The sequence below is a fragment of the Podarcis raffonei genome, chromosome 4 (assembly GCF_027172205.1).
Source record: "Podarcis raffonei isolate rPodRaf1 chromosome 4, rPodRaf1.pri, whole genome shotgun sequence".
Classification (NCBI taxonomy): Eukaryota; Metazoa; Chordata; class Lepidosauria; order Squamata; family Lacertidae; genus Podarcis; species Podarcis raffonei.
Window position 1 is genome coordinate 91,911,741 of NC_070605.1, and position 144,179 is coordinate 92,055,919.

Genomic DNA, 144,179 nt, shown 5'->3' on the forward strand with positions numbered 1-144,179 from the left:
TAATAATAACCCTCGACCAATATGCCTTTGAAATTAATCAGAGCTGTACTGAATTCCAATGGCTACAACAGGCCTAGCAAGAGAATGTCTTTTATAGCAAGTTTTTTAAATGAACAATCGGTATGGGGATAAACTACCAAAAAAAAAAAAAAATCATTCTGGCTGCAACACTTTGGAATAATAGCCTTTGCTTAAAATATTCCTGTGCAACCTCATATAATCAGTGTGTGAGACAATACATAATGTATTGTCATCACATTTGGTCTGCTCAGTTGTACACACATGTATTTTGTTGATCGCTAATGAAGATTTCCCAATGTGTAATCCGAAAGGTTCAGAAACAGCTTTGTTTAATAAATGCTTAATGTCCCACATTACATTCCCAGCACGCTCTAATTAAATTCCTTTTCCATTTTAGTCTCGGTATAGTCTCAGAGGGTTAGTGCAGCACTGGAATATTTGACAAAATTCAACCAAGCAACTACCTGGATTTGATACATTAACCTTGACACCTCATACGACGTTATTCAGGCCTTGCATTCAAATGACAAAAAAGAATAAACAACATAAAATAAAATTACTGTATTCCACTCTGGGCCGAGAGGCTGCAAATCAATAATTATCGCCATCTCAATATAAGGAGAGCTCTAGGTTGCAATCCATCAAGTGTTACTCTTATATAAGCCCTTACTGAAATGAATGGGGCAGCATACAAATATTATGCAGCATTTTTTTGTGTTTGCTGCAATGTGCTGGGGACTAATTGGGCTGCAGCTAACAAAGTTTTACTCAGAGTGGAACTGCCAAAATTAATGTACCAAAATCAGCTATGTTTATTCATTTCAGTGGGTTTGCTCTATGACTAACATTGGACACAACCATTTGGGAGGAATACAACAAACAACCCTGTTCCCATGTAATCGCTACGGAACTTAATTCTGAATAGGCACTTTTAGGATTTCACTGTAAAGATGCAATCCTGTAGACGCTTACCTAGGAGTAACCCCATTATACACAGTGGGCCTTACTTCTAAGTAAGCATGAATTTACTTATGCTGTTAGGTTGCAATCTTGTAGCCATAAAGGTAAAGGGTAAAGGGACCCCTGACTATTAGGTCCAGTCGTGGCCAACTCTGGGGTTGCGGTGCTCATCTCGCTTTATTGGCTAAGGGAGCCGGCATACAGCTTCCGGGTCATGTAGCCAGCATGACTAAGCCGCTTCTGGCAAACCAGAGCAGCGCACGGTAATGCTGGAGCGGTACCTATTTATCTACTTGCACTTTGACGTGCTTTTGAACTGCTAGGTTGGCAGGAGCTAGGGCCGAGCAACAGGAGCTCACCTGTTTACCTTCTGATCGGCAAGTCCTAGGCTCTGTGGTTTAACCCACAGCGCCACCCGCTCCCCTTGTAGCCATAGACCTGTTTAAAAAGCTGTCAGCATGCAACAGTAGCCACACACTGGTAACAGCTAAACCAGGTGATGGGTCTCAAACCCTTTGTGAGTTAGGGACTTCCCCTGCATATGAAGACACAGTCAGGTTCCAAGGGCTTGCAAGGCCTCAGACAGCATCTCCGAGGTCTCGTGAGGTCTCAAGCGTGACTTCCGGTGCTTTGTGAGGCACCAGAGGTTGTGTTGGGAGCCCTGTGGTGTGGGTGCTGAGCACCCATAGCAATTTTTCTGTGGGTGCTTGGGCCCCCAGGGCCCCCTATAGTTTGTGCCGCTGTCCACTGGTTTGCAGCTTGAGCAAAGCTTCAGGTGTAAACCCCGAGGAAAAATGCATATCCAATGCCTTCCAGGATGACTTTGGTGTTAGAATTCCTGCTCCATGATTGCAGTCATGCGATTGTTGTCTATCACATGACGGTGTATGTTTTGACTCCACAGAGTGGGAAGTGACGGACACAGGATGTTTGTGTTACTGTGTTTCGTGAAGTGGGACTATTGTCCTTTGTTCTTTTTCTCTTTGCTATCTGATGCTAGAGAGAGAGGGAGCCATGTTGCAGTGCTCCGTGTGTGTTTATATGTAAATAAACGTAGATTAGCCAAAATGCTGAGTTGCTGAGATCTGTTATGCAAGCTGCAAAGACTTGGCAGATCCCTAAGTGTGCTGGTGTCAGTTGACATTGGTCGCTGTGATGTTCGGGCAGAAGAAAGCTCTTGAAGCTCCCGAACGATCGACCAGGAGGGAGGGAACATGCCAGTCGGGCATGTGTCTCTGCCAGGGTCCTACTCGAGTGTAGGATGAGCTCCTTACATTTGGGAGAATAAACGGCTAAGGAATAACCCCTACATGGAGTGGAGGCCCTAAGGCAGTTGGATGACACATTGTATGCCTCTTTCTGTCAGCTCCTGCAGCCAAGCTGGAACCAAATGTATTCCTCTGCTTTCCTTTGGACCACATCAGCAAGGCTGAGAGGTCTTCGGGGGGAACCCAGGATCTCCATACACATTGTCCAGGAGATATATAGAGGGCTTTTTTCTTTCTTTCTGTGAGAGCTCACAGGAGCTCAGCTGTGGCACTTCTGAGGTGGGTACTGTTGCCATTCTGAGAGAACAAGGGAGAAGTTCATGGTGAACTCCAGCACCTCTTTTTCTAGAAATAATAATGATAATGATAATGATAATGATAATAATTTATTATTTATACCCCGTCCATCTAGCTGGATTTCCCCAGCCACTTTGGGCAGCTTCCAATGAAATAATAATAATAATAATAATAATAATAATAATAATAACCGCTCCCCGCATAAAAACGGGGGGCGCCCTTTGCGTGGACACGTGCAGCCCCTGGATATGGAAAGGCTCCATCAGCATAGGCTTGGCTTCGCCTTCCCTCAGGTGGGATACCTGGAGGTCTCTGCCTACCTCAGTCAGTTGTCCAATCCCACCTGGGGGAAGCGTTGCCAAGGAGACCAGGCCAGGTAGGGGAGGGACTACCTTCCCTAAACAGGGCTGCCTTCAGATGTCTTCTAAAAGTCAGATAGTTTTTTATTTCCTTGACATCTGATGGGAGGGCGTTCCACAGGGTGGGAGCCACTATCGAGAAGGCCCTGGGCCTGGTTCCCCGTAGCTTCACTTCTCACAGTGAGTGAACTGCCAGAAGGTCCTTGGAACTGGACCTCAGTGTCCAGGCTGAATGATGGGGGCCAAGACGCTCCTTCAGGTATACTGGGCTGAGGCCGTTTAGGGCTTTAAAGGTCAGAAAAATAGCACTAGAGACATACACAGGCATGCACTGTAAATACTGTTGCTCTAAAGTCAGCATTGACGCTCAATACATTCTTGTTCCTCAGTAATATCTTCCTTTGCCCAGCATCCCTCTGGGCAAGGGATATTGGGAAATAATGCAGAAAGTGGTGCCTACAGGCTAGAGCTCCATTGCTTGTTTTCTCAGGGCTCATCCTGACAATTTTGTCTGATCATGCCATGTCCCAGTGCTGGGGACAGCCATTGATTATTTCAAAAGATTCCCAACTCATTAACAATGCTGAGATCTATGTAGCTGTGCTCAGGCTGACCATTTAGTTACCCTTTCTATAAGGGTCAAGAATGTATATAGTTTGCACTGCTTATTTCTAATGTGGCATACCCAGTGCATTTTTTTCCTTAAAAAATGTTTAGGGGTACTCTCATTTTCCTACTCATATTGAAATACAGTGTTACCTCAGGTTAAGAACTTAATTCATTCTGGAGGTCCGTTCTTAACCTGAAACTGTTCTTAACCTGAAGCACCACTTTAGCTAATGGGGCCTCCTGCTGCCGCTGCACTGCTGCTGCGCGATTTCTGTTCTCATCCTGAAGCAAAGTTCTTAACCCGAGGTACTATTTCTGGGTTAGTGGAGTCTGTAACCTGAAGCGTATGTAACCTGAAGCGTCTGTAACCCGAGGTACCACTGTACTGCCCCTCAATGAGGCCAAACTTAGATTCACAAAATGTTTAGGGCTTTGCATACCCTTGCGTACCCCCCAGAAAGAAAGAAAAGCACTGGGCATACCTTATACTAGGGATCTTTCCAGTTCTCACTCCAAGGAGGATGAGGAAATTCAGAAGCAAATGGGTGCTGCAGATAGAGTTGGAACTGAGCCACATCCAATTGTTTAAGTTTCATCTCTAGTTTCATTTTTTCTGCAGGAAGTTGGATGTGAATGTTGTAATAGAGGTCATTAAAGACAGGATAATTGCTTCCCAATGTGTGATGAATATGAATCTGCTTCCTAAAAGGAAGGCAGATATTTCAAATGGCTTTTATTATTGAAAGTGCAGAGCTAAACTTGACATTTGGGTGGGGAGCAGGTCTACACTATTATGCTAGCATCCAAAACTATGAATTCTTCATTAACTCAGAGGTATGTAATATATAGAACATTTAAAATTAACCAAGACCAAACTCTCTCTCTCTCTCTCTCTCTCTCTCTCTCTCTCTCTCTCTCTCTCTCTCAACCCACAATATCACCCTTCAACTGAAGTGCATTATTTGTAACCAGTACATTTAAATTTTCTTTCGGATTGATATTTTAATGGAAAACCATTGTAACAGCATGTAAATCTTTGAGTTTCCTGGCCCAGAGATAGACAAAATCATCTTCAGCCAGTCCATGGCCCTTCCAGACAAGTAGAGGAACATGTTTACTTCAACACAAGTCCACATCATTTTCTTTTTTTCTTCTTTAAAAGTCCATTTCTGTATGGTACTGATAACACCAAAGTCACATGTTTTATTCCCCTAGAGGAAAGCTGCATATTCCTGCATTGCATGCGGGTGGACCTGATGCTATGCATGGTCCCTTCTGACTCAGTAATTACATGGTTTTAACTTATGTGAATTTCAGCCGCATCCAGTGCAGGGTTGCTATATTTCAAAAAGGGAAAATTCTTTTTGAGCTTTCTTCTTCCTCTTTTTGGAAAATCTCCAAAAAAGTTTTTAAGTTGTTGTTGTTGTTTTCTTTCTTTCTTTCTTTCTTTCAAATCAACACTTCTGATATGGGCTGCCATTTGCCTTGGTTCTCCTGGGCATTTTAACCAATTTTCAAAAATTTCTCCCGGACACCATTTTTGATGGATGAATCCTGGCTATGTTTGGGAAATTCCAGACACATGGCACCCCTAATCGAGTGTGGTAGGGCAGAAATCACCCAGCAACACTGCTGTTCACCTGGATGGGGTTGGGGTGTGGCCTTATTGAGGCTGCATGCATGTGCTGTTGAGAATACCAGATTGATTCTGCTAGTGCAGGCATGGCGAAACTTGTCCCTCCAGATGTTTTGGGACTACAACTCCCATCATCCCTAGCTAACAGGACCAGTGGTCAGGGATGATGGGAATTGTAGTCCCAAAACATCTGGAGAGCCAAGTCTGGCCATGCCTGCACTAGTGCATCTATGCAACTCTGACCTCGCTGTGGCCTTACCCAGCCTTAGATCTGTCCAGATAAGTTGCCATAATGTCAGTGTCCGAAGGGCAGATCTGCCAAACTTCACTGGCTGCTAGTGGTGAATTGTTTTGTAAATACTTTTGAGCTGCTTGGAGGGCTTTCCTGGATCATTCTTTTAAATCATTTCTATCTGCTTGCAGCAGCTAGAAGGCACTTGAAAACTTTTTTGAGTAAAACGTCCATGGAAGGGGCAGTACAGTGGTACCTTGGTTCTCAAATGCCTTGGCACTCAAACAACTTAGAACCCAAACACTGCAAACCTGGAAGTAAGTGTTCCAGTTTGCGAACTTTTTTTGAAGCCGAACATGCTCCATTTTGATTGTTATGCTTCCGTTTTGAGTGCCACACTTCCGTTTTGAGTGTTATGCTGAGGTCTGTCTGTATTTGCTATTTATTTTGTGTTTTTGTGACTCTTTTTTGTAACTGTTCAGCTATTGAATAATTGTGTGACTGCAGTACATTGTTTATTGCTTTCATGTTATGGATCAATGGTCTCGTTAGATAGTAAAATTCATGTTAAATTGCTGTTTTAGTGGTTGTTTTTAAAAGTCTGGAATGGATTAATCCATTTTGCATTACTTTCTATGGGAAAGTGCGCCTTGGTTTTGGAATGCTTTGGTTTTGGAACGGACTTCCGGAACAGATTAAGTTTGAGAACCAAGGTACCACTGTATGTTCTGATGGATCACCCACTACTGGTCTCATCCGCTCAATCCACAGGAGCCTCTCTTTGAATGCTGGGGAAGTCCATAACTCTCTGACAGTTTGGAACCCATTGGCCACCCTCATCTGGTTTAGCCAAGCAGTCAAAGCCGTTCCCAGGGTGTGGCCACTGTCATATGCTGGCAGCTTCTAGGACCCACAGGTGAGAGCTGTGTGCAGGATGCCAGATAATTCGGGGGGGGGGAGGGTTGCTGCAAGTTGTGGCAAAAGCCCCAATCCTTCCCCATCACTAGTTTGGCCCTTCCATCCTCCCTTTATTTTTTCACACAAGTTTTCAGAGGCAACAACCAATTCATCGAATGCTTGAAATTGATGGAGTGGATGTACTCATTGACTGAAGATCTCTAGGGCAGTGGAGAAGCCAAGATAGTCAGATGATGCCTAAAAACAATAAGGAGAAAAAAACAGACCATAACAGCTTGTGTATACATGAAACACAACCATTGTCATTTTTTAGTTGCACATTTTATTATTAGCCTTCATGCTGAAAAAGCACCCAAAATAATGTAGATCCATTAATTTAATCTAATTTAATTTATAACTGTGGCTTCTCCAAAGCCCTCAGGATGCCTCAAAATATAAAAACAATAGATAAAGATGTCTCATATACGAGAACAATAATATAGTGTACTATATTACATTTTATCATAATATAATAAAAAGGCAAAATGCAATAGCACAAACTGAACGAAAACAATGATCAGAATATAATAAAAAGATAGAATAGAACAGCATTAACTTCAATCAATTTAAAAGCCTAAGCAGGGGTAGGGATCCTTATTCTGTGCCTTGGTGGGTGAGCCCAGAGGCTCATGCTATGGTTTTAGGATTTATTCCTTCAGAGGACCACACTAGTCCTAGTCATGCATTATAGGAAGAGCCATGGCTTAGCAATACAGCATCTGTCACAAGTTCAATCCCAGGCATCTCTCAGTATGGCTGGGAGAGAGGTCTTCCTTTAACTCTGGAGAGCTGCGGCCAGTCAGTGTTGCCTGAGCTAGATGTACCAATGGTCTGTCTTGGGCAATAAGGCAGCTTGCTAGGTTCCTATGTATAGGAGTGGGGATGCGGGTGGCGCTGTGGGTTAAACCACAGAGCCTAGGACTTGCCGATCAGAAGTCGGCGGTTCGAATCCCCGTGACGGGGTGAGCTCCTGTTGCTCAGTCCCTGCTCCTGCCAACCTAGCAGTTCGAAAGCCCATCAAAGTGCAAGTAGATAAATAGGTACCGCTCTGGCGGGAAGGTAAACGGTGTTTCCGTGCGCTGCTCTGGTTCGCCAGAAGCAGCTTTGTCATGCTGGCCACATGACCTGGAAGCTGTACGCCGGCTCCCTCGGCCAATAAAGCGAGATGAGCACCGCAACCCCAGAGTCGGTCACGACTGGACCTAATGGTCAGGGGTCCCTTTACCTTTACCTTATGTATAGGAGTGAAAGGGGGACATGCAATAACCTGAGAGTGTGGCTGCACAACTGATCCCACCTTCGGTGTTATATGATTGGCTTATATCTGACGCACTGTCCATGTATTGGATGTAGATTTTGAAGACCTTATCTCTGAACGTGTCATCCTGGCTTATTTCTCAGGGTCTGTAATGTAAGGCTACATAGAATCATAGAATTGTAGAGATGGAAGGGATCACAAGGGACATCTAGTCCAACCCCCTGCAATGCAGGAATTTCAGCTAAAGCATCCATGACAGATGGCCATTCAACCTCTGCTTCGAAACCTCCAAGGAAGGAGAGTTCACAACCTCTCAAGGGAGTCTGTTTCACTGTCAAACAGCTCTTACTGTTAGGAAGTTCTTTCTGATGTTTAGTCAGAATCTCCCTTCTTGTAACTTGAAGCCATTGGTTCGAGGCCTACCCTCCAGAGCCGGAGAAAAACAAGCTTGTTCCGTCTTCCATGTGACAGCCCTTTAGATTAGATTATATCTCCTCTCAGTCTCCTCTTTTCCAAACTAACCATACCTAGCCAGCTTCTTCAACTGTTCCTCATAAGGCTTGGTTTCCAGATCCTTGATCATCTTGGTTGCCCTCCTCTGCACACATTCCAGCATGTCAACATCCTTCTTAAATTGTGGTGCCCAGAATTGGACACAGTGTTCTTTCTTGCTTTTCCCTTTATGGAAGACTAGGGAAAGCAAAACAAACATTGGGTCCTCAACTGGGTGACTAAACTGCGACACTCCATTCTTCCTAGATGCTTCTTGTTCTGGTCATGCTCCAGAGTGCATGTAGAATTTACAGCCCTTTGTGGCCTCATCTACTGTTATAGGACCATCAAGCTCAAAGCCACCAGGAACATTTTATTTTTTTAATGCAGTCCTTCATTTCCCACATCCTCTGGTGCTAGAAGCAGCTGACAGCAAACAAAATACATTGATGATAACACAAAATATCAGCACAATTGTAACCATGCCTACTCAGAGGTAAGAACTGTGATCCCTGCTCCTCAGTCAGTATATCCGAACTTCCTCATAACAGGAGGAGGAAAATTGTATGTGGAATGCTGCTTTCAGGTACCGTGATGAGAATGGCTTTCTTGATTACTGTCAATGGGCCTACTGCTGAGCAATAATCAGGAACTTAATGAAAGCATATTAATGTTTCTTGGTGACTAGAAATCTTTGGAAGGTGGCAATCAGTGGGAGGTTCAGAAAAATGATTTGTTATCAAGTCAAATTCGGTAAGGCAGAAAGCTGAGAGGACTATAAATTTTGAAGGAATGGGATGGGATCAGTCTGGAAAGCTCCATGGCAGCCTTCTCCAACTTTGGGCTCCATAGAGGTGTAGGACTGCAACTCCTATCAACCCCAACCATTGACAATGTTAGGCAGGGATGATGTCTAATAGCATATGGGGACCAAAATATGCACAAGAACACAGGAAGTCGCCTTCTATGGAGAGCCCAACAGACTCCTTCTTTCTTTGTGAGTATATTCTCAAACCTCCATGTGTCCCTATTTTCCAGGGACAGTCCCGGATTTACAGAAGTCGTCGCAGTTTCTGATTTGATCCCAGAATCTCCAGCTTTTCCTTAGGATGACCCTATTTTCATCAGAGAAATGTTGGAAGGTATGGTGTTATGCAACCCTCAAGCCAAAGAGATAAGTAACTATACAACCTTTAGAAGACATCTGAAGGCAGCCCTGTATAGAAATTTTTTTTAAAAAAATGTTTAATGCTTATGTTATATATATTGGAAGCCGTCCAGAGCGGCTGAGGAAACCCAGTTAGATGGGCAGGGTATTATGATCATGATTATGATGATTATTGATGCTCCTATTTTCATCAGAGAAATGTTGGAGGGTATGTATTCTGCAATATGTTATTGACAATAATACTGCATTAAAATTATACTGAACCATCTGTAGACCCCCATTTCATGGCTGACAATTTGAGAACCACAGAGTGTGTCAGCCAATGAAGTTTTTGTTGTTGTTGTTTTTAAAAAGCTGCAAAAGCTCATTTCATGTCACATTATCTTGTTAGACCCAGAAACACATATGATTTTTCCTGAATTTGGATGTGTGCTGGGAGAGAAGTTTTAAACTACCTTGCTGCTGCTGACGCGGGTGGCGCTGAGGGTAAAAGCCTCAGCGCCTAGGGCTTGCTGATCGAAAGGTCGGCAGTTCGAATCCCCGCGGCGGGGTGCGCTCCCGTTGCTTGGTCCCAGCGCCTGCCAACCTAGCAGTTCGAAAGCACCCCTGGGTGCAAGTAGATAAATAGGGACCGCTTACAAGCGGGAAGGTAAACGGCGTTTCCGTGTGCTGCGCTGGCTCGCCAGATGCAGCTTGTCACGCTGGCCATGTGACCTGGAAGTGTCTCCGGACAGCGCTGGCCCCCGGCCTCTTAAGTGAGATGGGCGCACAACCCCAGAGTCTGTCAAGACTGGCCCGTACGGGCAGGGGTACCTTTACCTTTACCTTTACTGCTGCTACTGGCCTAACTTTTAGATCTCACCACAGGGACAAGCTGTAGCTCTCAAAGCTCTGACTCATGGGAGTCAGCAATCACAGTGCATAAATTTAATTGGTTGTAGGAATCGGTTCCCACAGCACTTGAGTCAATTGGTTGTAGCTTGGAGTCACAAACACCCCTTTTGAACCAAATAACCGTGTCCAATTGGCCAAGGTTGGGCACTGTGAGTACAGGGTGCTGGATAAGATTTGCCATTGGCCTGATCCAATGTGTTCTTGTGTTCTTACATTCTTAGGTGTTTCCAGTCACAAGGAAAAGAGAACATACAGAGGATCGATGGGTGCTCTTATGCCTCTAGAAGACTGTTTTTCAAAGGAAATTGCTGCCTCTTTTTCTGGAGAGTTAAGGGCAAGCAACAAAACAGACAGAGCAAAGAATGTGTGATCATAGCATGGAGGCATGAGAGAGGACGTGATGGCTCAGGCTCTGTGGGTTTGGAGATTCTAGGGCTGATGGAGTACTGTCCCATTTGTCCTTAAGTAGTAGCCTTCTATAATATCTGACATGCATTGTGGCATGATGTTCTCATTTACAATAGTGGTAAAGGAGAGGGGAAAAGGCTTTCTGAACAAGTGTTCATCAAAGAGATCTGGGAAAGAGCACTTATCAATGTCTGCCGTATAAAAATGTACTTTGTAATTTAAAATGGATGAAGGTGTTATTATTTCATACAGGTTTCCAAGCTGCCCTGAAAACTTCTCCTGGACACTGTGTAATAATGTCATTTGACCAAGCAGACAAGGTGAATCAAAGAAAACACTACTTAGATGTTCAATCTAGCTATTTCATTCTATTGTAATTAAAGTGCACGACTGGCACCTAAACAGGCAGAATGTTTTCAATGGACCTAAATTAAATTTCAGACATCATTGGCCTCAATCTGAGGAATGTAAACATTTATTAAATGACAGGCTGAAAATAGCTGGCTTAACGGAGGGGATTTCTTGCTATTAATTCTCAGTAGCACTTCCCTGATCACTGCTTACAGATTTGGGTCTTTTCTGCGAGCCACGTAAGGTCCTTCCTTAATGTCATTTCTCGTTGCCGCTCTTCACCCACGGGAAAAGCAATATGCCAAAGTAAAAATGCATCACTACACAATTGCCAGAACATGTTGTCACTTCTCTAGGGGCATGACAGTTGTCTCAGCACAACAATCTCACTTAGGCAAACACTAGTTACTCAGTTCAGAGGCCATGTATATCCCAATTGAGCATACAGAGCTCAAGTGCACATGGCCTGAATTATTCCTTGCATTAGAGGAGAAATGGAACAGGCACAGATCTGCTTCTTCTGCTGAAATGGTTGGCTTGGCTTGAGTGTTGGATTTTGATTGGGCATACATGAGATAAAATAACTGTTCAGCAACAAAGTTCATGGAGGCAGCCTTGGCAAAGATGTCATTTCTCAGCTTAACATATTACAGACCTTCCAAGTGTCACTATTTTTCCAAGGACAGTCCCAGATTTACAGAAGCCATCCTGGTTTCTGATTTGATCTCATCCCTATTTTCATTGGAGAAAAGTTGGGGGATATGGTAGGATGTCCTTATTTTCATCTGAGAAATGTTGGAGGGTATGGAGTTATCTGATCCCTGAGCCATCTGAAGGCAGCCCTGTAGAGTGGTACCTCAGGTTAAAAACTTAATTTGTTCTGGAGGTCTGTTCTTAACCTGAAACTGTTCTTAACCTGAAGCACCACTTTAGCTAATGGGGGCCTCCTGCTGCTGCTGCGCCGCCGCTGCACGATTTCTGTTCTCATCCTGAAGCAAAGTTCTTAAGCTAAGGTAATATTTCTGGGTTAGCGGCGTCTGTAACTGAAGTGTCTGTAACCTGAAGCGCATGTAACTTGAGGTACCACTGTATAGGGAGGTTTTTTATGTTTTATGTTTTTATATGGCTGGAGCAATTCAGTCAGATGGGTGCGGTATGATAATAATAATAATAATAATAATAATAATAATAATAATAATAATAATAAATAATAATAATGGAATAGGACATCCCTATTTTCATCAGAAAAATGTTGGAGAGTATGGTCATAGTAAGCAAATGGAAAATGTAATGTTCCGTATAGCAGCCATGGCTTCTGATGAGGTCGGTCTGTTGTACCATCCGCTCCCATTTCTGGGGAAGATGGGCCTAGCTATGATGACACACACCAAGATTGGACTAGGCTAACACATTCTCCATGGCCTTCACATCTGTGAAGTGCCCCTGGAAGCTTGGAGTGGTCCAGAATTCAGCAGCAATGATACTTATATAAGCACATTATGCCCATTTTGGAACAACTGTAGTGGATACCAATTTGCTTCCAGCCACAATTCAGTCTGCTGAGTATTACCTATGATTACTACCCAAATGGGCTGAGTCCTGAGAGACCTCACCTTCCCAAGCCAAACTGCCTGAACCCTTAGATCTAATGGAATCTCCATCATCTGCATGCTGTCAAAGGCTGATGTTCAGCTGAAAAAGGGTCTTCTCTGTGGCCACATCCCAGCTGTAGAATTCCCTCCCATAGGGAGTTATTTGATCCTTTCTTCTTTTGGGTTCTTCTGCCAAGTGACAATGATGATGTTTAGTCTCTCTTTTTTCAGATCACCTTGCTACTGTGATGCTTTCATTATCTATCATTCTGCCTCTATTCTATTTTGAAATTGTTTTAAACATTGCATGTGTTTTTAAAAATTATGTTGGCTATCTTGAGTGCTATTTTCCATGTGATAATATCTTAATAAATATCTTTATGTATGTTGCACTTAGGTTTTTGAATAACGATAGGATACAAAATGTAATAAACGGTAAATCTATTTTCACAAATGGTCTGTCTGGTTGCATATAAATATTAGGTAATGTAATACCCATATACAAAAAATGCAACTGAAATGAAATAAAAGCAACTAAAGTAATGGGGGGGGGGACTCTGTTACCAGTCTTTTGAAAAAAAGAACAATATTTACAAATTAAAAATTCCCTGGTTCATTCAGACATAAAAGTCAACTTGCTCCAATAATAGCTGCCAAATCCATTTTGACTCCTGCCTTTGGTAAAGCACAGAGGAGTTCAATTCATCGTCTTTGCTGGTCTATACTGAATATAATCGCAAACAATTCTTTAATACTATGGGAATTACCCTGAGCAAACCCCACATTTCTCTCTCCTCCTCCAGCCACATGGAGGAGAAAAGCAGCATTGCTTTCCATTTTAAACTAAAGCGTGTTCTCCTTCATGGAGAGCACATGTTGCGGTGGGGACTAGCAAGAGACCCCACTGTTGCTGGGTGGGAAAGAGCTTGGCCACCATTAGCAGAGGGCTGTGCTGTTGCTGGGGAGAATTATATGTTGCCATTTTTTGAACGACAGCCCTAGTCTTTAAATGCCCTGCACACAGCGTTGAGCTTCCTCTTTTCGCTGAGTGCATCGGATCACCCGCCCTCCCCTCCCTATTTTAGGCTGTTTGCTTGACCTTGCTATGCCTGTCATGGGGTCATCTGCCGTTGGGGCAGGGGCCTGGTAGGAATTTTATCCATTTGGCTGATTGGCTGGTGCCATTTGCCTACTGCATAGCAAATCGTTACAACTTGTAGGGTTGTGGTTAGTCATTGGTTTGGGAATTGGTTGGTGGAGGGGTATGGATTTGGCTGTGCCTGCCCCTCCAAAAGTGCTGCTGCTGTAAGGGTTTTCCATTAAAGGAACCCAGGGGCTCGCCTTGCTTTTGTCCGAACCCTGTCAAGGGGCTAGGGCCACGCAAGAGCCCCTGGGAGCATTTAGGGAGAGGTGAGGCATGATTCCCAGTCCCGTCTCGCTTCCCAGGTGTCTTACCCTTTTCTGACTTCGCAGGCATGCGAATGTCAGACTGTCCCCGTGCGGGGTCAGATAGTCGCAACCAATGCCTAAGCAACCACTCACATTGCTTGTAATTTACGATATACGATATACGATAGCTTTATTGTCATTGTCCCATGCAGAACAATGAAATTGAAAAACTACATAAAACATTCAAAAACCCCTAAAAACTCTGAAATCCCATTTTAAAATACACTATACTATAGAGACCCCTTATGCTACGTTTAGAACCAGAATTAATAAAGTTGTGGACAAAATAATGCCAAAGACTTTAAACAAAAATAATGTGTCATTTGTGTTTTATTAGGGGCTGTCTTTGGGACCTCAATATGCAACCACTGTTTATTGTTTTGTCTAAACCATGCAAATTGTATTAACTATGTTAAGACAACTTTAAACCTTGGTTAACAACCCTGCCCCCCAATAAACCCAGCTAAAACCAGCCATAGCTCCTATAGCTGTCTTAAAACAGGAAGCAAAGGCTTTTCCTCATGGCCATAGAAGGAGAGGAGGAAGTGCATGACCATAAAGTTCATGCAAGCTCATTGGTTCAAAGCTACATCCGTCAATGTATGTTCATGGATTGTTTTATTCTTTTCCACAGGCAGAAGAAAATTGTCTTGTTCAAAAGAGGCTCCGAAATGCTGGAACTTTAAAGCTAAAGAAACTTCTGAACCTGTTACTGAAAAAATTAAAACATACACGCTATGCGTTTTTCCCCAGGCAGCATCAAACAAAAATGAGTTAACATTAAGTAGTGTGCGAAACTACCCACATTTTCTTCTTTCCTTCTTTTTCATCTGTGCTAATGTAGCCCAATGGTCCTTAAAGCTTTGCTGTTTGTTGAGTTGCTAAAATCCTCACAGGTACTTATTAAATTGCTGACACAAAACAGAACAGATGTGTTATGTCAACTGTTATACATGAAAATGCTGTAATGTCATATATCGGTATTGATTTCCATTGTGGACTTTCTTAGAATTAAAAACACAAAATCAATGAAGTTTTACTATTACAAGATGTGCCCTCTGTATTGATTTTATTATCCACAACCAAAACATATTTCAGTTTGATAGTATGACAGGTATATTGGCAAGAGATCTTCAGTAGATTTAAATTAAAAGCTGTAGGGACCTTCCACTCTGAACCTTACTGTAGACCTCTCTTCCAGACCTGGTATCACCAACCTGCATACTGAAGAATTTGCCAGGCCCCATACCTTCTGGGTCTACTGGGACTGGCGCCCATCCCCATCAACCACCACCATTTGGGCCCCCACCCTTACCTTTTTCTGGCACATGACTTCAAAGTGGGTTCACTTGAGCACAAGGGGAGGAAGTAGACCAAGTTTGGAGGCAATCACTTGCCACTTCAGTTTTCCATGGATGGTGACAGAAAAGTAGAGTCAAGGGAGTCTCTAACCATCCCTATATACATATGTATTCTGTCAAACTATATTATATTGTAATTGTCAAGATCAGTGGTTCCCAACCTGTTTTTGGCCATGCCCTACCTGTTGTTGTTGTTTAGTCGTGTCTGACTCTTCATGACCCCATGGACCAGAGCATGCCAGGCACTTCTGTCTTCCACTGCCTCCCGCAGTTTAGTCAAACTTATGCTGGTAGCTTCAAGAACACTGTCCAACCATCTCATCCTCTGTCTTCCCCTTCTCCTTGTATGCCCCACCTAATCATCTCTAAAATCCTGATGCCCCCCTATGACATATAATTCTTATTATTTGAAAAGTGAACTCCTATTCACATGAAGGAAGCTTAAAAGGCCATTAACTGTTAATGACTCATTCTTGAATTGCCTCCTTTAAAAATCAAATTGCCCCCCTGTGGGGCCTGTGCCCCACATTGGGAACCATGGGTCTAGATTTGGTAGTATGAACCTGAGTCACCATAGAAACAGCTGCAAATTATAATGAAGAAGTGTTGAATGGAAGCTGAACCCTTACCACAGCCACCTCCCCAACCTTCCTGCTTTCTTGCTCTAACCTTGACTGCACTGCAGGATGGGAAACAAGCTGGTAGGTTGTGATGGAGTTGCCAGGAAGGAGGGAATGCAATGATCAAGGAAGGGTTAAGTCTCTTGTTCCTGTATGCTGTTTCCTAGCCACCAATCATGCTTTTCTCATTCTCACCCACTTTATAGCTGTTTGGCACCCAGAAGCCATATGCAATGGATTGGAGACATCATGCAGGGGAGGGAATTTCAGTACTAAATCATCCAGGATACTCGTTTAGTCAATAAATTTATATTCCACTGGTGACAGTTATATTAGAAGAGAGCCATTTCATTTTCTCTCTTTCTTAAACGTCTAGCTACACAAATTGGAGGTTGCTCATAAGTGGTGAATGTTGCATGTAATGGTCCTCGGAATGAAATTACATTAAGTAGCAAAGAGGTTAATGAGGTCAGTGGAAACTACTTGGGACTCAGCACCAGTTCTGAAAAGTCAGCCGGGCGCTGACTAAATATAAGTTTCAGCCTAATTTTAGCTGCTTGTTATTTACAGCTGTGACGTTATGTACATAACAGCTAATTATCCCACATTTTGCAGCCGTGTTCAGAAGGATTTCATGGCAGGTAACAGTTTTGCCAAAGAAATAAAAGGCATGTCAAATACACTTTATTTCACTGTCACAGAGTTCTTCCAAAAGTGAAATTTCACTCCCACATAATGCTTCTTTGCAGTGCCAAAGCCCTGTAAGCGAGAACAAAGCCTGTGGTGTTGTGCCTTCATTTTACACATCTGCACACAGCAATCATGAGAGTGGAGAAAAGGACCGTGGGCATTTATTTAATGTGTGGCTTTTTTTAAACCCATGTTTTCTCCTTAGTTGCTAGTTGCTTTGCTCAGACATATTTAGGTTTTCAATCCTGTTAATGATGAGGGAGAAATGTGGCTTGGTTTGCATTGTAAAACAAATCTGTCTCATTCACACTTCCTGAAACAAAATACGGAAACAATTCTTCTGCAGCTTGGAGCCTCATGTATCCATGGAAGCTCGTTGTGTGAGTGAAAAACCTCCACGAATTCATGAGGTTGCCTGCTACAGATCGGCACTGGAAGACAAGGAGTCCCATGGCTCTGAGAGATGTTCCATGTGCGTTCCCCTTTCAAGCAATAATGGCTGAAGAGGGCCACTGTCTTCTGTTTCTTGTCAGCAGCAGTCACTGCTTAGCTGACTTCAGTCATGTAGCGTGGGTTGCCAGTGCCCGGGGCCATGTGAAGGAGTACACATGCACATTCAATTGCCTAATGGTGTATGTGTCACTTAGGAGATCACAGCCACAGAGATAAGATGAGTCATTCTGTTGTCTGGAGAGGTCACTTTCTGGTTTGCATGGAGAAGCCATTTTCAATCGAGCCCAGAGATGGAAGCGCACTGCTGCATTGAGGCAATATAAACATGCTGGTCCAAAGAGGCTCAGTAAAATCCATGACTAAAGGGGGATTAGGAGACAGATTCCAGATCATGGCTGTGGCTGATTATGTACGCAACCACTTTCCCCTGGAAAACTTGAAAAATTCCAAAGTACTGATATGGTTGGATTTTGTTTTAGAAGGGGAAAAAATAGCAGTAGAAATGTATTAATGAAACAAGGAATGGATGAATGAAACTATAATGAAACTTAATGTTATTGCTTTAAAATTCAGCAGGTGTTAAGAAGGCTTTGCTTTTTGTTTAAGAAATCCCAGTCAAATTCAAAATCAAATTGGAAACTTTAAAACATTTCTGAATTGGAATGTGCTAGATCCATTGGAAAAAAAATATCTATTTATAGTGGTTAACCTGTATTTGACATTTGTTGCACACATGCAAATCATTACTTGGTATGACAGTCATCAACAAATTATCTGCAGCATTTTGCATATAATCTCATTAATTCTAATTACTGCAACATTCCACATAACATGCTTTGGAGGGTATTTTATATTTCTGGTTGTCAAAAAGGTGGCATTGTGCATAGAAATGAGGGAGGTCACTTAATCTAATGCAAACTACTCTAATGTGATGGCCTATTAATTCCAAGGTACCAAAGATTTGTCATTTGAACCTTTACTGACAAAATGGATTCTGGAAAGATTGCTGTGTGTGTGAATTGGCACATAGTTTTCCTGCTGAGAGGAGGAAAGCTTCTGCTAAAGGACTGGATTTATGATTTCTTGGTTTCAACAGAGCGCATTCTTGAAAAAACTTGTATAACCAAAGTAACCATGAACAGAATACCATGGATCTTAGCTGTTAAGAGTAGAGGTTGCTTGATTAAATGGAATTTTCTGCTACCTAACTAAACGTAAGAAAGAGAGAAACTGTGTGTCTCATAAGTAATTACTTCCTAGCTCTAAGTAAACGCTTGAAACGAAAGTTTAAAATGGTTGTTCAAAGCATGAGGTCAAAAATTACAAAATGTTCAGGATAATTTCCAGAATCCATTTTATGCCTCAACCATTCTCTTTTACTGAACTTGGAGCCAAGTAATTTAGTCTAGTCTGTGGGAGGTAGTAAAACAAATTATCTGCAGCATTTTTGCATATAATCCCATTAATTCTAATTACTGCAACATTCCACATAACATGCTTTGGAGGGTATTTTATATTTCTGGTTGTCAAAAAGTGGCATTGTGCATAGAAATGAGGGAGGTCACTTAATCTAATGTAATCTATTCTAATGTGATGGGCTATTAATGCCAAGGTACTAAAGATTTGTCACTTGAACCTTTACTGAATTTCTGTGGCTATTTCTCAGACTCTCTTTAATCCCTGATTAATGTAGCCACCCCTTCCTACAAATTCTATATATAATGTATACCACACTCCATCACCCATTGAGGCAATTAGATGAACTAAAGCCTATACCAGCCATAAACATGGGATAACATACATAGGATGCACGACACATTCTACAAACTGGAGAAGACAAAATTCCCCCAATTTCTTCCAAGGGAAAGAACTTTGAAAACATTGCTCTGCTGGTCCCTGTTGCAATCTTTATAGGGGCCCACATTGCCTTATGCCACGTAGCCTAACAGAGATTACCTGTCTTCCCTCTTGCCTTATCTGACCCAAGGTAATATCTGTTCGATATTTTCCAAGCCTCAAGAAAAGCTTTCAGTGGGTTAGGAGGTGCAATCTAAGGAGGATCAAACTGGCTCAACTCATGCTGGCAACGGGGAAAATCATGAAGCCAAATGCCTATCAGTGGTTGTCCGCAACTCATCCAGGGTCTGCAAAAGTGTTAAGGCAACTTACAACTTTGCCTTGTATTCTTAGGTTTCATTTTGTCCTGTTCCAGCTTGTTCAGGTATGTCTTGTTCCTATAGATACTTCATTCATGTCCCACTTGCTATTTCATGCCAGTAAATCCATACTAAAATAATAATAATAATAATAATAATAATAATAATAATAATAATAATTATTATTATTATTATTATTATTTATACCCTGCCCATCTGTTTGGGTTGCCCCAGACACTCTAAGTGGCTTCCAACACATATAAAAACTTAATAAAGTGTCAAACATGTCAAACATTTTTAAAAGTCTAAACATTTGTTTTGGTTTTTCAAGGATGCATTTCATAGAACCATGGAATCATAGAGTTTGAAGGGAGCGCAAGACCCATCTGATCCAACTCTCTGTATTTTTTTTTTTTTTTTTTTGCCCAATGTGGGGCTTGAGCTCTCAACCCTGAGATTAAGAGTCTTTAGGACTCAGCTACATTAGCAAGGAAAAAGTGTTTTAAATGTGTTTTAACATGGTGACACCAGATGGCACTGTGGAGTCCCGTCTTTCTCCAACATGATTTCCCACTTTAAGGTTCACAACACTTTTTCCTGAAACACTTTTCTGATGCATCTAGATCCAGCCTCATGCTTGACCAACTGAGCTATCCACGGCAGAACTTGAAATGAGGGATGAAGGCACTGTTTTCCATTCCAAACTGCAATTCTTACAGTACACGCAGCACAGTTTCCAGTCCTCTGCTATTCCTTTTCCACCAGAAACCTATGTTATTAGTCTCACTCTCCAGTGGTGAAATTATGTAATTTACATAATTAATTCTATAAATTATGTTGTGGCTACATCATTCTACCTCGTTCATTTCAATGCAAGGAAACACAATGCAATTGGCGGGGTGGTAGCTAGGGGGATGTAATCACATTTCATTTGCAGATCGAAAACAACAACAGTGAATTATGATTGTATTCACTGGATTGATTTCTGTTCCTTAATTGGGATGAATAACTAAGCATCAGCAATTCTTCTCCCATTTCCATTTTGGTAGAATTCTCTGGCATCATCTAACTACCAAGAGTTGATCTGCTTTGTATGAAGTGGCATCACGTGATCTTGATGTGGATAACCTACGTTGGAGAATCCATTCTACCTTTTGTTGCAGACATGGGATTGTTGCGTGTCACCTGTCTGTTTACATTCCATGAGCGGAACTTCTGCTCAGTGTCTTTTGCTTTTGTTTTTGAGTCTCTCTCTGAGAAGACGGCAAGGAGAAACAACATGTTTCTTTGTTCTGATTTATGTAAAATAAATCCGTATTTTTAGTATGTATCCACAGCCTCAAGCCTCTTCTGTTGTGCGGTTTACTCTGCTATGTATAGTGTGCTCAAGTCAGCAAGCTTGAGTCACTGATTTACGTCGGAGCCAGAGGTTGATGAACCTCAGCAGCGTGAAGGCTGAGAGGGAGACGATCCAGCTGGGGCCTAGCCAGCTGGCCTTTCAACCTCAGGATACCGACAACCTGTTGTTGTTTAGTTGTCTTAGTCGTGTTCGACTCTCCGTGACCCCATGAACCAGAGCATGCCTTGGAAACTCTCACTTTCTTCTCAAAGCTTCTCCTTTTTTTATGTCCATGGAGTTTTCTTGGCAAAATACTGGAGTGGTTTGCCAGTTCCTTCTCCAGGTGGATCCCATTTAGTCTAAACTCTTGGCTATGACCTGTCCGTCTTGGGTGGCCCTTCACTGCATAGCTCATAATTTCTTGGAGTTATTCAAGCCCCTTCACCACAACAAGGCAGTGATCCATGAAGAGGGGGGTAACCTGTAGCCCTTCAGAATTTTATTGGACTCCAGACAACATGGTCAGTGGTCAGGTATAATCCAGCCACTTCTCAGGGGCTACAGGTTACTCACCCCTGATACGAGTGGCATCATACAGACATTCAATATCTTGTGAGAGTTTGTGTGTGGTAGAAGAATTTCTGGATCTTACAGAATGGGTCTGAAGAGTCAGAATAGACATCTTAGGAGATGTTGTTTTTCAAGACTGGGACCTTGTAAGAAGGTTCTAGATGCCTGGAATTTCTCAACACATTCCAAGAAAGAACAACAGGTTACAAAGTCCAGCATATGTCACGTCTAATGCACTTTCTCTCATTCAGCTATAAAAAGTAATCTCCAATCTCTCAGCGATAGAGTCTAAACCTCTTTGTCAATGTAAGCTACTTCCTGAGAAGTATAAAGTGGCTTTGGTGCAAAATGAGAAAATGACCCTTTTCTTTGAAATTCTCTTTCAAGTCTCACTTTATCAGACACTTATATACATGCACACAGTGAATAGTCTCTCTTTACTTCCCACAGTGTTCCTTATATGCTGAAATCAAACTGCATGCCTTGGTGACTCAGTCTCCTTTCTCTTTTTATATGTTTGAACTGCTCTGTACAGAATGATCTTGCTTTCATGTTTTAATTTGTATAAGTTTTGTCTTTATGGAACACCTCAAAGAAATGTGGCATGTTATCAAGTCATCAAATACAGAGAGAAATGGTTATGTTATGTCACATAAATGGGCTGGCAACCTCAAAAGGCAGGGTCACAATAAGATCTGTGGTAAGTACTTAACTGTCTGTATTGACTAGTTTAATTACTGAACTTCACATTGAAGACATCCAGCCTGGTCCAAAGAACCACAGGAGCCCCTAATGGTAGGACCTGAACCAATGGATTAAAGTTACAAGAAAGGGGATTCCAACTAAACATCAAGAAGAGCTTTCTGACGGTAAGAGCTGTTAGCCAGTGGAACAGACTCCCTCAGAAGGTGGTGAACTCTCATTTCTTTGAAGTTTGCAGGAGTTGAACTAGATGACCCTTAACCTCTACAATTCTGTAATTCTATGAACATACTGAATTCCTGTACAATGGTACCTTGGTTCTTAAACTTAATCCGTTCCGGAAGTCCGTTCCAAAACCAAGGCACGCTTTCCCATAGAAAGTAATGCAAAATGGATTAATCCGTTCCAGACTTCTAAAAAACAACCCCTAAAACAGCAATTTAACAGGAATTTTACTATCTAACGAGACCATTGATCCATAAAATAAAAGCAATAAACAATGTACTGCAGACACACAATTAATCAATCAGTAGCTGAACTGGGTTCCACACTGTCACAAAAACAAAAAAGAGCCATATAAACACAAAATAAAGAGCAAAATCAGACAGACCTCCGCGTAACACTCAAAATGGAAGTGTGGCACTCAAATCAGAATAATTCACACTCAAAACGGAGCATGTTCGGCTTCCAAAACAGGTTCAAACAACTTACTTCCGGGTTTGCAGTGTTTGGGTTTCAAGTTGTTTGAGTACCAAGGCATTTGAGAACCAAGGTACCACTTTACTGAGTTGTACTTGAAGCAAAAGGTTATTGATAGTACAGTGGTACCTCGGGTTACAGATGCTTCATGCTACAGATGCTTCAGGTTACAGACTCCGCTAACCCAGAAATAGTAACTAGGGTTAATAACTTTGTTTCAGGATGAGAACAGAAATCGTGCTCCGGCAGCGCGACGGCAGTGGGAGTCCCCATTAGGTAAAGTGGTACCTCAGGTTAAGAACAGTTTCAGGTTAAGAACGGATCTCCAGAACAAATTAAGTCCTTAACCTGTGGTACCACTGTACATGTATTCAGAATATGCATCGTTTCCTATTCCCCTATCCCAGAGCAGTTAGTTGCATATAGGAATGGATGTACAGAGCTGGTTGTCACATTTTAATGACCTTAAGTATCCATTGGGTCTGTTTCATATGTCTGTTTCATATGTCTCTGTTCACAAGATGCCAGTTCTATCCATAAGAAGGAGAATATTATGGAACTGAATGTCTGGACTTTGCTATTGTCACACTATTCCCCAGCCCACTCAAAAGTTCTTGATGAATCTGGGATAAGTGTAAATGAAACATAGATGTAGATGTAAATGAAACATCTTAAAACTGAGCTCTGCAGATTCATGGGCCCCTCTCTATCAGTTCTTAGACAATTCCCATTCCTCTTACTGTCCTCTTCCCTTAATTAGTGCGGGGGGGGGCAACGAACGAAGCCTTAAGGGCTCAGATCTCCAGCCATCCATGAAGCTCCCAGGATGATCTTGGCTTATTCACAATGTGAAATGTGATTCAAAATCAGATGAAGATTTAAAACAAGCCATTTGGATATGGAGGTCAACATATGACATGTGAATTTCAGATTGGAATTGGACAACAATGTTAAAATTTAACAGTCTCTTGATTGCTGAGGCGAGTGAAATTAATACAAGATCTGATACTGTCAAATATTGACTTCTACTGCAGACCAGCCAATAAATATCATTAAATACTGAATGTTATAATGTTATTGTCAGGGAACTGCCATCAGGGCCGGAGGGAGAGAGCGGGCTCCAGAGGGATTCCAGAGAGGGATGGGGAGAGGCAGCCCATCTTCTGGGGAAGAGAATCAGCGTAGCACCAGTGGAGAAGGGGGCCAGATGGGGGAATCGGCGAGGCGGTCCCATGACTCCTTGCCGGGGACCAGCGGGGAGACTAAGGGTCCTCCGCTGCCTACACCCTCCTTGCGCAGAAGGCTTCCGCGCGGGGAGAGTAGGAGGAGACTAGGCGTCAAAGAGCTTCTTTGCTGGAAGAAGTTCAAGAAACGCCCACTGATGGATTCTGCCAGCGATTGAGTCAGCCACAGGTGAGTGGCTGTCCGGACAGAAAAGGTTCACTCAGGCAACCCAGCCAGGTGTTGGCACCGGCTTACGCAAGAGCAACCCCTAGAACCATTACAGTTATGTATACTAGACAAATACTGAATTCTACTCTTGTTAGTCAGACACTACCAAATATTCAATGCCACTGCGTGTCAGCTAACAAACACGATCACATGTTGAGTGTTACTGCATAATATTTGTATGGCAAATTTACAGTGCTTTAAAAGCATGTCTCCGACCTCACTCAGTAGAACAAGACCCATGTACTCCTAAAACAGGGGTGGCCCTCCAGCTCCCATCAGCCCCTGCAAATGTGACTAATGACAAGTGGCGATGGAAGTTGTAGTTCGGTAATATCAAGAGGGCCAATGTTTACTAAGGTAAAGGGTAAAGGGGACCCCTGACCATTAGGTCCAGTTGTGACTGACTCTGGGGTTGCGGCGCTCATCTCGCTTTATTGGCCGAGGGAGCTGGCGTACAGCTTCCGGGTCATGTGGCCAGCATGACTAAGCCACTTCTTGCGAACCAGAGCAGCGCACGGAAACACCGTTTACCTTCCCACCAGAGCGGTACCTATTTATCTACTTGCACTTTGACGTGCTTTCGAACTGCTAGGCTGGCAGGAGCAGGGACCAAGCAACGGGAGCGCACCCTGTTACGGGGATTCAAACCGCCAACCTTCTGATCAGCAAGTCCTAGACTCTGTGGTTTAACCCACAGTGCCACCCGCGTCTCATGTTTACTACCCTTGTCTTAAAACCTTTCCTTACTACAAGCCTCAGTACTACTTTTATCTCCTAATGCTGTTCTTACATTTTTTCCCCTAGTGTTTCTATATTTCACAATGCACCTTCCTCGTTATTTCTTAACAATTGAAATAAACTGTGGCGTAGCAGTTTCCAGCCTCTTCTGCCCTTTCTTTCTTAGCTCCAGACACCTGTACGTTCTCAGATCTTGAACAAAAGAAAGCAAGAGAGGAGCTGCAGTTTATCTCACGCCATCATACCGATAGTGATAATTTGCACACCGCATGCAAGCAAGTAAAACCTGCCAGCAAAGCAGTGTTCAGCCTGGGGGTCTCTAGGTTACAATGATATATAGCGAAACCCCATTAGGCACATTAGCAGTCTGTTGACAGATGCACTGCTGACTAATGGAGAGGTCCTTGCTTCTGACAAGCTGAGCTTCTCTTACAAATATATTTAGGCAAGGAAAATCCTAGATATCTCCATAATTGTCCGCACACACATATACACACACTATTTGTTTCCAGATGGTGATAAGCATACATATTGCCCATAACATTTACTGAGGGGTGTGTGTATGCGCTGAATTTAATGCAGATATGATTGATGGACCTTGGAAACATCTGCTTTGTCAGGTGTTCAGGTAAACAGCAATATTATGAAACAATCCCTTAAGGTTTGCTGTACAAACCACAAGCCTATATGTCTTTGAATCTTGCTATTTGCGTAAGGTGCCCTGCCAAGCTTAATTATGTCACTTCCCCTTACCTTGGGAGGAAATGGGTAATCAAGCCTTTGATCCCCTCGGCATACCTGTGAACTCAGCATGCGAGGAAGTCTGAGCTGGCTCCTCCAGGTCAGTCACATAGCTTTCACAAGCCTGTTTTACATTCCTATACCAATAGTTTTAGGAACTGTTACCACTTTGTAATTAAACTATGTTTTACTGCCTGTGCAACCTTTCTGACTGATGTATAGAAAAGCACATGAATCTGACCTTTGGGGAGTTTGTAAGTAAACCATTTTTAACTTACCAAACATGTGGTCTTTTCCTATGCTGCGGGAAGAAGGAAACTGAAAATAACTTTTAAAGAGAACAATTTTAGAACTCACTTGGAAGGACATAAATTAAAGGTTTTATAGTCTATATTTCCACGCTTTACTTTGCTGCATATTTTGAGATTTTAAATCTCTGATGGGTTTCTCTCACCTAACAATATATGCCCCAAACCTCTATTTCATTCTCTTCCTTTTTTCTGAACCAACATGATGCTGTGTCCTTTTCTGTCTTTGTTCCTCATTCCATTGCATGGAGTAGGTCTGAAATTTTGCTGAACTGAAATCAAACACAATTTATTAGCTATGTGTGGTATCCCATCAGGGGCTTAGTAAACTTTCAGAAGCAATCATCTGCAAAAAAAATAGGGGTGTGATTGAGCTGCTGAAATATATAATTATATATATTGGGAGGCATAAAACTCCTGGTGATCACAATATGTGGCTAGTCGGTTGCAAGCGCTTTGGTGGTCACAAGCTGTGAAGGCTCAGCCTAGATCTGTTGTGCCACTATCTCCCAACCTAACTGAACTCTCTAGGTTCTTGTGAGTTAAAAGTGGGGCAGCCCCACATACAGGAAACATTGGACGCAGTTGTGAAAGGTAAATTTGACATTGTGTTTAATTACAAAATCATAAAGAAGAGTAAGAAGAAAAACAAATTGTTGGACTGTCCAAGAGCTGAGGAGAACTACAACAGCAGCGAAGGACTTAGAAAATGTTAAAACTCTTCTGGCTCCAATGATTTCATTGCAGGATTCTTTAAACAGTTCAGTGAATGTCTCTCTCCCAAGCTGAAACTTGCATTTGACAAGCTACATTGTACAAGCTGAGTCCATGAATCATTCTCTGAGCCAGTGATCAGTGACTGAATAGCTAATACAAATTCCTGGTCCAGCAGTAATTATTGACCCTTCTTGTTTATTAACTTTTGCCAATATTCTAGCCAACAGAACGGAATGAGCTACGCCTAAGATCATTTCAATTTCAAAGGATCAAGCAGACTTTCTGAAATGATTCATTGGCAGAAACACGCACCAGAAATCTCGGTTATTATCACTTGGGTTTTCTGAGACTGACATCTCCCTATTCCTCTGAGTTTACAGCATGCATATTAAATGTGCTCCCCTCTACTTTAGTTTTATCTTGCAAGTTAAGAGCAGCTATCTCCTGCTCCCCAAAGGACCCTCTAGAACAGAGATGTGGAACCTGTGGCACTCCAGACATTGTTGGATTCCAAGTCCCATCATCCCTGACCACTGAACATGCTAGCTGAAGCCAACAACATCTAGAGGGCCAAAGGTTCCCTACCCCAGCAGTAGAAAGTGGGCTTATGCTGGTGAAGTGGAATACATTTAGAGAATGCAACTAGTTATGTCTCCTTCTCCAATATTCTCTGGAATCACATATAGAGCAGAAGAGAATAGACTAGTTCTACAGCTCAGTACCATAGTGGCTCCATCTTTTCAGGAGGTGCAAGAGCTTCATGCATGAATCTTAGGCTTCATGCATGAAAAACAAGTATAAACTTATTTAGACCAGAGAACCATGTTTAGGAAGGAGAAGGGTTATTCATCCCCTATCTGAGGATCCCATTCCTCAAAACTGCAACTTCCTGAACCTTTTATCATTATTATTTTAATGCATAACTGTGGGAAAGTAATATCTATATGTAGTTTGGCCCTGCATTTCTACCTCTCCTCCCCTTTCTCAAAAATAAAAGATAACTGGAATAATAAAACTTAGCCCAATTCAGCTGAGGTCAGGATGTGACACAGTACTCACAACCCACCTGCTGAAAAGCGAATGTGTTAAACTAGCTCAGCTTCTGAAAAACACCAGAAGTGTTGTCAATTTCAAAAGAAGGAAAACACTGTGGCTTGCCCTATCTGTTCATCACGTTATATAAGCAGCAATAACAAAAGGGGAGTATGGATTATGGGTTCTTGCATTGAAAGCTTTGTTTCAAATATGAGAGGCCATTGTTGACGTATACTGTAGGATGACCCCCTCCATTAACAACCCCATTCAGAGTTCACCTTGGATGCTTTTATATTACAGATAAACAAGTGACAAGCATTGCTGCTGTTTTGGGGCTCGGTGGGTTAGCTCTCCTGAGATTTGGGTTATGAAATGAATCCAGATCATCAATAGTATTGATAAATATATACAGGGCTGACCCAAGACATTTTGCTGCCTGAAGCAGGGCAGCAATTGCCCATTCCTACAAATACAGATCCATAAGTTATTTTGGCAGAAGATCTCACAAGGGCCTCCTCTCCTCCATGTCAGTACAAATAACAACAATAATACATTAAATGATGAATTTGCTCTCCTTTTGTGACACTCATAATTAGATGGCATACAAGGAAGAGAAATGAATGGATTCGTTATCTATACTATATGCTCAACACGTTTTAGCCCCAAATGCCCCTTTCAAGGGCTTATCTAAAAAGATTGAAATACATTTATTAAGTCATTCTTCAGCTACACATACATATACGTATATGTATAAAACTTTGAATGTATTATAAAAATTATAGAAGTCAAATACCATTTTGGCCCAAATATAAGCTGCACTCCTCCCCCCCCCCCAAATTCCAATCATGAAAAGTTAAAATGTGGCTTATATTCTGTGGAGTTTGGAACTGACAGGGTCAAAACTCCGTGGTGTCCTGTATCTGGGAGGAGCTCTGGGAGGAGGAGCTTGTCGCAGAGAAGTGAGTCACAGCATCTGTCTGCTTTCAGACTTGCTCTCACTCCGACTGAGAAGCAGCTCAGCTCAGAGGCTGCGAGTGTGCTCTTGGAGCACGGCTGAGAATGTCACCAAGTTCCGATGGAGTGTGACTGATTTATGGCTTGTAAATAAACGCTTCTAGAGATAAGAACCGAACTGTCTCTGGACTTGATTTATCCCTCATCTCACACGGACACAGGACCGCTGCTACTCTGCTCTCCTGCCAGGTCAGCTTCCGAGCAGAGCGACGCAACGGAAGCGTGACTGGATGCAGGGGTTTTATTACCCCCAAAGGTTATGGGGCTACGTGTTTCCTGACAAGTGTGAGAAGGGAGAAGGCTGCCAGCGGTGAGTTGCTGTGATCTCCTGTCGGGAGATGCCGGAGAGCGGAGCCAAGAGCCAAGTGGGACGGCTGCTTCGAGAGTCCGGCTTGCTGGCAAACTTGTGAGTACGCTGAAGCCCCGGGGGGAGGAAGAATGGCTGCTGCACAGGCACAGCAGAGCCAAGAGAGCTACCCCGGTGAGAGGCTGAATGGGGCCAACTGGGAGGCCTGGTCAAGAGGAGCAAGGGGGTGGTTTGTGGCCACAGGGCTCTGGAGTCCAGTCCAGAAGGAGCCGGCCCCACCCATGCATGCTACTGCTATGCTGAGTGAGAGAGAGCAGAGAGAGCTTTGCCTGCTGAAAGCAAGTGTGGACGCTTTGCTGTTGCCCCACCTGGAGGGCGTTAAATCGGCTCAGGCCGCCTGGCAGGTGCTGAGGAGTCTGTGCGAAAGCTCAGCAGGAGCCAAGGGCCGGGAGGAAGCCGAGGGCCAAGGGAGCAAGCCTCAGGCCGAAGTGGGAGCCAGACCAGAGGGGGCTGTTCCGGGAAGCTGTTTCTCTGCTTCGACACGTCTGTGTGATGGGCTGTGTGCTGGAGAGCGGCTGGGAGCTGTGGAAGAGGGCACAGGCTGCACCCCAAGAAGGAGTGGGGGGGCAGGCCAGGCAGGCCATTCCAAGAGCTCTGAGAAAGTGAAAGGCTTCGAAAGTTGTTTGTGCTTTGAGGCGACGTCCAACAGCGCTGGGAAGCATCCGCTAGAGGCCCAGGCTGCCAAGGACACCGGCCGGCGTGGAATGTCAACAAAGCAGGTTCCCAAGGCCAGTTCCCAGCAAAGACGTGGGAAAGCAGCAGGCCAGGAGAAAAACAAAGACAAGGCGTCTTATCACCTCACAGCTGCGATGGCGTCTCTGAGAAAAGGCAAAAGCCTCAGCCGGGGAGAGGCTGTGGCCATGGCAACCGATGGGAGTGCGAGAAACGCCACGGCATCTTTGGAAAACAGCCAGAGACACTCTTTATCTCTCGTGGTCGATTCTGGAGCTTCTCATTGTCTGGTGACATCTTCAGGGCTCCTGAGGAACTGCAAGACAGTTAAAACTGAACGCTATGTTACCTTAGCTGATGGGTCTCAAAGACCACTGACTGAATCTGGGTTTCTTTATTGTTCTTTTATAGATCATTGGGTAGAAGCTTTTGTGGTTCCAGAGCTTGCTCACTCTCTTTTAAGTGTGCCAGCTCTTATGGCTGCTGGGTTCGATGTTCTGTTCTCTAACAATTTGTGTTCCTTCTACAGGGATGGGAAGAAGATCTACAGTATCGAGAGGAAAGGCACACTCTTTCTGGTGGAGATGCCCATTGAAGATGGGGCTGGTGGGAAAATGGGGCTGGTGGAAAATGGGGCTAGTGGAGAGTCCATTGACGACGCCCAAGGGCAGTGTGCTAATGTCCCACCACACCATGATTGTATACACTTATGGCACAGGAGATTTGGGCACGTTGGGTGGTCATATGTGAGGAAGGCCACAGGCAACACCATTGGGTGTAAGTTCAAAGCATGTGACAAATACCTAGATTGTCAAGCCTGTAAGCAATCAAAGGTCACAACATGCTCATACCCCAGGTCTGAGAGGAGAACCAGTAAACCCTTTGAACTTGTCCATGCAGATTTGTCGGGGCCCATGCCAACACCTTCGTTAGCTGGATCTAAATGGGTTTTGCTTCTGGTTGACAATTTTTCTAAACATTCGTGGGTTTTTGCGCTGCAACAGAAGTCAGAGGCAGCTGCACTGATCAGGGATTGGATCACAGCGGTAGAGCTACGGTTCTCTACCAAAGTGATTTCCTTTCAATCTGATCGCGGGGGGGAGTTCACAGGTTCTGCGCTGCAATCGTTCTTCAGGCAGAAGGGTATCAGTCATCGACTGACGGCCCCCCACTCTCCGCAACAGAATGGGGTTGCAGAGAGAAAATTTCGCACGCTACAGGAGTCAGCGAATGCTATGTTGGCAGACTCGGGTTTGCCACAACGCTTTTGGGCTGAGAGTTATAAAACAGCATGTTTCCTGCAGAACAGGGTGTTCAATTCAAGTGTAGGGGACACACCGTACTTTCTGCTTCACCGGAAGCAGCCTGAGGTGCATTTTCTGCGCACTTTTGGGTCTACGGCTTGGGTTCTCATTCCAAAGGCCATGCGCAGAAAAAGGGAGCCAAGATCCAGGAAGATGATCTTTGTAGGCTATGAGCCGGGTTCAAAGGCGTGGCGCTTTGCATACCCTACTGGCAACCAGTCCAAGCTGCTTATTAGCGGCAGTGCTGAGTTTTGCGAGCAGAGTGGGTGGAAGCGTCTTCACGGGAATCCGGAAGTTCTGGTAGACTCAGATGAGGAAGAGGAGGAGGGTGAGGCTGAACCTGTTGCTGAGGTGCACAGTCCACAGCCACAGAGTCCAGAGCCGGGATCTCCAAGGGAGAGGCTCCGTATCTCTCCAAAAGGGAGTCCCAGGACCCCTCCACAGGTCTCTGTCAAGTCTGAGCTAAGGAGTGAACCATCCTCGCCAGCAGAACCAGCTGTTCGCCCTAAACGGCGCAGCAGGTCAGAGGGGGATGATTCTGACATAGAGGATAGGAGGGTTGATCCAGGTGAATCAGGCGCAGTTCCAGAATTCACGCTGAGGAGGTCAGCAAGATCAACCAAAGGGAAACCACCTGAAAGGTATGAAGCCACGAGTGTCTGGGTTGGTGTGGCTAGATGTGAACCTGAATCCTTTGAGGATGTTCAGAAGTTGCCTCGGGAAGAAGCCAGCAAATGGCATGAGGCGATGCAGAAGGAGATGAACTCAATGGAGTCTCTTGGAGTGTTCTCACTCACACAGCTGCCGGCTAACCAGCAAGCTGTAGGCTGCAGATGGGTTTACCGTCTTAAACCCACAGAAGCAGGAGAACCACAGTACAAAGCGAGGTTAGTGGCCCGTGGATTCACACAGAGAAGGGGTGTTCACTTCACAGAGGTTTATTCGCCGACCTCAAGGGCGGAGACTTTGAGAACGCTTTTGGCGATAGCAGCACAGAGAGGTTGGAAGGTGAACCATTTTGATGTAGATGTCGCCTACCTGAACTCAGATCTCCAGGAGGAGTTGTACATGCTTCCTCCTCCAGGGTTTGAAGTCAGTGAGCCAGGCGTCGTGTGGCGGTTGCACAAATCCATCTATGGGTTACGCCAATCTGCCAGGAATTGGAATATGTGCCTACATGAAGCCTTAGAAGAGCTAGGTTTTAAGAGATCTCTTGCAGACAGTTGTCTTTACATTAGAGATTCAGGCTTGCAACAGCAAGTGGCCCAGGTGTTTGTTGATGATATCTTGCTCATGGCACGGACAAGTGAACAGGTAGAGAAGTTTGCTAAGGAGCTTGGAAAGCGGTTCAAGCTGAAGCAACTTGGAGATGTCAAGTCCTATCTAGGCGTAGAGATCACAAGAGCAAGTGATGGAAGCTTTTTGCTTCGCCAGAAAGGTAAGATTGAGCAGTTGCTTGAGAAGTTCAGAATGTCTGATTGTGCAGGTGCCAGATCACCCATGGAGGCTGGGTACGTGAAGGAGTGTCAGCAAGTAGAACGCGTGGTGTTCGAAAACACTGAACTCTTTCAGTCAGCTCTGGGTAGTCTGTTGTATCTGTCACAGTGGAGCAGACCAGACATAGCATTTGCTGTCAATCTGCTCAGTAGAGAGGCGTCAAGTCCTAGTGTGCAGGCCTGGAATGGTGTTAAGCGGGTGCTACGTTACCTGCAAGATACCAAAGACTTTTGCCTCAAGATGTCAGCTGAGGGCGTTGTCAAGCTGACCGCCTGGGTAGATTCGGATTGGGCTAACCTTGAGGACCGCAAATCAGTGTCAGGCCTAGTGGTGAAGTTTGGGGACTCAGTGATTGGGTGGAGGTCCCGGAAGCAAAGTCTCATAGCGCTTTCATCTACTGAAGCTGAGTTCAGTGCGCTATCAGAGGTTTGCAGAGAACTGGAGTTCTATGTGTGTTTGGTTGAGGAAATCTGTGGAGAGAATTGTCTGCCCGTTGTGGTGCATGAAGACAATCAACCATGCCTCAAATTGGCTGAGACAGGGCAATTTAAGGCCAGGACCAAACATTTGGACATACGGTTCCAGAATGTATGTCAGAGCGTTCATGAGGGGCTAGTCGCTCTGAAATACTGTCCCTCAACCAAGAACCTCGCTGATGGTTTCACAAAACCGTTAACCTTCCAGAAGCACGAGGAGTTCTGTGAAGGTCTGTGTATGGGGAAAGCATTGATGGCTACTGTCCCCAGATGCAGGACAAGAGGGGGTGTGGAGTTTGGAACTGACAGGGTCAAAACTCCGTGGTGTCCTGTATCTGGGAGGAGCTCTGGGAGGAGGAGCTTGTCGCAGAGAAGTGAGTCACAGCGTCTGTCTGCTTTCAGACTTGCTCTCACTCCGACTGAGAAGCAGCTCAGCTCAGAGGCTGCGAGTGTGCTCTTGGAGCACGGCTGAGAATGTCACCAAGTTCCGATGGAGTGTGACTGATTTATGGCTTGTAAATAAACGCTTCTAGAGATAAGAACCGAACTGTCTCTGGACTTGATTTATCCCTCATCTCACACGGACACAGGACCGCTGCTACTCTGCTCTCCTGCCAGGTCAGCTTCCGAGCAGAGCGACGCAACGGAAGCGTGACTGGACGCAGGGGTTTTATTACCCCCAAATATTCGTGGCTTTATGCCGCGGGCAAAGTGACTCAGTTCCCCTCCAAGAAGCAGCCTGGGAGCGTAGGGCAATGGAGGGGCACCCGCCGCTCCCAAGCCTCCCCATAACCATCGGGGGGGGAAGGGGGGAAGCCACCAGCAAAGCAGTGCTGCATCCCATGTATTGTCTTTTTTCATTCCCCCCCTTGAATTTTAAAGGTGCAGCTTATTTGTGGGTGCGGCTTATATCCAGGCCAATATGGTAGCTAATGAAATAAATCTATATTAAATTAGAAACAGCCATAGCACATACAAAAAACCAACAACCCTAAAGTTGATTACTTACTGAACCAATCTCAAAGGTTTCTGTTGTTGAGAGAAACTGGCAGTGCAAAATCTTGTGGGAGAACCACCTCAACCTGTGAGGTAGCCTGAGGCAGCTCCTACAATCTACCAAATGGTAGGTCTGACCATGTACATAAACAAATCTATAAAATAGGTATAGTATTGTATCTAATGTTAGACATACTCAGATTGGGCAGGATTTACCCACCTTACTTCTTGCAAGCAGAAGTCCTGTGCACAAACTTCCACTTACAGCAATGGACTTCCCCTCCCTCCTCTCCCAGGCTACACAATTGGCTTTTGGGGGGGGGCTGGGGCGGGTGGAATCCATAAGGTGTTCCCTGCCTTCCAACACACCCTATGGGGAAAAGTCATATATGATTTTGTTTTCTCTTATTAGTTTCTAAACAGTTTCTAAACCGTCTAAGATGTTTTCCATTCAAATCTGGATTGTTCTCTGTGGCAGTATAGCATACCATGTTTACATGAACTCATTTATATACAGCTCCTTAAAAGGTAAAGGTAAAGGGACCCCTGACCATTAGGTCCAGTCGTGGCCGACTTTGGGGTTGCGGCACTCATCTCGCTTTATTGGCCGAGGGAGCTGGTGTACAGCTTCTGGGTCATGTGGCCAGCATGACTAAGCCACTTCTGGAGAACTAGAGCAGCACAAGGAAACGCTGTTTACCTTCCCACTGGAGCGGTACCTATTTATTTACTTGCACTTTGATGTACTTTTGAACTGCTAGGTTGGCAGGAGCAGGGACTGAGCAACGGGAGCTCACCCCCTCGCGGGGATTTGAACTGCCGACCTTCTGATTGGCAAGTCCTAGGCTCTGTGGTTTAACCCACAGCGCCACCCGCGCCCCTATACAGCTCCTTAGGCAGAAGTAATTACGTATGCAGAGAAAAACAAAGTAACAATCACTTTTGTACGTCTGAAATACTAATAGGAAAAATACAGGACTACACATTCATTGCCCTGACTGCCATTTTGTGTCTTTCATTTCTCCAGAGTTCTCTCAGTTTCACCAGTAGTGTGTGAATTAAAATACTAATCTCTTTCTTTTTTTGGCTGTTGACAGATATTCCCACATGACAACATTTGCTACTGGGAAATTATAAGGCAACATTTGAACAATATGCTCCCATAAGACAGACTAAGAAAACAAAACAAAATAACACACGCACATTCATTCCCTGTTGGTGTTATACCTGAACAAAGTTTTCATGGCAAATTGTGGTGCACTTCCATTATACTTGGAAGACCAATCCTGTTTCAGTTTCATTGGTGTGCAAGCCTAGATCCATTACATCCTCTTTATTTTGGATTTTGTGGGGAAATGCACAAAAAGTCCACATTTAAATGGCATAAAGCTGCCAAACTGTGGCATGGAGTATCACTTTGATAGTGTCTGGCATATCTGTGAAAAACAGAATGGCCAGAGACTGCGAATGGTGAGCTGAATCATCACTCTAAGGACTCAGCAGTCTGCCGCCGAGCAGGCTGTATCAGAAATGACTGATACACATAAAGAAGACAGCAAGAAAGGATTTAGTTATACAAGATCTAGGTTTCAAATGAAAGTGATTGAAGGGAAAGTGAAATTACTGAAGGCCGCATACAGCATACTATTAGAATGGGAGATGAAAGATGAAGAGGTAAAATCAGTTATGATTAAATGGGCACAAGATGTAGGTCACAACATTATGATGGAAGATTGGGAAAAATTATGGAAAACTGACTTAAAATTTACAGATTGTTCCCTGTTGAAGGAGAATTACATGAAGATGATGTACAGATGGTACACAACACAAGTGCAGTTAGGGAAAATGTACAAAACTAGTTCAAATATATGTTGGAAGTATAAGGAAAAGGAGGGTACATTTTATCATATGTGGTGGGATTGTAAGGTAATTAAAAAAATTTGGGAAATGATATACAACGAATTGAAGAAAATGTTCCATTTAACATTTGTTAAAAAACCTGATGCATTTTTATTAGGGATTGTAGGGAAAGATCTGCCAAAAAAGCTGAAAAACATCTTCATGTATGCGACAACAGCTGCGAGAGTTTTAATAGCACAAGGATGGAAGACTGAAGAAACCCCAACTAAAGAATCATGGCAAGAAAAATTGATGGATTATGCAGAACTGGCAAAACTGACAAATAAGCTATGGGGCAAGGATAACTGTGACTTTAAAGATGAATGGGAACACTTTACGAAGTATTTGAAGACACAACAAAGCGAACTGGACTCCTTGGCTGGTTTTGAATAAACATTCACAAACTTTTTATTGATAATAATCAGCTAAATAGTTTGAGGATCTATACAACTGTGTAACATGCAGAAAACAGCATTTTTAGAGAAATCAAAGACTGGAACTGAGGGAAGTCGGGGGCGGGGGTGGGTGGGTTTTGTGTGAGAGGGTGGGGGAGGGAGGAAAAAGGGGGGAAATAAGGATGATATGTTTCTGGATAATATGTTTTGTTTTAATTTTGAATAAAAAGTTATTTTTTAAAAAAGAAAAGAAATGAAATGACTGGAGAGGAGGCAGGCTCGTGAAAGAAGCTGAGAGGATTAGGTGCCAGAAAGATCCCAGCATCCTTAACAAACTACAGTTTCCAAGTTTCTTTGGGGAATTCATGTGCTTTGAATGCATGGTGTTGGTGATGCCACAAATTGTCAAATTCAAGCCAGCAGAGCCAGCGAAGCTCATAGGAATTTGGCCACCCTCCAGGTGCCCGGCTTGAATCCTTGTTGACCTCCCTGTCCTGACTCCCGGCAAGATCAAGGCGAGGTCTCTTCGGCGATCCTTTTCAACGTGAAAAGAACACACCACTCCTCCCCCTCCTCCTCCCATTGCCAGGGAGGGGAAAGAGACAGACAGAAATATATTTACATGTCTTTATTTCTGTCGTTCCAGCAGTACAGAGAAAACATGTCTGTACCCTCACATCCTCAGCTGCAGAGAGAGAATAACTCCACCCATGTACTTCCAGTACAGGGTCATGTGCCACTCTGAGCTAACATCCGGTGCTCAGTGCACTGAATAGACCGTCCCTGGTTCCCACGGTACGGTCTCATAACATCAGCTTCCTGTTTACCATTCCAGCCACCTGGAGCTCGCTTCTGCATTGCTCCTTTTTCGTAACACAAATATCACCAGGATTTTCCTTTCCCATTGTAAAACACACAGAGAAGCAACCCAATCAGGCAGCAGGTTTTGAGATTATTATCAGTGGATCTTTGGGGGGGGGGGGAAACAAGAGTGTCCAGATGCACCAAAGTCAGCAGTAACATGATGCACATAAGTTATTTAAATTTACATTATATTAATTGAAAATATTGTACCTTTGAATGGGAAAGCCTCTTCTCCTCCCGGAGGGGAGGGATTGTGATTGGGAGCTGTTTCTTGCGCTTCGCAGGGGGCGTGCCACCCCTCTGCTCGTCATCTCTGCTGACACACCACGCTCCCCGGTCAGTCTTCCAATAGGCAGAAAGCTCGGGGGCAGGGTTTAGCTGCTCAAATGCGGCCGCGGCAGCTCTTCACCTCATTGTGCTGATCTGTTTTTCTGCAATGCACTCTACTGCAATGCGCTCTATGTGGGGTTACCTTTGAAGGTGACCTGGAAACTACAACTAATCTAGAATGTGGCAGCTAGACTGGTGACTGGGAGTAGCCATTGGGACCATATAACACCGGTCCTGAAAGACCTACATTGGCTCTCATTATGTTTCCGAGCACAATTCAAAGTGTTGGTGCTGACCTTTAAACCCCTAAATGGCCTCTGCCCTGTATACCTGAAGGAGCATCTCCACCCCCATCATTCAGCCCGGACACCGAGGTCCAGCTCTGAGGGCCTTCTGGCGGTTGCCTCACTGCGAGAAGTGAGGTTGCAGGGAACCAGGCAGAGGGCCTTCTCGGTAGTGGTGCCCACCCTGTGGAACGCCCTCCGATCAGATGTCAAGGAAATAGACAACTACCTGACTTTAGGAAGATGGCTGAAGGCAGCACTGTTAGAGGAGTTTTTAATTTTTGATGTTTTATCACTTTATTATTATTATTATTCTGTTGGGAGCCACCAAGAGTGGCTGGGGAAACCCAGCCAGATGGGCGGGGTATAAATATATTATTGTTATTGTTATTTAGTATGTTGTGAAAAATTAATTTTTACTTAGGTGGATCAGTGTCGTTGCCAGACAATTCCAACAGGATAGGAAAGGTAGAAATTATCTGTCAGAGTAATGGGAAATATTTCACATGTTCCTGATGTAGATATTCTCCTGAGTCACATGAAGAGTTGGTAAAGTTGACCCATTTCCTTTCTCAAGAGAGTCATTAATTGGTCTCCATGTTGTGGCTAAATTGTCACCAGACGCCTAAAAATACTATATCTTTTAAAAAGTAAAGCAAAGAGAGAGAGAGAAAGTCGAGTGTTTTCTCTCTCTTTTAAACACAGAGCTTGCCCCTCAGGGTTAGCTACCTATGCTTAGCAAAGAAAGATAAAAGATCTCATTATCTATTGAACCTGTATAATAGAAATCACATTAAGATGAATGGCATTCATTTTCCATTAATCAAAGGCATTTTCTGCTCCATCAGATAGATCACTTTGCTCATGCCACATGTCCCATTAGTGTCATAACAAGATGCCAAACTGCAGCTTCTTTACTGAGATATATTATCTGAGGTTGAATATGGGTAGGTTATAGATGAGGGTTCATTCTGTATGACCACAGGCGTTGTGCTGTTTGACCCAGTGACCCAAAAATCTGAACACAGGAAGCTGTCTCATACTGAGTCAGGCCATTGGTTAATCTAGGTCAGAACAGTCATACCTTGATAGTCAAATGCCTTGGTACTCGGACATTTTGGCTCCCAAACTCTACAAAGTGAGTGTTCCAGTTTGTGATCGATTTTTGGAAGCCGAACATCTGACATGACTTCCACAGCTTCTAATTGAGTGCAGGAAGCTCCTGCAGCTAATCAGAAGCTGCGCCTTGGTTTTCGAACCAAATTCAATAACCAAGGTACCACTGTATTGTCTACATAGATCGGCTTTGTCTCACCAGGGTTTCAGGCAGCAGTTTCCCCCAACTCTACCTGGAGATGCCAGAGATTGTATCTGGAACATTCAAGCATACAAGGCAGATCACTGAGCTACAACACCATCCCAAACCTTCGTTTTCTAAACAAACAGATCGTAACTGTATTGATCCATTTAATTCAGTGTTTTACTGAAAAATTCGTCCTACAATTTTACCTTTTTTATCATTCCCCAGCAAATAATGAGAAAATAAATTGCATTTGAAAATTATTTAAGGGGAGGAAAGAAATTCCAGTGAAATTTTCACATATGGGATGCAGTGGGTTTGCTGCACTTATCCTTATTACAAGGTGACCAAGCAATGGTTGAGTATGCCCTTTATTTTGCTCTAGAAATCAACTGTTTGTTAAGGATAATTTCCTGAAATGGGAATGTAAAATTCATGTGTACTTTTAATTTGGGATTTTCCTCCCCCATCTGGCAGTAGCTCTCATGTGATTGGCTGACTATGAGTCACATAAGAGAGGCATTCTATTCTGTTGTGACTGTTATTCCAGTAACTGTCATTTTTTAACCTACTCTTCTTCTTCTTCTTCTTCTTCTCTCTCTCTCTCTCTCTCTCTCTCTCTCTCTCTCTCTGTGTGTGTGTGTGTGTGAGAGAGAGAGAGAGAGAGAGAGAGAGAGAGAGAGAATGGCTGCTGAGAGTGTCTTCTCAGGATACTGCTGAGGACAGTGTTGTGTCAATGTGATCTGTCTGAAGTGAAAGAGACAGAGTAAGTTGCGTGTTCAGACCCAGATACCTCCCCGCTAAATAAAGACACATTTGATTCAAATTTTAGTTTTGGTTTCTGGCAGAATTTAGGCTACAACTTTATTGATTACAGAAAGTGAGTGGTTGCATAGGCTCTGGTTTGACGAGCTCCCTGCACCATTGCAGGTAGCGCTGACCCAGGGCACCAGCATAGGTCAGCCAAGGGTGAACAGCTGGGTAGGCGAAAAGCCGGGAACAGAGTATGTTCACCCTCCAGATGCTCCCCTGGACTCAGGCAAGGGCACAACCCCCTCTTGGAGGTTGAGTAAACCAGTTGAGTCCCTGGATTCCTTTAACAGAATACCCTTCACATAGGGATGGCGAGACCATTCTCCCATCCCTATCACCTGAACCAGTGCCTATCCGCAACCTTACAAGTTGTGATGATTTGCTACACAGCAAGCGAAACCCAAATGGCAACAGCCAATCAGCTAAGTGGAGAAATTTCCTGCCGTGCCTGTCCCAATGAAAGACAACACACCATGGCATGGCAAGGTCAATTGCAAAATATGCCCTAAAAAATAGGGAGAGGTGGGTGGGTGTTCCGAATGCACAAGCCAAAAGAGGAAGCTCTGGGTCACGTGCATGAGTATATATAGGTCCCTCGATCCATTTCGACTGTGCCCCATTGGCCAGATTAAACCCAGCAATGAAGGACCTACCAATTGGGTATTGTGGCTATCCAATCTTACCCACCCACAACACAGGAGGTCGGTCTTCAGGTCTCATCGCAAGACGTGCCCTCTTTTAGGGGGACACGACATCCCTAAATGTTAATAGGGAGAAACCTGTGCAGGAGCTCTCTGTAAGAAACAGGGAACACTGCTGAGGTGAAAGTAAAATAATAATAACAAATCTTTTCATAAGTGAGGTAAAACTTTGGTGCAAGTCTCAACACAGTTTTATTTATAAGTCTAAATTTATAAGACTTCAAGTGAGAACAAACCCATGTTTGAATAAGCACGAGATTGTAAATATATTCTCAGCTATATGATTATGAAAGAAAAGTTCTTTTGAATATAAAGAGTCTGGATTTTTTGTAATGTTTACAAAGAAGCTATCTTTTCTTTTTTAAAATTTTATTTATACTTTTTAAATTTATACATTTCATTAATTTTACAATCATTTCAACATTTCAAGGTTTGACTTCCTTTCCCCTCTTTCTGCGGTTCCTTAAACTTATTTTTTAATATCTTCTGCATATCCAAATTCCTTTAATTTGCTCATTTATTTATCTACTTTAAATATATACTCTTATAAAACTGCAGGCTATTACAATAATCCTGACAATGTTTTTATCTGTTTGCAACTTATCTGTAAATATTCAACAAAACATTTCCATTCTTTTATAAGAAGTTTGTTATCTTGATGTCTTATTCTTCCAGTAAGTTTCGCCATTTCTGCATATTCCATAAGTTTTTGTATCCATTCTTCCTTTGCTGGGACTTCTGCTTTTTTCCCATTTTGGGGTGAGTAGCATTCTTGGTGCTGCAGTCGCATACATAAATAAATTTCTATACACTTTAGATAGTTTTGTCCCTGTAATTCCCAAAGAAGCTATCAATCACCTAGAAGAGTTATTTAACTTCCTAGGTGTAAGGCTACTCTGTTACTTTGTTTATCACCAAAAATAGTTTTATATACATACATTCCCTCTGCACCCTCGCTGGCAGCAGTGGCACTTACTGAGAGGAAGAGGCGCATAATGATGATGGTGATGATTTCGCCAATTATTTTGCTTCACCTTTGACGGTGTCATATTCATTTCACCGCTTAACTGTACTTTAAGGCTAAGAAATCTAGGGAGAACTTTTGAAATTTTTACATTGCAGAAGACAGGTTTATTGCAGACTGTGAAGGCCCTGAGAAGTTTAATAACTAGCACACGCTTCAGCTTTTACAGATTTGCTATTTGTTCTCTCAGAAGTCCCTGAATGTACAGAATAAAAAAACACCAATCGCTATGGATGGCCATTGAAAAGACAGCACTGCTCCCTGCATCTCAGAGAAGCTATCTTTGAGTCAGATATAAATCATTCCATGTTACAATTTTTGTCATGGGAGTGACTAGGCCACACATAAAATGGAAATAGTGGTTCCTGCTTTAAACGCCCCCCCCACCCCACTTCAATATGATATCCATTATCAGCTAGAGCTGGGATGCCAGTCATTTCACTGGTAAAATATTCTTAATTGCCCAGTGAACAGGCTGCCTATTACTTGACCATAGTAAACTGAAGCATGCCCTATTTTAAGGAGCATTCTATCTTTTTATTTTGTTATGGTGTCACTTGGTAGTAATAGCAAGGACAAGGGTGTTTGCTGCTCTCAGGGCCTCTGTCTGTCAGTTTAGTGTTATACTGCAATTTGCAGTAAATTTGCCCAAGTATTGCACTTGGGCAAAAAAAATGAGAGGCACAAATACAAGATGGGTGACACCTGGCTTGAGAGCACTACATGTGAAAAGGATCTAGGAGTCTTGGTTGACCACAAACTAGACATGAGCCAACAGTGTGACGCGGCAGCTAAAAAAGCTAATGCAATTCTGGGCTGCATCAATAGGAGTATAGCATCTAGATCAAGGGAAGTAATAGTGCCACTGTATTCTGCTCTGGTCAGACCTCACCTGGAGTACTGTGTCCAGTTCTGGGCACCACAGTTCAAGAAGGACACTGACAAACTGGAACGTGTCCAGAGGAGGGCAACCAAAATGGTTAAAGGTCTGGAAATGATGCCTTATGAGGAACGGCTAAGGGAGCTGGGCATGTTTAGCCTGGAGAAGAGGAGGCTAAGGGGTGATATGATAGCCATGTTCAAATATATAAAAGGATGTCACATGGAGGAGGGAGAAAGGTTGTTTTCTGCTGCTCCAGAGAAGCGGACACGGAGCAATGGATCCAAACTACAAGAAAGAAGATTCCACCTAAACATTAGGAAGAACTTCCTGACAGTAAGAGCTGTTTGACAGTGGAATTTGCTGCCAAGGAGTGTGGTGGAGTCTCCTTCTTTGGAGGTCTTTAAGCAAAGGCTTGACAAGCATATGTCAGGAGTGCTCTGATGGTGTTTCCTGTTTGGCACGGGGTTGGACTCGATGGCCCTTGTGGTCTCTTCCAACTCTATGATTCTATGATTCTATGATTCTATGTCTCAGACTGTACTTTTTTCATTGTATTGACATTTGGCCTCACTCTTCTCATGTATGGACAAATCTGCACCTTACATTTATAGCACTATGATATCAGTAATAGTTATAGCTTCCCCAAAGGTACCCTGGAAATTTGTAAGGGTGCTGAGAGTTGTGAGGAGACCTGCATCCCTTCACAGAGCCGCAGTTCCCAGAATTCCTTGGGAATGGACTGTTAAACCACTTTGGAAATTGTAGCTCTGTGAGGGGAACAGTGGTCTCCTAAGAACTCTCAACACCCTTAAAATAGTTCCTAGAAGGCTTTGGGGGAAAGCCATGACTAGGAAAGTGGTATAATAGAAATTTGAATGTAAAGTTCACCTGCGGCCTATATCTATTTATTAACTGAGTACTCCTGTTTATGGTTTTGATACAGTAGATACTCCAGCTTTGAAAGGGCCTTGGGCAATATTATTTTTCTGCCTCCTGACTGCCACACTCTCCTGCTATGCTGCCCTGATTGCTAACCTCTCCCTTTATTTGAAAAAGGTATATCCTTCCTTCCTTCCTTCCTTCCTTCCTTCCTTCCTTCCTTCCTTCCTTGGTCTTCCCTCATCCTTAGCAGCTGATGACATTGTATTTGTTTTTCTGTGAGATCACCTCAGCATAGGGTTGTCACCCATCCCTTAAAATACAGAATCACTCCAAATTTGAAAGTAAAATGCTGCGTCCTATATTAAAATGGGATGCAGATTATCCCATATTTGAAGTCATCCTCCCATCCTCCCCCCTCCATCTCCTTCCACTGGCCCTTTAAGGAATTTCTGTCCTGTCTCTTCTTCTTCCACCGTTTTTGTCCCAGTCCTTGTGCCGTTGGAGTGTGGAACTTGCACAGACAGAGAAATCCTTGTTTCCTTTGCTATATCATCTCCCTGAATCTCCCCATTTCCTCACAAGGATGGGGCCTTCTCCTCCCCACCCCCATCCCAAAAGAAGGTCCTTTGCATTGAGGAATCCCTCAATCTTTCCACCAGCCACTTTTCCATCAATGGGACAGCCCCCGCCCCCAAGAAAACAAGCTCCAATCAATGGGATTGAATCAAACCACCACCACCCTGCCCCCGAGACAAAGCAGCGTGGCAGAGCATTCAAAAATATAGGAAGGCAGCATAATTTACACTGGAGTAAACTGTGCAGTTTAATGTATCTCTACTCCAAACTCCATTTAGCAGCAGGGCTACTGCTGGATGACCAAGCAAAGGGAAACCAACTCTTTAAAACAGTTTGACTTACACCACTGTAATTTCTGGTGGGTTGCTAGATGAATCAACCAAGCAGCATGGAGACTTGGGTGGGAAACTTCCTGTGAATGCAATGTAAGCAATACGTAGCAATAAATAGCATAATGTTGCCAACTTGGAAAGGTTGTGTTTTTGTGAGATGCCATCACATCCCACATGTAATCCCAATTGCCTGAAATCACAAAGCAAATGCTTTCAAAGTTTTGTGGTGCTCTCTCTTTTCCAACTCTTTTAGACATGGAAGCCATTTTGTGTCATGCCACACTCTTACAGCAGCCATTTTGTGAAAGGCACCCACAGCGCTTTCTCAAGACTCCAAATTTGCCCACCTGTCCAAAAGGGTTAGTGAACTCTAACTGAACCTCCCGATACACTACCACCCCATCAGTCAAATGCCAACTCATTTATCTGCTTGATTTGCTTAGAATATAACAGAATAATCCAAAATCAAGGAACATACCATTAGTTCTCCACTCTGACTAGTCATGTCAATAGTTAACCCCCCCCCAAATGTCCAATGTGAATTGCATTGTATCACTAGTTGTGAGGTGGTGGGAATGGGATGGGATGGCCAGTGTAAACCAGAATGTGCAATTCAGCACAGTGTGTTTAAAACTGTATCCCTCTCATAGATGCACACTGGGATATAAATCTTATTTACACTGATTTACAAAGCCAGCAAGTGATATGCATGGATTAATCTGCTTACATGCCATAAATCTTCTTAGCTGGATTAGGACTGATATCTTTTAACTATTTTAAATGACTAACAATGCACAATATTTGTCATCTTTTGTCAACTTGCAGAGGCTAAACTTGCAATTTTGGGAGGAAAGCAATGTAAGGTCTCTTGCCCAGAATTTACAGCAAGCTGATTCATTCTTTTCTTGCTTTCTTAAGCTGGAGGTTTTCAAAGTCGCCAGAACATACCACTTATTATTAGAGCTGTGTCCAAAGAATGGCTGTCACAAAGACACATCCCTGCCCAGCTGTGCCTTCTGAGACTGGGCTAAAGTCCAGTCACTGACTGCAATTTTTGAAATAGATTTTCTTTCACTTGGTGGGAAGGAAAAACAAACCAATGTGTCAGAATAATGTACCTTTTGCCATTTAGAGCTACAGATTATAATGGATCATATGTTAGATATAAAGATCAGGATTTCTGGTGTCCTGAATATGAAGCCAACATACAGTAGCTACGAGGAGGGAGCAAAACATTTCACACTGTCTTTGAATATATATGCTATTGTTCGTGCCAATGACTGTTCCATTGAAGTGAACCAGAGATAGGGGAGCAATTTGGTTTGGTTAGCATTTTAGTGAAAAACTACCTAACTTGCACTTCCCGTTTGTGTGTGTGTGTGTGTGTGTAGTGAAATACAGCTAACCTTTGCAATTCATGCTTCCCTGAATTTTGCAATGCCTTTCCCAGACCAGATCTATGCAAAAATAGACACATTAGGGGAAAGTGTGCATAAAATTGCACATATTAGTGGAAACAACGTAGGAAAATGTTTTATATTTTTCTTGGCAAAGAGTGATTTGTTTGCAGAAATGTGTATATCAATTTCAATTACATTCTGGTCATAATAATAATCCCTTATACAACAACTGCAATATGCAATATTAATAACTTCTAGATTCAGGTAGGTAGCCGTGTTGGTCTGCTGCAGTCGGAATTATATATATATATATATATATATATATATATATATATATATATATCCCAGTAGCACCTTAGAGACCAACTAAGTTTGTTCTTGGTATAAGCTTTCATGTGCATGCACACTTCTTCAGATTAGTAACTTCTATTTGTGTTGACACATTAAATAATTTATCAATCTACAAGTGGGGCACTCAACCTATATCCCTTTTCTTCCTGTGTGTGGAAATTATTCTGTATTGAAATTAATAATATTTTGGAATGCAGAAATAAAGAGAATTATCAAACCATCAATTCTAGCATGCTGGGGGCCACCTAAATTATATAATTCAGTATTTGAATGATAGGTATTAGTAATTGTATTATAAATTGGTACTTTTATTATTGGAATGTAATTGAAAATTAATAAAAATTATTATCAGAAAGTGTATATCATGCATACTGCTTATATTATGAGAAATTTGCACTGAAATGTTGATTGATATATTGAGGACTTGTTTTAAAAAATCATAAACTGATGCAGAAATGTGGAGAACTCCAGTAACTTACAAAACAGAAATCACATAAAACTTGGATTTGTGCTATTTTCTTCAAACACCTACAGGAAATGGGGGAAACCAAATGATAGGCCAATAGACCTGGTACCTTTCCTCTCCTTCTGGTACAGATATGGCAATAGATGTATCAGTAATCTTGGATGGCAGTTACCCTCTGATGTAAGAACTGCTTTTTGTGGGCGATAATAATTTTGCCTCCATCTTTTAATGAAATTGAGCCAACTGTAACGCTTCAGGCAGCACTGGCAAGCATGGCTGTATTCACTTAAGACAGCCAGGTCTTTCCCAGCAATTTTCAGACACAGCAGCAACCTACCCTCTTACCTGGCAGTGGACTCTCCTTCCTTGGAGGTTTTTAAGCAGAGGTTGGATGGTCATCAGCCATGGATACTTTAGTTGAGATTCTTGCATTGCAGAGGGTGGACTAAATGACTCTCAGAGTCTCTCTCAACTCTACAGTTCTATGATTCTATTATTCTAGAGTCATTATATGTGATTCTGCTAGCAATACTGTTTGAGCGTACAAATGTTTCAGGGTAGACATACTGCTTCATTTCCAATGGGTGCATGTGCCATAGCTTTCTGCTGAAGTCCTTTTGTATTCCAAGTGTTCCAAGTTATTGTTTGATTGTTTTGCTTTTGTTCCATTCTCATTGCACAGTGGTGAAAGAGTTCCCCTCCAGATGGCAATAATAAAACAGCATTGGGGAAGCAATGTATAAGCCAGCGTAAACCCTCCACTAATGCATTCTTGCATCAATGACATGTTGCAGAATACACTTGAAAGAAACAACAACACCAGTCTGGAGCAGTCCATAGTCTCCCAACCCTACCATTGATAGCACTAAATTAAGAGAGATTAGGGTTAACCAGTTAAGACTGTTGCAAATTAGACATGCAATTAATATAGTTATGGTCTATTTTTGAACCCATCTATTGTGTGTTGTTGCTTCATTCTAGGGCATTTCCTCTTCATTTATGAGAGCAAAAGCTTGCGTCACAATAGTGCACATAGTCAGGCCAGCTGTATGCCTTGATTTACAAGCAGTGTGGGATATAAAAATAGATTTATACAACTGCAGTCAATAGAAAGAATGAGCTTTACTTTATTGAGCTGTGTTGAGCCACCGTTAATATCTTTGTTTATACATGTCAGCACTAAGAAGAGACAGTTGACTGCAGAGAAGTAGCTACTGTTTGCAGCCTAAGATTATGGGTGCTTGCAAATGCCCACCATCTCAGGTAGCAAACAATCTTCACCTGGGAAAGCTCCTGGGCTGCAGGGAGCTGAATGTTACTGGGGAAGCACAGTAATCTCCTGCCAGCAGTTCAAGGCATCCTGCACACATTCAGTACCTTGGAGAGCTCCAAGGATCCTCTTGTGTTGCTAGATGAATTCTGTTGCAGAGATTGTGGGGGGAACAATCACCAGCAGCTACATGCATAAAAGAATGCGCGAGTGGGGGCTATTCTTGCTGTAAATGCTCCTAGCCACTGACTCCTGTAGCTAGGATACTATTAGGAGTCATTCAGAGTAGAGAAAGGGGATATCTGGAATGAAGAATCAGTCTCTGTAGTGACTTGGTTATCCTGCGTTGATCTCAGATTCCTCTCTGTTTGAAGATTGGAGTATTATATAAGCTCTTTAAAGCTAAGATAAAAACCTTGACATTTTTAGTTAGATTCAGCCTTGTAAAACCACTGCGAAAATTTATCAATACAGGCATAAAATCAATTTCCTTACGCATTCCCATGGTGATGTATGGCCTTATGGAAAAACATTTCTAATTACATTTTTAGTTGCCTTCCACGAAATATTTCTTGCCCAGAGCAAAATGGATTTTATTTTATTTTTTCCAAATGTAGTTAAAATTAAAATTAATGACAAATGTAGCCTTGCTTTAATAATTATATTTATGTATTGGATCCCTTCCTTTTAAAAATAAAAAACATGGCTAAATATGTATACAGCATCTTCGAACTTCACTGTTGGGGTGGTGAAGGAAGAATTTAGATTACTATCAACAGTTCCAGTCAGGAGCTCATTTGTCCCATAATCTAGATTATTATCAACAGCTCCAGTCATTTTCTAATTTTCCTAGAATGGAAATCAATTCAGCAGATATAATCAGTATTCACCGTTGTTCTTGCTTTTGTAGAATCCTAGAATTATAGAGTTGGAAGAGACCACAAGGGTCATTTGGTTCAACCCCTATAATTCTATGATTCCATGAAAGTAACAACAGTGAATACCTATCAGTCTGTGAACAACGTGGTGTTGATGATGTGCATCTCACTTGAGAGACAATGGAGTGTGCCTCCAAGGGTGAGATCAAACTGCTGTGTTAGCAGCAACGAAATGACCTCCCCAGGGCACAAGCCTGGGCAGTGTATGTGGAGGACCTGGGCTGCCCAGATGATAAGACCTTACTCTCGGCCTTGCTGATGTGGTCCAAAAGAAAGAAGAGCAATACATTTGGCACCAGCTTGACCTCAGGAGTTGCCGGAAGGAGACATACGAGGCACCACACAACTGTCTTAGGGACTTTAGATTTGTTTCGCGTTTGCTCCTTAGCCTTTTCTTTTGTGGAAAATATTCTGCAAGGTAGCAGAGATTTACAATAAGAGTTTTCCTTCTCCTAGATGGGCTACCTTCCTAGGCTGATGAGCCCCATCTGTCCCTCACTTCTCTCTACAGTATGTGCAGAAACTGCCTTCTTCACCATTGGACCCACTATTGGTCACATGCAGGGGACATCCTAACTAACTGAGGGATTGAGACTCATTGGCTACCCTCACCTGGTTTAGCCAGCCAGTTGAAGCCAGTCAAAGCCATAGGTGAGCACTGAGCGCAGGGTGGGGATCAAAAGACATCAAACTATCCCAGTAGAAGCACCATGTGACCTCCACCTGAGGTACTACCACTTCCCTAGAACCTCATACAGCCCAAACAATGTGTAATTGATTACCCACTTGCATTGAAATCTCATTATGACACCATAATTATGTAATTAATTACATACATCATTTCAGCACAGTGGACAGCCAGACACATAACATAGTTTTGTGTGGAAGTCAAACTGCAGCAGAACAGGCACAGTGCTGCATGTATCAGTGAACCTCAGCCAATACATTCTCCAACTGTTTTCATGTTGGAAAGCAGTGATGAATGTGAGCATTGCAGAGGAAGGGAGAGTTATTGCACATATGGGAGGAGAGCAAGATGTGTGGTACACTTTCCTTTAAAGTTTTTCATGATATTGCATTGTGGTGTGTCTACTCTTGCCTGCTCAGTGCTCAGAAAGTCACCTCAGTAGAGTTGGAAGAGACCATTGCAGCAGACAGGGTGAGACATACTGTACATCACTCACCAAAATCTAGCAAGGAAGCTCATGGGGTGGAATTCAGCGTTAACCAGTTATGATTGTCCTGTCTGCACAAGCATTTCCACTTGTCAGACAGAATGACCTCCACTCCCTTCCCTCCACTCAGTTATATGGGTTCCCTGACCACCCCCAATTCAATTTGGGTGGGCCCAGGGGAAGGGTGGGGAAAGCCCTGTTGCACAAGCAGAAGAATTCATGCAGGGCTTCTGCTGATGGGACTCCTTAGGCAATTCTCCCCCACAGAATGGTAGCCATGTTAGTGTGTTGCAGCAAAACAAAATAATAATGAAAGGCTTGGAAAAATGGGTGAGGACTTTTCCAGTTGACCTGTGTTATAGAGAGAGGGAAAGAGGTGAGAGGAGAGGGAGGGAGGGAGGGAGGGAGGGAGAGAGAGAGAGAGAGAGAGAGAGAGAGAGAGAGAGAGAGACTCTATCTGAAGGTTTACAACATAAGCCCTGTTCCATACCCAATAAGCATGGGATGCCTTTTCCTGGCGGTGCTATGTTTTTGCCCAGTATCTTCTCTATGTGATGGGCTCATGGGGAAAAGCTGTCCCATGAGCCCTTGCTGCAGAGAAGAGAGGAAAGCCTATATAAGGCTGCTTCCCCTGGAGCTCATAGCCATTTTGCTTTGAGAGCTTCCCACCCGCCTGCCCTCAGGTTAGAGCCTTCACTGAGCAATTTTGGGTCATTGGTTGACAGGGCTAGAAATTATTTTTTCCTCTCAACTTGATTGGCACTTGGTTGGGTTTTTTTCTTCCTATCCCACAGTGAAATTCTGTTAGGCAGAAGAATATTGTTTGTATGAGGGCAGAAAGGGCATTGGGCAGGATCAACATAGTATGGGGAGGGCATAAGGGGCCTGAGGAGAGGATTGACTAAGACAAACCCAAGCGTGGGTTTGGTATCTGCCTGGTTGGAATCAGCACTCTGATCCTCCAGGGCGACCTTGCTTGCTTGGCTTGCACCATGGCTAGGTTCAACATGGGCCAACTCCCGCTGTACAGTTTTGGAGTGGTCCTAACTCAGTGGATCCATTCCATCAACATGGGGCTTGTGGAATGATGAAGTGACCCTGGGACCCAATGCCATGCCAACCCTTGCCCTGCCTGCTGCTGTCATTAAAGATTTAGTCTGATTTCATCCCATCACCGTTGTACAGTCTGGTTATTTTGCTGCTCTCTTGGGTCACATAATGCGCCTGTGCCATGGCACAACAGGAAATTGAATTGGGAGGGAGGAGGAAATAAGCAAACTCAATTTTAGTTAAGAGCTCTTATAATAATAACCAGCTGAGATGGGACAGTTCAAAAACAGAGCCAAAAATGTTTGTCTTTTAGCTGTGCTGATGGAGTGGCCTTGCTTCCGTTCTTTTATCTCCCCTTTTGCAGCCTGATACAATAGCTGCTGCCAGGTGACGATGGAAGAAGGAAGAAGCTGTCCTTCTTAACAGAGCTGGTAGTGGCCTTGCATCCCTTCTCCTTTCTCCCCTATTACAGCTTGATATAGTGGCTGCAGCTTATATATTATAAATCATATGGAGTCAAGGTTGAATGCTGCAGTGTCCCAAGTTTACAGATGACACAAGATTGTTTACGATGGTGCAATTCCAAGTAGAGTGGAAGAAGCTCTAAAAGGTTCGCTCCAAAGTGGATGAATGCAGTTTCTAATACAATATCATTTGGCACTGTGTTGTCAGAAGTGCACACTGGGACCAAAAATGCTAACTTCACTAAACTGGCTGCTGTGATTACCTCAGAAAGAGATATTGTGGTCAGAGCAAAAAGCTCAACGAAAGCATGAACTCAATGTACGGTGGGAGTGTAAAGGGAAAAACAAAAATCAATTGCCAGGAAAGTGGTGGAAAGTAAAACAGCAGTTCTGCTATACTGTATAAATCTAAGGTGTGCACACGCTTAGAATGCCATGTACAATTTGAGTCACCGCATCTCAAAAAAGAAAAAGGGTATACAATTATTAATGGGTTAGGGCAGCTTTCCTTGAGGAAAAAAAATGAAGTGGTTTGGGCCAATAAGTATGCTGAAGGGGAAAAGGAAAACAACACATTTCATTAGGTTGTGCACTCAGGGAATTTTATTTAGTTATATATTTTAAAGTCGAACATTTACTGAATACGTAATAATAAAAAACATTGTTTTTATTCATCAAACTAAAGAAACCAAAACTTAAACTTACCGTATTTTTTTGCTCTATAAGACTCACTTTTTCCCTCCTAAAAAGTAAGGGGAAATGTGTGTGCATCTTATGGAGTGAATGCAGGCTGCACAGCTATCCCAGAAGCCAGAACAGCAAGGGGGATTGCTGCTTTCACTGCGCAGCAATCCCTCTTGCTGTTCTGGCTTCTGAGATTCAGAATATTTTTTTTCTTGTTTTCCTCCTCCAAAGAGTAGGTGCGTCTTGTGGTCTGGTGCATCTTATAGAGTGAAAAATACAGTACATTTTAAAATTAATAACAATACAGTGGTACCTCGGGTTAAGTACTTAATTCGTTCCAGAGGTCCGTTCTTAACCTGAAGCACCAGTTTAGCTAATGGGGCCTACTGCTGCCGCCGTGCCGCCAGAGCCCAATTTCTGTTCTTATCCTGAAGCAAAGTTCCTAACCTGAAGCACTATTTCTGGCTTAGTGCAGTGTGTAACCTGAAGCGTATGTAACCTAAAGCGTATGTAACCCGAGGCACCACTGTACTTAAATACAAACTTTTAAAAAAACGAGACACAAAATATCTTCTTTTCTTCTTCTTTTTTGGCCACTTTTCAGACTTTAGGATATTTCTGAGTACAGTTGGTATACCCTATGTACACCTATGTACACCTAAGTACACCTATGTGGGGGAATGGGAAGGAGGCTAAAGCTGGTTGTTGCCGCCATAAAGATGCAGTGGCACCTCCCCGTTTTTGAGAATATAAAGCCCAGGTGTAACCCAGATCTCTGCCACACCTTAAATGACTAACACAGGTTCCTGTTTGGAGAGCAAAAGTAAAAAGTAAAATAAAAAATAACATAACATTCTTTATATTAGTAAAGCAAGAATTCAAATTTCTGGAATAGCTAGACTAGTTTCCTGGTGAGGTGACAGCCTAAGTAATGGCCCAATAAGGGAACAAATGAAGTGGATCTGTGCCAGACAGCAAATGGGTGTCTGGTAGCTGGAAAGAAAAAGGCCAGCATTGAGAGGGCAGAGTTGAGTGATATGAACTCGAAGCTGGAAGCTGAAAAGTAGTAAAGCTGGGAGGCCAGCGAGGCAGAATGATGCTTGATTACTGTTTTGAATCCAAGGCAACAGCTATAGGAGAAGAAATACCCTTTTCAGGTGTTAATGCTGTTAATGCTGTGAACCCCTCCATTGCAGGCTCAGGTTGCATATATGTGTAAACAAAGCATATATCATAAAGACACCTTGCCATGCCAAAGGAACCATGAACCTGTCATTGAACTCTACTCAGTATTGATCCAGAGTAGATGCCAATGAATAGATAGTGGAGAAAAAACTTAAACACGTTGCAGGATTCCCCAAAAATAGACCACAGGCATTTCATCCAGCAGAGCTTTACTGTTACTGAAGGTAAATGACCAAAATGGTCACAAATCCCATACATTCAGGATTGGCACTGTCCATAAGAAATCCAGTTGCAGCAGACTTAAGTTAAACTTACAATAACTTTTAATAAGTCTAAGCCTTAAGAGTAAACATATTATCTACAGAACACCACACCAGAAAGAAAAGAGATAGAGAAAGTGAAACCCAGGCTCCTTCTGGCCTTACTTTTAGTTAGCATGATCTTGACAGAAGAGATAACAGAACCAGTTTAAGCCAGATGTAGAGTGGTACCTCAGTTTAAGAACTTAATTCGTTCCAGAGGTCCGTTCTTCACCTGAAACTGTTCTTAACCTGAGGTACCACTTTAGCTAATGGGGCCTCCCACTGCCGCTGCGCCGCTGCCGCACGATTTCTGTTCTCATCCTGAAGCAAAGTTCTTAACCCGAGGTACTACTTCTGGGTTAGCGGTGTCTGTAACCTGAAGCGTCTGTAACCTGAGGTACCACTGTACTCAGCTTCTCTGAAGGAATAACCCAAACATGACGAACCTTCTGCTTGTTTCTTTCACACAGAGAAGCTTCCAGGACCCTCTTGAATTCATTAGAATAGGAAAGATCTCTACACATCAGACCCATACTTTCTGCACTAAGGAAGAGCAGGTTAAAAAATGACAGTTACTGGAATAACAGTCACAACCGAATAGAATTCGGTTGGATGAACTGCATCCAAGAGTATTAAAAGAACTGGCAGATGTGATCTCAGAACCACTGGCAGTCATCTTTGAGAATTCCTGGAGAACAGGCGAAGTCCCAGCAGACTGGAGGAGGGCAAATGTTGTCCCTATTTTCAAAAAGGGGAAAAGAGAGGACCCAAATAATTACCGCCCAGTCAGTCTGACATCAATACCAGGGAAGATTCTGGAGCAGATCATTAAGCAAACAGTCTGTGAGCACCTAGAAAGGAATGCTGTGATCACCAATAGTCACCATGGATTTCTGAAAAATAAGTCATGTCAGACTAACCTGATCTCGGTTTTGGACAGAATTACAAGCCTGGTAGATGAAGGGAACGCAGTGGATGTAGCCGACCTTGATTTCAGCAAGGCATTTGATAAGGTGCCCCATCATATTCTTGTAAAGAAGCTGGTAAAATGCGGTCTTGACTATGCTACCACTCAGTGGATTTGTAACTGGCTGACTGACCGAACCCAAAGGGTGCTCATCAATGGTTCCTCTTCATCCTGGAGAAGAGTGACTAGTGGGGTGCCACAGGGTTCTGTCTTGGGCCCGGTCTTATTCAACATCTTTATCAATGACTTGGATGATAGACTCAAGGGCATCCTGATCAAATTTGCAGATGACACCAAACTGGGAGGGGTGGCTAACACCCGAGAGGACAGGATCACACTTCAAAACGACCTTGACAGATTAGAGAACTGGGCCAAAACAAACAAGATGAATTTTAACAGGGAGAAATGTGAAGTATTGCACTTGGGCAAAAAAAATGAGAGGCAGAAATACAAGATGGGTGACACCTGGCTTGAGAGCAGTACATGTGAAAAGGATCTAGGAGTCTTGGTTGACCACAAACTTGACATGAGCCAACCGTGTGACATGGCAGCTAAAAAAGCCAATGCAATTCTGGGCTGCATCAATAGGAGTATAGCATCTAGATCAAGGGAAGTAATAGTGCCACTGTATTCTGCTCTGGTCAGACCTCACCTGGAGTACTGTGTCCAGTTCTGGGCACCACAGTTCAAGAAGGACACTGACAAACTGGAATGTGTCCAGAGGAGGGCAACCAAAATGGTCAAAGGCCTGGAATCGATGCCTTATGAGGAACGGCTAAGGGAGCTGGGCATGTTTAGCCTGGAGAAGAGGAGGTTAAGGGGTGATATGATAGCCATGTTCAAATATATAAAAGGATGTCACATAGAGGAGGGAGAAAGGTTGTTTTCTGCTGCTCCAGAGAAGCGGACACGGAGCAATAGAGGAGGGAGAAAGGTTGTTTTCTGCCGCTCCAGAGAAGCGGACACGGAGCAATGGATCCAAACTACAAGAAAGAAGATTCCACCTAAACATTAGGAAGAACTTCCTGACAGTAAGAGCTGTTCGACAGTGGAATTTGCTGCCAAGGAGTGTGGTGGAGTCTCCTTCTTTGGAGGTCTTTAAGCAGAGGCTTGACAACCATATGTCAGGAGTGCTCTGATGGTGTTTCCTGCTTGGCAGGGGGTTGGACTCGATGGCCCTTGTGGTCTCTTCCAACTCTATGATTCTATGATTCTAATACTGCAGTCTTTAAGTAAACATTGAACTTCCTTGTTTTAACCTCTAATCTGTGCTGTCGTTGGTGAGATTCTGATTTCATCTTGCCTAATGAAATGTCATCAGGTGTTCTTCTGGCTTCTGTACAGGGCTCTGCAAGATATGATGCAAAATAGGAAGTACATTTTTTCACAAATAGATTTTAAAAGGAATACATTTTTGCAGTGGGGGGGGGAATAATATTGAGGTAAGAGGTTTGTATTCATCTGGATCCTGTTTACAATGTCGGGCAAAAACTTTGAAGTTACAGACATTCATGCATAGGGGGGATTTGTGATATCTTATATGATTAGGTAACACTTTAATTTCAATATTTGCTATCTGATTTCAATTATATGCTGTAGATTTGGAGATTTCTATACGCAAAGGCTTACTGACAACATCAGCTGATAGCTACTGTCACTTGTCAAAAGAGCAAATTGAATGTTAGAAAGTCTCAGGAAAGGGGGAGAGTGTTAACAAGAAAATAATAATGCATCTACATAAATCTATGGCATCCTCCATTTTTGTGTACACTTTGGGGAACTTTGCCTCAAAAAGCTGGGGAAAAAATCCCATAAAATGTCAAAGTATATGCAATCTTTACAATCAAAGCCCATATCAAACGGCTTAGGGAAATGATGGTGATGATGTCACATAAAGTGAGCATGGATACACACACACACAAACAAACACACCCTTTTGCTAGGCATCCGAATGAAAGAGCACCTGACCATATTAACAGGAATCAGCTTTAAAATACTTTTATTACTGTATCTGGAGCTCTTTGAACTGGATATTTAACACAATTAAGTTAACAGCTGCATCATACCCTGCATAAAAAAGAAACCACTACAAAGGCTATGTGAGCAAGTCTCTCCCTGATGCAGTTTGCAAGGGGTCGCTCTTCTTTTTAATATAAGGAAATGTTCAAAGTGGTCTCCCCACCTCCCCAAGGGGTGTCTGTCCTTTTTTACCACCTGAGCATCTTTCACCTCATTGTGCTCTATGTGTAGACCCAGCCTAAGTCCTGGTCTAGTAGGGATGTAATAAGGCATTTTGTTCTGTTCTATTCTGTCATTTTTGTTTTATGCAGCACTGTTTCTGTCCTGCTGCAGCTTGGCTTCCATTGAAAAACTAAAATTATTCATCTTACTCTTCATAGTGTAAGAATTATATGTAATTAATTAAGTTATTGCTCTCTTATTTGCCACCATTCATTTCACTGCAAAGGCTTTTCATTTTAGTGTGTTTGTGTGTGATCAATTTCAATTGTGGACTGGAAAAAATCTACTATCCTGTGGACTGAATTAGGCTAGCAAAACCTCCCCATTTGTCCTGTTTCAGCCAAGCGATGCCCACCAAGGCTGCACATGGCATCATATATGATCTCAATTGTGGAACAGGTAAAGATGCAACTGTGCTTAACAGTGGTTTACAGGCACCACCATGTACTGCACTTTGCTAAGCTCTGATGATCAATTGATTAAAAAGATCTTGTGGAGCGTTATGCGCAGCACTTTGGATGCCAAGGCACCCGAGCCCCAAAGTTCCCAGAAACACAATAAATCACACTGATGCAGAATAAATGGGTTCAAAAAGGCCACGACTTTATTGGTTACAGAATGTGAGAGGTTCGGCTTAGGCACTGGGGTGAAGCCAGGCTATGTATTGACTCCTGCACCTTTGCAGGGAGTTCGGAAGAGTAAACCACCAACAGGGAGTGCCCTATAACTTACGTCAGATAGTGGCACCCCATGGAGTTCCCGTAGGGGCTGTGACATGGCCCTAGCCCACGCCTGGGCTTCGGGCAGTATTCACACCCAAGATCCTTTTAACAGGATACCCTTACTGAGGAGGGGCAGGCGAGGCCACTGTCCATTAAACTTTAATTAGTTTAATGTTAAGTAAACGTCCAGTGCGCTTCCAACGCCTTAAATCTTATCTCAGCAGAGAATTTCGTGCAGCGGTTTAAGAAGGCAGGAGAGTCAGTACCTTTCAATAAAGAATCCTGGAGCAAGCACTTTGGAACTCAGGAAAAAACTTTATTTACAAAAGAAAACCCTGGCGATAAAGCACACATGCTCTTATCTCCGGCATAAAGAAAACTTTACTCTAAACCTAACTCATATCAGCCCACCGGCCACAAACTGAGTGAACTGACTATTTATACAAACTAACTCACATTCCTGGATGCTTAATGACTTCCAGCTGCTCAGTGATTAGAGCGACTTGTTACCTCTTAACCCTTTAGTACCAACAGCCACAACCTCCCCTCCGACAACACAAATGCTTGCCCAGTGCCTAACCTCACAGAAAGTTGTGACCATTGCTAAAACCAAATGGCCGGTGCCAATTTGCCAAGTGGAAAAATTCCTACCCGGCCACAGAACAACTGTCATAGCAAGGTCCTATCAGAGAAACGCCTGAAAAATGGGTAGGAGGGTAGGGTGATCCGAAGCGAAAGGCAAGAAAAGTGAGCCAGCTGCTCACAGGAAAATTAAACAGCCCATGGCCATGCCCTCCCTGGCAGCCGATTGGCTGGGGCTATCCCCAGAACAGATGGCGCAGGCTGACAGTGATGCAGAAGAGGAAGGTAAGTACCTATGTCAGAAGGCTGTTGAGGCTCGGCTGGCTGGCTGCAACACCGTCCACCGGAAAGGGGTGAACAGACTTGCAAGACCCGATGAACAGGTAATTGTCAGCGCTTGGGCTATGTTTTGGCCCACACAGTTTGATTTCAAAGAAATGGTCTGAAATCAAACTGTTTGGAATGACTGTGATAGCAAGTGATTGACAGCTTGGTTGGACCAGGGCCGGCTTTAACAGATGGAGCACCGGGGTGCCCAGCGCCCCCAAATTACCATGGATAGGGGGGGTGAAGCTGCGCACTGCCAGCCATGGGGTGGGGGCGCAGCTTCCATCCTAAGCTTCTGCAGAGATCGCTCTCCTCCTGCGGAGGCTTGGGAGGCAAGCTGCATGCTCGCCAGCCATATGGTTAACAGGGTGCAGCTGGCGGGTGTGCAGGGAAAGGGGAAGCTACCAGCAAAGCCGCACAGCTCCCCTACTCGCTGGGGCGCCCCTGAGAGGCCGGCGCCCAGGCACAATGCACCACTAAGCCCTATGGGAAAGACGGCTCTGGGTTGGACCCACTTAACTTTATTGATTACAGAATGTGAGCAGTTTGGCTTAGGCACTGGGGTGAAGCCAGGCTATGTATTCTCCTGCACACAGCCCACAAGGTGGGGTGGGGAGTGGGGAAATGATGCAGCCCGCCTTTCCTGATCCATTTCCTGACCTGCTCTGTCAGAACAAGGTTCTGATTTTTTTGAAATTGCCCAAATGATTATTTGTGAAGAATCCCTCTCACCAGACTCCTCAAAACCCATGTGCCCACATCTGGAACTCTGGACCTTCCAAGAAATCTAGAGGTAGCACTATATTTGAAAGAGTGTGGGGGCCATTCTACTAAATGATTACTCTTTGGTCTAGTTCTTATTTTTGATAGGTGGCCCAGAATGTCAGTATCTCTCAAAAAAATTCCCAAGCCATTTTGTGCGGTTAGAACAGGGGAACTAACTCAAAAATCACTGGCTTCAAAGATATAGTGGTCAATGTAGCACATCTTTATTAGTTTCTTTTGTTGAAGACATCAGAAACTGCTGGCCGTTTCTGTCCAAAGTCTGTACAAATAGCCTGCTAAACCTGATTTATGAACGGTCCTTTTATTACGGAAAGCTATAAAACTATCCAAATGTTCTGTAAATTGTTTCAGTTCTCTTTCATATTGTCTAGGTGCTTTCTCTGCACTGTGGCTCTTGTATTACTCCTGCCACTGTGCTTCTAGCCCACTCTTTGAATCAGGATGTATTTAGAGGTAGTCGGTTACAGAACATTCAGTTGTACTCGCTGACAGCTCTATTAGCCTATAGAGACAATATCTGGAGAGAAGTGCAGAAAGCATAGAAGAATGCCGAATGGTTACCTTCCCACTGGAGATTTAAAGCGTGGGAAGAACCTGTAGGAAATGTACCATGGAGAATAAATCCAGGCTATGTGAAGAGCCAAAATGGATGGACCAAATCTTGATGTAATGATTGCATTGAAATAGGTTACGAGTGAAAAAACAGGCCAAATTATCCCCTTGACTAATACTACCAGACCTCAGTTTCCTCAAGAGCTTACTAGGAACTATGTATCTTTCAGGCAATAGAATCCTTGTAACTATTATGGCTGTCTTTTACCAAGTTGCACTGCAAAAATGCGAGGAATATTGTGAATGTGGGCTTCAGATCTTGGTGAGACATGGCTGTGATTTCCAGGTGAACTACCCACAACCCTTGAATGTTTCAGTTAAATACTACTTGGGGAAAAATGGGTAGCAAGATGGCCTTTAAGCTTTATTCTCAAAAATCTCAACCTGCTACTCATTCCTCTGGTGTAAAGCTAAGATTACAAGCTGCTAGGTCCTTGCCCACAAATTAACCTTAAGCCTTCAAACATGGCTGCATGTGTTGTGACTTCCATCCTATCCATCCACTAGCAGCAGGTGAATTACCATATACAAAAGAACAGGGCTTTGATACATATTTCCATTATATAAAAGATGGAATTCAGCAGCTTATACAAACTATTAAAGTAAGAGACTCATGTGCACCTTGTTTACTGGTTAACCTCAGTGGAAGGGGAATATGGAGATGAGGAAGGAGACATAAACTTTTTGACTTAATCAAACAATAGTTTTTTACTACATCTGAGGCAGAAAATAGGGAGATTGATCTCCAAATCATGATACACACCAAGATCACAGCAAATGTTTGCAATTTTGGTTTGGAACGCTTGCTTGAACCATTGTTTGCAAGTTTGGATGCAACAACAAACTGTGGTTTGTTTAAGTCAGAAGGTTATTTAGTAAGTAATTTGGGAAAGGAAAGGAGAGTGTGAGTACGCTATTCCTTGATACTCCAAACTATTCAAAACTATGGTGCCTAAGTGCTGCTTTGCTGTCTCAGAACATCTGAAGCTTCAAGAAGGCAGATTAGGACCTAGTAATACCATTTGCACTGTAATGAGGAGGTGTATCACAAACAATTAAGTGTGTATCTAAAATCCATGGTTTTGAAGGTAAAGAAGTAAAAATATGTATTAAAAATGCCTTTAAATATGAGAAAACCACATAATTTCTACGTATTAGATTATTGTTGTCATCAGCTTCAATTTTAGCTGACTGTCAAAGAAAACCGTTGACCATTTATATTTTTGTCCAAAGAAGTTGAATTGCTAAGAGCTAAATGAACAAACGCCTTTACTGTGGAACAACTCTGATATTCTATAGGAGAATAATAAAGATGAAATATGCTTTGAAAGCGGTGCTCTGCATCGCGCAAACTGCACAGCCAAGCACCATAATATCTCTTTCTTTGACATTTGTTCTAAACTTAGCAAGCCAAACAGAATCCAAATGACTAAGGGATTCCATAAGAACTTATTTGTGGAAAATATTTGTGAAAAACTCAGCCAGCTTTTCTCAGGTTGCTTTAAAATAATTTAAATATACATTTCCTTGTTTTTCAAGAAATAATAGAGTTCATTGAATCATATAATTTTAGAGGTGGAAGGAACCCTGAGGGATTTATAGTCCAATCCCCTGAAATGCAAGAATATCAACAAATGGTCAACCCATCCAATTTGAAACCATACCAGACCCTGCTTAGCTTTGCAAATGTACTAGCAGTTTTATTGCTGCACCACTAGTTGCTAAACAATTTATTGATTTCATTACTATCAAATTGGCAAGGAGATGGATACTCATTTAAATAGTTCAGCTTCATTTGGTTTGTGTACCTTAAGGGGAAAGTATCATTGGGCAAATGACATGAATACAATTTGAGATAATAACATGGAACTTAATAAAATAGCACCATAACTCCTTGTTTCAGAAGTCCCATATCTGCAAAACATCTGCAAACTTTAGGGCAGTCTTTGGTGTGTACTTCACATGCTAATATGAGATCAGCAATGATCTCCACTTTCTGTGGCATAGGATGTAATCACTAGGGGTTGAGGATATTGGAAAGAAGGCATCTAACTTAAATTAAGAGATTGGTAGTGATCCTGGCATGGGCTGGGACACCCACAGGAGCGATTTCAACATTTTTTCAACACAAGAAAAATGGATGATGAGGAGGAACATAATGCAACTGCAGTAGGCTAAAGCAAGTGACACACACCTTTGCCACTTAAAGTTGTCATATAAGTTGTGATATAAATAGTAATTTGTTAGCAAAGAACTCAGTCTATCGTTTTAAGTATGCCCTTAGAATCTTGTTTCTGAGGTGCCAAAGTTGCCTGGAAAAGTACACAAGGCAAATGTTTCGGCATGCAAGGCAAGAAAGCCAACAATACACCCTAAGGAGTTTGGTACCCAAAATTATTCAGAAGCGGCTACCCCTGACTCCCACTATGGCCAGCCATGGAAAAAGGACTTTATAGACTATTTTAATAACTTTTTATGGAAGGTAATCTTTCCCAGGAAGCCAATCTATGAAGGCAAGCTTAGGAAGGCACAGCCAGAAGATGTTTATTTGGGAATTTCTGCAATGCCCATACTATAAAGGTAAAGGTAAAGGGACCCCTGACCATTAGGTCCAGTTGTGACCGACTCTGGGGTTGCAGCGCTCATCTCGCTTTATTGGCCGAGGGAGCCAGAGTACAGCTTCCGGGGCATGTGGCCAGCATGACTAAGCCACTTCTGGCAAACCAGAGCAGCGCACGGAAACGCCATTTACCTTCCCGCTGGAGCGGTACCTAGTTATCTACTTGCACTTTGACATGCTTTTGAACTGCTAGGTTGGCAGGAGCAGGGACCGAGCAATGGGAGCTCACCCCATCGCGGGGATTCGAACCGCCGACCTTCTGATCGGCAAGTCCTAGGCTCTGTGGTTTAACCGACAGTGCCACCCACGTCCCATACTATATGTTACCCCTTATTAAACTGTTCTGAATTTATTGTTTCTCTGTGTGAGAATGCCTCTTGGAGAGACGTGTGGGTGTTTGTAGAAACCTGGGACAGTCATGTGGTTGGAAAGCAACCTATGGTACAAATTTCAATGTCACATCCATTGCATGGACAGGCAGAGTCCCCCCAACCCCAGGCAACCCCTGAGCGGAATAATGACTCAAGACAACATGCTATGGGATTAAAATTGGTCACAACTCTGCCCCGTCCTCCACTTGGCATACATTCCCTGGAAGGTTTTCCATGAGGCAATAAATCCTCCAGGCTGAAACAGGTTCCCCACTGTGAAATAGATCATATCACTCTGAGTGATGGGAAATGGTCTGTGATGAAGTACACATACAGTCCTGCGTGGTTTCTCCCCAGACAAATAGCGGAGCACGCTTGGAGGATATGTGCAAAAGCAGTATTCCACACTGGAAATGAAATGGAGCTCTACGTCTAGCATTATTCCTGTGCAACAAGCTGGGGGTCTAGTGGGAGAGGAGGAAATCAAGTCACTTCATCATCATGCTAACAGCAACCAAGCATGAGGTAGGAAACAGTCCTTACCACAGCCCATGAGTCCAGATTCAGTACAGAAAGTAAGATTTTGGTTTGCTTCTTTTGATACCATCATCATTGTGTTTTCTGTGTTTGTTCCCCTGATAAACAAGCTTTCAAGCACTTTTCTGCAGGTGACAATACAGAGATGACAGGGCTGATAGAGGTGGGGAAAAGCTTTGGGGCCTAGTGTGGCACTGCTGTGAGGGACAGATTGCGACGTTTCAGTCCAAAGAGGCTAAAAGCATATTGCAGGCATTAAGTCATCTGTTTGCGCTTGAAACATTTGTTCCAAACTGTAGGAAGAGGGAAGGATTGTTAAGCAACTCTGAGAACCGTGGCTCTGTGAGAGCAATAGGGGTCCTCTAGCAACTCTCAGCACCTTTAACAAACCACAATCCCTAGGATTCTTTGAAGTATTGTGATACTGCTTCAAATGTATAATGTAGATTGGGCCTCATTCTGGTACTGACAGAAGATCCAGGAGAAGTGGAAAATTTCATATTACATCTCCTTGAAGGTAAAGGTTAAAGGGACCCCTGACCATTAGGTCCAGTCGTGACCGACTCTGGGGTTGCAGTGCTCATCTCGCTTTATTGGCCGAGGGAGCCAGAGTACAGCTTCCGGGGCATGTGGCCAGCATGACTAAGCCGCTTCTGGCGAACCAGAGCAGTGCACGGAAACACCATTTACCTTCCAGCCGGAGCGGTACCTATTTATCTATTTGCACTTTGATGTGCTTTCGAACTGCTAGGTTGGCAGGAGCAGAGACTGAGCAACAGGAGCTGACCTTGTTGTGGGGATTTGAACCGCCGACCTTCTGATCAGCAAGTCCTAGGATCTGTGGTTTAACCCACAGCGCCACCGCATCCCTATTACATCTCCTTACCGTGCCACAAAAATGGAGTCAAACAAGTCTGAGAAGTGGCAGTGGTTAACAGAAAGTGAGTTTACTAGGTATCATACTACAGTGCATGAAGTGAATAATGTTTATATAGAGAGGTCAGACAAAGAATCAGAAGTACTTTACTTTCTTAACTTCTCTTTGCCTCTTAAATCTTTTTCTATTCCTCTTTCTTTATTTCTTTCTTTCTATCTTTCTTTCTTTCTTTCTTTCGTTTGCCTTTCTCCTTTTTTCTTTCTCTTTTTTGCCTTTAGATTAATGTTTTAAAGGTAAAGTTAAAGGGACCCCTGACCATTAGGTCCAGTCGTGATCAACTCTGGGGTTGCAGCGCTCATTTTGCTTTATTGGCTGAGGGAGCCGGCATACAGCTTCCGGGTCATGTGGCCAGCATGACTAAGCTGCTTCTGGCGAACCAGAGCAGCGCACGGAAACACCGTTTACCTTCCCGCTGGAGCGGTACCTATTTTTCTACTTGCACTTTGACGTGCTTTCGAACTGCTAGGTTGGCAGGAGCAGGGACAGAGCAACAGGAGCTCACCCCATCGCGGGGATTCGAACCGCCGACCTTCTGATTAGCAAGTCCTAGGCTCTGTGCTTTAACCCACAGCACCACCTTTTAGTTTGAACTAATTTTTTTTTATAATGATTGGTGTATTTTCTCTATAAACCCTATTATTATTATTATTATTATTATTATTATTATTATTATTATTATTAATTATTATTAAGCACTGTCATGAAATCCATCAACATGATCTAAGAGTTCCAGTGCTACCAAGCACAGTGTCGAATGCTTCATGCCACAGCAACTCCCACGCGGCTAAATGTAAACACTCCCAAAGGTTTGTGAATTAGAGTTGTATAAAATGGGACATGGCCTTGATTGGTTCCTGGTTGTTGTTTTTTTCCCTCTTCCTATTTTGAGTCTCCCTTTTCATGATAAGCACAAACTGTTACAAAGTTCAAGGGAGCAGGAAGGTGTTAAAGGCATTACTATGCTGGGTATCTGCAATGTGTTTTGCATTTAAAGGGGTTTCTTTGTAGAAAAGCCTGTCAAACTTGATAAATTCTCCTGTAGCATATAAAAAGCCAACCATCCAAAAATAGAACATTAAAAGTTTACTTGCTAGCAGGCTGCTGCAATTGCATCTTTGTATTACACTCACAAGACTTCTGGTTTGTTTTGTTGCTGTTATTACATGAAGTCTTTTTTTTTTTTTAAGTAATTATAAGCTGCTTAGTGATAGCCCTGTGTACCACTCTGGTTAGACACTTTGCTTGGGATATGGGAATACAAAATGCAGGTTCAGATCCCGTCTTCAGATGCTGCAGTCCTCAAATGATGAACATGCTTGTGTGAATATGCCCGTAGTCATCAGAACAGAATGTGACTAAAATACCAGACCCTCCAAGTGTCCCAATTTTCCAGGGACAGTCCCAGATTTACAGAAGCCGTCCTGGTTTCTCATTTGATCCCAGAATGCCCAAATTTTCCTTAGGACGTCCCTATTTTCATCAGAGGAATATTGGAGGGTTTGGAGTTATCTGAACCCTGAGCCATCTGAAGCCAGCCCTGTATAGGGAAGGTTTTTAAAAAATGTTTAATGTTTTACAGTGGTACCTAAGGTTACAAACGCTTCAGGTTACAGACTCCGCTAACCCAGAAATAGTACCTCGGGTTAAGAACTTTGCTTCAGGATGAGAACAGAAATTGTGTGGCAGCGGCGCAGCGGCAGTGGGAGGCCCCATTAGCTAAAGTGGTACATCAGGTTAAGAACAGTTTCAGCTTAAGAACGGACCTCCAGAATGAAGTAAGTTCTTAACCCGAGGTACCACTGTATTATATTTCTATATATGTTGGAATCCACCCAGAATGGTTGGGGCAACCCAGTCAGATGGATGGGAAATAAATAATAAAATTGTTTTTGTTGTTGTTGGTCTCCTATTTTCATCAGAGAAATGTTGGAGGGTATGAAATACAGCTTCTTGCACATAAGTAGAGAATTGAATGGAAGCATGGAAAAATGTTTATATTAGGACTCAGTAACTGGAAATCCAAAAGCTAAATCTGGCCTTTTGCTGCTACCAAATCACTAATATTGGCTTGCAGTCTAGAGACAAATGGAGGGTTTGGAGGACGTGGGAACTGCAATGGTGGACTGATCATGGCCATCTGGAGGTTCAAGGAGGCCCAGAGTAAACTGCAGTGTAGTCGGCTTCCCTCTCTGATGGTGGGTCTTGGAGAACTTAACTGGCAGTGACAGTGTGCGGGTCCCGAGGGTTAACCATGCAGCAAGGTCCGAGTCCAGTCCAAGGTCGAGGGTGCGGTATGGAGGCTGTCCATCAAAGCTGAAGCGGGGTCCAAGGCAGGGAGTCGGGTGAGGTCAGGAATTCTGGCAGAAGAGCAGGACAGGGTGCAGGCAGGAACAGGCTACCAACAATGTTGCTCCCGCAACCTGGGACTGGGCTGGCTGGCTTTCATCTGCCCTGAGGCATAGGACGGCCCTGTCCACAGGTGACTCACCTCTCCTGGCCTAGAGGCGAGCACTCCTCCTGCGAGAACTTAGTTCCCTCCGCCTCTCTGCCCTGAGCCTCTGCAGCTCAGGAGAGGCTGGAGGGTTACTGGACCCAGAGGCCACCTCACCTTCCCCTGATGGGGCTGAGAGTGGAGCACCTGCAGGCAATGTGTCCTCCCTCACCTCAGGAGCCAGAGCAGACTCAGCAGGTGCCTGCACCTGAGGATCCAGCACAGGTGAGGACCCTTCAGGCTCAGGCCTCAGCCCTGGCTCAGCTGGTTCTGGAGGCAGGGACTCCTGTGCAGGCTGGGATTCCTCAGTTTCAGCCTCTGAGTCCGAATCCCAGGCCATCACAGACAGTGACTAGTGGTAGTGTTGGGTCGTCTAATTTTAACCTCTTTCGGAGAAAGCATGTTCTCCTTCATGGAGAGCACGTGTTGCAGTGGGGGCCGCCAGGACACTCCAAAGTTGGAGGGCGGGCTAAGTGATCGTTGGCCACTGATGCGATTGGGGCTTCCCTTGTTGTTGGGAAGAAGTTAATGTTGTTGGGAAGAAGTTAATGTTGCCATTTATTGATTGACAGCCAGAAATAGTAAAACTCCTTGCACGAGGCTAGGGCTTCCTCTTTTTGCCCGTGCATTGGATTGCCCGTCCCTCCCTCCCTAGAATAGGGTTGTTCGCTTTGACCTTGCTATGCCTGTCATGGGGTCGTCTGCTTTGGGGCAGGGGCCTGGTAGGAATTTTGTCCATCTGGCTGATTGGCTGGGGCCATTTGGTTTTTGCCTACTGCGTAGCAAATCGTCACAACTTGTAAGGTTCGCGGTTAGGCATTGGTTTATGGTTTGGTTGGTTGAGGGGCATGGATTGGCTGTGCCTGCCCCTCTAATGCTGCTGCTGCTGCAAGGGATTCCGTTAAAGGAATTGGGAGCTAACTATTGCTTGTCCACTCTGTCAAGGGGGCTCGGGCCATAGCAATGAGCTCCTGGTTGCATTTGGGGTGAGGGCAGGTTCCCTGCTCCGCGTAACCCCCAAGTGTATTCCCCCATTCTGACTTTCGCATCGTGCGGAATGTCAGTCTGTCCCCCATGGTGGGGGCAGATAGTCGCAACCAATGCCTACGCAACCACTCACAAATTTGTATTTTAATAAAGTTGTGGCCAAAATTATGCCAAAATTCTTAAACAAAAATTTCTGTGTGATGTGTGAGTTATTGGGGTGGACCTGGGGACCTCGACACGCAAATGCTATATAATGGACAATATGGGAAATTACAGTGCTAGTGTCAGGCTCCAGGGAATCTGATCCCCCTCCCTCACAGCAGTCTGTCAGTAATGGAAAGACAAGATGCTCTTAGCAATGTCTTTTATTCAATATTCACAGAAAGAGGTGTAGAAATGCAACCTCTTTTGTAAGGATGTTGCTCCGAGTAATCTCCTCCCCCCCTTTCCCTTCTCAGCCATCAACAGCTCCACCCCCTTATGGAGGCTGCCTAGGGCCAATTGTTTCTTAGACCTCTGCTCTCCTACTTTCATTGCTTGCCGGGCTCTGGTAGAAGGGGGGTCTGGAATGCTTTCTACTGATAATGTGTCAGCCAGTTCTTCCTCTTCTGCTTCTCCCATTATTTCCCAGCTTTGTGCCTCTTCTATGATGCTGTGACGCTCTGCAAACCACCATTGTAAATCTATACTGGCCTTTTCTCGGGAAGGTTCAGGAGAAGACGGAGGTGGTCTCCACCATTCCTCCTCTGATGTCCAGTCCCTGACTTCTAGGTAGACTGAGCTGTCTGTTGCTGCTCAGAAGACTAGGATTTATTTATTTTTAATGCAGATCAAGACAGGCATCAGCCAAGGGCTAGGGCTGACACTAGGCCTGATGGACTTGTAGGTGGGCTGTACCCCATCCTCTCTCAAGAAAAACTTGCTGATTGCTGCAATTTAAATGGCAGAAAAACAGACCATATAAAAGGCTGTTCTGAAGTTTTCCGCATATCTGCTATTTTGTCATCTCATTGTGACCATTCCTAAGGTTTCTGCAGACTTTGACTTTTAGAAGCTTAAACTTATCAAGATCTTAAAGCTTTCACTGTCGAAAGGAAGATTACTATGATGTTGGCTGCACATCTATTAGTAAAATAGAAACTGGCAAAAAAAGAAAAGAAAGCCTTTAGGATAGGACTTTGAAAATGTGATTCATATGCAAATCTTAAAACAAAATAAATTCTTTGGGACTTTAGCTTGTGACCACATCCTGTATTTTTAACTAATCCCTACAAAATGTATCAGCACATAGGGAGATGTGAAATAGAACTCCTGGAGCCAGTTCATACCATAGCACTGCAGAAGAATTTATCCCAAGGCAAGACAGGTGGTGGAACTAGATTAGATAAAATATCCCATTCCTAGATGTCAATCAGACAGAAATTTTCATCCTGCTTGATAGTCCTTCAGATACCTCACTTTTTCATTACAGATCCAAAACCTATTTTCTATGCACATAATGAAGAAGGGAAAAGTTGTTCTGTGAAAAGCTCCTCTACCTACTTTTCACACACACACAAAAACCCACAACAGCAATATAAGTAGTAAGATATGCTTCTGGAAAGACGGTGGCATAAATGAGTTGTGAAGGTGGCATTGATGAAGAAAATGCAAGCATCTTTTTAAAAAATCGTGTGATACAGAAATTGCTAATTGGGATACAAATTGCTAATATGCAAATAAGGAATTGTTGTTGCTGTTGTTGTTGTTATAATAATACAAGTTAAAAGCACAAATAAGTAATTAAAACAAAAACAGCAAAATAATTGCCATCGCTCCCACAATCACTTTTAAAAGACTGCAGAATATTAATCAGCCAAAGGCCTGACTAAAGAGGAGCTTTTTCACCTGGTGCCTAAAGATAAATAATGAAGTTGACAACTGTACCTCCCCGGGGAGAGCATTGCACAAACAGGGAGCCACTACAGAGAATGCTGTTCTCATGTTGCACACGAAAGCTCATACCAATAACAAACTTAGTTGGTCTCTAAGGTGCTACTGGAAGGAATTTTTTTATTTTGTTAGAATTTGCCAGACGGTGAGACAGGAAAGCATTTAAGTGAAGGACTTTGAACACTTGCATCTCAATTTATAGTTCCACTCAGAGATGCTGACTTGGGCCTCAGATTATGGGTGCCCAGTGGCACGCGTGACATAACGTGATGTCGTTGCGTTATGGCACAGCGCCGCAGTGGTGTTTGGAAGCCCCTGAAGTTGTGCCAAAGGCCCAGTGAGGCCTCAGATGCAACTTCCAGTGCTTCCCAAGGCTATGGAAATCACATTGGAGGCCCTGCAGTGTGGGTGCCAAGCACCCACAACAATTTTTGTGGGTGCCCAGGCCCCCTATAGTTGGCACCAGGGTTCCACTCCCTCCCCAGCTGATGGTTCAGAAACACTACAGAAGCATAGCTAGAAAACACTGAGCACCCAGGGAAAAAAACACCCCCCCAAACACTGTTCTTTTTTTATAAAGATTACACCTCTTGCCAGTCTTTGAAGTTGATAGAGACAAGCCAGAGATGCATTTATTTATTACTGCAAAAGTCTTCTGGATAGGGAGTGGGTGTAAACTTTAGAAATAATAGCACAATTATTTCTCAATAAAATAACATGGACGTGATAAGGGTTTTCTATCTGATTAGAGCATTTACCATCCTGTCTTGGTAATGTCTGAATTAGAGTGCTTCCAGAAGAGTTGTTTATTCACTACAAAATCTGGTTGTTATCCTGCACTTTCTAGGGCAATTATCTCATCACTTTCTAACCACAAAAAGTCTGATAAGGAATGTGATGGAAAAAATGCAATGAAATGTGTGGGATAACAACTGAATGCTCGCAATGCCATATAACTTTTGCATAGGGATGGGGAATAAATTTGCCTTGTCTTGGATTTCAATGCAAATGTTCTTAACTCGTACTTTCTGAAGCAACAGGCGTAGTTAAGTGCAGCTATCCTTTCAAGGTTGCACTGCTCTGAATTTTCTGCAGCCATGTAACATGTAGAAAAATGCATATTTGTGAGGAAGAGAAATGTGCAAAGAAATGTATGTATTGGTGAAAACATGTCAAATTCATCATAGCGGGCAAAATTGCTTGTAAAATCTGTATATCATGCACAAGCATGTAGAAAAATGTATTAGGAAAAATGTGTAATTTTCTGATAAATTTTCATGGAGATCTTTAAAAAAAAATAAAAAAAAATCCAAACTGAGGCAGAGGGGGCAGATCTTGTTTAGACTGGAAAAATGAGAAACTGAGAGAAACATAATTTGGCATATTCACCCATTCCTTCTTTTGCACAAACATATCGTGATGGTTGCTCAATATACCACCAGTCTGGAAACTCCCTTAGGGCAAAGTCTGGAAATAAAGCTTCAGTTTTTAGACATAGTAGAGTACAATACATTATCACTGAGGTGTATATGTCCTTTTAAATTTTTTGGTGCCTTTTAAAAAAAATGCTGACAAGGTAATAAAAAATGTTCAGAGACATTTAAGAGCACAAGATGGAAACAATGAACGAGGCATACTATTTGATGTGTTGGCAGGATGTGATACATTATGAAGTTCCATTTAATTTTCCAACCAAACAGAATTTCTGAATACAATGCCACAAAATAAGAGCATGTACCTTCTCTGTATATAAATAAACGGGGTAACATTGCACTAAACACAAAGTGTATTCTTTAATGTATTAACATTGGCATCAAAGGTAATTGAGAATCAAAACAACTCAAAGGCTGGACTAGCTTTCGGAAAGGGAAGATTTTGTATTTATCAAACACTCCTAATATCAAATATTGGAACTAAAAATAAAATGCACTGTACTGTGATGTACCTGGATCTTTCAAATAGGATGTAGTAAACCTCCTCCAGTGTCAAGAAAATCTCAAGGAAAGGCATCTGGCTGTAATAAATTAAAAATATGCCTTACTTTAAATTTAACATTTTGGTGAAAACATGCCTAGTATATGCACACATATTAGCAACAACCGCAGGGGAGCTGTCTGTTTATCATAAGTAGTTTTAAGTGCTTGCAAAAGAAAAAGGTCTTGCCTGGGGAAATCTTCTGAGCTGGTATGAAAGACACACTTTAAGAACTACCAAGTGCAGAAGTATGTATCTTGGTGAAGTGCGGTAATCACAGATGTTCAGGAAGGCTTGAGGAACTGCACAGTTCCATAAATGTCAATGCCAGTGGGGAAAATTGTGTCCTTAGAGGTGTGACTCTCATAGAAGTGGTTTTGAGCAGGGCGGGGTGGGGAGATTAGGTGACCATAGGTGAGGGTAGTAGGCAAGCAAGGACATGAAAAAGAAGTTCACTTAGTTTCATGCTATCTCCAGAACTCATCCCAAACTGCTGCTGCCACCCATCAAGTAAACACAGAGTGACACTGGTGACAGGAGGCAGCAACAGAACATTAGTGCACACATCACAAAGTGTCATTTGGAAGAGAAGAAATAGAAAGTTTCACCTGGTTTTAGAAGAAAAGAATAAAAAGGTAAAGGACCCCTTACAGTTAAGTCCAGTCACGAATGACTCTGGGGTTGCGCCACTCATCTCGCTTTACTGGCTGAGGGAGCCAACATTTGCCCACAGACAGTTTTTCTGGGTCATGTGGCCAGCATGACTAAGCCGCTTCTGGAAGACCAGAGCAACACACGGAAAAACTGTTTACCTTCCCACCGGAGAGGTACCTATTTATCTACTTGCACTTAGATGTGCTTTTGAATTGCTAGGTTGGCAGGAGCTGGGACAGAGCAACGGGAGCTCACCCCGTTGTGGGGATTCGAACCGCCAACCTTCCGATTAGCAAGCCCTAGGCTCTGGTTTAGACCACAGCACCACCCATGTTCCACAGAAGAAAGGAATAGCCAAGCCCAAAGGAGAGTCAGAGCAAGGGGAGAAGTAGAAAAGAGATGTTCTTGGTTTGACAGTTAACTGAACAGGGATTGATTTGGGACAGGGTCTAGACAGGCAGTGAATTAGGGTTAGGGGGAAATTGTTTTGGAGGTGATCTGGGTGGGACATTCAATTGTTGTTAGGTGGCAAATATTTGAGGTTTGAACGAAGGAAGAATGGAAAAATACTGAATGGAAATAGGTGTCCATTTTAAGCAATTGCAAAGGTTTGAATGAAGCAGAGATGGAGTAACACTGAGTGGAAATAAGTGATGGTTTTAAACAATGACAGAGGTTTCAGTAAAGTGAGCAGCAAGTGACACTGTGTGGGGTGTGACAGTTAGTTTGAGTACAGCAGGAAAGGAGATCAGAAAGGTTCTGATGTGTTAGCATTTTGGCATAACACAGGAGCTATTTCTCCTTGTTATAAGTTTTAATATATAATAAATTTTTCAAAACAGAGGAAAGCACGACAAGCAGAGGTAGGGTCCACATTACACTTTTCTACCAGGCTTATTGAAGTTACAGTGGTACCTCTGGTTAAGTACTTAATTCGTTCTGGAGGTCCGTACTTAACCTGAAACTGTTCTTAACCTGAAGCACCATTTTAGCTAATGGGGCCTCCTGCTGCTGCCGCGCCGCCAGAGCACGATTTCTGTTCTCATCCTGAAGCAAAGTTCTTAACCCGAGGTAATATTTCTGGGTTAGCGGAGTCTGTAACCTGAAGCATATATAACCTGAAGCGTATGTAACCTGAGGTACCACTGTATCCTTGGGCACGGCTGAAACCATTAATTCACACCTGCAGTGATGTTATCTAGCAACACATACATCATCTGAGCGTTTGGATTGTGTAATTTACCTTTCATCGTCTGAAACATCGAATAGGCTGATTTTTATTTTTATTTTAAGAAGTCTGTCACTGCTGCCGCTCTTGTCAATGGATCTGGATGAGTCATCTCCTCAAATCAGCATGCCCTCTTCTGCTTTCCCTTATTTCCCCAGTTTGACAGGGATGATTCTGAACCATCCAATAAACAAGCATGAATAGCAAATCTTTCTGCATGTGGATGACACCTGAGTTGCTTCCCCTGATTTGTAAAGGCCTCATTGTCATTTCTTGCTTTATGGTTTTGTCTCCAAGGAATTTCAGGTTATACTGCTCTTACAGCTGGCAGTATATCACACCTCTTTAATGCTTTATATGTAGAGGAGGGCAGTAGAATGCTATTCATCTCCCCTGGAGGGCATGGCAAAACCATCAGCATATAACTATTATTAGATATCCGCATGCTTATAAATGGATTGGTGACAACTGTTTTTACCTCTTATATTCTGTCCTGGTGAGCCTCTGAAGATATTTATCCACACTAGCCAGAAGACATATGTGCACATTTCTTTTTAAAGCAGGCTGCAGAGCTGGACCCTGTTTAGAGGCAGACAGTAAATGTATTGCTTTGCAAATCACAGTGTAGATAATTGAATTTGATTATGCTATGCAAAGGGAGGCGGGTGGCGCTGTGGGTTAAACCACAGAGCCTAGGGCTTGCCGATCAGAAGGTCAGCGGTTTGAATCCCCGCGACGGGCTGAGCTCCCGTTGCTCCATCCCAGCTCCTGCCAACCTAGCAGTTCGAAAGCACGTCAAAGTGCAAGTAGATAAATAGGGAAGGTAAATGGCGTTTCTGTGTGCTGCTCTGGTTCGCCAGAAGCGGCTTAGTCATGCTGGCCACATGACCCAGAAGCTGACTCCCTCGGCCAATAAAGCAAGATGAGCGCCGCAACCCCAGAGTCAGTCACGACTGGAACTAATGGTCAGGGGTCCCTTTACCTTTACCTTATGCTATGCAAATAATCTCTCTCAGGTTACTGAAAGGGTATTGGAATACCATAAAGTTAGGTTGGTTAAATAATAATAAATGAAAACTTACCTACTTTGTAATATTTTATTGATTTTATTGTCTTTTTTTGCATTAGTTGTTGTAGTAGCAGGAGTAATAATAGTCACAGTGGTATAGTATGATAGTGCATGACACTTTGCTTGTAAGCATTTGTATGTGTGTGTGTAATTTTTATATAATTTATTTACAATTTCTTCAAATGCCTCTCATGGCAAAAGCCCTCACATGGCAGGTAACAATACATAACATACAAAACAGTGAGTATACATAGTAAATAGAACAAAAAGCAAACAACTATTTTCAAACACAACAAAAGCGACAACAGGCAAGTTGTTATATATGAAGTTTTGCTTGGAAGAGCAAAAACGCCTGAATTTTAGCAAAAGAAGATTAGAATTTTTCTGACAGTAAAACGAGTTTGATTTTTCTTCCTTTCTTTATAACATTTGGTGGGGGAGGGAGAAGACAAGCACATGTAGAAGTCAATAGAAGATATTTTATTTCCTACCACTACTTTCTGCAATACTGCTAAGATTTCAGTAGCTAATTAATAGGCCAAAAAATTAAATGTTGCAGAGGAAAAAGCAAAAATCTGCCTGTTGATGGTCTTTGCATTGCAATGTGTCAAATTTCAAAATCATTTCTGAATTTGGTATTGAATGTGTTAGATTTCAGAGCAGAGAAATGTTGAAACTCTAATTAAATGTTAATGCATTACTGATTTTTACTTCAGTTTCTGTTTCTTCACAAACTGATATCATTGCACTGTTTCTGGACCGTGTCAAGTATGCACTAACAATTCTTAATACTGTATTACTCACTCCCTCACTTTTTTGGGGAGGGGAGTGAAACTTCACAGTGAGATTTCTGGGGGTAAAAATATAAGGCTCAGTAGGTCAATATTTGCCAAATAGGTCCACATTTTCAGAAAATAAAGCAAAGAAATGAACCAACTACCATCTGAACAATTTCAGCCCACTGCAGACTTTAGCAACTTCTGCTCCAATATTTAAGAAAGAAAAAGTTAAAGTATATTTCTGCAAATATAATAAACATGCAGCTGCCTAGCATTTTTTAAACTTTATTTTCATTGAACTTTAGGAGAGTTAGAGTCAATATTACTAACCTGAATAGATGGTATTAACTAAGCATATGGGCAACTACAAAATCAAGTCAAAGCAAACAAAATTAAAGAACGATTTAGGGGGAAGCAGTGTGAGTTGCATTAGCCAAACTTGCTTCATCAGGAGAAATGTAGTTTATGGGAACCAACTAGGCCCGAGGGCGGAAAATGTGTTCCAAATATTGTGAGCATGGCAATCGGGAAACTGTGACTGCATTAGTGGTGTTTCCAAGCTACAGTTTTCCTTGGGGAGACTAGAGGTACAGTAACATCTCACTGCACAGCTAACTGCTATAATGTTTCAGCTGGTCCAAAGCAACAGGGAATATATAAGGAGGACAATTTATGCAGATGACACTGATGGAAAACAAGATCTGATTAAAGATGAGCGCTGTAGTAAGGAATAACGATGCACTAATGAAATAATGGGGATGTGGGTGGTGCTGTGGGTTAAACCACAGAGCCTAGGACTTGCCGAACAGAAGGTTGGTGGTTCGAATTCCCATGATGGGGTGAGCTCCCATTGCTCCATCCCAGCTCCTGCCAACCTAGCAGTTCGAAAGCACGTCAAAGTGCAAGTAGATAAATAGGTACCACTCTGGCGGGAAGGTAAACAGCATTTCCGTGCGCTGCTCTGGTTCGCCAGAAGCGGCTTAGTCATGCTGGCCACATGACCCAGAAGCTATACGCCGGCTCCCTTGGCCAATAAAGCGAGATGAGTGCCGCAACCCCAAAGTTGGCCACAACTGGACCTAATGGTCAGGGGTCCCTTTACTTTTAATGAAATAATGCACGCTAAACCAACATTATCATGAAATGGTAAAAGCACCAATGGCACTTAAAAAAGTTTAACACTGCAGTGCCCTTTGGAAGTCTATTACTAAACGATTCACAAATCGATCTGATTCTATGAGTGTCAGAGCAGCAGAATTAGAGTGAAATGCAGTGGTACCTCTAGTTATGAACTTAATTCGTTCCAGAGGTCTGTTCTTAACCTGAAACTGTTCTTATCTAGAGGCATGCTTTCGCTAATAGGGCCTCTTGTTGTCGCTGTGCCGCCGGCACACGATTTCCATTCTCACCCCATGTTAGCAGAGTTTGTAACCTGAAGCATTTGTAACCTGAGGCATTTGTAACTCGAGGTACCACTGTACTGGGAGGGCATCTCAGGGCTCACACAGATACCACTGTCAGTGCTTTGAGAGATAAGTGTACCATCAGAAAGCTTTCGCTGGCTGCCCAGGAAAGATATGTCACTTTGTCAGGGTGCAATACCATACCCTTCAACGTTTCTCTGATGAAAAGAGGGATGTCTTAAGGGAAAGTGGGACATTCCAGGATCATATCGGAAACCGGGACGATTTCTGTAAATCTGGGACTGTCCCTGGAAAATAGGGTAAGGGTAAGGTCTTAAACATGCATCTGAAATAATAGATTGCGGCAGTGAATCTTATCTGAAGTGGCAATTAATTCCATATTATTGTGGGGGGCACAGCACTGCTGGACACAAAGTAACTTGTAGGAACTCTCTGTAACAACAGGAACAACAGGAGGCGCCCTACCATGGAATGAAATGGGCTGAATGTCATAGGGTGCATTTCTGTAAACTAGTCTTGAAATTATGAATGCACTAACCACTGTGGTTAGTACAGCAACCAAAACTGGTAGAAGGCACCCCTAGCATCTGAAGCCACTTGTGCCTCACAAAAATATGAACCCCGGACTATGAGCCTTCTTCAAAGGGAGTGTGACCCCCATCAAGAATACAGAAACACCCAATTTCCTGGACCCAGGAACAACTCACCCATCCACAGGGCATCAGTCTTGCCAGAATTCACTCTTAGTTTATTGGACCTTATCCAGCACACCACTGCATCTAGACACCAGCTCAGGACTTGCATATGAATCCTGATTCAGATTCATATTGAAGACGTGTTCCAAATTGCCTAATGACCACCCCCAATGGCCTTATACATATGGCAAATAGCACCAGGGACAAAACAGAGCCCTGTGGCACCCCACAGCATAACACGCATATCTTTGCAAATGGCCCTCAATATGTTGCTGAGCTATTCTGTCTTTCAACCCTGGCAACTGAATTCGCTTGCTGGGGCTGATGGCAGCTGCAGTTCAGCAATATGGGGGGGAGGGGCAAAGTTTTCCCATCTCTGATCTAGGGTTTACATTTTTCAGTAAAATGCAGCTAATCAAAATTAATAATCTGCACATTTATGCATAAGCAACCACTGGTAAGCTCATTTCCCTCTAAATATCCTATTTTATTTTAATTTTTGTACTAGTGGCTTATTTTTGTTGCTGCTGTTCCTTTTTGGCTCCTTTCTTAATTAAACTCTTTGTCTCCGATGTGCATTACTTGGAGATACTGAAAAGCCTTTCTTAACAAAGATAAATAAAAGGGTTTTGTTTTTAAAAAGTAATATTAACCTAATAAACTTCAACAGAAGAAAAATCATTCCTAAATGAAATCTACCAGCTGGTGCAATGCACTCTTTATTTTATTGTTGGCAAAAGGGAATGAGACTAATAGTGTTTGTGTGTTACTAACAACGGTAGTTATAAGACGAGGGCATATATAAGAAGCTATTAAAAATGACATAAGAATTGTCCATTGCTTCTTCCTTCATCCTTTTATAGCAGTGAAAGTGGATGAGTAATAAAAAAATGAAGAGCTAGTTCATTAGTTCTGTAAACATAGCATGAACAAATGATTAACAGAACCTCAACTAGTAAAACTATTCTTGGCTTGCCAGCTTGACTGTGATTAGATAATTCAAGATTGGATTGAATGGATGGATAGATAGATAGATAGATAGATAGATAGATGATAGATAAATTCATTCATTCATTCATTCATTCATTCATTCTTATAGCCAAACATTTCAGCCTCCACCTTCATCAGTTCCGCAGATGACAATGGTTCCATTTCCAAGACAGCAGTTATAGAACTTTGAGGATGTAGTGCTCAGAAGGCTGAAGCTAAACAATGCTGTTACTGTCCTCTAGGTTGTCATTCAATGCATGAAGGGTAGTGTGGCCAGGCATTGGGACTGTAAGGGAGGCAGCAAATCAGGTTTGCAAACTGAAGTACCAAAGAAGGCTTCTGTCTCCCTATGATGTGTCATTTCCCTTGTCTAGCATGGGATGCTGCCATGTTGTGTCTCAATGTTCTTGTACTTGACAGACAGGGGATGCTTTCTATGATATCACGAGCAAGTGAAACTTAAGATCACTTAAAATTAGTGTACTTTACATTTAGGAAAAAATTACATGTTATGGCTATAGAGAGAAGAACATTAAATAGGGAGGCCACTTTTGGAGACCACTTCTGCTGCATGATCAACAGTTCTTGCTTAACACCGGAAACCACTGTTCAGCTCACTCTAATTGAATCTTGCAAAAAAAATTTCCGAAGTCTCAAATTATGCACGATTAAAGCTTCATTAATCATTATTACAGATTTCTCCATGCAAATGAGAGAACATTTAACACATAATGGTGTGCTAATTGACCAACAACTGGTTCACAGAACTGTTAAATAGCATTTCATATATATATATATATATATATATATATATATATATATATATATAATGGTAATTAGGTTTCACTGAAGGTTCAGTTTACCTATTGAAAACTATATTGGTGTGCTGTAACTTGACAATATTAATGGCTAGGGCTTTAACTATAATATATTCCATTTATCCATGAATATATACAGTGCTGGTGCAACACTATTTTGCACCCTAGGCAAGTCTAACTACTTGCATGCCCCCCCCCATACTAACTTCTATTATTTTCAGAAGCCAAGTATTGTTGAAAAAATGAAAAACACAAAACGTGAAACTGATACATTTATTTTAAATTGCAAGAATAGCAACCACCCTGACCCAGCCAGCTGCCTCCTCCCTGCTAGTTTTTATCAGTCAAGAGGGACAAGGATCCAGAACGTAAGTGTTCACCCTGTGTAATGATCTCTGACAGGCAAGCAAGCCCCTGATAAGAGGTAATGACTCTCCCGGCAGTTTTATGTATGTTTATTTACAAAAACACACACATCCAGAGCACGGCTTCTCGCCTGCTCACATTGACAATAGATGGTCAGTCTGAATCATCACCCCTCCCACAGCAGGAAGGATGCCAAACTCCCGCCTTTCCCCTCTTGCCTTTCTGTTGTCCTCTGATCTTATTCAGTCTCCTAGAATGGGGACTGAGAAACTGGCCTTCGCCCTCCACACTTTCACTTGACACGGTCTCAGACCTCTGCTTATATGCTGATTGCCTAGCAATGCTCTGGCTGCCTTCCAACTCTTCCTCTTCTTGAGCGCTAACAGTGTCTTCCTCTGGAAGAGGGGGTTGAACTGCCCTTTCTCGACTCAGCCAGCTTTCATCTGCAGAGGCTGTCCCTCTTCTACTTAGCTCAATTTCTGAGTCTGACTCTTCGCCTGCGCTCTGGTGAGCCATGTTCCTGACACCCTGACTGATCCAAGCACCTTGTCCAAACCCCAGTGGTGGAGGAAGGGGTGTGTGTCAGGTGCGGTCCACCCCGGGTGTCATCCCTGTGGGGTGACATCACCACACTGTGCTCCCCTGGGATGCTTGCCACAGGCAGCTAGCCCAACCCCCCACAGGCAGCTAGCCCTGGTGCACAACATGTGCACCACTCCGGGTGCCAGAGCAGCTAGCTCCACCTCTGCCAAACCCTTGAGTCTTACTAACTGAAACTCATCCAACACAACAGGACTAGACAGCGCTTTCAGCACCCAATGAAATTCATCTGCTATAACAGCAGATTCAAGATCTTGGCGGATGCAAGAAATTTTATCCTCAAATGTTTTGCAAATGAGTCGCAGCAAGCTACCGTTGGTTCTGTCATTTGTAAAAGGCCTTGCACTACCCAGAAGAGCTGTGCTGGACAACATAATGAGGATGCAATGGAGGTAGCAATTTATGCTAGAAGCAGTATGCTGCTAGGGAGGTTCAATGATGAGCTCTCTCCAGCGTTTGGTTGCATTCAGCCAGACCTTTCTTCAGTATCACAACTCACAGGATCATGTATCACTTCCACCCAGGATTCCCTATTTTTGCCTCATTAAAAAAAATATCCCCAGTTGGCTAAGTAAATACAGGAAGAAAAACAGTGTTGTGCCAACATTGTGCAAAAGGGACTCCACAACAGGACTTCCTCTTTTCTCCCTACACTCCCCCAAAATCTGCTCCAATGGTCCCCCAACCCTCTGGAGCTTATTTTGAGGGTCTGTGGGGAACTACAGGGGAGAGAACAGGAGGGGGAAGTTCCATTGTAAAAGCAGAAGTCCACTGCAGTATTGGGGCAGCAGGAATCAGCACAACTCACAGTACTGCCCAACCTGTGTTATTGAGAGAGCCAGTGTGTTACATGCAGAACGTGCCCTGTTATCACCAGTTTAAAAGGATCCCAAGAAGCACAGTTGCCAGGAATGCCTCTTTTCCTAGTATCAGAGGAAAGGCTTGGCAAAGGAAATACCCATCAAATAAGAGAAGTAGGGAGCAATGGGGATAAGCATATACAAATGTGAAAATGAGATGATCCACACATTACTGAAGATACCCAGAAGACAAAAACTGCCAGATCTGTGTCGGAGATGGGAAAGAAACATAATTAGGCAGTGTCAGCCCCTTGAAGTCATCCCTGGTGCCACAAGGCATGTCAGTGACAGAATCCACCGTTGTGTTGTGGCAGCGCCTTTATCACTGACCTTGGCCAGACACACTCAACAATTTGCATTGTTGGCCTTTCAAGCACCTGCTGAGAAAGAAGAAATATCTCTCGTCCCTATAACATGCAGAAATTGAGAAGCCACGTTGGATGGGGATGCCATAAATTATCCACTTTCATTATGTTATTTTGTCTTCTCATTAGAGAATCTTAGAATTGTAGAGATGGAAGGGACCCTGCAATGCAGAAATCTCAACTAAAGCATCCATGACAGATGGCCATAAATCTTCCGCTTAAAAACCACCAAGTCCACCACCTTCCAAGGGAATCCCTTTCACTGTTGAACAGCTCTTACTGTCAGAAACTCTTGATGTCTAGTCAGAATCTTCTTCCTGGTAACTTGATGTCATTGGTTTGGGTCCTAAGCTCTGGAGCCAGAGAAAACAAGCTTGCTCCATCTTCCATGTGGTAGTCCTTTGGATATTTCAAGATGACTATCTTTTCTCAGTCTCCTCTTATCCAGGCTAAACATACCCAATTCCTTCAACTGTTCCTCATAAGACTTGGTTTCCATGTTGGTTGCCCTCCTCTTCTCACATTCCAGCTTGTCAATATTCTTAAATTGTGGTGCCCAGAATTGGACAAAGAATTCCAGTTGTAGTCTGACCAAAGCAAAATAGAACAATTCTATAACTTCCATTGATCAAGACAGTATACTTCTGTTGATGCAGCCTAGAATAGCATTTATGTTTTTTGCTGCTGCATGACACTGTTGACTCACGTTAAGCTAGTGGTCTACTAAGATCCTAGATCCATTTCATATGTACTATTGACAAGCCAGGTGTCCCCATCTTATATTTGTGCAGCTGGTTCTTCGTGCCTAAGTGTGGAACCTTACATTTTCCCCTATTGATATTCAGTTTGTTAGTTTGTCTCCAATTTGTTAAGGTCATCTTGAATCCCAATTCTGTCTTCACAGACAATCATTGTTGATAAAGTCATTTTATTATGGTTCAAGATATTCCTTGTGTAACCGTACTGAAATGGGGGGGGGGGAGAGAGAAAACACCAATCGTTAATCATCTCCTTCAGTGGCTTCTTTGCTTCGAGAGACTAGAACTGATTCTGCCTGGAATCATGAATGTCAAAATTAAACAAAAGTCAGCCAAATGAAACTGGGTCACCCAGCAGATTACATACAGTATGGGCTGCAACATCAGACTTTGGGTACACCAGCATCCCTACTGGTATACAAAATAGCACTCTATGGTGGTGTGACTTAAAGCCAGAGAAATCTTTCATTTTTTCAAAACATAAATGTGTCTACATTCATTTCTTAAGACAGAGTGTAAGGAAGACAGCTGAAATTGATAAGAAATAAAAATGAAATTGTCACAAAGTAAGAACAGCATTAACATGGAATAAATATGAGCAATCGTATTACCAATGAACAGCACAGGGCAATTTCCCCACAGGCTGTGCTAAAAATTGTGCAAAATCTCATAAAAAATGTTGGTTTATATCTTAAGCCTCAAGAGCAGTGAGATCATGTTGAGGAAGCCCATAACTTAAAGTGGTGATATAACTGTACTATAAGACAATGATTTTCAAACTTTCTAGCTTCTGTTGCGTCATTGGACTACTGCAATGCACTCTGTGTGGGGCTATCTTTGAAGGTGACTCGGAAACTACAACCAATCCAGAAAAGAGCTGCTAGAATGGTGACTGGGAGCAGCCGCTGGGACAATATAACACTAGTCCTAAAAGATTTACATTGGCTCCTAGTATGTTTCCAAGCACAATTCATAGCATTGGTACTGACCTTTAAATCACTACTGTAAATGGCTTTGGCCCTGTACACCTGAAGGAGTATCTTCAGCCTGGACACTGAGATCCAATTCTAAGGGACTTCTGGCAGTTCTCTCACTACAAGACGTGATTATGGTTATGCTTAATAATCTACTACTGGGCTATTTGTTGCTCTTCAGAGCCACAATGCGCATTTAACTGTGCCATCTATAATATGTATACTCAGGAGTATTTTCCATTGCATTCCAGTCATCCTGAGATCCAGCTCAGAGGACCTTCTGGCGGTTCCCTCACTGTGAGATGTGAACCTACCGAGTACTAGGCAGAGGGCCTTCTCGGTAATGGTGCCTGCCCTGTGGAATGCCCTCCCATCAGATGTCAAACAGATAAAGAACTGCACAACTCTCTAAAGACATCTAAAAGCAGCCCAGTTTCAAGATTTTTTTTTCCCATATTTGATGTTTGCTGTGTTGTCATTGTATTGTAAACTGCCCAGAGTGGCTGGGGTAACCCAGTCAAATGGGTGGGGCATAAATAATAAAGTTGTTGTTGCTGCTGCTGCTGCTGCTGCTGTTGTTGTTGTTGTTAACTTCCCTGTGACTGCCTGGTATCAAATCCTAGTATATTTCCAGTGATTCTGGCAAACGTTATAGAATGCATATTAATTTCAACTGAGAATGTCCTTTAAGACATATCCAGCTTTCAACTGAGAATGTCCTTTAAGACATATCCAGCTCTGAAAATCTAGGTTGAAGGTGAATATCAGTAGTGCCAAGAAAGTTATCTTCCACGTTAGCTTGTCGTTGAAGAACTCTTGATAAACTTCCAAGGAAATCCAGTGTTCTCCATAATACAATAGCGGTGTGGAGTCAACGATCAGTATTTAGGCTGGATTCATTCATTGCTTTGTGGCAAAGGAGCCATTTGCATTTTGTCCAGTCCCATGCCACACTGTGAGACTGGTGAGGATTGTCCTCGGTAACTTGACTTTGTTATAGAGCAGTCTTTAGAGGATTAGATCATAATCTGTCTCTTAAGGTAATGTCTTCAGATATTTGTCTGCAAACAACGGTAGCGAAAAAACCATTTGGTTGAAACAGGACAGAATTTTGATAAATTTATCCATAAGCCCAACAGCTGTCAACACTCTACTCTGTGAAGATTGCCAAGATAAAAAAATGTAATGTTATATGGCCCAGTTTCACAGGGAAATGTTTATCAAATTTCACTGTATCTTATCCAATTTAACCTCTCTTTCTTAAACCATACTGTGCTGAATATATTTATCAGTTTTGACATCAACATGTTTTAGCCATTACAAAGCCTTTGCTACTACTACAACAAAAACATGGAAGATTTCTTAGAAATTGTAGCAATTCCTGCTTGGTTTACAGTCATAGTTGGTTGAAAAAAGAAGAAGTAATCCACTTAATCTATTTTTAAAGACTTTACATCCTTGCATATTAGAGGAACACAAATACTGGTAATTCAGATACTAGGGTGCCCCGCACATGGGGTTTTTGTAATGGTTTCATGGACTGTCTGAGAAATGTGATTTCATAAAGGACATGTTGGACAATGGAGTGATCCAGCATAAGACTTCTTTCTTCTTCTGGCGCTTCTTTAAAACTCTGTTGTTTTAAAAAAAATGATTTTCTGCCCCACTATACACGATACACCATAACACCACAGGGCTAATAAAGTACCTTTGGGCTACGGCACCCACAGATACCTTGATTACCATCACATATAACATACCCTCCAACATTTCTCCAATGAAAATAGGGATGTCCTAAGGAAAAGAGGGAAATTCCAGGATCAGATCAGAAACTCTATAAATCTGAAACTGTCCCTGGAAAATACGGACTCTTGGAGGGTCTGATATAATTGTTGCTAGCACAATGCAATGGGGCCAAAATAAATAGGGAAATATCTAATATCAATTTCTCATAGGGTTTTGTTCTGTGGGCTACTTTCTCCTGTTCCATTGATCCAAAGCCCTTTCACTGCTAGGAGAGAGAGAGAGAACAAGTGACACAAACTACATCCTTCTATCATGTAGTCAAGTACCTTGTTCACAAACACACTGATCTTAAACATGCTACCTGACCGTAAATCCCATTGATTTCAACTAACAGGTTTTGGTTCAGGGCATGAATCATTGTACCAGGTGGTGGATAAATGTGCAAGGAAAAAGCTCAAAGAGAGAGGCTATAAATTGGAGTAATTTCTAGAAAACAGCTCCTAGCTATCTGAAGGGAAAAAAGTACACTTGTATACTGGCCCTTCAGAATGGGCTCCACAAAGGCTATTAAAAAGGATCTATAACTAGCCTTTCTGCTATTACGAAAAGAAAAATATATAGCAGAGCCCCAGTCAAGCATTGTGCCACGCTTTTGTGAAATTGACTTAGAAGTTATGCTTCCAGGAACTAACACAAGGTATTTCTCAGTGCCTACATTCTCATGCTTTAACCATTTTTGTACCAAATAGCCTATACTCTCGACTCATTTTTAGTATTTAGCCTGAGGCATTTTGTCCTTGTGGTCAAAGCACACATAAACAAATGTGACATATCCATTCTTTTGATATTACAGTCATCTTCGCTGGCACGAACAAAACACATACACGAGAAAAGCAAACTATTTTTGCACTGTTAAGACCACCAACTCGAGATGCAGTATCCTTGTGAAGGTATACACAACACAGTTGTGAAGGTAACCTGGTATATTTTCTTAGCAAAGGACAAGGAAAGCAAAGTGAATTTCAACCAATGGGCTATGTTGATGTTGACTATTCACTGAAAAATAATATATCATGGGGAAAGGAGAGGAAAACCTTTAATAATTACTAAGCAGAGATGCAGTTGCATCTTGTGAACCTTTGTGGCCCATTGAAAATAGGCACCCATCCTTTCAACAATTTTTCACACTCCTTTTTGAAAGACTGTGATACTTTCATTCTCACTCAATCATTGGGTGGTTTTAAGCTACTTGGGGTTTTTAGGGTGACCAGTTGTGGTAACTATGGCAGGAAATGTGTACTTGGGGGTGTTCCTTTATTTACTAAGTAAATTACCTTAATACTTTATGATATAAGGTGATTCATAATTACAGTAATAACAATAGATATTATCAGTACTACTACTGAGTTGTTGTTGCAACCAGCTGGTATTTGGGAGGAATCCAAGAAGGAAGGAAACCCTCTGATCTAGTCATAGCTTTTCTATCTACTGCAAATAAATTGTTCAGGGTAAATATGAAGGGTGATGTATGGAAATCTGAGTGCACATAGGTTATTGAAAGTAATTGTACATCCAAGCACATGTCATGTTCATTCATTTAGCATTACTATCAATGAACTGTACATTCAGGCTGACGTCTGGGTGTACTTTCCCATCTAGATTCAGGCCCAACAGGTCATGTCAAAGCTGGATCAGACCAGAAGACTTGCCATGCAGCATGGGCAGGTAATGAAACCACCAACATGATGCAACAGGACACTCTTGAGTTCAGTTGCCTTGGAAACAGGGAAGCACACTCTCATTGCCTCCCATTCAAAGTAACAGAAGGACTTCGTTTGTCTTCAGTGACATCATCAGCCATGATGTCGTAATGTTCACAACATTTTCCCTGGTTGACAGAGATCTTATAGTCAGGAAGCATTTCATGTTTTAAAAAATGGCACCAATTTGCACCAAATCATTAACAATTTGATGAAACAATAGCTGTAAAAAGGTGTGGAACAAGAGTAGAAAATAAGGTCCTCCCCCCATATAACCTTTCCAGCATACCTTCCATACAACACCTTTTTTTACAATGGAAATCAACCCTCATTTAAATTCAGTACAGTTTAAAACTTAAGCAATATGAATGCAATGTTTGCTGTTCTCTGAGGAGAACACAGCATTCTTCTTTCTCTGTTGAATTTGCTGAAGGAATAAGAGGTTGAAGAAAAGGCTTCAGAAATATTAATATGGAATGATTGGAAAGGAACAGAAAATGTTTATGTTTAGTGTCTGTACTGTGTTTGAAACTGTTCTTATATCTGTCATTGTTTTAATTGTTTTTATATACGAATTGGTTTTATATACGTTTCCATTGTTGATGGTTTACTGTTAAATTGCTTTGTTTCACAGGGATGATTCAAAAATGGAATGAAGTTTGAAAAATAAAAATGCTACAGCATGGACATTAATATAGTAATTTTACTTTGACTTATAAACAAGAAATGAAGCTCCCTAAAGTTCCTCTCTAATACATTCCTTCTGATCTCCTTTTTCTTTTCCACCACCAACCCTTGGATGATATCTAATGTTAGTCACAACGTAAGTTACTTAAGTCCACTGATTTCAATGGATCTGCTCTTGAGTGTGACTTAGCTGGATATTACCCCCTTTCTCTGAAGCCTAATGCAGGCACCCACCATGCACAGAGCCTACATGTGGCAAACAGGGCAGTGGGGCGGTGCTGTTAGTGTTATACCAGACATCCTGAATGGCACTGGCAACTCCTGGTGGAAATCCACACTAATGCAGTTGCCAAGAAGTGTCACACAGAATACCAGGGGTGGCACCAGCAGTCCCATCCCATTGCAGCCCTCTTCTCCACTCGTAAGTTCTATGTGCAGAAAACACATGAATAGGACTTATCGCTCTTTCCAGAGTGCTTTGGCATATCCACGACTGAGCAAGCTATTCCTTTCCTGGACACCAGCCAAGCTGTAACAAGCATCACATGGATCAAGGACATCTTGCTGCTTTTAGCAAGAATGAAATATTTCCTCACAAACAGACTTATCTTAACCTCAGTCGGGAAATATAGGATTTCCTTAATCCGTGATACGATAAGGACACACAGTATAAGCAAAGCATCTTTCCGGTAAGGAAACCAGCAATTATGAACTGAGAGGGGAAATCCATACGTTACATGGGTAAAGTAGTAATGCAGCCATTGATTTGGCAAGCTAGGGATACGAAGGAGAGATCATAAAGCTCAAGTTTAATTGGTCAGTTCCATAATACTCAATGAATTGCATGCCCTGTACTCCCAATAGTCTGTGTATGGTATAATAGCAGTATTGCAAATAGAATGCAGTAGTAACAAACAATTGCTTATCAGATAGGTCAGAGGTGAAGATAAGGATGGGCCCTAGGTAAGAAGTTATAATTGTCAACATAGCAGGCATGGAGATAAATGATTAAGAATAATATAGACAACAGACCTACAAACCCTAGCTTCTGATCACAAATCCTGGTTAGATCTCCTCTGCCCTTCAGCACTCTGACCTTAAAACCTCCAACTTCTGGTACTCCCCTGTCTAGTTCAGAAGATTCCTGTCAATGTGTTTTCTTCTAAATCACATTTTGCCCTACGGTAGGTTGGACATGCTGCCAAAATTTATGACACATGATGATTTCAATGTACTTACTGAAATGAGCCTCAGTGCATTTGCCTCTGCCATACATAAAGCATAATTGTGACATGCATATGGCAGGAAGGAAGGATGAAGTTGATGGCTGGCGCCCTACTGCTACCCAAGCTAATGGTGGTTTATAGTGCTTTAAAAAGCAAAACAACTTACGATGCTACTTTGCCACCTTTGAACCTATTTCAGGGGTGAAATCATAATCCTCAAAGCAGCATCAAAACAACCACCCTATTTTATGGCAACTTGTGGATGGCTGTTTGTCTATCATACAGGTGAAACTCAGAAAATTAGAATATTGTGGAAAAGTTCACTTATTTCAGTAATGCAACTTAAAAGGTGAAACTAATATATGAGATAGACTCATGACATGCAAAGCGAGATATGTCAAGCTTTATTTGTTATAATTGTGATGTTTATGGCGTACAGCTGATGAAAACCCCAAATTAACAATCTCAGAAAATTAGAATATTAAATGAAATCAGCAAAACAAGGGCTGCAAATAGAGCAATATTGGACCTCTGAGAAGTAGAAGCATGCACATGTACTCAGTACTTGGTTTGGGCCCCTTTTGCATCAATTACTGCCTCAGTGCGGCGTGGCATGGATGCTATCAGCTTGTGGCACTGCTGAGGTGTTATGGAAGACCAGGAAGCTTCAATAGCAGCCTTCAGCTCTTTTACATTGCTCGGTCTCATGTCTCTCAACTTTCTCTTGGCAATGCCCCATAGATTCTCTATGGGGTTCAGGTCAGGTGGGTTTGCTGGCCAATCAAGCACAGTAATCCCATGGGCATTGAACCAGGTTTTGATACTTTTGGCAGTGTAGGCAGGTGACAAAGTCCTATTGGAAAATGAAATCAGCATCCCCATAAAGCTCGTCTGCGGAAGGAAGCATGAAGTGCTCCAAAATCTCCTGGTAGATGGCTACATTGACCCTGGACTTAATGAAGCACCAGCTGATGACATGGCTCCCCAAATCTCTTTTCTGATGAGAGCAGCTTTTGCATCTCACTTGGAAATGAAGGACCCAGAGTCTGGAGGAAGAATGGGGAGGCACACAATGCCAGATGCTTGAAGTCCAATGTGAAGTTTCCACAGTCTGTGTTGATTTGGGGAGCCATGTCATCAGCTGGTGAAATAAATGAACTTTCCCACAATATTCTAATTTTTCGAGTTTCACCTGTATGTCTATGTGTGTGCATGCATCTATTTTTTTCTATCTATATCTAGAAATAGAATTTTTTTTGCCCTCAAGGTTCTGTGCAGCTGAGTCTTGCACCAGACAGCTTCCATTTCTTCTGATTCACAGCTCTTAGATACTCGAATGACTTGTCTGTTTTTGGTTTTTGGTGAGGGTTTTTTTTTTTTTTGAGCTTTGGATAGCTAGTTATTCTGAGAAGAGGTAATATTTACATGGTTTACCCCAAGTATAAAATGTGTAATGTGGGGTGGGGGTGGGGAGGAGATGAATGACAACCATTTCCCAAATAAATAAACCTGCTAAAATAAGAATTTTGCAACTAAAAATGGAAGAGGCCCACAATGTAACTATATTTAATGTTTTCACATTTCTCTTCCCCTAATCTGATTGGAATAAGTCCAGGTTTATAATAGCTATCACCACACACATTTTGCTCAAGCACATCCAAAGTACAATAAAGCAGATTTTGTCATACTGTTTGGCTATGTAAAAAAACTGGGTAGGAGGTAAATCAGTTCTTTTTTTATGTGACATAAGGACATTAGTTAGGGCTTTGCCAAATGATACTGAAGGCTGCATTATAACTCTTCTGGAACATGGATGTGTTTATCATGCATAACACAAAATGAGTGGAAATGGAAACCCTCACGGTATACTTGAATTAAACAGAGGAATTAAGATTTCAGTTGCTTGCTTACAGTAAAAATCCATTTTCTTTCTGCCCAAAGATCCATTTCTTTCTGCCCAGGAGCAATGCAGCAAGTGTATTGAAGTGTGAAACAGTTTAGGACCTTGACACTATCACATCTCAATGCAATTGCTCCCAAGTACGCTCTCAGACATTGTGGAACCCCATTGACTCCCTGGTATTCTGTTGAGCAATGTTTGATGAAGTTGGTGGGCTTATGGGTGGAGAGCAAATGGCAAAAATCTCAAGGCACATCTGACTGAACACAGGGCGAGAGCCTCAAATGTGGTGGCAATGCTGGCAAATCATAATTACAGTTCTGTCACCATTGCATCATCTAGCTTTTCTGAAGGACAAAAGGGCTTTTGAAGCCTGGCTGGAAGGAGGTGGTGAGGGAGACACTAGCGGCAAGTATGTGAGGATGAAGTTTCTTAGATTTCTACTGAATTTAACAGTACTGCTAGAAATACCTGTGGAATTGTGTGGTCAAGTTTTATTGGCACATTTTCAGTTATGGTTACTTGAGGACAAGTTGCTTGAAAGGGTTCAGCCTGTTGTTGTTTAGTCGTTTAGTCATGTCCGACTCTTCGTGACCCCATGGACCAGAGCACGCCAGGCACTCCTGTCTTCCACTGCCTCCCGCAGTTTGGTCAAACTCATGTTCGTAGCTTCGAGAACAGTGTCCAACCATCTCGTCCTCTGTCGTCCCCTTCTCCTTCTGCCCTCAATCTTTCCCAACATCAGGGTCTTTTCCAGGGAGTCTTCTCTTCTCATGAGGTTCAGCCTACCATATGTATTTTGGACCCTTGTTCTTCATGCGTAATAAAAGTTGGTGAAACTATCCCTCACTGCATTAGGGAGAATTATCAGTGATCCTGAAAGAGGCAATCATAGAATTGTAGAGTTGGAATAAACCATGAGGGTCATTTAGTTCAGCCCCTAGGAATGCAGTAATCTTTTGCTCAATGTGAGGCTCAAACCCATGTTCCTGAGATTATGAGTCTCTTGAGAGGAACTCCTTGTCTCCAGTACAGTTAGGTAAAGGTAAAGGGGCCCCTGACCATTAGGTCCAGTCGTGACCGACTCTGGGGTTGCGGCGCTCATCTCGCTTTATCGGCCGAGAGAGCCGGCATACAGCTTCCGGATCATGTGGCCAGCATGACTAAGCCGCTTCTGGTGAACCAGAGCAGTGCACGGAAATGCCGTTTACCTTCCTGCCAGGGTGGTACCTATTGATCTACTTGCACTTGGACGTGCTTTTGAACTGCTAGGTTGGCAAGAGCAGGGACCGAGCAACGGGAGTTCACCCCGTCGCAGGGATTTGAACCACCGACCTTCTGATCAGCAAGTCCTAGCCTCTGTGGTTTAACCCACAGCGCCACCTGCGTCCTGTTACAGTTAGACAACTGTTAAAAAGGTAAATGTAAAGGACCCCTGACATTTAAATCCAATCTCAGGCAACTCTGGGGTTGTGGCGCTCATCTCACTTTACAGGCCGAGGGAACTGGCATTTGTCCGCAGACAGATTTTTCCAGGTCATGTGGCCAGCATGACTCAGCAGGGACGTAAGAAAGGTGGGCGGGGGCAGCCGTCCCAGGTGCCATCATGGAGGGGGGGTGACAAATTATCAAGGAACAATTACTGCCCTACTAGGGCGGTTCATTAAAAAACTTTTTTTGAAAATGTGTGCTCCAAAGGTCTTATCTTACTACACTAGGGATTATATAGCCATATGTGAAATTTCATGCATATCAGTTAATATCTTGACCCTCCTCCACAAAAATAGCTGTTTACTTGGCTGTTTTCCTATGTCATGAAGGCTGAAATTGCAATGCAGTGGAGGAGGGTCAAGATATTAACTGATATGCATTAAATTTCATATATAGCTATATAATCCCTAGTTTAGTAAGATAAGACCTTTGGAGTAGGCATTTTTTAAAAAAAGTATTTTATGAACCACCCTACTGCCCTACCCTCTGCTGGGCTTCCCTGGTCCTGGAAAGTCAGCCTATGTGAATAAAATGAGACTAGGCTGAGTAGATTAGGCCTGGCCTTGCCTGCACGCAGCCAATTTTTCTTGATTTTACTGCTGTGTTTTTGTTTGTTTGTTTGTTTGTTTGTTTGTTTGTTTGTTTTGGTAAACCACTTTGCAGGTTTTCAAAAATAAATTTTATTAAATAAATAAACAATTAATATATATATAAAATAACAGAAGCCAAAACACAATCCATCCTGTAGATTTAAGTATCTGTCCATAGCCGCTTACTTGTTATCAGAGGCCCAGAATTCACATTCCATTGTAAGAAAATATGAAATAACGTAAAACCATTTTTGCAGGCAAAAAAATAGAATAAAAATCAATGGGGGGTTGGCAAGAATTTTTCCGCACTGGGTACCGCCTGACCTTCCTACACCTCTGTGACTAAATTGCTTCTGGCAAAACCAGAGCAGCGCACATAAACATCATTTACTTTCCCACCAGAGTGGTACCTATTTATCTACTTGCACTTTGGGGCGTGCTTTCAAACTGCTAGGTTGGCAGGAGCTGGGACAGAGCAATGGGAGCTCACCCTGTTGCAGGGATTCGAACCACCGACTTTCTGACTGTTACTAAGTCATAAATATGATTTTCTAGGGTGACAAGGTGCTCAAGAAAGTGGTAACAGCTCAAATACAAGCAAGTTTGCAGGGAATCAATTGTGTAGACCTCTTTGAATCCAGCTTTAGATCCACGTTTTGCATTGAAACTGCTTTGGTTGCCTTGTATGTTGACATATATCCAGAGACAGGGAGAGTGTAATGCTCTTGATTCTTTTTCACCTCTCAGTGGCTGTTCTCAATATCGTCCCAGAACATATCCAGGGGTTGACTATTGCAGGCCATTTTCTCCTCCTACCTCTGGAATCATTTCAAAAAATAGCACTGGGATACTACTGCAGGACCTCCCTGGCATTTGACCTATGGCGTCCTGCAAGGTCTTGAGCCAGTCTTCCATGCTATTTAACATCTCTATGAAGGCATTGGGAGAAGTCATTAAAGAATCTGGACACCTGATTTCCCAGGACAAGAGGATTCTGAGATGTAATATCTGTGCAAGTGTGAACTTCCTGGAGTTCACTCCTTTGCCCCAGGGTAATGCAGGGAGCAAGGAATCAGTGCCTGAACTGCAAGTCTCCTGCTTTGAGCTCAATGGCTCTTGACAAAGATGAGTTTTGACTGGTCCGGGCATTAGACATTAAGAACTATAAACCGAGGGCCAGGTCAAGCAATCATAGTTTCAATTTATTATAGTTGAATTCCTATCAAATCACTTTCTGTTCTGCATATCACATTATGAAGAGAGGGATTAAAACATGCCATAAGGCAAAAGGAAGTGTAGGCTGTACAAGCTTACAAGAGCGTACTGTTCATATTCCACTGTGTTGTGTTAAATCTTGTCACGGCACATCACCCAATGATGTAACCCATTATTTGCTTTCTATTTTTCAATGGCTGAGCAATCATCCAAGACAAGTACAATGTCTTCCTGGAATTTTAATCTCCTTAATTCTGCCAGAGTAATAAGAGTTTAAGACATCAAAGTGCTTTTTACGCTAATATATCTTTAAACATTGAGTACTTGCCAGGCCGACCTTTGCAAAGGTTTGTGCCATGACAATAGGTCAGTGGTTTTAACGTTTCTCCCTACTGAGCAGTAATCATCTGAAGAATCATAGGATGTCATGGGAGAAATCCTGACAATTGTTCAAAAATAAATGTTAAAAGTAAGGGATCAAAAGGAAAGGCACTGTGGCCATTATTCTGGCATATGTTCTTACCATTTAAAGCCAGTGGGGTGGGGTGGGCTTTGGCCTTCCAGATGCTGTTGAACTCCACCTCCCATCAGTCCCAGCAAGCATGGCTGATTGCAAATGATACTTGGAGCTGGACATGAGCAACATCTGGAGGACCAGAGTTTCCCCACCCCTGATTCAAAGACCAGCTGTATCGGACAAATGGTCCAACTAGTCTAGCATCCTGTTTCCCACAATGTTGAGCAAGATCCTTCTGGGATGCTTACAAGCAAGACATCCCTCATTGGTTTCTGCCATTTGATGCTCAGTGGTCAATTGTGTCTGAGCATGGAGGTTGCTTTAGTGCTTATCAGGAGTTGTAGATAGAAGCAGTCTACTTCACCTCAAGTGTAAACTGGACAGAGAAGGTCATGTGTCTTCTATATATGTATAGTTGGACTGTCAACTGGTTAATTAATTTAGGAGCTTTTATGGTATGTAGCACCTTCTCCAGTTATTTGTCCCTGCTGCAATTAAAATCTTTCCCCACCAAAATGAAGCATTGATTTTCAAACTGTGCTCTGAGAAAGCCCAGGGTTACATAGAGACTTATGAGGGTAGCTCAATGAGAAGATCAGTTGTGACATGCAAGCTCTTTACCCATTACAAGCTTGGTTCACGGAAATTTGACTAATTTCCATGGAAGCCAAGAGAGATTCAATAAGGCTTAAAAAGATGAGTTTCACACATTCCGAGCATCTTCTGATTGGACTCTGGGCCAGACTCTGTTTCCAGAGCTGCTTCCAGAGTGACCTTTTGAGCAATGCCTTGACTTACATGCTTCCCTGTCTGCTCATAGATTGTGATCTAGATCAAGTGGCTTCACATGAAATGTTTTGGCAGGATTCAAAGGTGCCAATCTTTCTTACGTTTGCAGCACTGTTGTGCTTAGAATTCAACAGCAATTTAAGAAAGAAAAAACAACCTCAGGAAACTTCTGTTGCTTACAGTATTATGCAGACTCTTCCTGTGCTATGATTAATGCACTACTTTGTTAATTAATACAGTCGCAAAGCAAAACACTTGAGGGCACTGTTATCCCATAGGAAAACTGTAATTTGATTATCTGTTCACAGGTAAGTGCAACCAACAGAGGGGTACCAGATTCAGTGATTGACACTCCATATTTTATAAGGGCTAGATACAGTATTACATTGGTCAGCTGATTTAAGTGCTATTTGCTATGTAGAATTCAACATTGAGCATCAAGATTTTCAGATGTGATCATTAGTGTTTAAACTTTGAAAGATATTCTATATTTGTATGGAGTTGAACAGGACACTCCTGTTCTTTCCTGCCTCTTTCTGGTCTAAGATTCATTGTTCTGCTCCCTGGACCTATTTTATGTCACTATTCATTCCCAGTTAATCTCCTCCATTGTAAAATCCAGCTTGTTAAATAGGCTTTGGATGAGTGTTGACACTTTATAAAAATGTCTGCCGCAATTTCCAGCACCACCTGAGGGACCGACCCCATCCCTTTCCAATTTTCTTTTTAATACTATTCAATGCTATGTTTCAAAAACATTCATACCATCTTTTTACTGCATTCGTTTTATCACTTTTCCATTACATTCTCCTAAAAAGTCTGCCAAATTGTATCCCACGTCTACCAGGTAACACATCTTTTCACATACAGGATTCATCATTTCTTGCTACATCATACGTCAAGTGTTGGGTCAATGGAAAACACTTTAAAATAAAATAAAATTAATGGTCCTGCATTTTCATTATCCAGAGACAAGGCAACTGAGCAGGAAAAGTTAGAAACGAAACAGGAGGTGTTTGGAGAACTTATTTGGTAATTTACAAAATAACCATTGCTGACTATGTTTAAAGCTTCAAGCTTAAAAACCAAAGCTTTAGTCTTACCTATGAAATGGTAAGACTAAATATGATAAATATGATGCTCTAAATGTTCTCTTCCATCCACACTCTGTTAGACATAACACTGATTGAATTCTATGCCACATAAGCTGCCCCCATCACTGACCTTTCTATGTTGAATGGGAAAATCTGAAGGGGGATTGTAAGTGTGTTTGGATGAATGGAGTCACATAGTTACAGTCCTCCCTGCAGCCAGGAACTGTCCACAATGGAGTTTACTGATCAGGTGAAGAATTACACTGTGTGTAATCAGAATGTGCTAGAATCCATATTTAAAACTTTTCACTCCATGCAGGAATATCAGGGCGCAGGGCTGAGACTGCCATACACACCCCTCTTCCTTTTCTCAAATATAATTTAAGAACACCTGAATAGGGCTTGGGTTACTGCTGGAAGCAGTGCCTCCCATCTTGAATTCCCCCCCCTCCCCTGTAAAACATAGTATCGCATAACGTATGTCAAGACACTGTCCTATTTTGCATTACTCCACCACCACAAGCGGCTGTTAATGATGTGGCTTCAAGTTAGTAAAATTTCATATTTTGGACCCCAACTATTAGTTTGAGTCCATGCACAGAGCACACAACTTCTAAGCCAGGTTTCCCATCAAATGCATTCTTCATAGGGGTACCCTCCATCTTGAGCATCTGATAAGCCTGCCTATAAGAGGCATGTACTTCAAGCCCTGGTTCTTGATCTTCACAGATGCATAAAAGGCACATACTTAAGATGTAATGTATTAAGAAGCCTTCTTGTACACCCTGGTTTTGCTGCCTTGCCAACCAGTACTTAGAATGGATCAGAGTAATTGCTAAGGCAGAACATCACAAACAGTCCCAGAGATGTTAGAATGTAGCCTTCAATGGTAAGCCTGCTTGCTTTTCGTAGGCGATAATTAACATCCAGTTCCTGAACTGCAATACGAAGAACATCCTATAAAAATGGAGAATCTAGCCTTCCTCTGTTAAAACGCTCACAGAGAAGTGATGTTTTTTTGTGCAATTAGCATTTAAGCTCACATTACAGGAATGGCAGGGGGCAGAACTGGCTATGCTATTAGACTGAGGTGGTGTGGAAGTCTCCATGGGTGCCCTGCCACTTCTGCCAGTGGTGGAGAAGAAGTACCAATTTTTGGGCAAAATTACACTGGACATGGTGTGAGATCTTGCAGAATGTACAAGATCTTGTATGCCAGCACCATTTCACCACCAGCAGTAGAGGTGGGGAACCTCTTCTCTCTGTACATTTTACACAATTTGTCCACCATGAAGCTTGCACTCATAGCAACTGAGAACTGTACAAAAACTCACTTTGCTTTACCCTGTGATCTGAGTCCCATAAATGTATGAACTTGTCTTGAAAGACCTACATTGGCTCCCAGTACGTTTCCGAGCACAATTCAAAGTGTTGGTGCTGACCTTTAAAGCCCTAAACGGCCTCGGTCCAGTATACCTGAAGGAGCGTCTCCACCCCCATCATTCTGCCCGGACGCTGAGGTCTAGCGCCGAGGGCCTTCTGGCGGTTCCCTCATTGCGAGAAGCAAAGCTACAGGGAACCAGGCAGAGGGCCTTCTCGGTAGTGGCGCCCGCCCTGTGGAATGCCCTTCCAGCAGATGTCAAAGAGATAAACAACTACCTGACATTCAGAAGACATCTTAAGGCAGCCCTGTTCAGGGAAGTTTTTAACGTGTGATATTTTACTGTATTTTTGGTTTTTATGGAAGCCGCCCAGAGCGGCTGGGGAGGCCCAGCCAGATGGGCGGGGTATAAATAATAAATTATTATTATTATTATTATTATTATTATTATTATTGTCCATTGCAAAAATAGTTTGCAATAACGAATGGTGAGGTTTTGAATCTAGCACACATACTGCTATTTTTGGTTCAGAAAAATAACACAGCCTACACACAGGCGATAATAGCTTATTCGGGATAATTATAAACTGAAGATCTGGGGTTTCTAAGGGCTGTTTTCAACATTATGCAATGAGGAATCGAGTCTACACACTCACTCTGCTCATTCCTTCACCCAACCAGGGGCCAGCCTTTTCAGAAGCCCCAGAGAGATACTTCTGACTAGTGATGAGCCAAAATTTCTCAAGGGACATTTTTGTTCTGAGTTCTGTCTTTTTCTTACTCTTAGAAAAACAAGGCCACCTTGCAGTTTTCTCTCTATATATTTACCACCATTTTAGGTCTGTGTGCTGGATGCAATTCCTCTATTCCCAACACTGGAATTATGCTAGGCCTGGGACATTGTGGAGGGTGTAAAAAATGGTTGTCAAGCTGCCAGTACTGTTGTTGCTGCCGCCCTGTTTTGCAAAACAAATCAAAACAAAAGAGAAAGGGGGAAAGTAACTATAGCCGCAGCTGATGAGGAGCTCCACTTCTAGGAAACTGTTGGAGAATTTCTCTTCCATTAGAAGAAATCCCATGAAATTTCTCTGCCCAGAAATGGGGCAGAGAAATGTATTCCATAGAACTAGACATGTAACAGAGTGGAAGCATTAGAATTCCAGGAATATACAAATGAAACAGCTGCTGATGGTTCTGAAACTATCAGGATAGCAGTGCAATAGGCGGGAGTGAAATTAACAAATGTTATTGCTTCTGGATCAAACAGCAGTTCTGTAGATTTTGGGAGACCTCATTATGTGTTTAAATTTCTGCATAGCAAACAATCCAGCATTATGAGAGGCAATTGCATTTGTTATATTATTCACAATGCAACGAAGCATGCATGTGAACATCTGTCTTATGGTGTGAAGGCATTGGTTATTAAGGCTTTTAATGAATTTTCAGCTTCGGGGGGGAGGGGGAGATCCAGAAGGCAAGCAGTCTGCTTTGTGTCTTTGTATTAAGGAGTTTGTATTCATATTCTCTCTTTCTTTCTCTTTCCATTTCTATCATGGTTGTAATTATCATTCTATCATCTTGTTTTTATAGAATTCATCAGTCCCCTAGTTAGGAGTAAATGAAACAGTGTCCCACTTCTCAAATCAAACTGTAAGTTATGCTGCACGCACTTTCCCGCCATTAACTCCTTCCTTCGCCAGCGAGGAGCAGTGGATTAAGCAAATAAGTACCTAACAAAACCCTGACAGACCAAATTATGCCTTGGGCCAATTACTGTGAGAGAACTGTCTCATGGAAAATTATTTTTGGTAATAATAATATTTCTTTTTTAATATGAGAAGAGACGTCAGGCAAGAAGAAGCTAATGTGAAAATCCTGTGCTTTACTGAACCTTGATTATTTTCAGGTTTTGCAACATAGCCCAAAACAATAAGCAAATCTATGTTTTTAATCTGCTTTCTACATGGAGACAGTAGTGTATAAAAAGCTGAACAAATAGCTTCCTAGTGCATGTATCAATATGATCCTGGAAGTTGCAGTTTATGTAAGTGGAGAGCCAGTTCATTCTATATTTGTTTATGTCAAGGCAGGAAACTGTAGTGTTTCAAGTTTTGGGAGGACTCCTAAGTCCCTTCAATCCTGACCATTGGTCTTACGGCTGGGGCAAATGTGAGTTTGTGTTCAACAGCATCTAGAAGGCCACAGGTTTCCCAGCACTCCTTTACTTGGGGCATGTAACTGAGTGTGGTCAGCAGAGTACATATATGTGGACTGCAATCCTGTGCACATTTACTTGGGAATTTGTCTCCTTGAGTTTGTTGCCCCTAGACAAGTGGGTCTAACTATGCAGCCTAAGTTTGCCAACCCACAGTTGGCTTGTTTTCTTCTTCACCTTACAGAAGGTATAGAAAGTTCTTGGGGCAACAGCCTAGAGGACAAGCACCCAACTCCACATCTAGAAGAATTTATTCAGATCTATAGCCTGCCCTGAAGCCACAGTAGTGTGCAACATCCTTGCATGTCGAGGTCCCCCAAGCCATGCCTAAATAATTCACAATTCAGACATAATTTTTGTTTAAGGTTTTTGGCATAATTTTGGCCGCAACTTTATGAAAATACATAAATGTGAGTGGTTGCTTAGGCATTGGTTATGACTATCTGTCCCCACGCCCAGGGACACAACTGACTTCTGGATTCCAGCGAAAGCCAGTAAGGGAAAACAATATTGGGGCGAGCATGCAGCCGGGCACTAGACCCTCATCCCCCCCCCCGCATGCTCCTGGGGGCTTGCACGGCACTAAGCCCCATTCAGGGGTACGGACGAAAGAATGGCAAGCCCCTGGATTCCTTTTAACAAAATTCCCTTGCAGAAGCAGCATTGGAGGGGCAGGCACTGCCAATCCTTACCCCTCCACCAACCAATTTTTTAACCAATGCCTAACCGCAACCTTGCAAGTTGTGACGATTTGCTATGCAGTAGGCAAAAACCAACGCGGGTGGCGCTGTGGGTAAAAGCCTCAGCGCCTAGGGCTTGCCGATCGAAAGGTCGGCGGTTCGAATCCCCGCGGCGGGGTGCGCTCCCGTTGCTCGGTCCCAGCGCCTGCCAACCTAGCAGTTCGAAAGCACCCCCAGGTGCAAGTAGATAAATATGGACAGCTTACTGGCGGGAAGGTAAACGGCGTTCCGTGTGCTGCGCTGGCTCGCCAGATGCAGCTTTGTCACGCTGGCCACATGACCCGGAAGTGTCTCCGGACAGCGCTGGCCCCTGGCCTCTTAAGTGAGATGGGTGCACAACCCCAGAGTCTGTCAAGACTGGCCCGTATGGGCAGGGGTACCTTTACCTTTACCTTAGGCAAAAACCAAATGGCACCAGCCAATCAGCCAAATGGACAAAATTCCTACCGGGCCCCTGCCCCAAAAGCAGACAACACCAATGACAGGCATAGCAAGGTCAACGCAATAACCCTAGATTAGGGAGGGTGGGCGGGCGATCCGATGCACGCAGCAAAAGAGCCCAGTCAGTGCCTTTGGTCCGTCCCCCTAAATGGCAACACCAAAAATTGCCCAGTAACCCCAACCACCCAGTCACTGTGGATGGGCATCCATACTAAGCCCCCCAGCAACAGAGGGGTGGCCTGTCAGACCCCACCGCAGCATGTACTCTCTATGAAAGAGAACACATTTTGTCTATTGGTGTTGCAAAGTTGGGGGTTAAATCTGAAACAATTGTGTGCATTTTTTTCTCAATGGAGTTAGGTCAGCATTTTTCAAATTGTGTTCTGGGGATTCCTGGGGCTCCTCAGAAGTTTTATCAGAGCTCTTTGATGAGAGCATCAGTAATAATGAAAGAGGACAATATAATGTGTACTATTGTTGAATCTTTACAATACATGAGGTTGGCAGAAGCTGGGACAGAGCAATGGGAGCTCACCACCACTGAGTGGATTTAAACTGCCGATCTTCCAATCGGCAAGCCCGAGACTCAGTGGTTTACACCACAGTGCCACCCACGTCCCAGTGCAAGTAGATAAATAGGTACTGCTGTGGCAGGAAGGAAAATAGCATTTCCATGCACTCTGGCTTCCATCACAGTGTTCCATTGTGCCAGAAACAGTTTAGTCATGCTGGCCACATGACCAGGAAAGGTGTCTGTGGACAAATGCTGGCTCCCTTGGCCTGAAGCGAGATGAACGCCACACCCCATAGTTGCCTTTGACTGGACTTAACTGTCAATGGGTCCTTTACCTTTTTACCTACAATACACAGTTGCAAGGAAGTGTTAGGTGTGTTCTAGAACACAGCTTGTTTACTTGTCATGATGCTGAAGCCACAAACGGATAGTCAGTACCTTGTGTGAATAGAGTAGAAATCATTAAAGATTTCCCTTAAAGCTCTACAAACCAGAAGCAAAATCTCCTAGTAAATATTCAAGAATTGTTCAGTAAGCACATTGTTATCAAAAGTGATTGGTGTGAAAATGATTCCCTGAAGCGAGAAAGATTGATAACTCCATGTTAGACATATTATCATTATCATTGCCACTATATTATAATTGACTACTACTACTATTTACTATTACCAGTGCTATTTTTCTAGAAAAAGAGGTGCCAGAACGTAACATGAACACCTCCCTTGTTCTCTTATAATGGCCGTGATGAACACATGAGAGAGTCCTAGAACTGCATTCTGGTGAGTTCTAGCTGGGAAATAAAGCCCTGACTATTACTATTAATGAAATTTATTGGTTGCCTAATGCTGAAGCCTCTAGCTTTTATACAATTAAAACAATTAAAGTTATTCCAGCCAATACTATGGTTTAAAAGCAAACAGAATTACAGGCCAACTGGAATCCTCCCACCCACCCTCTGCCACATCAAAAGAACAATCACCATCAAATTAAAGGGGGAAATTGCTCAATACGGTGAAATGTGTTAAAATACAGTTCAAAATACTTAAAAGGTCCGGCAGGGATGGGGGGAGCTCTTTGCCTGCTGCAAAATGACATTAATGTAGGTTCCTGATCAGACTTTCATGAGATAAGTGGCATCACTGAAAAGGCTCGTTCCTGTGTTTCCACCCTTTGTAATTCATAAAGAAGAGGTACTTAGAGGTGTGCCTCTAAAGGGCTGAGGAAGAATATATGGGAAGAGGTGTTCTGCTAGATACTGGGGTCCCAAACAGCAATGTGTGCATATGTGTGTGCCTCCTCTTGTTCAACTGGGATGACACTGCAGTAGAACAGGGCTGAAAATTACATATGAATGGCAAAGTGTTGCTAATGTCTTCCAGGAGGTTTACCTATGCTATTACATTGGTACCTCGGTTTACATTTGCTTCTGGTTACATACACTTCAGGTTACATATGCTTCAGGTTAAAGACTCTGCTAACCCAGAAATAGTGCTTCAGATTAAGAACTTTGCTTCAGGATAAGAACAGAAATCATGCTCCGGCGGCGCAGCAGCAGCAGCAGGAAGCCCCATTAGCTAAAGCGGTACTTCAGATTAAGAACAGTTTCAGGTTAAGAACAGACCTCCGAAACGAATTAAGTACTTAACTCGAGGTGCCACTGTACTTTATTGCTGCTAAAAAATAATAATAATGCTATATATTCTGATATGGTAACTAAAAAGTATAGGTGATATCCAGTGAGATGACAATGTGCAAATGAGCTCTTTGCAGAGGTCATATTGATTTGAAGATGGAAGGTCAATATAATATATTCAAATAGTTTAAATGATTGACAATTACCTTACTAGTGCTTGAATATTCCACCCACTGAAGCCATGCAAGAAGGAATATGAAAAACTAGTGACCCACATGGGATTGCACCATTAATTGCCTTCTGGAAGATGGGCCTTTTTAAAAATCCAACAGTACAGTTGTTTTCTAATTAGAGGTTTCAGCTAACATTTGAGCTTATAATAAAATCAGAAAGCCTGGATAGAAAAATATCACCTTAATATGTTTTCCCCTTTTGCAACTTGCAATGTACACTGCAGACATTATGAATGTGTAATTAGAATAACTGTCCCACAGCAACAGAGATTTGATGCAAAGCCCAGTGGATACCCCAGAGCTGAATACATCACAAGGAAATATATTACCACCAGATCAAGATTAGATAAGGTATACTTTCATCAATACTTTATCTTAAAGAGCATGTCATTGAAAAGGATATAATAAGATATTCTGTGTATTGAGAGGGGATATAATTTGCTTCACATATTATCGCTACTGAGGTTTCAGTAACCATCTTTCTAATGATTTTCTTTTTCTTTTCTTTTTTGGTTTATGGCCTATCACACATTAATTTTGCATTTCACCCCCTGTCCAAAGCAAACAAAAAATTTGTGCCTGTTGTTTCAGGCTCTATTAAACTGCTTACATAAGGCCTCCTAATACAGTTACTTTATTTATTTAGAGTATTTATATTCTAAGCTTTCTTCTGCAGGGAGAGGAACTTCCTTCTACATGAAGCTGTTGCATGTTGTGAAAGCACACCTTTCACAATCCTCCCTTGTTTAGTGGAGAAAATGCAGCCCATGTCTGGCAGGGTCCTAATGTGGCCTATGAGGCATTTTCCCCAAACCACCCACACATGAAGTTATATGGGATATCAGGAACAAGGAACAATCAACAGCTTCAAGGGCACTCTCAATAGCACAATTAAAGCAGTTCATTCACAAAGCTGCGCTCTCTGTCAACACCAATCAGCTGACTGGCAAACTTCTTTGAAGGGGCATTGTAAGCACCAATCAGCTGTTTGGGTGCTAACTGTGTACCTGCAAGTGGGCTTATCATACGCACCAATCGGATGACAACTATGCTGGTCTGCAGAGGAAACATGTACATTTGCAGGCACAGTTTAGATCTATAGGTGTTTTTATCATTACATCTTATCTGGCCCTGAATTAACAGCTGAACAGGAAATAAAACATCCAGTAGAATGGGCAGTTAGAATTTGATTAGCACTTCTATTTGTGTCTACTAAGAAGTAAGGCTTAAGGAGCAATCCAAACCCAAGATCAGCATGGTTGAGTTGTGTTTACCTAATTCAACAGGATAGGCATGGTTAGGGAATTTGCCTTCTTAGTGATTTTTAAGAAAAGTTTCAGTAAAATCAGATGTGAAACTATTCGGCTGAGAAAACCCATAGCTTGTGTTCTGTCTTGACTTTCACATAAACTTCAACAGAAAAGTATTGCACCCCTATTAATCTTACCTTGCTTAAAGAGGAAGTGAGCCGAAAAAAGAGGAATTATCCAGTAACTCTCTGCTTATTCAGGCAAGCTCCTTCAAAAAAACTCAAGTGGAAAGCAAGCTTACTCAGACTTTGAGAAAGCTCTTGCAGTCCCTCATCAAAGGCTTCTAGTAAACTTAGCAGTTCCAGTAGAAAAATGAAAGAACCACCATAAATGGACAGAACTCACAATGGAGGGATGTAAGAAATGGATATGTATTGTGACCGGTGCTTTTTAATTTGTTAATAAATGACCAGTCTTTTTAATTTGTTAATACGGGCCTGTCTTGACAGACTCTGGGGTTGTGCGCCCATCTCACTCAAGAGGCCGGGGGCCAGCGCTGTCCGCAGACACTTCCGGGTCACGTGGCCAGCGTGACAAAGCTGCATCTGGCGAGCCAGCGCAGCACACGGAACGCCGTTTACCTTCCCGCCAGTAAGCAGTCCCTATTTATCTACTTGCACCTGGGGGTGCTTTCGAACTGCTAGGTTGGCAGGCGCTGGGACCGAGCAGCGGGATCGCACCCCGCCGCGGGGATTCAAACCGCCGACCTTTCGATCGGCAAGCCCTAGGTGCTGAGGCTTTTACCCACAGCGCCACCTGCGTCCCCTGACATGGCGGATAGCTTAACAAAAATGTTGACCCTGTGCATGTCAGCTTGGGGGTGGAAAATGTTCCATGGTAGGGATCATTAGAAAAGGGACCAAAATAGAACAGTCAGTATTATCATGTTTTCATACAAATCTATGTTTTCCCCTGCTTGTGTTCATGAACAATTAAGATGGAAACTAGGACAGATGTGCCGACACTTCATGATTCCCTGTCTCCTTCTCCTCTTGTTGTGTTTCAGATCAGTTGGAAAATTGTCTATCTGTTTATGGCAGGATGTGCAGCATGTTCCCATGTAATGGCAATTGTTATTGATGGTTTTGATAGCTGATATTGGTTTGTCAAGCCTAGGTCTCCTTGATTCATTGGCAGATTATGGTATGGAAAAACTATGTTAGCAAATGCTATGCCTCCAATAAGAGGGAGGACATGATGCTGTAAAAATTAAATAGGGTGGGTTGGGCTAAAAGCCTTGATCTCTTGAGAGAGGATGAGGGAACATTGCTGTAAATAGGCATCTTCTGCCACACCAGATGGCTGTGGAAGCAGTTCCAGAGAAGTAAATGCTCCAAAAGAATTTCCAGAAGCGAATCGCTTAGAAGCGACACACACACACAAAAATTAAAAACAACACAGCCTAGTAAATTACAAGTTAATTGCTTTCCTTGTCACAGCTTTAATGAACAGATTTTGACCCTTGTGCACATTTTGAAATTATTTATCCCTATTTTTCCTAGCCATTTATTAAATGTCTGTCAGCATACCGTGGGTGCACTGATGGACACATACAGTATAAATTGTTACAATTAATTTATTGTTAGATTGGCATTCATGCATTTGGCTAAACAAAAATGCTACACAGCTCGCCAAATAAGACACGGACAGAATATTCACATTTCTGGGAACTAATTCATGCTTGCGGGTTCAACAATGATTGCAGCATCATGCATGCATGTTTTGCTAGGGATCTTTGAGGAATTGGATCTTTGTGAACCTTTGATACAGATGGACCTGATCTATGCCTCCAGGACTAATGTGTGCTTTGGAATTTAGTTTCCCACCAGCTTTCACACTGAATCTTCTGGTGCAGTTTTCACCTAATTGTTTCCAAGTTTTTTTGCCTTGGTTTTTTTTTTTGTAGAGATGCCATTCCCCCAACACACACACAATGTCCCACAGCAAAGAAAAATGGAGGTCAAAATGATGGTCATGGAAGAAGCTGAACTATTGTAAATAGATCTTCAACCCTGGAAAATGGTTGAGAAATGTATCCTCCCCGGGGAGAAATTTGAATAAAATCAGTGAATTTCGCCACCCACCTCTACATTTCTTTTCTCTACCCTAATTTCTTGTAGAGAATTTTGAGAGGTCATTTGCACACAGTTCTAGATTTTTATTTCCTTTTTATCTTCAAGTTTAAGAACCATTCTTCTATAGAGTGCCATCTGCAGAGAGAGAGAAAGAAGGGAGGCAGGAAAACCTTTACACATTTCATCATTTCCCCACCCTTGTATTTGCTAAGAGATATTGAAGCTGTGGATCATTGTGGCTCAGATGTAACTCCTGTTAAGTCTGTCAGCTTTTGCCTGAGGATTGATTGCCAGCAAAAGTATAGAATGTATCCCTTTGCTTTCTAATCTGAATTTATGCCCACATCACCAGCAGGCTTTCTGATGCAGACATTGGAAACCCTGTGTGTGCTTCATAGCTCATCACTATCCCCACTGAAAAGGCATCAGACACCTTGTTGTGGACCAGTGGTTGGGTGAAATATGCCTTTGGCTGTCCCAGTCCCCCCCCCCCCGCCTTGGGCAGCAAGCATCACTTTCTGTTTTATATGCTTTTTACTTGTTTGCTTTTCCATGTGTTCCCTTGTGCTGTGAGCGCCATGAAATAGCCTTTGTTCAGAGCAACAGCAAGCAGTGTGCTCATCTCGCACTCATTTTGACACTCTATGCTCTCTCCATAGGTTTACCAGGCACCTGTTGCAATATTCATACTTGGAGCTTTCCTGTTCTCCAGTGGTGAAGAGGTGCTTGCTTGTCCCCCTCCCCTTTTCCATTTCTGTAATGTAACTGTCAACAGATGTGACTGAAGGCAATGAGACATGTGGTTGTACAGTGAGCTCATTCTCAGAAAGCAGAAAATGGGAGCAAAGCAAGTGAGACATTCAGGAGGCCGACACACTATTTTACTCTTCAGCTTACCTGCATTATTTAAGAACTGTTAAACACAGAACTGAGGGTAGTTTTTCCGAGTTGAGCTTAGGTTTTCTGCTGAAAATGGCAGCCCCATGTTGATTTCTCCCTCCTTTCCATAACTTGATGCTAATGTGCTGTGTGTTTCATTGCAGAGACTAGTGGCAGCTAATGATATGGATGGGAAGTGAGAAAATACACACTGTGATGATGTCAAAAAATAGGTAAGTTTTTCTATCTGTTAAGCTGGAAAGCAGAAGTAACTTGACACCAGACCACTGTTTTGGGTGGCAAAGCTACTGCCAGTTTTGCAACAAGAGCTGCTGATTGTTAAGTATAGTAATTTAATTCACTGAAATTTAAGTGCTTATATGCATTTGTTGTTGTTGTTTAGTCATTTAGTCATGTCCGACTCTTCGTGACTCCATGGACCAGAGCACGCCTGACACTCCTGTCTTCCACTGCCTCCCGCAGTTTGGTCAAACTCATGTTGGTAGCTTCGGACTTCCGGGTTAGCACCATCGCCTAATGGCGGATTCCCTCCAAGCTCCGGAGGGAATCGGCTTAGTAGGGGTCGGGTCCTGCCGCGGCGGCGACGCGGGGACCCTCAGAAACCACAGGCGCTGAAGCCTGTGGACCTGGTGACTCGGCGGGCACCATTTGCACCCCCCCGACCCGTGAAGGAGCCTTTTTAAAGGCTCCAGAACGGGGGATGGAGAGCGGTGCGGTGCTGAGAGTCGACTGCTTCCCCTACTGAGTGAAGCCGCATGCCATGGACGGAGAGCGCTGACTTCTTTCTCTGAACATTTGGACTAAAAGTAACAACCCGTGAGTAATACGGAAATTGGACTTAAAAAGGGAAATTTTTCTTGGGAATTAGGCACGACCGGGTAAGGTGCAAAGAGGAAGTCCGCCTACCCGCCTTGTAAACATCTTAAAGCAAGGATTTTATAACTAAGGTTCAGAGAACACCTTTCTCTTTTGTGGATAAAAGCAATTAACTCCACGTTTTGGCAATATAAGTGATTGTGCTGGAGGATAAGAGCTAATATTGAGAGCGGAATTGTCACCCCTCCCCCAGGACCCGGGAGCGATCGGTGAGAGAGCCTGCTGAAGAGAGATAGAAGACTTTGACAGCTGTCAAACTAGCTGTCAAAGTTGGGGGGGGGAAGGAGAACTTTGTTTCTGTTGTCTTTGCTGGTTATATCTGTTACAATTTGGTAATAAATTGTTAAAAATAAAGAAGAAAAGGCTAATTTGACTTTTGGGTTGGAACTGGAAGATACTAAGAAACCAGAACCCCTCTAGAGGGGGTTCAGGACATTACAAGAATGGCTGTAAGTGGAAAAACACTGGCTGAACTGGAGAGGACTTTTTTTCTCTTGGGAAAGTTACAAGAACAAAGTGATGTTTTGGCTACAAATGTTACAATATTGAATGGAACAGTAAATAAAACTACTGAGCCGGGAAGGGACTTGACTCAAGTCTTTGCAACTGAACAAAAAGGTTTTGCAGCTGAACTAAAAATCTCTGCAGCTGAACAAGAAAAGAAATCTGAGAAATTTGAGAATGTGAGGAAAGAGATACATGATGATTTGAAGGAAAAGGAAGGAGGAGCTATAATGCCACAGATGATTAAGGAGAGCCAGAGGCCGGTTAAGATGGATACAAAGGAAAATAAGATCAGGATGATGAAAAATTGGTTTGAATTGAAGAATGGAGAATGGAGAGATCTCCTTATGTGGAGATCTGAAGACCTATGGATTACAAACCTGGCTAAAGTGGAAACTGGAGCTTTTGGGACATTTGGACTTAAGAGGAGCAAGAAACAAGATTTTGGCTCCACTTTTAAATATGGAGGCCTGGCTGGAAGAAACATGGACCTTATTGGGACAGAGCTTCTTCGAGATTTGGTGTTCAATATAAAGGACTATCAAAAAAACCGGCAGAGAGGAATTGAGAGAGAATTAAGAGCCTCGGACGTGAGGTCGCCAGGCTGACAGCAGATAGACTGATGGACATTTGCTGGGGTTCGAAACCGGGAAAGGGGGGGTGGGGCTTTGGGAATCCAAAGGGTGTACAATTACACTCTGTTTCTTTTAATTTTGTTTTGCTACTAATATAAAAATGGGGAATTCGTGGAAGGGAATTGGGGTCGACCTTAGAAAAAGATTTTTAAGAATAAGTATTGATGTATAAAGACTGAGGTTTATAAGTTAAAATTGGTTAACTAAAATGAATTAAAGAAAATAAGGTAAAGTTTGGGGACAAGAACTTGCTGAGCTAAAAATTGGAACTGGAATACAAGAAGGGGAGGTGTGGGGAAGTCAAGGAAATTGGTTATTGATAGTAAGGAATGTAAATTTTATGTGTTTTTAATTGTTTTTTCTTGTTTTTTCTTTATTTTTTGAAAATTTCAATAAATATTTATAAAAAAACAAAAAAAAAAACAAACAAACTCATGTTGGTAGCTTCAAAAACACTGTCCAACCATCTTGTCCTTTGTCATCCCCTTCTCCTTGTGCCCTCCATCTTTCCCAACATCAGGGTCTTTTCCAGGGAGTCTTCTCTTCTCACGAGGTGGTCAAAGTCTTGGAGCCTCAGCTTCAGGATCTGTCCTTCCAGTGAGCACTCAGGGCTGATTTCCTTCAGAATGAATAGGTTTGATCTTCTTGCAGTCCATGGAACTCTCATGAGTCTCCTCCAGCACCATAATTCAAAAGCATCAATTCTTCAGTTATTGGCCTTCTTTATGGTCCAGCTCTCACTTCCATACATCACTACTGGGAAAACCATAGCTTTAACTATATGGACCTTTGTCGGCAAGGTGATGTCTCTGCTTTTTAAGATGCTGTCTAGATTTGTCATCACTTTTCTCCCAAGAAGCAGAGGTCTTTTAATTTCGTGACTGCTGTCACCATCTGCAGTGATCATGGATCCCAAGAAAGTAAAATCTCTCACTGCCTCCATTTCTTCCCCTTATATTTGCCAGGAGGTGATGGGCCCAGTGGCCATGATCTTAGTTTTTTTATGTTGAGCTTCAGACCATATTTGTATGCATTACTACGTGTTAAAATTAGATAGGTTGGTAAGTGAATTCTAGAGAGTTCTCTCGTAGTTCTCATGTGATTGGCTAACGTTGGTCACATGGCAGGTATCTAGTGAAGGAGAGACTCCAATTTATGTGAAGCAAGATGACTGTGTTTTAGAAGCCAGTGAGCACTGCTGAGTTGCATAGAGTGTTAGGGTGCTTCTTCGCTGCTTGAAAGAAAGAGAGCAAAACTGCAGGAGAAGTTAAAAGTGGAAATTTCTCATAGGAGCTGCAAGGCAAGGTTGTGTGTTGAGCTCTGGAAAGAGAGAACATACAGTTGTTTGGAAGTTAGAAGAAGAGACTGTAAGCCCATGCTTGGATGAGCATGTGACTATAAATATTATGTTTTAATTCATCTATAACTCTAAGTTTCTGCAAGTAAAGTTTTTGAATGTTAATGTCTTGATATTGGTTTAATTTCCAAAGAAAGTTGTCAGTCATATATATGATTTGAGCTCCTTAGCTGTGATATCTCTACCCTTACTTCAACACTGATTATAATCTCCTCCTCTCTGTTCTAGCAACCAATCTGATGGGAAGGCATGGGGATTCGTGACATGCAGCAAAACACCACAATAAGCAGCTGCTTGTGCAATGATGTGTTTCTGCCTTGGCCGTACTATAGACCAGAAATGGCATCACAAGCATGTGCACTCCACGTACCAAACCATATGCCAATTTAGATCTCTTTGGAATTGGCTTTCCACTCCCTTCACGTGGAATGTTCCTTGATAGAACATTAGGAAGAAAGTGGATGGGACTCCCTTCTGCCTTGATCTCACTCAGTTTAATTATGCTAATCATATCCCTCTATAAAGTTTTTGCCATTTTAATCCCAGTCATGTGTGTCTGAGTCTGCCTTCTGCACACCACAGAAACCAGTGGTTCCCTGTGTCCCTCTTTCCTCTTATCTTGCTGAGTTGGTGCCATCATTTATAAGCACATGCATGGCCTATTTGGAAAGCTGAGGCATTCTATTTTATTTCCAATGGCACTTCTAAGTGAGTGTCCTTACTTGTAGCCTTAGGCTTAAATAAACTAGTAGCATGGTTGGCAGAGTTAAGAAATGTGTCCGATATGAATACCGTCTGATAGACATTTTAAGTACTATTAGTGCCATTCTAGGCGACAGTAGCTACGCCGAGAAGAAATCACATTGGAAAGTATTTTTCATGCCTGACTGACAAGTAGATAAGGGCATTCTTGGTAGACTAACAACCCATCTCTAGTGCTCACTTAGCATACTGAGAAATATGTGATGTGTGCTGGTGCACTGCATTTTACAAAAGTGGCCTTGATGATGGGAAATCTAGACTTTCAGTTGAGTTGCTTAGCCTGTAATCATGGGGGCTGGGAAATTAGTTGCTTCCTTTTTAGCACAATGAAGAACAGCTGAATGTTCAAGGAAAACTCATATTAGTAGGTTTAGCAACTGTTTCTCTCTACCCAGGACATCAAAATTCCTAACAGAGGCTTTGGAAATTGTTTCCATTTCTTACTTTTAAGTGGAGAGGCACAGTGTATTTAGCTAAGACACACAACATCTTAATAATGGAAATGGTATCGAATATAAAGTGTAATGAAAATATGGTTATCTTCTAGTGCCACAATATTTGTGTGTGAGTGATTTTTCTTCAGAATAAGTTTGGTTATTTCTCATAGCACTTCAAATGCTCGGTTTTTTAAAAATTACTTTCTTTTTAAATAAGAGTTTTGTGAATTCCTCTCCGTAGAGTTTCTGTGATTGAGCATTACAAAAATGTAGCAGTTGTTGAAAACTGCTATGTGTAGAATATCTGTGATTTTCTACTTCCAATGAGAAAACAAAATATCCCCATTGCAGATACTTTTATAAAATCACACAGATAATGTGTGACAATATTCTCCCTGAAACTGTTAAAAAGCACCAACGAGCTGCACATATTAACGTGCAATTAAACAAACTGCTGCATGCAGTGTGCAACACTGTTTCCGATCTGCCTTATGCCACTTAGGAAGAGTGTGCTTTTGAATGGGGAACGTAAGTGTAATTGAGCTGGTTGCAGATAAGAACAAGGCACACAATGTGCACAAATAATGCATATCTTCATTTGGAAAGCCACATATCCATTCCCGAAGATTAGTCTCCTGATCATGCTTGTGGGCACTTAGAAATAAACATTTAGAAAGAAATAAAGTTAAAAAAGCAAGCTATACACACTCCAAAGTCTAGAAATCACATAGAGGCAGCAGTATCTCACTGAAAAACTCTGAGCAGTGATGAAAAAAAAGGGGGGGTAGGATTGCCATATTTCAAAAGGTAAAAATCTGGACAAAAAACTTGCTTGAATTTTTGGGGGTGATTGCCTGCTTGCCCCCCAGCTGCTGCCAGAACCTGAGCACGAACAAAGCCCAGGCTGACTTCACCAGAGCCTGAACCCAAACCACCCATGCACAAAAAATAAATACAAATTAAAAAAATCTAACCCTCCCAAACTCAGACAATTGCTATAACTTGTAAAAAATCCCTCCAAATGGGCATGTAGGCCCCCCAAAAGAGGACATGTCTGGGATTTCCTGGACGTATGGCAACCCTATGTTGTGATAGAAACTGGAACCAAATCAAGCAACACAAATAAAGAGAGAAAGATAAAGAAGGGGTGGAATTAAGATTTATTTATATAATTGATTTGTTATAGAGATTGGGGACAGGTGTAGGATAAATAAGACACACACAGTAGGGATAGGGAGAAATTGGATTCCGTTCACATTTGACAGCAGCCATCCTTCAAAACACAACTATTCTTCAAAATTCACACTTCTCTGAATTTTCCATTGCACTTCTCCAGCCTAGTAATGTATTCAAAAATTGCATTTGCTAGGGTAAAGTGTGTGTACAAATGCATATTACATTAGTGAAATTAGCAAACAGAATGTATTATATTGGAGAAATTTTCTTTACCCAAAAGTTTTGTTTTTCCAGTTTTGAATTCAGCACTCTAAATTCCCACAAACTGGGAAAACAAGAGACTGTAATTGACATGTTCACCCATCCCTATGCACAGGCCTCTATGGATACAGACCTAAACAACCTGTCTGAAAGAATTCTGTGCATAAATGAAACACAACCACTACAAAAGGAAATTTCTGCAACTGATCATTTCACTGATATAGTGCAAAGCTGTACTATATCAAAAGCTGTACGGAAGCTAATACAGTACAAAGTTGTATATGCATTTACTGTGGAGTTTGGAACTGACAGGGTTAAAACTCCGTGGTGTCCTGTATCTGGGAGGAGCTTGACGCAGGGAAGTGCGTCACAGTGTGTGTCTGCATTCAGTCTTGCTTTCGATTCTGACTGAGACGCAGTTCAGCTCAGAGAGGCTGCGTGTGTGCTTTTGGAAAAAGCACGGAGAGATGTCGGAGGTTTCTGACGGATTTATTGCTTTGTAAATAAACGCTTCTAGAGATAAGAACCGAACTGTCTCTGGACTTGATTTATCCCTCATCTCACACGGACGCAGGACCGCTGCTACTCTGCTCTCCTGCCAGGTCAGCTCCCAAGCAGAGGTACGCAGGGAAGCCTGACTGGACGCAGGATTTATTTCCGCAAATTTACAATTACAAGCCTCATTCTTTGTGGGGCACCTTTGCCCAGCAGTGTTAAGGTCCGTAGACTGAAGCAAAATATTGGGCAAGTTTTTGCCTAGTATCTTGCTTGTGCAAGATGGGCTCATGGGAAAAAGCTGTCCTATATAAGCCCTTGCTGCAGAGGGGTGGGTAAAGCCTATTTAAGGTTGCTTCTCCTGGAGCTCATGGCCATTTCATCTTAAGAGCTTCCCATCTACTCACCCTTAGGTTAGAGTATTCACTGAGCAATTTTGTGTCATTGGTTGACAGGTACAGAGATGATTTCTCTCTCTCAACCTATTAGAACTTGGTAGGTTTTCCCCAACATTTGCCTCAGTGAAATTATGGCCTTCCATTGTTAGGTGGAATAACATTGTTTGTTGAGGCTGGAAATGACTTGGGCAGGATCAGCATAGTATAGGGAAGCCCCCATAAAGTGGGGGGAGATTGTCCACAGCACCTGCAAGTTTGGTTAGGGTCATCTGTCTGGTTGGAATCTGCACCCTACCTAGCTACCCAGTGAGACCTTGCTTGCTTGGTTTGCACCACAGTCCCATAACTCCCAAGGGGGAATGTGAGATTTGTAACACACATGGGGACGGGTTCATAGAGCCCCATATTCTATCCACTTGCCCACATAGCTGTAGTTACCTTTTTTAAAAAATGAAATACGTAGAGACTTTGGACCACCTCATAATGGAATCCACGGGACTGAATCCAACTGAATTACTGATCCAGGTGTACACACCAGGTGAGTCAACTTCAGAATCCTATTTTGTCAGATTCCGTTTCCACCCCAGAACAGGGACTGTAGGCATGGTGCCTCTCTTCCCCTCCACAACCAATACTGTCACAGGGCTGAGTGGTCACAGGGCACAGAACACAGTAGCATCAGGACACAAACAAGTTCTGTGAGATAAATTTACCATTAAGCATACTGCACTACATCCATTGTATTTCACAAGCTTGTGATAGGAGAGAAATATGATTAACAACTCACATTTTGCTTGTAGCCTACGGAGCAACCCAAAACCACAGAATGCTTTCATATTACCAGTGTCAATGCTAGTTGGAATCCTGCTAAAACAAGTACAATGTGCTGGAGAATATCAGGCATTTGTGCGTTAACATGTTGTCTGCTATAGAGCATGTGTTTTACTTTGCTTTTCTTTCTTTCCTACAAGGGAGCTATTTCTGCTCTTGTTTGCTTTGTCAGTTTTTCAGGGTAATGTGACAGCATGTGCAGCAAGCCAGAACTGTGTTCCAGCTGCAAACATTTCTCCAACATTTCTTGTTGTTGTTGCCACACTTTCCCCAAGTTGAGAATATTACTCACAGACCCTGTAGACCTCTTGTCACCTACAGGAACTTTGAGAGCCATGGATAGGTCAAGGTCTCAAAGCTAGACCATCAACTTTCTTCAGCAGATCTGTATGTGGCACAAGAGGTTGTATTGACTTAGCAGTTCAGTAAGACTTGCAGAAACACCTTCAGAACAGAAGGAAAGCCTGCTGAATCAGCTCAGTAGCCCATCTTGTGGCCAAGCAGATGCCTTAGGGGACTCAGAAGTGGTAGTGAAATTTAGCCATCAAGGCTTCCTTGACCTGGCAGTCTCTGACATCTATTCATGAAGTGCTTGCCCTGCAGGGGACTTTATAGAATGAGAAAAAGGGGGAAACAGATGGATGATGGTGGGTGTAAAATAGATTTCGGGGGGAGGTGGTCAGCATTGTTGGATTTGAAGCATTGTTGGATTTGAAGAAGAAAAATTCCACCATAGTTGTTGGTTATGGATTGTACTGGGAATTAGTTCCATTTTCCAGGTTCCTTCCTTTAGAGCCAGTGCTTTTTTTCTGGGGGTACACAGGGGTATAAAGGTAAAGGTACCCCTGCCCGTACGGGCCAGTCTTGACAGACTCTAGGGTTGTGCGCCCATCTCACTCAAGAGGCCGGGGGCCAGCGCTGTCCAGAGACACTTCCGGGTCACGTGCTGCTCTGGCGAGCCAGCGCAGCACACGGAAACGCCGTTTACCTTCCCGCCAGTAAGTGGTCCCTATTTATCTCCTTGCACCCGGGAGTGCTTTCGAACTGCTAGGTTGGCAGGCGCTGGGACCGAACAACGGGAGCGCACCTCACCGCGGGGATTCGAACCGCCGACCTTTCGATCGGCAAGCCCTAGGTGCTGAGGCTTTTACCCACAGCGCCACCCACGTGTAAACACAGGGGTATACATACCCCTAAACTTTGTGTGAATTTAAGTTTAGCCTCATTGAGGGGCTGTATTTCAATATGAGTAGGAAAATGAGAGTACCCCTAAACATTTTTTTAAAGATAAAGGACTGTTTATAGCTATATACTTTGGAACAGTTTGAGATTGGGATTGTGTGTCCAATATTGCCCAACAATAGTGGGCATATTTTCAGACAAAGTTGAGCCCTTTTAAATTTCATTTATTTCAGCCAGAGAAGGTTAAGCATTTGCACAATTTTGGCTATGTTGTCTTATGTGTAATGTTTTACTAGCTGTTTCAAACTGGCCGTAGTGTGTTTATCATGCCTCTACAGCAGGAGAATGTTTCAGTAATTTCATGTTGCATCCTCCCGGTGCATGATGTAGTGAAATTTCAAGGGAACTTAAGAGTTTACATTCATTTTCCCTTCCTCCCTTCCAATGCCATTTGAATTAATAATAATAATAATAATAATGGTAATAAAATGCATGTATAAAACCCAAATTATACTCTTGATCCAATTTTATTCACAGCACATTTGTTACAGATTTTCACTTCTAATCCTCATTCACAGTTCAACTCCTGAGAGGGGAAAAGAAGGCTTTGAATCATTCCTTCCATTTTATATAACTACTCTTGCTATTTAATGGCAACAATGCCCAGCATTCGTAATAGCATTTCATTACTGTTGCAAAAGGGTTTTATAAACATAACCCAATTAAGCTTATAATGCTCCCATGGGATGAAAAACAATAATTTCAAATATCGTCCTTGAATGCAGCACTCCCACACATACTACCTTTCACGTCAAATGCAGCAGTTTTGACAAGTATTCCATGATCACCCAATTTCATTCCTTTGTGCTTCTTTGATTTATTTATTTTTTCATAAAAGCTCCTAGACTCTAGAACATTCTCAAGGTCACCACTGCAAACTTGGATGCAGGGAGGGAGGGAGCAGGGGGGGGGAGTGACAATTTTCATTGTACAGTGGTGCCCCGCAAGACGAATGCCTCGCAAGACGAAAAACTCGCTAGACGAAAGGGTTTTCCGTTTTTTGAGTCGTTCCGCAAGACGAATTTCCCTATGGGCTTGCTTCGCAAGACAAAACATCTTGCGAGTTTGTTTCCTTTTTCTTAAAGCCGCTAAGCCACTAATAGCCACTAAGCCACTAAGCCACTAATAGCCATGCTTCGCAAGACGAAGAAACCGCAAGACGAAGAGACTCGCGGAACGGATTAATTTCGTCTTGCGAGGCACCACTGTATCTAGCAGTGGTGGCTTTGGGATTTGAGGAGGGCTTTAGTAGACGGTTTGTAGAGATGGTTTGGGACGCGCGTGGCACTGTGGGTTAAACCATTGTGCTGCTTGGGCTTGCTGATCAAAAGGTCAGTGGTTTGAATCCCCATGATAAGGCGAGCTCCCGTTGTTCGGTCCCAATTCCTGCCAACCTAGCAGTTCGAAAGCACACAGTAGATAAATAGGTAGTGCTCCAGTGGGAAGGTAAATGGCGTTTCCGTGCGCTGCTCTGGTTTCGCCAGAAGTGGCTTAGTCATGCTGGCCACATGACCCAGAAAAAACTGTCTGTGGACAAACGTTGGCTCCCCAAAGCGCTGCAACCCCACAGTCGTTCACGACTGGACTTAATTGTCAGGGGTCCCTTTACCTTTACCTTTTTAGTGGACGGTTTGTAGAGCTCCAAGCCACTGTCTTCTAGCCAGTGGGTCCTGGTGGATTGGCCTACTTGCAGTGGCAGCTGGTGGGGGGGAATAAGAGGGAACAGGGCAGGCATAAGCAGCGGAGGCTCTCATTGTGCTGGGGAACTGACAGTTGCCTAGGGATGATGGATAATGATGCCATTCTTGTTGAGGAAGATGCCTTCAGAGGGTCCCTTTCCTGCCTGGGCCCAAGTCTTTCTCACTGCTTTCAGTGGTACCCATTCACTTCCCTTTGAGCCCACAGTTACCCAGAGGAATCTAGGAACATAGGAAGTGACTTTATCCTAAGCCAGCTTTTGCTCAATTTAGCACAGTATTGTCTACACCAGAAGTCTTCAACATTTTAAGACCTAGGACTCAAATTTAATCCAAGCATGCATTTGAGGACCCCTTTCTTTTCTCTCTTCCCCCAACCCCATATGTTTCTATGGTAGTAGTGCTGCTGCTGTTGCCCACATTAGATTAGGCCACGAGCTCATAGTGGATCCAAACCCACCAGATGGGGATCAGTGATCTACACTAAATGACAGTGGATCTCCAGGGTTTGGGGCAGGAGGCTCTTCCAGGCCTTTTTGGAGGTGGCGGGGATTGAAGCGAGGCCTGAAGCAGCTGCTCTACCATGGAGTTATAGCCCTACATTTATTTATTTTTAAGGAAGAGGTGTCTCAGAGATAGTGTCAAGATGAGCTATGCCACTGCCCCTTGCTCCATTATAACTCAATTGTTTATAAGGAACAGGTAGTCCTATTTTTATTTTGCACATACTTCTAGTCCATTACAGTGGTACCTCAGGTTAAGTACTTAATTCGTTCCGGAGGTCCGTACTTAACCTGAAACTGTTCTTAACCTGAAGCAACACTTTAGCTAATGGGGCCTCCTGCTGCCGCCACGCCGCCGGAGCATGATTTCTGTTCTCATCCTGAAGCAAAGTTCTTAACCTGAAGCACTATTTCTGGGTTAGCGGAGTTTGTAACCTGAAGCGTATGTAACCTGAAGCATATGTAACCTGAGGTACCACTGTAATAAAAAGAGAGAGAATAGATCTCAGGGCATCTTCAAATTTTCCCTCACTCCTCCTTCCTTATTTTACAAAGAAATGCTAATATTCCCAGTTTTTATATTTCTCAGGCATTCCTCAACCAATTTTTAAGGGCAGGTATCGTCTCCATTTTGTGACCTATGGTTTACTGTTGCTAAAAGGCTCCATGTTACTGATGCCCTTCGGTATACATTCCTTCAAATATTCTAGCTCTATGGCTATTGGTTCTGTTGCTACTTTTATTGAACCCACATTTGAGCAGGGACAGGTTGAGAAAGCTGCACCCAACTGGCAACAGCATCACAAGTTTCTGCCAGTAATGCCATCTCTTAAGTGTCTCAAATTCTGTTGCTAAGTAACAGCAAGAAAGTACAACTGGAGTTTTAACTCCGTGGAAATTACAGCACCTAAAATGTGATTTAAAAACCTTGTCCTTTCTGTTCTGGAGTTCAGAAATCAAAAGTTCTGAGGGTTCTAGCAGTGAGTGCATTGAAGCATAATGGAGCATATAATAACATTATAGATTAAATACTCTTACTAAAGCTGTCCCGCATGACTTTTCATTCTTAGGCAAGCAAGTGTAAAGCAGCATAATTTGAAACTGTAATCGTATCGTTCGGGCCTCTTCCTCCCAAAGTCAATGGGATTTATGGATGATGGCATTCAATGGAGGCAGGATTTCCTTTCAGGATACATATGATGTCCTCACCAAAACACAGATAATTTCACCAGGGAATTGCCTCATATGTATAATATATATTTATGAGTGACTCATTACACTAAGAAATAAAATCTCATGTACTTAATTTGGTAATTAGTGTAGTACATTGTTGTTACCATCAAATTGTCATTATAATGGTATTACCTAGGCGTCTCATTTGGGTTCTCCTACCAAAAGACAAAGATATAGGACCAAAGGAGACTTGTCCATGTTTCCAAAGCATGTGATTGCCCTCTTAAACTGTGAGTGGCGATCTACTTTTTATGAGCATGTGGACAAGAGGAGAAAAACAGCCATCGCCACCTTACTGTGCCACACTTGGCTGTTTTAAGATGTTTATTCCACACTCCCACCAGCTCTTCAGACTCTTCACTCCCTCGCTGGAGCTGGGTTCAGGAGTAGGTCAGCCATAAAAAAGAAACCACTGGTGTCCCTGAACTCTTTATTCAAAGAAACTAAAACAGCACAGGCCTAATGATCACAGCAACTCTTCCCAGTAGGTCTTGCCCCAAGGAAGAAGTGTGAGGACTGAAGGTCCATGCCTTCCCACTGCTCTCTAAGACTTCAAAGACCAAGGGTCCTTCATCTTGTCTCTCTTTGCTCCAACCTCTTCATTTCTCTGCATGTTCTTGGATACCAAGGGGGAGGGGAGCTGGTCACAGGAGGGAAAGAATCCCTGCCTTATTCAGCAGCCCACCTCCACCTCTGGCCCCACTTTGCATTCTGCCTCTGAGTCAGAACTGAGCTCTGCCATAGCCAATTCCTGCTCACCAAACCCTGTTACCACTGAGGATATATACTGGAGCAGCGTGATTTTTGTTGAAGTTGTAAAACGATGAACCACACGGCAGAACAATGGAGAACTTCTGAAATGACAATGGGATATTAGCTCCACCCAGGGCATGATGGAGAGCAGCAATGCCTGGGAAAAGATAGACATAACAATTTATACGGACAGGATGGAACACCATGGATAGAATAATTGTCACACACAGGAGGAATAAGGATATAGTTTGAATGCTTCACCTACAGATTTATAAAACGTTTAATGTGTCAACAAGAATGGATGCCATTAATATTGCAATTATTGTATATAAAAAAAGGTAAAGGTAAAGGACCCTTGACAGTTAAGTCCAGTCGCGAACGACTCTGGGGTTGCGGTGCTCATCTCACTTTACTGGCTGAAGGAACCAATGTTTGTCCGCAGGCATTTTTTCTGGGTCATGTGGCGAAACCAGAGCAGCGCACGGAAACACCATTTACTTTCCCTCTGGAGCGGTACCTATTTATCTACTTGCACTTTGATGTGCTGTCGAACTGCTAGGTTGACAGGAGCTGGGAGCGAGCAACGGGAGCTCACCCTGTCACAGGAATTCGAACCGCCGAACTTCCAATCAGCAAGCCCTAGGCTCAGTTAGACCACAGTGCCAGCCGCGTCCCAATTGTTGTATAAGGGATGGTTATTTTGAATGGAATGTAATGGAGATGAATAAGATCTTGAAATGCAGAAACAAAGTAAATCACCAAACCATCAATTCTAGCATGCGGGAGGCCACCTAAATTATATAATTTGGCATCTGAATGATTGGGATTAGTAACTGTATTATAATTGGGCATTGTTATAATGAGGCTACCATTGAATTATTGTAATTGAAAACTAATAAAAATTATTGTCAAACCCTGTCACCTCTTCTGCTTCTGACACCTCCTCCTCCCAGTTTGCCCTCTCTTCTCCCCTTGACCACTCATTGTCCCGCCACCAATTCTCTGACTCTGAGCCTTCTTCCTCTGAGGGGTTCAATTGGTTCTTCCCCAGCTGGTGTCTCCAAGCACTTCTCAGCATCCAGCCAATCCATGACACTCAACCCCACCAAAAAAAGATCATAGAATCATAGAGTTGGAATAGACCACAAGGGCCATCGAGTCCAACCCCCTGCCAAGCAGGAAACACCATCAGAGCACTCCTGACATATGGTTGTCAAGCATCTGCTTAAAGACCTCCAAAGAAGGAGACTCCACCACACTCCTTGGCAGCAAATTCCACTGTCGAACAGCTCTTACTGTCAGGAAGTTCTTCCTAATGTTTAGGTGGAATCTTCTTTCTTGTAGTTTGGATCCATTGCTCCGTGTCCGCTTCTCTGATATTAGAGTAAAAGCTGGCATTGTTTCATAAATATATATTTTTATTAAAGTTTTTCACAATACAGTAAGATAGCAGCTACAGAAACTACAAACAGAACAAGTAGAATACAGAGTGTACTCCTAGAGACAGCTCTCACCTGGGATCACGACTAGAGTTGGCATTGTTTCATATTGTAGTGGAATATATATTGTTTTGATGGAAGTATTTGAGTGTTCTGCTTTATGGATGCCGATTTCTGGGTTTCTTTCATTATTTACCAACTGGATTATCACTTTATTGTTTCTGCCTTCTGATCTGCTACAGCCTGGAAGGAAGATATAAATATTAAAATGAAAATAAAAATGAAATGGACCTGTGATCAACACGGACACATGATAAGCATCTTTTCAATGTGATGCCAGCTGCTTGGAACATCTATAGAGAGGCAGGAGTGGGGTGTGCATCAGTTTCACATCTAAACCATGGATTAGTTTGTATTAAATGTGACTGGCTCATTTCTCCATTCCAGGGTGTGTGGCTTTCAGGTCTTGTGATTTTGTTTCAGCATCTGCTGTTGTCACAACAAAAAAATGTTTAACAGTTACCTGCATCCCTGAGAAAAAAATGTCCATCATTACCATGTCTGCTCTTCTGCTTCTATAACTTTTGGACGTGCTTTTGTGTAAATGGAAGAATTTATTCATCTTCTTTGGCAAGCATGATTTGTATGCTGCGGATGTACCTTTTGATTCCTCATGTTGCAACACTTCAAAGCCACAGCCATCACTAGCGGAGAAGTCACATCCATAGGTATTGCACAATGGGGGGGGGACCTGTCCCCAGCTATTCCTGGAGATCTGGAGAAGTGCTATAATCCAGCAGCTAGGAATTGTCATCTGTTTCTTGTCAGGTGCAGTTCTCAGATGTCCCTGTATTAATAGCGTTCTCCTGCAATGTTATCATCCTCCAGTTCTAAGATGACAGGATTACTCTGTGTGGATTCCATCTTTTTCCATTATCAAAAATTTAAGGTTGCTCTTCTTAGATATATAAAAAACTGCTACAAAATATGTCAAAAGTCTTTTTAGCACTTATTAATGACTTTATTATATTGATATATTTGCAGGTAGTCACTGGCAAGCTCTCATTTCCCAATTTGGGAATTTGATTATTCTCTGAAGGTGGTCTCTCTGGTGTCTGGCTTTGCCAAATTTTAAATTACAACTATAAAAAGTTGGTTGTCCAGCTGTTAGGCAATGAGGTTGATCCCCCAGGCAGCAGGTACTGGGAGGGGGCTGGAATTGACAAGCCATTGGAGGACAGAGCTGTTCATGGCACACAGACTGCCTTGTGTTCCCCTAAGCTAGCCTGATTTAGAGGATACTACCAGTGTTTGAGCATGATTCAACTGCTAGTCCAGTTGAATTTTTCATTACCGTTCCTTGAAAATGCCTGCAATGGGATGAGGCTGGGGGAGCCACCTTAGCATTCTCCACCAGACAGCAAAATGCCTTGGTTTAACCTTGCATTCCTGGTTGAAATAGCTGGCACTGCAATGCATCATTAGCTCTTGTGGGCCTGATTCATGTGTGAAAAAGGAACCTCCCTATGGTTCAAACTTTCGCTTCATTTATAGTCCTAAACAGAAGCAGTTCACAAGGTGGAGAAAAGCTGCTATGTTAGCTTCCTGGCTGCTGCTTTCCCTAAGAAGGGTGAGGCAGTAGTGATGATGCTGACATGGGGCAAACCCAACAACAGGAGTACCAAATTAGCTCTGCAAGTACGTTAACATTGCAGAGATCTTGCTGCCTTGCCCAGTGGCAGACCTTGGGACCTCAAATTTCAGCAGTACCCTGTGTGATGCTAAAATTCAGTGCCCCTGCTTCTCACCATAGTTGTGGTGCTCCCTGCAGCACCCCCAAGGTTCCACACCCAGTGTGACCAAACTGGTTGTTCTCCCCTAAATTCGCCTCTGCCTTGCCCATCCCTCCTGGCAAGCAATAGCAACCCATATGCCAGGAAGTGAGATCAGCAGTTCTGCCTCATCCAATGAGCCACTTCCGACCCTGTGCATTCAAATCCACATGCTGAATTCATTCAACGAACAGAATCAAACTCATTTGTCACACACCAGAGTTCTCAAATACTTTGTAGCACAATCATGATTGTCCTAGACAAAGACATGCTAGCATATGCATGTCTTCTCTCAACCAATTAATTCCCCGATTGTGTACTGCATAGAGATTTTCACAATATAAGTTTTGTTCCAAAACTTTTTGTGCCATTTCCCCTGCCAAAAATCCAAATATACATATATAAATAGAATTAAAACCTATGCTTTAAAAATGCATTTTGAGTTTTATAAATATTTTGCTTAAAGTAGTTTTTAAACCGCTTTTTTTTAAAAAAAACACTAAGTGGTATACAACATAAAAACAGTAAATAATATCATTAGAACAAAATACACCATGAAACCAGTATTAAGGTAGCAATCCTTAGCACCCATAAAAACAAAAGAAAAACAGAAATTGCCCTTGCTATTTCCCGGTATTCTGTATCATAAGAATGTCTGTAGATTAAATGCAAATTTCAGACATTTGTGAGATCATTCTACAATGTGAAAAATTCAGTTAATAATCATTCAGTTGTGTCTAAACAATTGCATTTAGCTGCATTTTCTGTGCCTGCAACATGCCAAAGTTTCTTATTTTCTTGAAAGTCTCAAGAAAATTGAACTTTCAGATCAGTTTGCCCATAGATATCAGAGAGGCAGGCACTGCTTATACAATAGAGCAAGCAAAGAAGGAAATCATTCTTCCAATATAGGTAATTGGGGCAATAAATCAGCGAATTAGCATAAGGAAGCTTCATCTTTCTGCACTGAAAAGAGTGCTGTATATTACTCGGATGTCCATATCCTACTCGACAAAGGAAGGAGATTTTTGTTTTAAGTACATCTGGGATAACTTTCAAAAGGCATAAATTTTAATGAGGAACATAGAAAAAAGCTCTGCATTGTCTCCTGCCCAAGTTCCTGACACTCTTCCAACCTTTGTATAAAAAACTTATGGCTCACCTCTATAAAGTTTTCAAGCAGAAGATACCCTTTTAGCATTAAAATGTAGGCACTTTAAGATGCCCTTCTGCTTGTTGCACCTCTTCCTTTAACCCATGGCACCATTACAATATTTATTGGCCTGACCACTCAGGACTTCTGCTGATGTTAGTTTAAATTATATGATGATGGAAGGTGAAGGGGGAGAGAGCACGGAGTAAATAATTTATCACAGATATTCAGCTGAAGCAACTTCTTTCACAATACCAACTGCCTACTCCTATGTCACAGGATTTATAACTAACACTAGCACCGTTTGTTCATTCATTTCAGTGGGTCTACCGAGCAGGATATAGTTGGGGAATGAAAACCACCCAAACCTTTACAACTATTTTACTTTTGTCAGTGAACATGTTCACCCCCACATTTCTGTATTCTGGGCCATATTAGACAATAGTGATGGATTTATTAAGATGCTGGCTCCAAAATGAGCACTCACACTATATTGTGGGTGCCTTTTGCGGGATCGCGTGCGGTGCTACAGTTCCCAGGGAACTTACTCGTAGAAGAGGGCTGGCTTGCTTCTCAGTGTATTATTCAGAGGTTCACACCCAGCCTCAGGTTTAAGTTTCGTTTCCTGGGAAGTGGGGCCAGACCCATTATAAATAGGGGGAGGAGCTGCTATTAGCCAGGCAGTCGGCACTGGATATTCACCCTCCCTCCCCTCTCTTTGTTTAATGTTTCTTGTTTGCAGGTTCACTTTTTCTTCCTGCTTAGCGGGCGCTGCTATGGTCTTTGACTGGTTGCTGTTGAAGGACCGGGAAGAAATTTTCCTGCATTGACAGGTTTTGTCTTCCCCGTAGCAATTCATCACAACTTTGGCAGTTATGGCCTTGGGTGGAATCCTTCAGTCTTTTTCTTCCCTATAATGGTGTGTGTGTGCGTGAAGTGGTGACTCACCCCCCTGGGGCGGCGATGCCAGGGTCCCCTCTTAAAGGGGTTATATATATGGGTGTCACTGGCCATACACTGAAAGGTTGTCAGTGAACTACCCTGCGTGTGGGGATATGGGCTCGGCTGCCTGCCTCTCACAGAGCACCCCCATATCCCATTTACCCTGATGAGCCCCAGTTCCCCCCAGCTGGGGGGCTGGGAGGGATACACGCCCAAGGCCTAAGCCAAGGTCTTCCTACATTCGGAGGTTTAATAAAGCTGTGGCCTAATTTTAATTCCATAACGTTTTCAGAGTCTTTGTTTCCTTCCCCACGTTCCCTGGGGGCTGGGGCTGTCGCACATGGTCACACAAATTGGAATATGGGACAAGGCGGTGGAGGTAATTCTAGATGTAATAAACGTGGTTCTGATCTTTTAGCTTTCCACCAAGCGTGCTGCTTTGCCATCACAATTGAGGGGGCTGGGGCCATGTGTGCATGCCATGGGGCTTGCTGATTTGGCATGAGCACACCTCGTGGCATGTGTGCATGGCCACGACAGAATTTTTAGGGATCCAGCCCCTCCTTGAAAAATTGGGGTGGCGGCCCGCAGCCCCTCCAAGATGGTATACCAAATGGCAATAATTTATTTGGCCAGTACCAAATTCAAAATCTGTTTTTAATATCAGGGCTGAGTCTTTTGAAACAAGTAACAAGAAATAGGGACGCAGGTGGCGCTGTGGGTTAAACCACAGAGTCTAGGACATGCTGATGAGAAGGTCGGCGGTTCGAATCCCCATGATGGGGTGAGCTCCCGTTGCTCGGTCCCTGCTCCTGCCAACCTAGCAGTTCGAAAGCACGTCAAAGTGCAAGTAGATAAATAGGTACCACTCCGGTGGGAAGGTAAACGGCGTTTCCGTGCGCTGCTCTGGTTCGCCAGAAGTGGCTTAGTCATGCTGGCCACATGACCCAGAAGCTGTACGCCGGCTCCCTCGGCCAATAAAGCGAGATGAGCGCCGCAACCCCAGAGTCGGTCACGGCTGGACCTAATGGTCAGGGGTCCCTTTACCTTTACCTTTACTAGTGTGGTGTAGTAGTTAAGAGCCAGTGTGGTGTAGTGGTTAAGAGTGGTAGTTTCGTAATCTGGGGAACCGGGTTCGCGTCTCCGCTCCTCCACATGCAGCTGCTGGGTGACCTTGGGCCAGTCACACTTCTTTGAAGTCTCTCAGCCCCACTCACCTCACAGAGTGTTTGTTGTGGGGGAGGAAGGGAAAGGAGAATGTTAGCCGCTTTGAGACTCCTTAAAGGGAGTGAAAGGCGGGATATCAAATCCAAACTCTTCTTCTTCTTCTTCCTCTACTAACAAGAAATAACCTTATATCCTGAAATGTGCTGGGATTTTAATTATTGGATCAATATTTTTCTGTGCACCTCTCATTATCTTGTAACTGATTTTAGAGCAGAACAGTAAAAAGTCAACTTGTCTTGAAAACTTGGCCATGAGTAACAAAACTTTATTGAGAACGCTAAATGCTCTTTGGTGTCCTCAGTATTGGGGAAAAATATATAGCTTTTGCCAAAAGTTTGTATAAGACTTATAATAATTTGCTTTCTTTCACAAAGCTGTAATAAATCATATATGTATTTAAGGGGACTAATGACATGGAAATCTAGCAAATTGTTCATCAAGTGATCCGTTTAAAAAATAATTAAGAAAAATGCCGGAATAGCTAAATATTCTGACACACCTATCTCCAAGATGCATCAGCACATATAAATAATTTTATAACAAGTTTCAATTGTCTCAAGTGAAACATAATATATCACTTCAGTTGATTACATTAAAAAACAAGGCACATGCTAATTTCCCCCTTCATGGTTTTTTTAAATGTTTTGTTATCTTACAAAGCATGAAATTAAAAGACAATCATAATTTCATGTTAAGAACTTATTCAAGTCACATTCATTGGAGTTGGTGGGTCTAAGCAACAGAATCTAACATTTCACCAAGATTATATTTGCAATTTTCCACATGCAAATGATTTTCAACAAGAGGGTATACTGGATTATAATCCTTTTAAAATAGTTCTTTTTATGCCCAGGAAATGGTTGACTATGCTGAATGCTTTCAGTTGAATACTGACTCTATTTCTTATAATAGCTTCTTTTTTTAATTAAAGGATGTCCACTGGTCGAATTATATAGGCTGAAAAATCAGCTACTGATATATCCTCATTTGGACGATTTAGAGAACCATATTGGACCTTGAGGAATTGGAAGTGGTTTACTGAAGCCAATGCAATAGGACCACTGTGGAGCAGGCGGTAAGAGGTTTGGAGCCGTCCAGTGGCTAAACAGCAAATGAATTCTACATCCGTTTTGCTTACATAGTGCAGCAAATTTATGACAGTGATAACTGCCCTCTAGTTGACAACCGGCCTGCAGCCATCAGAAATAATCTATCAGGGGCAAAGGGCCTGTCAGTGCTGGAATTTTTTTATTTTATTTTTTGCTTCTGAATAGAAGTCAGGAAGAGATTTTACTACAGAAAATGCAGTACCTAATTTTATCATATCCTCATGTTCAACCTTTTCACTTATTGTTGCCCTCCTAAGGATACACACATAGAGGGTGAATACAATTTGTTGTTTAAAAAAGGGGGGGAAGAAAGGTGTATGCTTGAGTTCTCCACTTGTTATTCTAGCTTTCATACCCTTTGCCATTTTGCAACTGGCTCTACTGACAGGCAAGGGACGCAGATGGCGCTGTGGGTTAAACCACAGAGCCTAGGACTTGCCGATCAGAAGGTTGGCGGTTCGAATCCCCATGACGGGGTGAGCTCCTGTTGCTCTGTCCCTGCTCCTGCCAACCTAGCAGTTCGAAAGCACATCAAAGTGCAAGTAGATAAATAGGTACCACTCTGGCGGGAAGGTAAATGGTGTTTCCGTGCGCTGCTCTGGTTTCACCAGAAGCAGCTTAGTCATGCTGGCCACATGGCCCAGAAGCTATCTGCGGACAATCGCCAGCTCCCTCGACTAATAAAGCGAGATGAGCGCGGCAATGCCAGAATCGGCCATGACTAGACCTAATGGTCAGGGGTCCCTTTACCTTTACTACTGACAGGCAGTTACTGTGATGTTCGGGGGGGGGGGGAATCTGGAAGGAGGCAGAAGAAAGAGGCAGTTGATAAGTAAAATACAACCCATAGAGCTGGAGAGCCTCTTTCCATATGAACTTACCCAGACCCAGACCCTGATATCATATTCTTCTTGGTGTGGCTCCTTCATGAGAGTTTGGAGAGTAGTAACATGAGAACAGGCCTTTTCTGCAGTGGCTCCCCATTTGTGGAATGCTCTTCCCAGGGTGGTTCAGCTGGTGCCTTCATTAGAAGATGTATAGGTAGGTAAAGGACCCCTGGACAGATAAATCCAGTTAAGGCGACTATGGGGTTGCGGTGCTCATTCACTTTCAGGCCAAGGGAGCTGGTATTTGTCCACAGACAGCTTTGTGGGTGATGTGGCCAGCATGACTAAACTGCTTCTGAACACCGTGACGGAAACCAGAGCGCACAGAAATGCTGTTTACCTTACCACCGCAGCGGTACCTATTTATCTACTTGCACTGGTGTGCCTTCGAACTGCTAGGTTGGCAGGAGCTGGGACAGAGCAACGGGAGCTCATCCCACCACAGGGATTTGAACCGCTGACCTTCTGATTAGCAAGCCCAAGAGGCTCAGTGGTTTAGACCACAGCGCCACCCTCATCCTTTACTTTTACCGCCTTCGTTATGCACCTTTAGGTGTCAGGCAAAAATGTTCCTCTTTAACCAGTTCTCTGGCTGATTAACATCCAATGTCCTTTTAAAGTGTGTTGGGGAGGGGAGCGTTATTGGGTTGTTTTGTTTTGTGTTTTTATGTTGTAACCACCCTGACACCTGCGGGTGTAGTAAATGTAGTAGTAATAATATAATAAATGCAGTAAATAATATAATAAATAAATAATCCACTAACAGCCCCAAAGGAATCCACCACAAATGATTTGGGTTGACTTAGATTGGGCCAGAGAAGGGAGAGAATGTTATGGGGGGGGGGAAGATTGGGACAAAAGATTTAGAGAGTATAACATGGAATAGTTCTCCAACTGCAGCTACCATAACTTCATGGTTAGGGTCCAATGAAATTGCTGTGTGAATGGAACAACTTCCCTTCCTATGCATCCTTTCTCTCGAATATATTCTGGGTTTCAAATTCCAAAGCAGATTTGGGGGGGGGGTGCTTCTGCACAAGGGGTTGGAGAGTGAGGGGAACCTCCATTGCATGTTGTTGGATTCAGCCCACTGACCCTGGGTGAATCTGCATGGGACTCCTGGTGTGCCTCTGTTTTCCTGACCCTACCTATTAGCATTTGGTGGGTTTGAGATCAAACACTGAAGTGGTAGGGCTGTGGTATCTTGCCCTGGAGCACAGATGGTCCAGTTCTATCCCAGGAAGTTGTCCTACAGTTCTATATTAAAGAGATCTTGGCAGTATCTGTGTGGATACATCTAAGACAGAAAACCTAATCAGGAAGATTTGCACTTTCAAGACTTTTCCAAGTCAGCAGCTGGGTACCTTGAGCAACAGCACAAACATGATAGAAGCATTTTCTATCACAAATGTTTGGAAATAAAAGACATAGGTTTTTGCCTCTCAGCCTTTACATACAGATATGCAGTTATATAAAAATGTAATGGATCAATCACTTGAAAGGCAGATCAATGAAACAACTGAGCAGTTCAGTCCTACATGCTCAGTGGGTTCAATGGAACTTGATTACATTGTAAATACAATTGCTGGTGAAAAGTCTAGAATCTTTAAATGTGCTCAAAGAACTTAAATTACTATGCAGTGTGTAAATCTTGTAAATAAATAAATAATATCCATTATTAGTACAGTGATACCTTGGGTTAAGTACTTAATTCATTCCGTTCTTAACCTGAAACTGTTCTTAACCTGAAGCACCACTTTAGCTAATGGGGCCTCCTGTTGCTGCCGCACCGCCAGAGCACAATTTCTGTTCTCATCCTGAAGCAAAGTTCTTAACCTGAAGCACTATTTCTAGGTTAGTGGAGTCTGTAACCTGAAGCGTATGTAACCTGAAGTATCTGTAACCCGAGGTACCACTGTAGTATCCTCTTCTCTTTTCAAAAATACAGGTTTGAGGGAGAATAAGAACTCTGAGAATAAGAACATACTGAATTGCACATTTGCCATATTTCTCTGTTCCATAGGAACATATTGAGGTACATAAGTTGTCATAGTTCTTTTCTAAGAATATATAATTTGGGCCATGCTTGAAGCCACGTCCCACGATCCCTTTTCAATGTGAGAGGTCCCCGATTCCTCAGCCTCACTTGTTTGTACCATAAGTACCCATGTTTGTGTATTTTTTATTTGTTCACTGTTACCAATTCCTTCAGGCTCCACAACCACCTAGTAATGTGCTTAGGCTTGGACGTGATATGGATTGCAGAGACAAGGTTAAATCAAACTGGTTCATTAAGGGAATTTTTATATAAAAAAAGAAAATCTGTTACCTATATTGGGGACTTATGGTACTAGTTTCCACAGACTCCATCTCTGCCAGAAGCTTGTCACCTAGCAACTACTGCTAAACAGGCTTGTAACTTTATCACAATATAAGGCTTCGTGGCAGCTACAGAGGCCATGAAATATCTCTCTCTTTTAAGTATAAAGAAGAGTTTGGATTTGATATCCCGCTTTATCACTAGCCGAAGAGGTCTCAAAGTGGCTAACAATCTCCTTTCCCTTCCTCCCCCACAACAAACACTCTGTGAGGTGAGTGAGGCTGAGAGACTTCAGAGAAGTGTGACTAGCCCAAGGTCACCCAGCAGCTGCATGTGGAGGAGCGGAGATGCGAACCTGGTTCACCAGATTACGAGTCTACCGCTCTTATTTATTTTTTAAAAAATAATTTAAAATAATCACATCAAATTAAATCACATCACATAAATTCCGAATTACAAAGCCAAATTTTAAATTTTGTTGGGGGGACCCATATTTCAAGATCCGAAGGGGGATTCTGATCATCTTCGTGCTGCTGCATTAATGTCCAAATCAGTCCAAATCAGTCCAAATCAGTCCAAACAGAGTTCATAATTCTATCCAATCTTATCTTGTTGTTTCCACATCACATCTTGTTCATATATGTCAGAGGCTCAGGAGCAGAAGAGCAGGAGAGAGAGCAAATAGAGAGCGGAGGAGAGGAATCAGAGGGGAGCGTAGGGGAATATGACAGTGGACCAAGAGATTCCATGAGCTTCTCCAGCGAATCAGAAGATTCCCAGGAGGGGGCGCCTATGGTAAGGGCGAGGCGAGTCCCAGGGGGGACGATCCATAAACAAGGAACCAGAGGGGAGTCCCAAAGGAGTAGCGGAGGAGTAGGGCCAGTTCCCCCACCAGAGCACAGTGGGGGGGAAGAGTCACGTGAGTCAGGACCAGCTTCTCCTCCATCGGGGAGTGGGGAGACGGAGGGAAGGCCAGGTCCAGCTAGCCTCCCCGAAAGGGGGAGCAGTGACACAAGTGTAACGGTCAGAAGGAAAGTGGGAGGCTGCGCGCGCGCGCCAAGTTCAAATGTGGAGGAGCGCGGGACAGCAGAAAACCCGGATTGGGAGCCAGGTCCTAAAGCCCGAAAGAGGGGGGGAGAAGAGTCGGCAGAATCAGCGTCAGAAGAATCTAGGAGGGCTGAGACTCCGACTAGCAGAAGGACCCAGAGAAAGAAGGAACAGAGGAAGAGGTGGAGTAAGGCTAGAATCTTAAGCTGGTGTCAGGGGGGAGGAGATTCAGATGGGACTTCTACGGTCTGATGGATAGATGTAGCGTTGCGCGCTGCGCGTCTGGAAATGAGACTGAACTTCAATAAAGACTTTTTAACTTGAGCAAGAAGCAGCGTTGGTCTTGTGTGAGCTGGGACCTTGGGCAGCGCTGACAATATATTTTCTCTTTTTTCTTTATGATCTCTTCTGATAGTCTCCTTAAGCCGATAAACACCAATAAAATCCTGTGTGAATTTTCCGTTCTTCCAATCCTCAAATCGAGATGGTTTCCATATATCATCTCCTTCATAGAGAACATCACTCTTTCCATCATAATCTCGCAAAACTGTTGCTCTTAAGTCCCTCTGAGGAGTTTAACCCACAATATATAAACAGCTCTATTTCTCTCTTTCTCCTCCCAGACTCAAGACCTCCGACAGAACTTCCCAATATGGCGACGGCATTTTTAACTGCGTCATTCCAAAGTTCTTATACATTCCATGCTCTTCTTAAAACATGCTTTGGTTCGAAAGTTTATCTCCACACAGCCTTAAATCCACAGCTTAAGTCCTTAAAATGACATTTCTGACTCGTGAGGGGAGGGGATTCTTGTTTAATCACATAAGGAAAGAAAGGAAAGTTTTTTCCCCTCCCCCATCAGTCATTTGCCATACCGTGTCTTGGCGTATCTTCTCATGTTTTATTCTTGTCTTGTTTTATCAGAGATCTCTTCTGTTAGCAGTCTTTACTCCCCCTCCTTCCTTGAGATATGTGCATTCCTTCATCCAAATTGTTTCTTTTGAAGTTCTTGCAGCTAGTGGCGCGGAACAGGGACGGCGTCCAGGAGTGCCGGAACCCCACAGGAGGGCTTTGTGCCTAGTGCCCCCATCCCCACAAATTCGGGGGTGGTATAGGACACAGCAGGCAAGGGCAGTCCCCCCCACCATCCTGGGGGGGTTTAGGGAGGCTAATTACTCCCATCATAGCCTCCAAATTACCTCGTGTGGGTTGGAGAGATGTTATTGTCAGCCATCTTCTGATGCGCCCCCTAGTGGCCCCCATGAGTCTACTGCTCTTAACCACTACACCACACTGATGTGTATACAACTTTCTCCACAGTGCATGATTCCAGTCAGGATTCCAGTGGGTTCGAAGTCCCCCTCTCAACATACCACAGCCCTGATCTGGCTTTTCCCTTTCCCTTGTGCAGACTACTCATTTAAAAAATATCAGAAATGCAGTTTCAAAAGTGTGTGACAAATGTCACACCTAGCTTGTTCCTGACTCTGTTAAAGGCCATCCTCAACTTCCTATCACTTGGAGTGGGGGAACTGTGTACTTTCCGACATATTCAACCAATATTTGTTTTAACTTCTGCTTAAAAGTATAAAAATACAATGATTTTCTGTAGCAATGCATATATGTCCCAACCATCCCATTTTTTTAAAGCAGAATAAGTTTGGAGTAGATGAAAGTTCCCATGAAAACCATATATGATTATGTTCAAAGCTGAAAAGAATAATTCTATAGTGTCAGGAAACATAGTTCACCCACTTGGGCCACCATTTGTTGTTTAATGAAATAATCCACTTGTCTTCCATGTCAAAGATCAATGTCCATGCATTTGGTTTCAAGTAGTTAATGTTTTCGTAAGGTACAAAAGCAGGAATGGTACTGTTCTTAATAGCCCATATATAGGAAGTCTTACTTTCTTCCTGTGGCAAATTTACTGTTTCTATTCTAACATCTACTTGCTTGTAATTTATGCTTTCTATTTTACCACATTCAGCATAAAAAGTGAAATGATTTATAGTAATGGGCAAATGAATTATTCATTCTATCTCTTCAAAAATAATAAGTGTACAATTGTTTTCCCCTTGGTAAAATGCATTTACTTTTATTCCTTTATGCATTCATTATTGTTGTTGTCAGTATCCGTTTGTCTTGAAAGACAATAGAAGATTTTTTTCATTGGGGGTAAAGACAGACCATTGGAGAGTTACAGTGCCTGCTGTGTTTGTATGAAGTCATACAAGAGGCAGAAGAAGACGTCTGGTTTCGCTGTTACAGATGCACCTTTTCTGCACTCCTCCCAGTGGTCATTTCTCCTCTGGTCACTGTTGTGGATACACAACTTGACTGTCTATCTCCCAGCACTGCGGTTGCCAGACCCATTCTAACTCCTAGACCCAGCAGGTGTTGGAATATAAGCCAGGCTAGCTTCTGGTTTTGTGATAAACTTGGGTGGGGGGCATTAAGAAGAACAAAGTAAAGTAAGACAGCAAAGGACAGGGAACTGTCTGCCAGAAGCCAAATGGTGCAGCCTCTCCTCCAGCTCTTAGATAGTTAGAAAGACAAAAGGCCAGAGTTTGCTGCAATGGGAGCTAGATGCAAAGAAACTGCAAAAAGGCCGAGGGAAAGCCATGGCTGATGCCTGTTTGAATCCAAGGCTGTGGCTATGGGAGAAAAAGGACCCTCTTGGGTTGTTGATGCTGTGAACCCCTCCATCACATACTCAGGTTGCATATATGTGTAAATAAGCCCTATATCATAAAGACACCACAGTCTCTGCTGTGCCTCGTTTCCAAATGAAAACACAGAGCCTGGGTGAGCGCCGCTTGGAGGTGGAGTGGCGTGTAACAAAAATATGTACATATATTTACCAGAAACAAATATAGAAGAGGATGCTGTAAGGAATACAGTCTGAATGTTTGTGCTATGAAGCCTATAGAATAATAATAATAATAAACCAATTCATTAGATGCACCCCGCCTCTAATTCACCTAAGAGTTTGTCACAAATACACAGGAATTTTTCCACATGGTTATGCTAGCTGAAGAATGACTGGGCTTTATACATAGATTTTATATGATTTTAATTTTATTCATATGCACATTTCTATGCTGCCCTTCTGATAGATACACATCTCTTAGGATTCCTGATGACATGGTTGAAAAATCTCTATCCTGTGAGCTTATATAGGACCAGCAGGGCTTGGAGATTGACTTGGCAGGCCATTGGGGGGCCACCCCCTATTACGATTTTAGTTATTTATTCCTCCTGTGGTCTGCATAGTGGGTAATTTGAAGAGATGTGCTGATATCTACCCATCCCCCATGTCTTCTGAAATAGTCCTGCCCCCATTGCTGTGTGAATGGAAGTCATTGAAATTGAAAAGTGAGACAAGCTGAGGGCTGAGTCCTAAAATTTAAAAAATATAGGGGAAAGGAAAGTAGACTGAGGATCTGAACTTCAATATGATTGTTTCAGTGAAAGGATAGCTCTGTTTATGCAACCCAACAAACTTAATATGATCATTTTAGGTTTTTTTCTTTTCTTCTGGGGAACACTAGCTGGTACTTTGGAGAGCTCTGTGTTTATTTAGCTACTGAAATACTTCATGTTGGTTTGTAACTTGGGAAGTTGGAGAATTCAGTTGAAAATGATAATGGAAGTGTAAATTGTTGATGTTCACTTATTTGTGTCATGTCTTGAATGTAAATCAGCCCTATGAATGTGATTGGTATTTGCCGTTGTTGCTTTCAGTCCACAGTGCCATTTGCATTATGTTTCCTTCACACTGAAATGAATGGAATGCAATAACGTAATGACAACATGATTTATGGAATAATGGAATTCTGCCACGGTGGAATTCTGCCACAGAGACTTCTGATGGAAGTTGAACTGCAGCCTAACAGAAACAGTGCTGCATGCAATAGGTGGAATGAAAAGTGATTCCTTCTTACACCCCTCATTCCAAACGGAGTTATCGTTTACGCCTATTGTCTTGAAGTGATTCTTTAAACTCTCTGTGCTCAATTTTGACCATCAAACCACCAAGTGTAATTTTTTTCTGTTGTTGAGGTTAAAACAATTCTTCATCTTGAAATCTCAAGTTCGGAGAATAAGGCTGCTGGACAAACCCTGAGCCCAGGGTCTTGTAACATTGCAATCTCCAGAATAAAGTTAACCAGAATTTAAGCTTTCTTTCTGTGTTTTCTGACCTTAGATAAACCCACAAATGCTCCAGCATACCCAATGAAAGTAGAGGAAGAGATTTGAGAGTTTCAACCATAAATCCTAAGTTTCTGGACTGCCCTACTTAATTCATAAACACTTATCTCCCAATACCCTTTCCCCCCTTGCTTTTTCTCATTCAGTAGTCCACAAATAAATACATAATGCAGCAAGATGGCCTTCCCAGAACCAGCAGAAGACAATTTTTTTGCACTGAATGTAGTGATAACAAAACTGCAATCCAATACCCAATGTATATGATTGCACTGAAATGTGACAGAGTTCTCAACTGTGTCACTACATTCATACCAAAGATGTATTTTGTCATGTAAAGAAAATCCAGCTGTATGCAGAAGTTAAACTAGTACCTCAGGAAAAAGGCTACTCCAAATCTTCCTTCTTGTAACACTAGTTTACTACATGGAAAGATTGCTTTTATACTGAAAATTTGGGACTGCCTTTATTTTATTTTTTTAATGAAGCCCCCTGCATGTCATTTGCAGTGATACCATCCAGTCTGCTGCCTCTTCATTTTGAATAATGTACCGAAGCGCTCTAAAGTCTAAGAGGATATATGTTATATTGTGATGGCAGCTGATGAAGAAAAATAATAATAGCAAAAACAAGGAGAATGGCAGGCTGCCAAAGAACCATGTCCTTGGGGAGAAATCTCTTTCAGAGACTTGTGTGGCACTTCTGGGCTGATTTTTTTTTTTTTTTTAACTGAGGTAGCACAAAAGGTTGAATGGTATATATAAGCCATCTTGGTTTGCCTGCCAGAATGGAGCTGCAGCTATATTAACAGCCCAAGAGGGATTGGTGGCCTGTGAATTTGGAGACACCTGTGCTTTATTTAAATGGTCACCTCTGAGTTTTGCATGCTGATTTGGTGTGCAAGGAGCAGGTGTTCTAGTAAATGGCAGGGATAATAACCATTTCCACAGGGAAGGCTGAGAAACTCACCTGACTACCAAGTTGTTTGGAAGAACAATTGCAGAAAAGAAAAGCCTATCTATCATCTATCTGTCTATCTATCATCTATCTATCATCTATCTATCATCTAGCTATCTATCTATCATCACTCACAGATACACACTGGCAGAGTTAAACAGCTTGTCCTAGATTAGCTTGGTAGGGGTGCAGGTGGAGTGATTTGTAAAGCAGCTGAAAGGTGATATGAGAGTCCTCTGCAAATATATCTGCACAAGTAACACATTGAAATGGAATGGACTTGCGAACGTTCCAGCAGATCTTCAGCTGAGGTTCCCACTGCAGCCCGACTTTGCTGGCTGAACTCCCTCATCTTTGGCTCAGCTTGCACCAAATTGTCTGCATTGAGCCTGCAGGATCTTAAACTAGTGCAAACCCTGAATGAGGGGCATTCTGGGCACATGACAAGGCAGGACCGGAGAGGAGGAACTTAGGATGGATCTTAAGCCAATTCAACTCAGTCACATGACCTGGTAATCCAGTGTAAATTAAGACAGGAAAAAGTTGGTGTAATTTAGCTCACAAGAAACTGGCAGAGAGAAAGCTTAATGCTGGCCAGGGCACCAAATATAGGGGTGGAAGGGGCTTCAGCCACCTCAATATTTGTGGGTAGGGGGTTGACCCCCCCAATATTGAGTGGGCCATCATCCCCTGCAGCCCAGCCCAGCTGGGAAGTGCTCACACACCAGGCAGGGGTGGGACGCGTGGAGGGGTGCATGGCATTGTGTGTATGACACCATGTGACACTCGACACCCTCAATGTGAGAGGGGGTAGGTTGGTGCCCCTGATGCTGGCTGAACTTGGCTGAGCTAGGAAGCAGTCAGTTTAATTTGAGATGTCCACTCACCTTTCTTGGTGGGCGGTGTTGCGGCCAGGGACCTGGGTCCCTGCAGCGATCAGGCTTGGGGGTGGGAAGTTGATGCCCCCCTCGTACTGACTCTGGCTGCATCACACCCAGTGTGGCTCCACTGGCCAATCAGCTCCAGCAGAGCGCATGGCTGTGGGAAATTTAAACTGCAGCATGGCTGGGGGACTCTCCTCTTTCGCCCCTTCACCAGATCTCCCAACCCACCTGCCCTTTTTTTATGCATTGCTAAGGCAATCAGCCTTGAGTGCTCACTGGAAGGACAGATCATGAAGCTGAGGCTCCAATACTTTGGCCACCTCATGAGAAGAGAAGACTCCCTGGAAAAGACCCTGATGTTGGGAAAGATTGAGGGCACAAGGAGAAGGGGACGACAGAGGACGAGATGGTTGGACAGTGTTCTCAAAGCTACCAGCTTGAGTTTGACCAAACTGCAGGAGGCAGTGGAAGACAGGAGTGCCTGGCATGCTCTGGTCCATGGGGTCACGAAGAGTCGGACACGACTAAACGACTAAACAAGAACAACAACAAAATCTTCGTATGGACAAATGTCGGCCGCCATATTATTGGGGCCAGGTAGGATTTTTTCCCACTTGGTGATAGTCTCCAGCCATTTGGTTTTTACTTACAGTACCTTATAGCAATCATCACAACTTTGTGAGGTTAGGCATTGGGTAAGCCTTTGTTTGGATGGAGAGGAGGTTGTAGCCTCTGCCTGCCCCTCCTCATTAAGGGTATGCTGCTAAAGGGATCTAGGGATGTGCATCCTGTCCAATGTCCAGACATGGACTAGGGCCATGCCACGACCCCAACAGAGACCCCTCAGGGTGTCCCTCTTTGATGTAAGTCATACGGCTTCCCCTTCTGGTGGTTTACCCTTAGGTGGACTTCCTGCAGATGGGCAGGAGTTGAGATATAGCCTGGCTTCACCCAATGCCTAAGCCAAACTGCTCACATCTGTAAACAATAAAGTTGTGGCCTATTTGATCCCATAAACCTAAATACTCATGTCTGTGTATTTATTAATCACTAGGGAACTGTGAAGCTCAACATAAAAAAACGAAGATCATGGCCACTGGGTCCATCACCTCCTGGCAAATAGAAGAGGAAGAAATGGAGGCAGTGAGAGATTTTACTTTCTTGGGCTCCATGATCACTGCAGACGGTGACAGCAGCCACGAAATTGAAAGACGCCTGCTTCTTGGGAGAAAAGCAATGACAAACCAGGACAGCATCTTAAAAAGCAGAGACATCACCTTGCCAACAAAGGTGCGTATAGTTAAAGCCATGGTTTTCCCAGTAGTGATGTATGGAAGTGAGAGCTGGAGCATAAAGAAGGCTGATCGCCGAAGAATGGATGCTTTTGAATTATGGTGCTGGAGGAGACTCTTGAGAGTCCCATGGACTGCAAGAAGATCAAACCTATCCATTCTGAAGGAAATCAGCCCTGAGTGCTCACTGGAAGGACAGATCGTGAAGCTGAGGCTCCAATACTTTGGCCACCTCATGAGAAGAGAAGACTCCCTGGAAAAGACTCTGATGTTGGGAAAGATGGAGGGCACAAGGAGAAGGGGACGACAGAGGACGAGATGGTTGGATAGTGTTCTTGAAGCTACCAGCATGAGTTTGACCAAACTGCGGGAGGCAGTGGAAGACAGGAGTACCTGGCGTGCTCTGGTCCATGGGGTCACAAAGAGTTGGACACGACTGAACGACTAAACAACAACAACAAAGGGAACTGTGGGTCACAGGGCCTTGGGCATACCAATGTTCCATTCTAAACTGCTAATCACAGCAGAATGTGCCTTAGGATTGACCTCCCCCCCAACACTCCCTTAAAGGTTTTCCCCCACTGACAGGCTTAGACACACTATTGCTTGCTGGAGTTTGGATGTGGTGTAACTTTTACTCTGGCTTAATTTATGCTGGCTTGCTTTACACCAGCTTCTTGTGTGTTGGATTGCTTCCTAAATATTCAACAAGAGTAAACAAAGAAAGGTAACGAACCCATGACAGTTAAGTCCCGTCGCAGACGACTCTGGGGTTGCAGCACTCATCTTACTTTACAGGCTGAGGGAGCCGGTGTTTGTCTGCAGACAGTTTTTCCGGGTCATGTGGCCAGCATGACTAAGCCACTTCTGGTGTAACAGAAACCAGAAACCAGAGCAGTGCACGGAAACGCCGTTTACCTTCCCACCAGAACGGTACCTATTTATCTACTTGCACTTCTTGGCGTGCTTTTGAACTGCTAGGTTGGCAGGAGCTGGGACAGCGCAATGGGAGCTCACCCCATCGTGGGGATTCAAACCGCCAACCTTCTGATCGGCAAGCCCAAGAGGCTCAGTGGTTTAGACGACAGCGTCACCCATGTCCCATTCAACCAGAGTACATAATGTCAATGCTGAGAGCTTTTTTTTTCAACTCATGCTTTCCCCACCCGTGTGCATATCATGGTTTTTGGTTTGCTTTTAATTGGTCCTATCACTTGGGGTAAAAATGAGTATACTCTAGTTTCTTTGGGCACAATTAGAGTCTTAAACAGGTTGTAGTATACTAAGCGGAAATCCCAATACTTGCTTCTCATGCTAAACAATTAAAAATGTTAACAAGGAGGGGGCATCTGCAAGCTGAAAGGATTCCAAAGCTATACATTGTCATCATCTCCCACAAATCAATGCTAAGCACACATGTACATGGAACCCTCATTAGACTTGTCTGAGCAGCACCCTCAAAGTGTTGAGCATCCTGTGTTACAACTTAGAAAAAAATGTTATTCAAACAGCATGTAGTGCAGTAATGCTAATTAACTTTGAAGTATGGAGCATCTCATGTAAGACAACCAATTAGCATTGCACATAATAACTTTGTTTTAAAAATGTGAAGATTGGCTTATGCGTACGAAAAATATATTCGAAGTCCAAAATTCCTTTTTCCTGAAAAGGCAGAACCGGACCTGACAATTATGGATATGGCTTTATTAGAACTTCCAGCACCTCAATGGGGAAATAAGATATTAAGAGAGAAGGGTGTGTTCGATAATGGAGGCACTCTGGTCCAGAGAAATGTGCTAAAGCATAAATAATCACTAAGCTACAAATGAAAGCAGTGAAATGAAGGTGATAAGGCACCATTTTTGTACAAGATTTATTTATCTTTGCTTTGCTACCTGTTGCCTGTTTATTGTTTGCCAATTAACAATTGATTGAAAATGTCTAGTAAACCAGACTGGTAGTTGGGTTGTTATTGAGAGTACTCAGCGAGCCAACATTACAGTGATGAAGGATTGAGGATTGGAGTGATTAGAAAGAGAAATCACTGGCTATTATTTATTCATGTATTTATTAAAAATTATACACCACTTTTATTTATAAAACCTCCAAGCAGTTCACAATATTATTATTCTTTTTACAACAGTTAAAAGCACCTAGATAATAAAACGTAATTGCAGTAGCACCAACAACACCATCATTATCAAATGCCAAGGTAAACAGAAAAGTCTTCAGGAATCTGCAAATGCACCCCACCTGATCTCCACTCCATAAAATTGATGCCACAGCAGAAAAGGCCCTATTCTGCACTCTGGCCAAGCAAATGTCAGTAGACTGTAGTACAGTCAGAAGGGTGCTACCCACAGATCACAGAGATCTGGCCAAACTACATGGAGAAAGGGAATCATGGAGATCACCTGCTCCTAAGTTATTTTAGGACTTACTTTATAGATAAAAACCAACACCAGATATTGGGTTTAATTGATGACTAGAAGCCAGTGCAGATCCTTTAGCATTTATGTTTTAGCACCACCCATCTCAATCTAGAGCTCTTGGTGAACTCAGGAGGTTAGATCCCCCATGAAAACTTTTAGATGACGCTCAGGGTACCTTGCAACTCTACAATTCTATTATTCTACAACTTGCGGTTTTGACAAAAGTTGCAGACACCCAACATCCCATTTTCTGCATACCCTGACCAATGGAAAGAAGAAGTGGTATGGCAGATGCTAGTATATCAGGATAGTATTACATTTTAATATGCTTTAGATAGTATGCACTTTGACATTAAATTACCAACAAATGACTACAAAGTTGTCAATAGGTTAAACTGATGCTCCAAACTATCCTTTTGTCACAGAAGATAAAAAGGAGATTCAGTTTAACCTGTACTATTTCCTAAGGCGTGCTCCTTCCTGGTAATAATGGGTTCTCTCCAAAATTGACATCTCCCAGAGAGAAGCAGGTTGACTGGCATCATTTTCTATCGCAACTTGATGTCTTTAAAAAAAGAAGTTGCTGAATCAGATATACAAATTGAATAGCTACTCTTGTTCCAGCCTGAGTAAATATTCAATGCTTTGATATCCTGGAAGGCTAGATGATATAACTAGGTTATGTTTATATTATTTAGGGGCTGTAGGAGTCATAAAAAAGATGTAGAGTCCAGATAGCCTAATTGCTTTGGCTACTAGTATACTTGTAGACACACTAATTAAAAGCAGAATAATCAAGCATCTGGATGAGGTGACTGATAAGGTCTAAAACAGCATGGTTTCTTCAATGGTAACTGTACCTCATTAATCTGACAGTGTACTGGGATGTGTGAATCAAGTAGTAAATGAAGGTGAATGCAGAGATATAGTTTATTAAGACTTTCAAAAAGATCTGTGAGGGGTTACCAGGAAAGCATAGCTCTGACTGTGTGAAGTTTTGAAATTGAGCATGCTGATAAGTAATGCAAGAACCTTCAGTATTTTTTTCCTAATTGAAAACTTAAAAGGATGGTGACAGAAGACTTCTGATCATGAGTTTCAGCTATGCATATATTGCCAAGTTACGGTAGCAGGTTTATCACAGCAGAACAGTTACGGAATCATTTAAATTATGCTTCTGAGAATTCTCTGTTCATGATCCCTACTTCTTCTCATAATCCTACAAAAGGAATGGGCCTCTCCAGATGCTGCTGTGGGGGATTCCCTGGTCTTGAATGGGGTAACTGTGCCCCTGAAGGACCAGGTGCGCAGCCTGGGAGTCATTTTGGACTCACAGCTGTCCATGGAGGCGCAGGTTAACTCTGTGTCCAGGGCAGCTGTCTACCAGCTCCACCTGGTACGCAGGCTAAGACCCTACCTGCCCGCGAACTGTCTCGCCAGAGTGGTGCATGCTCTAGTTATCTCACGCTTGGACTACTGCAACGCGCTCTACGTGGGGCTACCTTTGAAGGTGACCCGGAAACTGCAATTAATCCAGAATGCGGCAGCTAGACTGGTGACTGGGAGTGGCCGCCGGGACCACATAACACCGGTTCTGAGAGATCTGCATTGGCTCCCAGTAAGTTTCCGAGCATGATTCAAAGTGTTGGTGCTGACTTTTAAAGCCCTAAACGGCCTCGGTCCTGTATACCTGAAGGAGCGTCTCCACCCCCATCGTTCAGCCCGGACACTGAGATC